This window comes from Pagrus pagrus (genome assembly GCF_965226575.1).
Source record: "Pagrus pagrus genome assembly, chromosome: 2".
NCBI lineage: Eukaryota > Metazoa > Chordata > Actinopteri > Spariformes > Sparidae > Pagrus > Pagrus pagrus.
This window is the reverse complement of record NC_140186.1, coordinates 13786060-13928515: the sequence shown is the minus strand read 5'-3', so window position 1 is coordinate 13928515 and position 142456 is coordinate 13786060. Positions and strand designations below refer to the sequence as shown.

The 142456-nt window shown below is 38.8% G+C and overlaps 12 protein-coding genes across 16 annotated transcripts in view; 5 read left to right on the top strand and 7 right to left on the bottom strand.

Moving 5' to 3' along the window:
- Window positions 1-5235, top strand: part of LOC311270426 (ATP-dependent RNA helicase DHX15-like) — a 7919-nt gene extending 2684 nt beyond the window's left edge. Inside the window, exons 4-14 of the mRNA XM_084375278.1 lie at window positions 1-13; window positions 151-369; window positions 458-625; window positions 768-854; window positions 979-1128; window positions 1294-1402; window positions 1492-1683; window positions 3233-3355; window positions 4164-4354; window positions 4502-4671; window positions 4784-5235. The exon at window positions 1-13 is cut by the window's left edge and continues 147 nt beyond it. Coding sequence (XP_084231404.1) covers window positions 1-13; window positions 151-369; window positions 458-625; window positions 768-854; window positions 979-1128; window positions 1294-1402; window positions 1492-1683; window positions 3233-3355; window positions 4164-4354; window positions 4502-4671; window positions 4784-4901 — 1540 coding nt within the window. The 3' untranslated portion in view covers window positions 4902-5235. The remainder of the gene's footprint in view (window positions 14-150; window positions 370-457; window positions 626-767; window positions 855-978; window positions 1129-1293; window positions 1403-1491; window positions 1684-3232; window positions 3356-4163; window positions 4355-4501; window positions 4672-4783) is intronic.
- Window positions 5236-5741: 506 nt separating this feature from the next.
- LOC311268451 (solute carrier family 22 member 7-like) lies at window positions 5742-10348 on the bottom strand. Its single transcript, XM_084372127.1, has 9 exons — window positions 9914-10348; window positions 9696-9799; window positions 9457-9611; window positions 9158-9326; window positions 7523-7646; window positions 7292-7401; window positions 6939-7153; window positions 6716-6824; window positions 5742-6578 (listed from the first exon to the last, which is right to left on the bottom strand). The coding sequence occupies exons 1-9, from the start codon at window positions 10292-10294 to the stop codon at window positions 6368-6370; spliced, it is 1578 nt and encodes a 525-aa protein (XP_084228253.1). The 5' UTR covers window positions 10295-10348; the 3' UTR covers window positions 5742-6367.
- Window positions 10349-14083: 3735 nt separating this feature from the next.
- On the top strand, window positions 14084-18570 carry LOC311273835 (solute carrier family 22 member 7-like; the record flags this gene model as incomplete). Its single annotated transcript, XM_084381103.1, has 10 exons — window positions 14084-14464; window positions 14569-14672; window positions 14975-15129; window positions 15313-15481; window positions 15644-15767; window positions 15854-15963; window positions 16677-16891; window positions 17925-18033; window positions 18240-18446; window positions 18528-18570. The coding sequence occupies 10 exons, from the start codon at window positions 14084-14086 to the stop codon at window positions 18568-18570; spliced, it is 1617 nt and encodes a 538-aa protein (XP_084237229.1).
- A 3423-nt stretch (window positions 18571-21993) lies between these two features.
- On the bottom strand, window positions 21994-110335 carry LOC311273822 (uncharacterized protein). The gene is made up of 26 exons (XM_084381077.1): window positions 110312-110335; window positions 109852-109913; window positions 41711-42659; window positions 41503-41606; window positions 40784-40938; window positions 40326-40494; window positions 40035-40158; window positions 39844-39953; window positions 39307-39521; window positions 38489-38597; window positions 37714-37920; window positions 32823-32997; window positions 31528-31977; window positions 31231-31395; window positions 30930-31145; window positions 28392-28488; window positions 27777-28177; window positions 27569-27672; window positions 26848-27002; window positions 26400-26568; window positions 26108-26231; window positions 25912-26021; window positions 23658-23872; window positions 22862-22970; window positions 22414-22620; window positions 21994-22330 (listed from the first exon to the last, which is right to left on the bottom strand). The coding sequence occupies exons 3-26, from the start codon at window positions 42089-42091 to the stop codon at window positions 22288-22290; spliced, it is 4314 nt and encodes a 1437-aa protein (XP_084237203.1). The 5' UTR covers window positions 42092-42659; window positions 109852-109913; window positions 110312-110335; the 3' UTR covers window positions 21994-22287.
- On the bottom strand, window positions 49054-54551 carry LOC311268439 (solute carrier family 22 member 7-like). 2 transcript variants are annotated; one of them, XM_084372106.1, is made up of 10 exons: window positions 53756-54551; window positions 53545-53648; window positions 52827-52981; window positions 52374-52542; window positions 52136-52259; window positions 51940-52049; window positions 51319-51533; window positions 49854-49962; window positions 49444-49650; window positions 49054-49368 (listed from the first exon to the last, which is right to left on the bottom strand). In XM_084372106.1, exons 1-10 carry the CDS (start codon window positions 54134-54136, stop codon window positions 49326-49328), a joined length of 1617 nt encoding a protein of 538 aa, XP_084228232.1. In that variant the 5' UTR covers window positions 54137-54551; the 3' UTR covers window positions 49054-49325. The 2 variants fall into 2 exon arrangements, with proteins under 2 accessions (XP_084228232.1, XP_084228233.1); XM_084372107.1 differs by having other exon boundaries at window positions 49054-49365.
- Window positions 56006-59672, bottom strand: LOC311268463 (solute carrier family 22 member 7-like). Its single transcript, XM_084372138.1, has 9 exons — window positions 58928-59672; window positions 58549-58652; window positions 58014-58168; window positions 57772-57940; window positions 57557-57680; window positions 57322-57431; window positions 56852-57066; window positions 56647-56755; window positions 56006-56532 (listed from the first exon to the last, which is right to left on the bottom strand). Exons 1-9 carry the CDS (start codon window positions 59306-59308, stop codon window positions 56322-56324), a joined length of 1578 nt encoding a protein of 525 aa, XP_084228264.1. The 5' UTR covers window positions 59309-59672; the 3' UTR covers window positions 56006-56321.
- Window positions 66127-74553, top strand: synpo2b (synaptopodin 2b; the record flags this gene model as incomplete). Its single annotated transcript, XM_084379418.1, has 3 exons — window positions 66127-66814; window positions 67630-69686; window positions 72850-74553. 3 exons carry the CDS (start codon window positions 66127-66129, stop codon window positions 73384-73386), a joined length of 3282 nt encoding a protein of 1093 aa, XP_084235544.1. The 3' UTR covers window positions 73387-74553.
- On the top strand, window positions 75984-82628 carry myoz2b (myozenin 2b). 2 transcript variants are annotated; one of them, XM_084374631.1, is made up of 6 exons: window positions 75984-76322; window positions 77338-77454; window positions 78745-78911; window positions 79428-79521; window positions 80566-80710; window positions 80947-82628. In XM_084374631.1, the coding sequence occupies exons 2-6, from the start codon at window positions 77373-77375 to the stop codon at window positions 81170-81172; spliced, it is 714 nt and encodes a 237-aa protein (XP_084230757.1). In that variant the 5' UTR covers window positions 75984-76322; window positions 77338-77372; the 3' UTR covers window positions 81173-82628. The 2 variants fall into 2 exon arrangements, with proteins under 2 accessions (XP_084230757.1, XP_084230758.1); XM_084374632.1 differs by lacking the exon at window positions 77338-77454 and having other exon boundaries at window positions 75985-76322.
- On the top strand, window positions 84558-106409 carry usp53b (ubiquitin specific peptidase 53b). 3 transcript variants are annotated; one of them, XM_084372075.1, is made up of 17 exons: window positions 84558-85025; window positions 86575-86760; window positions 87168-87328; window positions 88407-88499; window positions 88644-88778; window positions 89256-89369; window positions 89620-89702; window positions 91043-91148; window positions 92379-92525; window positions 92860-93009; window positions 93111-93279; window positions 96196-96318; window positions 96463-97189; window positions 97854-97915; window positions 100933-101011; window positions 101142-101980; window positions 102850-106409. In XM_084372075.1, the coding sequence occupies exons 2-17, from the start codon at window positions 86667-86669 to the stop codon at window positions 102924-102926; spliced, it is 3159 nt and encodes a 1052-aa protein (XP_084228201.1). In that variant the 5' UTR covers window positions 84558-85025; window positions 86575-86666; the 3' UTR covers window positions 102927-106409. The 3 variants fall into 3 exon arrangements, with proteins under 3 accessions (XP_084228201.1, XP_084228200.1, XP_084228202.1); XM_084372074.1 differs by having other exon boundaries at window positions 86564-86760; XM_084372076.1 differs by lacking the exon at window positions 86575-86760.
- fabp2 (fatty acid binding protein 2, intestinal) lies at window positions 106681-108340 on the bottom strand (the record flags this gene model as incomplete). Its single annotated transcript, XM_084381061.1, has 4 exons — window positions 106681-106731; window positions 107049-107156; window positions 107545-107717; window positions 108274-108340. 4 exons carry the CDS (start codon window positions 108338-108340, stop codon window positions 106681-106683), a joined length of 399 nt encoding a protein of 132 aa, XP_084237187.1.
- A 1339-nt stretch (window positions 110336-111674) lies between the features above and the next one.
- Window positions 111675-129071, bottom strand: gucy1b1 (guanylate cyclase 1 soluble subunit beta 1). Its single transcript, XM_084369810.1, has 13 exons — window positions 128948-129071; window positions 128566-128639; window positions 125571-125671; window positions 125324-125442; window positions 123979-124176; window positions 122700-122930; window positions 122408-122524; window positions 121503-121636; window positions 119264-119461; window positions 117541-117778; window positions 116679-116819; window positions 113959-114113; window positions 111675-113251 (listed from the first exon to the last, which is right to left on the bottom strand). The coding sequence occupies exons 1-13, from the start codon at window positions 128948-128950 to the stop codon at window positions 113104-113106; spliced, it is 1857 nt and encodes a 618-aa protein (XP_084225936.1). The 5' UTR covers window positions 128951-129071; the 3' UTR covers window positions 111675-113103.
- Window positions 129072-130407: 1336 nt separating this feature from the next.
- Window positions 130408-141835, bottom strand: gucy1a1 (guanylate cyclase 1 soluble subunit alpha 1). The gene is made up of 8 exons (XM_084368708.1): window positions 141342-141835; window positions 141067-141134; window positions 140291-140379; window positions 138636-139351; window positions 135148-135633; window positions 133304-133447; window positions 131935-132089; window positions 130408-131663 (listed from the first exon to the last, which is right to left on the bottom strand). Exons 1-8 carry the CDS (start codon window positions 141573-141575, stop codon window positions 131525-131527), a joined length of 2031 nt encoding a protein of 676 aa, XP_084224834.1. The 5' UTR covers window positions 141576-141835; the 3' UTR covers window positions 130408-131524.
- Between the last annotated feature and the right edge of the window lie 621 nt (window positions 141836-142456).

Genomic DNA, 142456 nt, shown 5'->3' with positions numbered 1-142456 from the left:
ACCGGATCTCAAGGTATTATTTTTTCAATAACCGCTGTGATCTATTTGCTTGCTTTTATCACAGTATATGTATTAATTTGCTAGAACCAGGTGCTTTGCTTCATGCTTGGAAACGCAACATATACAGCAAAGTTTTTCCTTTGTGCACAGGTGATCGTCATGAGTGCCACGCTAGATGCCGGGAAGTTCCAGGTTTACTTTGACAACTGTCCTCTTCTGACGATTCCTGGACGTACACACCCTGTCGAGATTTTCTACACACCCGAACCGGAGCGAGACTACCTTGAGGCAGCGATCCGCACCGTCATCCAGATACACATGTGTGAGGAAGAAGAAGGCGACTGCCTTCTCTTCCTCACTGGACAAGAGGTAAGACTTGTGGACAGTGGGTTTTTCATTATTGCTGCATTGTTGTTTCTCCTTAAAAAACAAACTGAAATCTTAATTTTTCTTTCAGGAAATTGATGAGGCCTGCAAACGGATTAAGCGTGAGGTCGATGACCTCGGACCTGAAGTTGGAGACATCAAAATCATTCCACTGTATTCCACATTGCCACCACAGCAGCAGCAACGGATCTTTGAGCCGCCTCCTCCAAGAAAGCCCAATGGTGCAATAGGAAGAAAGGTATGTTGTAAATAATGGAACCGAGAAATTTTAACAGAACTTTTAAGGGACTAGATTAAATGATGCATCTTGCTCTGTAGATGGCTTTACGTTATGTGTCCATTGATGATGGATATCTCACCGCCTGTTGCTTCATCCTCAGGTTGTGGTTTCGACAAACATTGCTGAGACCTCTCTGACAATTGATGGTGTCGTGTTCGTCATTGATCCTGGATTTGCAAAGCAAAAGGTGGGTGGAGCATAACTCACTTCACTGGAGTTTTGGTGCATTTAATCCTGTGTGTAAAATGGCTAAAAACTCATTCATTTAACTCAGATGTTTCAACTAAACATGCTTCCAAATATTTGTTCAGGTTTACAATCCCCGTATCAGAGTTGAATCCTTGCTCGTCACGGCGATCAGTAAAGCTTCTGCCCAGCAGAGGGCGGGACGAGCCGGCAGAACACGTCCAGGGAAATGTTTCCGCCTCTACACAGAGAAGGCCTACAAAACAGAGATGCAGGCAAGTGACAATTACAAAGGCTTCTCGTCATCTTTGAAGTTAATGAGATATGGAAGTAGACACAAACACAACAAAAAAACAGTTAGTTTAGTGTGTTTTAAAGATAACTGCACAGTCATGATTGTCTTTTGTTGCTTATTAACATTGTAAACGTCCTCATCTTAGGATAACACATACCCTGAGATTCTTCGATCCAACCTGGGATCTGTTGTGCTGCAGCTGAAAAAGCTGGGTATTGATGATCTTGTGCACTTTGACTTCATGGATCCACCAGGTGAGTTGTTATGCATTAGTTAAATTGAGCGATAAAACATTTTCTTAAGCTTCAACTAAGTTCTATCTTCTCCCTCTCTTCCTCTGCAGCTCCTGAGACACTGATGAGGGCCCTCGAGCTGCTGAATTACCTGGCAGCTCTCAACGACGACGGTGACCTGACAGAGCTGGGCTCCATGATGGCAGAGTTCCCTTTGGACCCCCAGCTGGCTAAGATGGTCATTGCCAGCTGCGAGTTTAACTGCTCTAACGAGATCCTTTCCATTACTGCCATGCTGTCAGGTAATGCCCAGGACTGGGCTGACATCTTCCTTGCCTTCTGTGGGCCAAATCTCTTGAGGGTTAAACACACCACTACTCACTGGTGGTATTTGAAGAAAAAAAAAAAAAGTGTCCCACCAAGATCATAGCTTGTGAACAGCATTATGGAACAAATGAAGGCGGGACTATTAATCATTCATAAGCACATGTTTAATTTCGTGTTATTGTGATTTTTTTTTTTTTTTTCCCTGTGTTTGATTCCCATAAAAACGTAGCAAACATAATATTGGCCTCATGTCATATGAACAGGCCTTTGAATTTAATTCTATTATATTGGTTTAAACCAGCAAGTGACAATCCTTCAGTATATCAAGTGACGATCATATTGTAGTTATATCCAGATGTGAGAGAGTGTCAAATATGAGAATTTTTCCTGATTGGGAATGCACACAGAGTTGCAGCTTTAATAGAACTTTATTTAAAAAAAATGAGTTGCAAAACTCAACATAATTTGTTTGAACATTGTTGGGGACCCTACCATGGTCACCTGATATCTGAGGTTACGGTAATAAATAATATTTAGCTTTTTGGAGATGAATAAATCTTTGTTTAAATCTTGGTCTTACTCTTTTAAAGATTTTATTTTTTACCAAGAAAATATGGTACAGGAAATGTATGTTAAAAATGTTCATTATTATTTTAACATAATATTAAACCGCTTAATATGCATGGCAGTTTTTAGTGCCATGCAGCCCCATATGAAATCATGCGTCATTGTCAAAAAAGTTAGATGCAGAGAACAGCTGTCGATGCAAATAATTGAATGAATTTGAATGCCGTTATCTTTAGATCACAAGTTAATTGTTGTTATCTCCATTAAATTAAGTCCTATTATCTGAAGATAACAGAATAATTATCTCAAGGATTTTCTTGGGGGAAAAAGGTTAATTGCAACCACGACTGTTATCAGCTTCTGTAAAAGATCGATAATCCACAAATTCTGTTTTGGTTGAAATGCCTGTCACTCTGGGCAGTTTAGGGCCATAATATGTACTATATGTTCAATGAAACCAAAGCAAGTGGATAGGGCAGGCACCACTTAAATTTCTTCACATTCATCGCATTTATCACAATTTTCTTTTCATTGAAATAATGCATTGTGAATTTTAACTATTATCGTTATGTTAGTTCTCATGTGTAGCGTGGAAGTATTTTAGTGATCTGCTCTCTTAAAGGCCTAACCGTTACATGTTGATACAAAAAAAAAGTAAAATTTCTGAGTCTTGAAAAGTTAAAGCATTGCTGATGTCCCTAACACTCTGTAGTTGTGTGAAAACTCTTGTTTTACAGATGTGGTTAAATGACCCCCCTCTCTACGAGCTAATAGCCAATACAGTTGGGAATGACCATGAGAAAAGACTGCAGCCCCCCTTTGATAGAGCTTGTGGTCCTGCCCTGTCCCAACGCAGTGTCGAGTGCCCTAGCATCATAGGCTTTGCTCCATTTTTCTCTGAATGTTTGACTCATCCCTATGGGCGGCTTTGTTGGGGCCCATACCAACCTTGTTTAGTCCCACAGTGTTTTGTCCGCCCCACGGAGGCTAAGAAGGCAGCCGACGAGTCCAAGATGAGGTTCGCTCACATCGATGGAGACCACTTGACGCTGCTCAACGTCTACCACGCCTTCAAACAAAGTGAGTATTCAGTTTTAGATTCAGATTCTCTAAATCCACAATGTGATTTGACTTTCAGTCGTAAGGTCACGATTTGATTACATTTTCAATGTAACTGTTATTTTTTTCAGCAATGACTGCTTTGCTATTCTTTAGACTCTCCTCTGGATTTGTAAAGCTCAACAAATTATTGGTTTTATGCACTGGCAACATGTCATTTACATTTTCAGATTGGTTACCTTTCTTTCTGAAAATTATATCTAGACATCTTTTTCAAGCCACTCTAGAGGATAGTCACAATCATCGATCTGGGCAATGAAAACTTATCCTGTGTTTTATTTTTTATTTATTGTGAAGTCGTATATTGTCCCATCCCTCCCCAAAATAAACTAAAATGCTCCAAAGAGAACATTACTGCAAATTTATTGACATTTATCAGCAGGTTTGTCATTATAAGTGACCTTATGTAAACTAATGCCTTGTCTTGTTCCCTTGTCTTTGTTTTGGTGACGTTTGGTGTAGATACATTGTCAGCTTTATGTTAACCTGGGAGTCCTATCCAAACTTATCCATACTAGAGGTGCAGAATATCTCATCATTCATTCGTTTGGCCTTGCAGCGCCCCTGCTGCTGTAACTTCAGGGTCCCCCTAGGGGGCGCACCCCTACTGCTTTACTCAATCATTTGATCCATTGTTAATATGAAAAAAATATTGATAAATCCAGCTTTAAATCTGTTCTCTAAATCAGACCTCTCAAACCTGTATTTGAAAGTATGTAAACCTGACACTTAACCAACTCTATCTAAATCCTTGTTATACCCTTTCCAGACCACGAGTCTAACCAGTGGTGCTATGACAACTTTGTCAACTACCGTTCACTGATGTCTGCTGACAACGTGAGGCAGCAGCTGTCCAGGATCATGGACCGCTTCAATCTGCCCCGCCGGAGCACAGAGTTCACCAGCAGAGATTATTACATCAACATCCGCCGGGCGCTCTGCACCGGCTTCTTCATGCAGGTAAACACACGGCAGTTAATGTTTGAATAGTTGTTTGGTAAGACAGTAATCCAATGACGTGGTACAAGATGTTTTTACAGGATACAACTTAAGTTTGCAGCCGTTCTAGAGTTCTACATTAATCTGTTTTATTGTTTTATCCTCCAGGTGGCACATTTGGAGCGCACAGGTCATTACCTCACAGTCAAAGACAACCAAGTGGTACAGCTGCACCCATCTACAGTCCTGGACCACAAGCCCGAGTGGGTGCTCTACAATGAATTTGTCCTCACCACCAAAAACTACATCCGCACTTGCACAGACATCAAACCAGAGTGGTACGTTTGGAAATTAAGAAATACAGGTTCATGAAAATGAATGAGTGAGTGAGCTTTGATTGTAAATGATCTCCTGACACGTTATTTCATCCTGTTCTTTCTTCTGTTACAGGCTGGTGAAGATTGCGCCCCAGTACTATGAAATGAGTAACTTCCCACAATGTGAAGCTAAAAGACAGCTGGAGCGAATCGTTGCCAAACTAGAGAGCAAGGAGTATTCCCAGTACTGAACAATAGCCAAGAAGTGTCCTGGAAAACAACTGCGTTCAATAGTTTTAGATCTTTCTGTATCATTGTATCTTAATGTTTCAAATTTGGCATCTTGATTTTTATATTCTGTTTGCTTTTTTTTGTTTTCTTTTTCCCATCAATGTTAATTATGTAACTAAATGTTATGTCATATGAAAATATCAGCAGTAAATATTAGAAACTGGCTATAAAGATTTTCAAAAGGAATATCAGAAACATGTCATTTAGATGTGGTTGACTTCCTTTAGGGGATTGCTGAGTCATAAAAAAGATTTGTGCTTGCTTTGTTTCTTTAATAAAGGAGCTTTGACTTAATTTCTGTGTACATATTAATTAGTAAAGCCTGTTATTGCAAAAAAATCATGGGGGCTGTTGGGTCTTGACGGTGGTATGCACTCTACTGAGTGCCATTCTAGTGTTTCTTTGATTCTCAGCAGCCACTTTGTTACAGTTCAACTCAGCTTTTATATAATACCCAACTGTACAGATAAACTGTTTACAGTGTGTTCTGGTTTAAGTTTTGAGGAAATGAAATCCGGTCCGAAGCATTCATTAAAACACTTAATTTTTCACAACAGTGAATATTGTACACAATTGAACTTAAAACTAGAGGTTCCCTCTTGAAAGATCTCAGGATAAAAGTTTAGGGGTTGAAGGATGAATGACAAAGAAAAAAACTTCACTGCTGTACAAAATTGTGTTTACATTTTTATTGCATTTTAAAATACTGGGTAGTTTTGCGTTCACAGGGAAAGAAAACAAAAAATGATACAATCTTGGAAGGAAACATCACTCATGGGGCTAAAATGCTCACAGGCTCACTGACTGTATCCCCTGACAAAAGTTTGTGAGTTGTCATATATACTGTAATTTGAAAGCAGGCCTGTCCAGATACTTTTTTTTACAAGGGCCAGATTTGAACAAAGGTGCCTGACTTTAAGCCTATTTTCCTATCTGACCAGTAAAGCTCAGAATTTAAAGTTAAATCAATGCACTTTGTTAGTTTTCTCAGAAATATACAGTAAAAAATGCATCTTTTTAATCCTAGAAGTAGGTTTCCAGTTTGATTCACGTGACTTTTTTCTGCTTCTACAGCCTGTATGATCAAAGGTCCGCATTTGGACCCTGAGCCACCAGGTGGTCTGTTATAAAGGGTCAAATAAAAGGTGGGGAACCACTGTCTTATACCACCTTTTGCTATCCCCTTTGTTCCCGTAACTATTAATTTCCCTCTCGTGGCACTAATAAAGGATTTTATCTTAGCTCTTATTTACTGGTAGTCAATTGTACTATTTACTAACTTCAGTGTTACTGAAAGAGCACAGTGTTCCTTACACCTTAAAGATCCTTCAAACTAACCAATATTCAGATCAAATAACATACACAAACCGAAGTACTTGAAATAACCACATGACTGAATACACACTGATGCCAGTGACTGTTTTCACTACCACTGCTCTTCAATATCCTCTATGGTCTCTGGGAGGCACCGGCTGCGAGTCTCTGCCAGCGTTCTTGCCACTAATCCCCCCAGTACAGCTGCAAGGCACAGGACGACCTGAGGCAGGTCCTTCCACACCTCATCCAGTAGGAGGATCATCGGAGCCACGGCTACGCCAAGCCGAGCCATGAAGGAATTGTAGCCCATACCATTCTGCCTAAAGACAAACATTCATTCATGTATTCACTTCAGGGCTCTAAAAGAGGAGTTTAATTACTTTTAGGAAGGAAAAATCCTGAAAAAAGATGTTCAGATTGAGACAGCAAGGATAAAAAGGATGGTATGCAGAGTTACCTCACTACAGTGGGATAGAGCTCAGAACTGTAGAGCACAATAGTTGCAAAGGACGCTGAAGAAAACCCTTTTCCAATGATGGCCACCACAGTTCGGACAACAGACATGTCTGAAAACAGGACATCAGTAACAGGGATGACTTCTTAGTGTCTAATAATGAAAATACTATAATTCCTTATATTCTCATATACAATTACTGTAATCTCTTTTAACAGTTACCTACCTTTAGGTACCACAATGTTGATCCCAAGACAGACGGCAGCCAACAGCAGAGCTCCCACCTCAGTGGATCGTCTGCCGATCTTATCAAGTAAGAAGTAAACAGACACTTTGACTGGGAGCTCAATCAAAGCATAGGTAAACTGCGTGAGATAGATGTTGAGCCCAAAGCCTGTGATGTTGAAGCTGATGCCGTAAAATGTGGTTGCAATACAAAACCTGGAGGAAGAGAGAGTGGATACAATAGATCCAATAAGGACTGGTCATCTGAATAATCTGGAAAACTGACTCTCTGACCGAAACACAAGATATTTTACAACCTAAATGACCGAACACAATCACATTGGGAATACAGACCACAGTGTGCCAGTGCGCAGGGCCAGTTTCCTCATTTTGGGTGTGCGCACGAGATCGAGGTATGAATATGCCCGATCCCTTTTCTCAGTCACAACAATGGTTGATAACGTCTGAAAGAATGCAAATCAGAATTAATCTTTAAACCATGTGTTGAATATAAGTCACAGGATATTACCCCATACAACTCATTGTTAGTTTTCTTGACCTATCAGTCATCTTGAATATACTAACCTCTGTTTTGAGTTTATCGACCGACTTCTCTGCTTTGTTCATTTTGGCACATTTCTTCAGATACATCTGAGCTTGCTCCAGCTTTCCATTTGCAATGAGCCACCGTGCAGATTCTGGCATCCACCTGATTGTCAAAGGTAAAGACATTCTGTACTGTTGATGGTGATTAATTCCACTGCATGTTTACATTAAAACAAATATCCTCCTGCGATACGATTGGCGATACACTGGCACCAAATATTGATATTTTTATTTTAAACATGCAGGTGCTCCGAACAGATTGCAATATGACCTACCAGAGTCACTATTTCATAACTCCTGCCATCTTCTGTAAACTTAATTTACAGATTGAGAAGACTTTAGTGAGCCATAGTGGTATCCTTCCTTTAAGGCAACATGTTGTAGAAAATGGCATTTTGTGTGAGTTGCTGCCCCCCACAGTGCAACACCACTGTTGTAAATACAAATCCCAGGTCTGTAAGAATTTGTCAGACGTAATGTAGGCGCTGACCGACAAAACTCATTACATTATAACAATGTTAAGTGTTGAAAACGTGTATGTTGAAGTAAACATGTATGTAACGCTGTGATCCTACTCTGAAGATACATTGTTCTTTTGTATATTGTATATAGTAATATATTGTTCTTTTGTATATTGTATATAGTACTTTATTGCTTCTTATTCTATATTTGTACTGTATTTGTACTTGAATGTACCAGCTGCTATGGTAACCTAATTTCCCCTTGGGATTAATAAAGTTCTATCTATCTATCTATCTATCTATCTATCTATCTATCGCAGAAACAACTAATGGCTGTGACAGAGACACTTTTCACCCTGTTACAAGATACTGTACCATCACAATGATTTTGAAGCTGTTATTTTAAGGTAAAAAAGTTACATAATGTTGCTTTAAACTTGTTAGCCCTGTTTAACCTGTTTTACTTTCTGGCTGTTCCGTCTTTTGCATGTTTAGCTATTTGATCTTGCACTCTACCTTACACTAACTATTCGCTCTTGTGCATACGATCTTAAACCGCTGTCAAGCTTTTGTGAGATGAACCTTTGACACTTGAAACTTTATCTAATTTCATATTTGGGATTATGCAATTTGGAATTAACAAACTATATAAATTTTTTGTTTATGTTTATTAAACATTTATTAGGCTGGGCGGTATGGCCTTAAAATAATATCCCAATATTTTAAAGCTATATCGCAATACACTTTTGTTACTTTGACAAAATATTAACACAATATTATTTTTTTTATAAATAATAAACAGTAACGTGGCTATAATGACTAAGTCAGTAAAGGGAAGTATTACTTCAGAATAACATCACTTTACTGTAATGCTGCCAGGAAAGGCCAACAAACCAGGAAAGGCCAACACTTATGCTATGTCACGATATCCAAAGTCTCAGACGGTACACCTGTCTCATATTGGGATAATGATATTTATAATATATATTGCCCTAACATGTATTTATTATGTTAAGCCAGGGGTGCCCAAACTGGTGAACCAATATCAAACTGTAGGGCAGGTCGATTTTGGCCTGCAGGCCTCAATTTAAGCATCTCTGTGTTAAGCAGTCACTCACAACTGGGCCTCTGTTGTTGACCATTTGAGTCATACCTCCATGTGATGATGGCCAAGATTAGAGGTGAGGAGACACTAACAATTAGCCGCCGCCAGTCAGTAACAAAGTAAGCAATAAGTGCAAAGACTGTGTTTCCAAATGTCCAGGATAAGCTGTCAATCACTCCCACCAGTTTCCTGTGCTCGATGTCCACCCACTCTATGCCTGCAAAGAACAAACACTTCATCAATTGCGAGGATCAAAACAGTTGAAATCTTGTTTAATTCTCTGTAGGCCAGCATTAGGTAGCCTAAGCTTCTGAGGCAACAGTTAGTAAAATGAAATATATAATTACTGAGGACTGTTGAGACAATGATGATGCCAGTGATACAAAACCCTGTGAAGAACCTCAGCACGGCAAACATCACGTAGGTTGTAGAAAAAGCGCTTGCAACAGCAAAAAGCATTGCTGACACATACGACACCAGCAGCATGATCCTTCGGCCAAACCTAAAGAGAGTCAGAGTCTCGAAATTTTAGTTTTGTTTGAAGTTGAAATGTTTTAATCAAAGCTATAAGCAGAATGTTAAAAACCTGTCACTCAGACTCCCAAAGGTCATGGCTCCAAACATCACTCCAATAAAGAAGATGGTAACAGTTGCTTTGTTTTTCCCTCGACTGTCACACACCAGGTCCCACTGGTACAAAAAAAATAAAGAGATCATGAGTGATTTCTCTATGAAATGTGGTCATGATGGTGAACAAGTACATTTTACTTTGTTGTCTTACGAATGATAAGAAATTTAGCTCACCTCTGAGGTCAGTGTAGACTTGAAGGTGGTGTTATCGTACTTCCATCCAGTCTCGCACGGCACTGTCGGTAGTTCAGCAATGTTGGAAGAGTTGAGCAGCAGATCATACTGAGGCTCTGCAAACATCTGACAGGAGCTTGGAGTTCCATCCTTCTGGACAGGAATACTGACAATAAGCTTCTCTTCGTGGGATAAATTCCTAAAACGACCGAAGTCATCCATAGAGCTGATGTCGCAGTGATGAGAGGGAACAGCCGCCACAAAGTTGCTTAGCATGAAGTGGCAGGGCAGTGTGAAGCGGCCGATGAAGCTGATTACAATAATCATTATCTGAAATTTTCCAAATCCATTAATATCGTCTAGTACGTTCTCAAACTTCATTATGGCCTCCCAACGTGTGCTAAATGTCTTTCTTTAAAATAAAAAAAAAAACAATTCCTCTTTCTTCACTCACTCATGCATATATACCCAAAACAAACAGACAGCAAATCTGACTGTGAGACCTGCACAGGCTTACCTTTGGCATTTCAGGGGCTGAAGGTTTACAGTTGAAATTGGTGAATATTTGACTTCACTTAACCACTAAAATAACTTTTGTTTGAATGTGGAACAGCATGAATGTGGGTTAAAAGTTAAAGCAGACATGTGACATGAGTTATCATTTTATTGCATCTCGTTTTAAAAATACCATCTTTGTATTACATTACAACACAAAAAGTAGCCATGGATCAGCTGTAGTGTAATGTATATGATCACATTTGATTTCAAATAGTTTATTGTAAAAATGTATTTTGTTTACGTTTTGTTGCTTCAGTGATATTCCTCAACATCATATGGAGCATGTCATTGCCGTGAAGAGAACAGTTAAGTACCAATTAGAGCTGCAGCGATGGGTCAGTTAAATGGAGTTGTCAATCTAAATAAAAACACCAACTTATTTGGTAATTGATTAATTGTTTCTGTTTACTTTTGAAGCAAAACATATCTTAAAGGTATGGTGATTCTGGAGAATAGTCAGTTGTTGAGTCTCAGTCAGATACCGAAGCTTTTTGGTAAGAATTTTGGGCTGAATACTATATATAGCGTTGGTTTTTGACAACCTGGGAATGAGACTCAACAATCAACTACCTTTCTCCAGAATTGCCTTCCCTACCTTTAAATGTAAGGAATTGTTGCTTTTCTTTAGCATTTATGATAGTAAATGAAAAGTCTTTGTGGTTTGGAATGATGGTTGAACAACAAGAAACATTTGAAGACGTCACTTCCGGCTCTGGAAAATTGTGATGAACATTTTTCACCTTTTCTTTAAAACATTTTAGACTAAATGATTGATTGATTAATCGTGAATGTTGTCGCCAGATTACCCGATAATAAAAGTAATTATTGAGTTGCAGCCCCAGTCGTGATATATGATCACATACCCAAACTGACTGTCTTCTGGAACATTAAAAAGTCTCATCTTTAAAGCTACATTATGTAGAAATTGGTATATTGTGTGATTTGCTGAGGGGTCCCCGAAGGAAAACTGGTCCTGGGTCAGACAAAAATATTTAAGAAAAAAATAATGTAAGAAACCTTATGGAGTGGCACATGTACTGCAAGAAGTACAAGTGTAAATTGATCATTTACAGTGTGGAATTAAACATGCAGCAAATTACGAACAGTCCCAGTCGGAAAACTTGTTCCAGTCTGATTTGACCTTTGTACTATTTTGTTCAAAGTGAATTTTCATTGCGCCATTGATAAATGTTCACACCAGATCCAGACACATTTTAGCTGATTTCTTAATAGATACAAGACACCTTGATCGTATGAACAGGTGACAATGTTAAAAATTACACAGAGCAGAAAATAATAATGTCTGACTTCTTGTCTGCTTGCCTTTTCAGCAGGAACTGCTTGGCCATTGATGCTGCCTGCATTTTATCTTCCAAAATGAAATAGTAAGTACATGTCTTCATTGGTGGAATAGTTTTGAATATGGTTACCAGTATTATTGTGGCCCTCTAAACTGGATTTTAATCTCTTCAGATTGCTGCTATTAGATTTTGTGCTGACTCACTCAAGAAGTGTGTCTCGACAGATGCACTTCTTGCAGCTTTTACACATCAAAAACACAAGATGGCACCAGTTTGTTGATAACATACGAATTCATTCACAATTCTCAAGTTGCAAACTTTTTCACAAAATATTCTACATTCTTACTATGTCTTTTTTCTGCGACAATACTCTACTTGCATCAATAAATAATGTCAATGTTATTTTGTCAGTGGCTAAAGTTTTCTTACTCTTGAGCGCCAGGTATGCCCCAGACAGCTTAACAACCATTCACACTTGGGCTCACCTAGCCTAAGAAACCCACATGAAAGCCGGTTTGACCAACGACCCACAAGTGGCCCTAACAACTCTGAAACGCAAGTCCAGTTGCCTACGATACAGCACCTAGATTTATCCTCTTGTATGAATGTAAATACTTCTGGTTAATGGTCAGCTATGACAACATGTGAATGTTTAGTAAAGGCAACGGCACACAAACAATGCTCAGTCATCTGTATAACAAGTATTGACATTTTTACAAATAAATAATTTGTTAATGACTCCAGAACATCCAAGTACATGCAGGTCAATGTGCCCCTTAACATGGCAACACACTGCCTTGAAAGTAAGTCAGACCTTAGTCACAGGAGGTCTGAAACTTACATTTGCTATTGAGCAAGACACATCAAAAAGAATTAGCATAGACATAAAAGGCATGACAATTAGAAATCCATAAAATAAAGAATATGCATTTAGTTTCATAATTGTAGACACTATATGTTCAGGCCATGACTCGCTATTTGTAAGGGTTAAGAAATGGCCGTGGCATAAACAATATACATTAAGAGCCATAATTTATTAACAAGTAGCCTAGAACAAGGCGTACACTGAAGCCACTTCAAAATTAAAGGTTGAATTAGAAGATAACTGTACTGTATGTAGACCTTGGCTTAATATGATTATATTAATCAAGTAGGCAAATTTCTCCAAATAAGATTGCCTTATTTCAAGCGATTGGATATCTTAACTAACGTGTCAGTAGTTAATAATGCAAAAATCAGGGGCAGTAGCATAAACTAATGTAAAAATAAATGTTACCTCTGCAACCAAAATTCTGTTGAAAAAAACACATTTTAGGACAAAAAGTTGAATACAAGCACCCTTGTCCTAAAAAGGCTAGATATTTTAATGGTTTTATAGCAGAAAGCATGCAGGTCTTGAAACTAGAGTATGACTGCTTCAACATTCAAACAAGTAAATGTGATAACATATTTTATCAACCACTGATCAGTGATAATTGTGTTTTTATGAATGGATTAAACAGTGGAGGAAGGGCAAAGAGATGAAAGGAAGGGGGATCTGAGCCCAGAGCAAATGCTGAGCCCTCTGGAGATGTAGTGGGCTCATCAATGAAGTATTAATAGTAGTATTAAGTATTAAGTATTAATAAAGGTCGCCCACTTGACAATCCAGTAGTGTGAACCAACTCAATACTTGCAGGTGATAGGATTGCACATGCATCCTATTGTTGACAGGTGTGGGTTTGATGTGCACAGGATCCACCTTTATTGCTTAAAGCAGACACTTAAGGTATATTGATGTGCTTAACTGGTACTTTGTGTAATTGAATGTGTTTTATTAGCTGTGTTGATGTTGCCTGTCCTGCACTATGAGCACACCAAGACAAGTTCTTACAAGTACAACAATGTTTATTGCAATGCCAACAGAGTTAACTCAAACAACCATTTCACGGCAGTCCATCAAATATTTTTCACTATAAAACACAAGATGTCAGTTTTTGAACCCTAAGACAATCATTTCTTCCTCAGTGTATGTCAAATTTTAACTAGACAGGTTTTTTTTGCACTGTGCTATAGTGGGTTTATTAGCAAATGATTTTTTTTTTTTTTTAATATGTCACTTGTCAAGCTGTAAGTGATTTGAGGGCAGATGTAATCTCCCTGTTATAAATCAACAAATAACCTTCTGCTTGTCGGACTACAAATGCACATATTCTCTCAGCTGACCACTGACCAACAGTATTTAACAGAGCACAAAAGTGGCTCCTTTTCATATTTTGTGCTATGTGATATTTTATATCATTTCTGAGCTGTTGCAACATTTGTTTCCAAGATGAAGTTTGATAATATCCTGGCTGAGGTGAATGGCTTTGGGAGATTCCAATTAAGGATGATCCTGTTGATGTTAGCTGCTCGTTTGGCTTTGCCTTTTCACTATCTGCTGAATAATTTCATAGCAGCTGTTCCCTCTCACCACTGCGACATCACCTCTCTGGATTATGGAGAAGCTTTTAGGAATTTATCTCAGGCAGAGAGGCTTATTGTCAGTATTCCAGTTCAGGAGGATGGGACTCTAAGCGCCTGTCAGATGTTTGCAGAGCCTCAGTATCATCTGCTGATAAACTCCTCCAACACCACTGACCTACCCACAGTGCCATGTCAGAATGGATGGATGTACGATAACACCACCTTTAAGTCTACTCTGGCCACAGAGGTGAGCTTGATTTATTTTCATTTACAATGAATTTAGCTATATCAATCCCAATTTAACCACGTGATTCTTTACTTTTCTGTGTGTTGTCTGTGTTAACCTCATAGTGGGATCTGGTTTGTGATAAGAGAGGACTGAACAAAGCATCGGCAACTATCTTCTTCATTGGGGTCATGTTTGGAGCAGCAGTATTTGGTTATCTGAGTGACAGGTATAAGTATAAGTATTGGTATAAGTCCAAAGTTAAAACTAAACTGACAGAAAGTTGAGGTATGGCAAAGTTTAACGGAGTTCATTTCCACAGACGAACCTGAACATGTTTCTAACCTTTACTCCACATTTAATATCTACTGTACAGACTACATATATTACACAGTGTAGCCTTTGTATAAGCAGGAATATATAGTTATATGTTAATATAAAGTATCATTACACCTTCGTCTGAAGTTTTTTATCAAACTAAGTGTTTTTACATGACCTATTCCATAGATTTATCTGTAATTTGTCTTACAGGTTTGGCAGGAAAAGAGCACTTCTGGTGTCCTATGTGACAACCACAGTCTTTGGATTTGCAAGTGCTTTCTCATCTAATTTCGTCATGTTTGCTGCTATGAGGTTCTTTACAGGATTGGGACTTTCTGGAACAAGTATAGTCACCGTGGTCCTTTGTGAGTTTTTTCTCAGAAAACAAAAATGAAAAAGATAAAAAGTAAAATTGTTGAGGTGATACAATCTTCTGCTTTACCATTACATTGTGTTTTAACTTAAACAGATAAAGATATGACTTGATGTTGAAGTGTTGTTTTTGTAGACAGATTTCAAACAGATATTTATTATTGCTATTTTTATAGGTATTGAATGGGTGGACATTAAGCATCGCACTGCAGTGGGTATTTTAATAAGTATGGACTGGAGTGTTTCTACTGTTTTATTATCTCTTGTGGCCTATTTTGTGAATGACTGGAGGTACCTGACCGCCACAGCAACCTGTCCAATGTGCCTTGCCATTATATGTACATGGTAAGGAAGAATAAACAATTGATCTTTCAGTTTTTACAGTATGAATCTGCTCTAGCATCAGCCAGACGTATTTACAATGTTTAAAGATGCTGCTTGTCATTAATAGCATCTAGTTTTAAGGAAGCAGAGGTTTGACTCTGGATTTTCTATGAAAAATCACAGGTGGCTCCCTGAGTCAGCCAGATGGCTGATAAGTAACGGAAAGGTGGAGAGTGCTCATTTTTACCTGACCAAGTGTGCAAAAGTCAACGGCAGAGAGCAGTTCATGGCTGACCTAAAGCCTGAGGTACAACACTTTACAGAGTCTGATTATTTCTAGTGAGTTATTAATACCAACTTCCACTCTGACCAAAGTTTCCTTTTCCTCTCCAGGTTCTGTCCAAAGTAATACTTGTAGAAAATGAAAACAAGAAATATTCGTTTTTGGACCTTGTGAGGACCCCCAGAATGAGGAGACTGGCTCTACTCACTGGCATTGTGTGGTATATAGTACAATTCTTTGTTCTTGCGTTTTAAACAACTGAGATTTTAAATGCTATAATATACATATATACATATATATATATATATATATATATGTGTGTGTGTGTGTGTGTGTGTGTGTATATAATCTGTTAAATCCACTGTCTTCATATCACTTGCCTAACCTTAGAACAGGATGACAGTATGAACTCCTCTGTGTGGCAGTGAAATGCGTCTTCCTCTAGGCTCACATCATTATTTGATAGTAAGGGTAAAATTGTGTTTTATTAATATATTTTGGATCTGATATGGCATTGCATTTGATTTCTAATTGCATAATCTTGTAAAATAGTGTGTAATAGTGGATTTGGATCTCCTATTTGCTCTCTAATTATAAGTATAGATTCAGTATAATTATGGTGTAACTGTTTTCTCGAATTAGATGTTAAAAAAAATAACCAACTTTACTTAGGGTAGGATTATCTTTGCTTGCTGATTTTTAAAGACCATATTGTTTCTAGTTTTTGCTTAATTTGACAAAAAGTACAGTTTATAACTTCTTCTTGGAGAATAAGGCGCAACACTGTATTATCACATGGTATTACTGAACCCAACCTACCTTGCACATTGAGAGTTTAAGTAATCTGTAACAGATACCCGCTAGCCAATCAGAAACTACTATCTTATGGGGCGAATGTTTAACTAAAAAAAACTACTTTCATTTTGTTCATAGGTTTGCAGTGGCCTTTACGTATTACGGAATCAGCTTGAATATTGATGGTTTTGGGGTGAACATTTATCTCACGCAGTTCATCTACGGCGCAATTGAAATACCAGGAAAAGCCTTCATCTATTTCAGCTTTAAAAAAATTGGCCGAAGGTTAAGTCAAGCTGGATCACTCGTTCTGACTGGACTTTGTGTACTTTGCAACATCTTCATCCCTCAAGGTAAATCAGTTCAAGTGTCTGTCACTTTAGCCGTGTTTCCACCACAGGAACTTTCTCCAGAGACCTTTGGAGTAACTCAGGGTGTTTCCACTGCAGGGTCCAGAGTCTAAATTAAGTTTCAGGGACAGTATTTTAACCCCCCTACATCTTCCTACTCAAGTAGCACTTTCTGGAGTAGCACTGGAACTTTTGGGCTGGGGCTTGCAGTGTTGAACATTTCTGATTGGTCAAGTAAGGGCAGCATTTACTTCAGTCAACACCTCTAAAAAATCTGCAGCCACAGTCCAGTTCAGTTTTAGTTCATTGTGCTTCAACACTTCAACATGCAGTTACAGAAGAAAGAATATGACAGATGGACCAAAGACCAAGTCCAGGCATCGTTTTTGTATAGTCGTGCACAAAATTGACAAGTGAAAACAGCCGTCAGACGACTCAGTGAGCTAAACCTTGCAGGTCTCTGGACCACAGTGGAACCTTTTAGTTAATTGAAAAGTAGTTTCTGAGACTAAAAGTTCCAGGTACCTTGCATAAAAATGTGGCTTTTGAAACAATAAGGGCCCTATCTTACGCCTGGGGCAAAGTGGCACACAGTGCAGTGCAAATGTCTTTGTTAGTTTCAGACTGACGCAGTTGCCATTTTCACACCCAGTGCACACTGTGTAAGTAATAAATGCACTTGCGGCCATCTGTGCACCCCTGAACGTGTAAAGTGAGGTACGGTCAGAAACAATGATGCCGCATTTCTATCTTGAGGCAGCCGAAGGGGCTGCACCATAGACCAACAAAAACCTTGTCTGAATCATATAGGCTGCTTTCTGTCATTTTAAGCGTTTCCATGCTCATAGTATGTAACTGCAGCAAACATAATGGCACATTTAAACAGATATACAAAAAGCCGTAGTTATAAAATTGACAGTACCTGACCACCTTTAGGGGATGTCATAGTTGTAAATAGACAAAATCTACACATAGTGGTTTTACACATAATAAAGGTTTGAGTTAAAATGTCCTCATGCAACTTTTTGTTTTTCAGATAAGGGGATGTTTCGGACAGCTTTGGGAGCTTTGGGCAAAATGGTGGCAGAGGCAGGTTTTACGGGTCTATATCTGTACACAACTGAGCTTTACCCCACAGTGATGAGGTCAGTAAACTAATATAGAACTTAGATTGTGCACATTTACAATCAACATCTATACAGAGAACTTTTTTCAGGAAGCAAGTTTAACTGACACATCTAACTGAACACACTGAGCAGGTCTTTATACTGTACATGAAGGAGTTGCAGTTCTTTCCTGGAAATGGTTGTTTCTTAAATGTTACTTGAGTGTTGCATTTTTGGTAACACAGGCAAAATGGATTGGGTTACGGCTCCTTCATGGCCCGGATAGGTGTGGCTGTGTCTCCCCTGATCATTCTTCTTGAAGAAGTGTGGGTCCATTTACCAAGTATTATTTTCTCCCTTGTGACTTTTGCTGCTGGGCTGTCAGCTTTTTTTCTTCCTGAGACAAAAAATGTCCGTCTGCCAGAGACTGTTGAGGACGTCGAACAGACAAGGTACTGGGCTTTAATTTGATTTGCATCCAAACAATCAAACGAGAGTTATGATATAACATGAAGATGTCTTTTGTGTTTCAGAAGAAGGTCAATCTCCACACCTGAGGAGAAATCTCTATCCTGAGTTTTGTCTTTAATGCAACCAAAGGGCTCATAAGTTGAGTTGCAGGAAATATACACCGATCAGGCATAACATTATGACCACCTGCCTAACATTGTGTTGGTCCCCCTTTTGCTGCCAAAACAGCCCTGACCCGTCAAGGCATGGACTCCACTAGTTCCCTGAAGGTGTGCTGTGGTATCTGGCACCAAGATGTTAGCAGCAGATCCTTTAAGTCCTGTAAGTTGCGTGGGGGGGGCCTCCATGGATCGGACTTGTTTGTCCAGCACATCCCACAGATGCTCGATTGGATTGAGATCTGGGGAATTTGGAGGCCAAGTCAACACCTCAAACTCGTTGTTGTGCTCATCAAACAATTCCTGAACCATTTTTGCTTTGTGGCACGACGTATTATCCTGCTGAAAGAATCAGGGGATACCGTTTCCATGAAAGGGTGTTCATGGTCTGCAACAATGCTTAGGTATGTGGTATGTGTCAAAGTAACATCCACATGGATGGCAGGACCCAAGGTTTCCCAGCAGAACATTGCCCAAAGCATCACACTGCCTCTGCCGGCTTGCCTTTTTCCCATAGTGCATCCTGGTGCCATGTGTTCCCCAGGTAAGCGATGCACACGCATCTGGCAATCCATGTGATGTAAAAGAAAACGTGGTTCATCAGACCAGGCCACCTTCTTCCATTGCTCCATGGTCTAGTTCTGATGCTCACGTCCCCATTGTTGGTGCTTTCGGCGATGGACAGGGGCCAGCATGGGCACCCTGACTGGCCTGCGGCTATGCAGCTCCATACGCAACAAACTGCGATGCACTGTGTATTCTGACACCTTTCTATCAGAACCAGCATTAACTTCTTCAGCAGTTTGAGCAACAGTAGCTTGTCTGTTGGATCGGACCACACGGGCCAGCCTTTGCTCCCCACGTGCATCAATTTTGGCCTTGGCCGCCCATGACCCTGTCGCCGGTTCACCACTGTTCCTTCCTTGGACCACTTTTGATAGATACTCACCACTGCAGACCAGGAACACCCAACAAGAGCTGCAGTTTTGGAGATGCTCTGACCCAGTCGTCTAGCCATCACAATTTGGCCCTTGTCAAACTCGCTCAAATCCTTACGCTTGCCCATTTTTCCTGCTTCTAACACATCAACTTTGAGAACAACTTCACTTGCTGCCTAATACATCCCACCCAGTAACAGGTGCCATGATGAAGAGATAATCAGTGTTATTCACTTCACCTGTCAGTGGTCATAATGCTATGCCTGATCGTTGTAAGTAGTGGTAATATGTTTAAACAACAAAAGACTGAACATGCAAGTGTTTCTCAAATATGTACAACATGTATAACTTTTTCAATAAATGTAATTAAATATTTTATCACTGATTCATGATTGATTTTTGGGTTCAGTAACAAGAGGATATTTCCTGAAAGAAAGTAAAAGCTGAGGAGGCAATAGTTGATTCTAAAAACCAGAAGACAGTCTGAGATTTAATAGGTCGTTATAAGGTGATAAAACAGTGGAGCAAGGGTAAAGAGATGAAAGAAAGGGGGATCTGAGATGGCAGATCCGGCTGCTGAACCCTCTGGAGATTTGGTGGGCTTATCAACTGACTCAAGACTGGCACGGGACTTGCTGTAAATTTCTTGTAATTTAGAAAACAACTATTTCTTTTTTTGCTTTATATGTGGCATAGTGTGTGATAAATTCAAGGGAAAATGAGAAATGAGAGTAATGAGAAACCATAAATTCATTTTGTATACAGTTCATGTATCTTCTTAAATGATTTGCATCAAAGATTTGTTTTGATTATTTGTAAGTGTGAAAATAGCAATTAATTTCCATTGTAACTAATGTTTATTTAATTTCCTGAACTAGACTGATAATAGTTTCAACTAAAATTGACTCAGAGGAAAAAAACTGAATAAAAATCACGCATTCTGATGATGATAGGGATGGCCCTGAGTCTGTCCATGTTGTTGCGTTTGTTTACGTTTATTCATGATATTGTCAATTTAGTGTCCCTGTGTTTTGCTCCAAATGAGACTGTCTTCTGAGTGACATGCTAATTCCACTGTAGACACAATTTACTGTGTTTTGCAAAAAAATTTAAAAAAACATTGTGTAAATTCCAACCACTATTTGACAGCTACCTAATGCCATGATGTCATCTGCGTTATTTTGAAAAGTTTAGAAAGTGAGGATGTACAGTACAGCCTTAAAAACATTTGCTGAAGGCATGAAGGCAACATCAACACAGCTAATAAAACACATTCAATTACACAGTACCAGTTAAGCACATCAATATACCTTAAGTGTCTACTTTAAAGTGTAACTAAACCCCTAGGTTTTGGCTGAGGTGCATCTGGGCTGGAAATTCAAAAAATGCCAGAATACATCAACAACACTACTTCATACCCAAGTACATTTGTTTTCAGCAGAAAAAAGTGGTTCGGGGGTTTAGTTACACTTTAAGCAATAAAGGTGGATCCTGTGCACATCAAACCCACACCTGTCAACAATAGGATGCATTTCTCTGACTTCCAGATGATGGCTGTGTTTACTGCTGCCTGAACATTAGATCACTGAATCATCCTTTAATAATACTTATTCATTATTTTTGGAAGCTTCAGTAGTTGAAATTTAAACATTTCAAGCTGAAGCGAGGACACTACAGTTGCTTGTTATGTTTTTCCCTTCTAATTATCACACACCAAGTTTTACTTGTAAAACAAGATAAGAAAGAGGAATTGTTTCCAAGCTACAAGAAATTTACAATAAGTCACCTGCAAGTATTAAGTCGGTTCACACTATTGGATTGTCAAGTGGGCGACCTTCCTTAATATTTTGCATTTTTGGCATGTTTCAAGACCTGCATGCTTTCTGCTATGAAACCATTCAAATATCTAATTTTCAGCCTTTTTGGGACAAGGGTGCTTGTGTTCAACTTTTTTTTCAACTGAATTTTACCATAGAAAGCACACGATCACGGCTACTACTACAACCTTTACTACCACTACTACTTTTACTACAGTCACTAATACCTCTGCTATTACTTGTACTACTGCTGCTGCTACTGGTACTACTACAACTGGAGAAGTCCTATGTCAGACCCTCAGCTGACTCTCTTTGCTGGTTCGGCAGACACTACAGGACCGGCACATGTTCAGATACTCCACATTTTAGAAGTGCCATGGTAGCTCAATTGCTAGGGCATGTCCCCCATGCACAGAGGCTGTGTCCTTGCCAAAGTGGCCCGGGGTTTGAATCCATCCTATAACTCTTTATTGCATGTCATCCACAAACACTCTCCCTCTCTCTCCACTTCCTGTCACTCTTTCTTGTCCTATCACAATAAACCCATAAACGTCAGCATCACTCGCACATTATGATGTTTATTCAACTTTATACACACATACTGACATACACATTGCTGTCCTGCTCAGTGGACAATTAGTATATGAGCATAAAGCTCATGTACACAGGACTGCAAGATCAGTGGTTCATATCATGGCTATTGGTATGGCAGTGCAAGGCAGTTTCTGCATTTCCAGCAACAGGCATTTCAGCATTCACACTGTATTTTCAACAGGAAATCCATCTTCTAGTTGAAAGTGTTATACAGATATGTAACTCTTGTTTATTTTTTCATTGTCGAAACACATTATCACCACTTATATGCCCTGCACATAACTTATGAGCCTTGTGATTGCAATTTGACAAAATTCAGAGTTGAGATTTCTCCTCAGGTGTGGAGATTGAGCTTCTTCTGAAACACAAAAAACAATTTTTTTGGTTGTAACATATCGCTCATTTAAATGTTTGGATGCAATCAAAAACAAAGCCTAGTACCTTGCCTGTTCCACATCGTCAATAGTCTCTGGCAGATGGATGTTTCGTGTCTCACCGAGAAACAAAGTTGACAGCCCAGCAGCAAAAGCCAACAGGGTGAAAATAGTACTTGGTAAATGGCCCCACACTTCTTCAAGGAGGCTAATAATGGGAGACACAGCCACGCCGTTTTGGGCCAAGAAGTAGCAGAAACCCATTCCATTTTGCCTGTGTAACCAAAAAACACAACAAATTTGTAACATTTAGGGGCAATCAGCTCCAGAACATGGCTGCAACTTCCTCATTTCTAAAGACCCGGAGCCTCATTTATAAAACATGTTCTTAACCTTGTTTAAGCAGGTTCTAGGAATCCAACTTGTACCTTACGCACCTGTGATCTATAAATCTCAAAAGAACTTTATTGTCAGCACGTGCATTGCGATATCCGCATATTAGATGGTTTACTGACCTCATTACTGTGGGGTAAAGCTCTGTTGTGTACAGAAATGCACCTGTATAAGCCACCTCTGCGAACATTTTGCCCAAAGCTCCCACAGCCATCTGAAATGGCCCCTTATCTGAAAAGAGAAAATTGTAAAAGACATTTTAACCTGAACTTATAATATATCTAAAGCTGCTACATGTAGAATTTTTGCACAACTATGGCAACTCCCTGTGGCAGTTTTTATCTTATTTACTTTTTACTGAGGAAATTAGAAAATTAAAATGTATAGCATTAGTATTCTGAGTTTAGCTTTGTCTTTTGTTGCTGTGATCTATTGTTGTTGTAGTAGCTAAAGTGGTCTCAATATACACTTACTGTTTCAAAAGCAACATTTCCACCCAAAGTACCTGGAACTACTTTTCAAGGAACTGAAAGGTTCTTTTATCCTGTTGTTATCTGCGCATCCACCATGGTCTAAAGACCCGCAAATTAGTCACCTTACTTACTTTTTAATGTGTAAAAGCAAAATGAACACAATGAATAAAAAATAAACTGGTTTGCGGCTGCATGTTATCTAGTGATGACGATAGAATTAAAATGCTGCGAGTACATGGCCAATCAGAAATGTTGAGCGCTGCAATCCCTGAAAGTTCCTGTACTTTTGCTAAATAATACCCCCTGTGTAGGAACTTTTAGGGGGATAAAGTAATGAACCTGGATTTTAATTACGACACTGGACACCGGAGTGGTTCCAGGTCTTTGGGGGAAGTTCTTGCAGTTGAAATGTGGATAGAGACACACTTGACTAATGCTCATTTACCTTGAGGGATAAACATGTTGCAGAGTATACACAGTCCAGTCAGGACGAGTGTTCCTGCCTGAGTTAACCTTCGGCCAATTTTGTCAAAGCTGAAAAAGACTAAGACTTTTGCTGGCACTTCAATTGCGCCGTAGATGAACTGTGTGAGATAAATGTTCACACCAAAGCCGCCAATATTCAAGCTGATTCCGTAATACGTACAGGCCACTGCAAACCTGTGAACAAAAAGAGAGGAGAAGTTACACATCTGCCCCTAAAAATACGAGTTTCTGATTGGCTGGCAGGTATTTGTAACAGATTACTTCAACGGTCAAAAGTTAAACCTCTGTTCTAAATCATTGTGCAAGACAGCTACGTGGGTTAATATTACATGATAATAGTGTGGCAATGTTTCAATTTCAGGACACCTTGAGGTGAAATAATCATACTGTCTGACTTCATTGTAATATAAATCCAAATCATCCACCTGCCAGCTAGACCCCCTACCTTCCTACCTCGTAAAAAGCTGCCTGCTGTCTTGTCCTCTCTCATAACTGATATCATTCATTCCTCACTGTCTTCTGGTGTTGTTCCATCATCTACTAAAGACTGCTGCAATCACTCCAACTATCAAGAAACCTGGTGCAGACCCGAATGATTTGAACAACTTTCGTCCCATCTCAAACCTGCCATTTCTCTCCAAAATACTTAAAAGAACTGCTGCAGCTCACCTAAATACGCATCTGTCTCACTACAACCTCTTTGAACAATTTCAGTCCGGCTTTCGTCCTCTTCACAGCACTGAAACAGCCCTGGTGAAAATCACAAATGACCTCTTCATGGCATCTGACTCTGGTTTACTCCCCGTCCTGGCGCTCCTCGACCTCAGAGCAGCCTTTGACACCGTCTCTCATGACATCCTCCTGGACAGACTGGCCTACATTGGAATCACTGACATCCCTCTGGCTTGGCTGACATCCTATCTCACTGGTTGCACCCAGTTTGTTCAACTCAAGAACCTAAGATCCGGCTCCTCCCCAGTCTCCAGCGGTGTTCCCCAGGGCTCTGTCCTTGGCCCCCTCCTGTTCACTATTTATCTTCTGCCCCTTGGACACATTCTCAGGAAATTTCATATTCAATTCCACTGCTATGCTGATGATACCCAGCTCTATATTTCCACCAAGCCTACCTCCACTCTACCACCCACAGCTCTATCCAACTACCTACTGGAAATTAAATCATGGTTCTCACTCAACTTCCTTAAACTGAACAGCGACAAAACCGAGGTCCTCTTCATTGGTACCAGATCCACCCTAGTAAAACACAACCCCTTCTCCATGTCCATTGACAATTCCACTGTCCCACCATCACCTCAGGTAAAGAGCCTGGGTGTCATCCTGGACGGCACCTTAACCTTTGAAGCCCACATCAATAATGTTGCCCAGTCTGCATACTTCCATCTACGCAACATCAACCATCTCCGTCCCTCACTTACACCAACCTGCACTGCTATTCTCGTAAACACCCTGATTACATCCCGTCCGGACTACTGTAATTCTCTCCTCCATGGTCTTCCTCGAAAATCACTCTATAAACTCCAACTGGTCCAGAATGCAGCTGCTCGTATCATCACCAGAACTCCCTCTACTGAACACATCACTCCGACCCTGCAGCAACTCCATTGGCTCCCTATCAAATTAAGATTCTACTCCTCACTTTCAAGATCCTTCACAACCTGGCACCATCATATCTCGCTGAACTTATCCATATCCACACACCTCCCCGCACTCTCCAATCCTCTTCTACCATCCAGCTCTTTGCCCCATCTGCCAACCTAACCACCATGGGGTCAAGAGCTTTCAGCCGATCTGCCCCCAGCCTTTGGAACTCTCTCCCACGAGACATTCGCACTTCTGACGCTGTCTCCACCTTTAAATCCCGCCTGAAAACACACTTATTCCGAGTGGCTTACTCTGTATCAGACTAATAATACAATCACACCCTTGCCTATTCTCTATAATTGTTATCCCATCTTTGTAGTTATTTATTTATCTTTTATAATTGCACTAAAATGTTTCCTGATTTTCTTTTTTGATGTACTGTTGTTGCTATGTGTGCTGTCCTTGAGTGCTTTGAAAGGCGCCTTTAAATAAAATGCATTATTGTTATTATCATTATTATTAATATGGACAGTGGACTGTTTATACATCAGTTAATTTGTCAAAACGTGAAAATCTCAGCTGTTAAAAAACAAAAAGAAAAGAAATGTATATACCACACAATGCCAGTGAGTAGAGCCAGTCTCCTCATTCTGGGGGTCCTCACGAGGTCCAAATAGGAATATTTTCTGTTTTCATTTTCTACTGGTATTTCTTTGGACAGAGCCTGGAGAGTAAAAAGGAAACCTTGGTCAAAGCAGAAGTTGATATCAGTACCTAGTAGAAATGATCAGACTATGTAAAGTTTTGTACCTCAGGCTTTAGGTCAGCCATGAACTTCTCTCTGCCGTTGACTTTTGCACACTTGGTCAGGTAAAAATGAGCACTCTCCGCCTTTCCGTTACTTGTCAGCCATCTGGCTGACTCAGGGAGCCACCTGGTGATTTTTCATGTAAATTCATGAGTCAGACCTCTGCTCCCTTAAAACTAGAAGTCATACTATTAATGAGAAGAAGCTTCTTTAAACACCGTAAATATGTCTGAATGATGCCAGGGCAGCTTCACGCTGTAATAACTGAAAGGCAGGAAATCTATTTTTGCTTACCACCAACAAATAATGCCCAGACACAGTGGAGAGGTTACTGTGGCCACCAGGTACCTCCAGTCATCCACATAATAGGCCACAACAGGGAGTAAAGCAGCACAAATACTCCAGTCCATGCCCACTAAATTGCCCACTGCATTTCGATGCTTAATGTCCACCCATTCAATACCTATAAAAAAAAACAATTATAATAAATAAAATTGATTCAAACATACCTGACAATACTTATGGAACATACACACTTAGATAAACACTTTATTAATACTTTTACTTTATTTATTATGCTTATAGCTTGTACTGACTGTAGTGACTCTGAGGTTATTAAAAAAATCCCACATCTAATGGAGATTTATTGTAAATCGCTACATATTTGTTTGCAATGTGACTTTGTCTTTTTCCTTGTTTTCTGATCTGATTTTCAAGGCACAAACCAAGACATAAAACTTACGAAGGGCAACAGTGATTAAACCTATTCCAGAAAGTCCCAATCCTGTAAAGAACCTCATGGCAGCAAACATGACGAAATTAGGTGAGAAAGCACTTGCAAATCCAAAGACGGTGGTTGTCACATAGGACACCAGAAGTGCTTTTTTCCTGCCGAACCTGTAAGACAAATTATAGATTAATCTATGGAATAGGTCAAATCTCTATTAGAAGTGTAAAAACATATAGTTTAATAAAACATCCTGTTCCAAAGCAGGTGCAATGACACTTTATAATAATATTCAAAAATATATTCCTGCTTATACAGTGTCTACACTGTGTAAAATAATACGTAGTCTGTTCATGAGATATTAAAAGCATGGGTTAGGGTTCACTTTATGGTTGGGGTTGGAAATATGTTCAGGTTCTGTGGAGATCAACACAGTTATACTTTGCTGTACATCAACCTATCTGTCAGTCAATAGTTGAGTTTTAACTTGTCTTATCTTTAACTAGATTAGCTTCTTTCTTTGGTGAGCACACTGGACAAATTAAGCTCTTCTATCCACAAGCACACCAACGTATCGTAATAGTAAGATGAGTTTTTAAGGAAAGCACAGAGACTTAACTAAAACAATATTAACAGTTATACTATAACAAACATGTATTTCCGTGTAGAAGTTTCTCTCTTCTTTTCCTTGTAAATACAATCAGAATAAATTAGCAGCAATTAAAGGCATGAATACCTGTCACTCAGATAACCAAATACTGTTGCTCCAAGCATGACCCCAAGGAAGAAGATAGTTGCCGATGCTTTGTTCAGTCCTCTCTTACCACAAACCAGATCCCACTATGACGTAAACACAGACAACACACAGAAAAGTAAAGAATAAAGTGGTTAACTTGGGATTGACATAGCTAAATTTATTGCAAATGGAAATAAATTAAACTCACCTCTGTGGCCAGAGTAGACTTAGAGGTGGTGTTATCGTACTTCCATCCATTCTGACATGGCACTGTGGGTAGGTCAGCGATGTTGGAGGAGTCTATCAGCAGATGATACTGAGGCTCTGCAAACATCTGACAGGAGCTTAGAGTCCCATCCTCCTGAACTGGAATACTGACAATAAGCCTCTCTTCATGTGATAAATTGCTTAAAACACCTCCATAATCCAGAGAGGTGATGTCGCAGTGGTGAGAGGGAACAGCTGCTATGAAATTATTCAGCAGATAGTGACAAGGCAAAGTCATACGAGCAGCTAACATCAACAGGATGGTCCTTAATTGGAACCTCCCAAAGCCATTCACCTCTGTCAGGATATCGTCAAACTTCATCTTGAAAATAAATGATGCAACTGCGCAGAAATGATAAACAAAAATAAAAGAATACGTCTCTCTGAGTGAGACTCTCCGACTTAGGAGTAATGAAAGTTTCAGTTCAGTTCTTGGTGTCCTGAAGTGTGTTCAGTGTTGGTTACAGCTACTAATTTAATAGTGTCTATGTGTTCTTATCAGGGATCAGAGTGAATGAATCAAGCAAATCCAATGTCCTCTGTGGGCAGGTCCTACAGAAGGCCACACCACATCCACGACCGTCCACAGTCTCGCTGGTCTGGGCTCGCCACCACCAAGTTCGTCTGTAAATCTGGTCCTTCAAAAAACCAACCTACACAAATAGTACAGAATTGTAAGTTCTCATTAACATCTTTCTCCATTTAGTGTATCTTACAATGTACAACCAAAAACTAAGGATATACTTCTAATGCAATGAAATAAAATTACCATCCAAGATGGAGCCGTGCTAGTGGCAGCCTATTGTAGCAGCTCCCGGGACTTCGAGTTTTTATTGTGTTTTTAGCTTGTTTTTAGCTTGTTTTTCTTTCGTAACTTTACACTGCGCTGTGGATTTTTACATTATCCACACATCAAGATGCTTTTTCATCGGTTTGGACATCTCCTTTTGACTTTACTTGTACTTGGGTCTCTCCTTATGACTGGAAGCCATGCCTGCAATACACCCGGCATTGTTTACAACCGCGACCAGCTGACTGCTCTGAGGCCCGCAACCGTCTTAGCGGGGGAGAGACCCACAATACCGGAGGAGCTAAGAAGGAGACGGCGAGGCTGCAGAGCGGGTGTTAAATGGAGAAGGAAAAGTAGGAAGTTTAAACCCTGCATCCCTGCAGTTATTACGGGAAATGTGAGGTCCCTAGCAAATAAGATGGACGAACTGGAAGCGCTCGCCCGGAAGCATAGGGAGTACAGAGAGTCCAGTATTTTGTAGCTACACGAGCAGATACCGGACTCCAATGCCACCATCCCCGGCTTCCACACGGTCCGAGCCGACAAAGACACCACTGCGAGTGGCAAGAAAAAAGGAGGAGGGCTCGCCATGCTCCTTAACAACAGCAGGTGTCACCCCAGGCACATTTCTGTGAAAGAGCGCGTCTGCAACCCAGACATCGAGCTCATTGTCATCAGACTACGTCCATATTATTTGCCACGGGAGTTCACTCGTGTAATCACCATCACTGTTTATATTCCGCCATCTGGGAACGCAGAAGCATCCTACAAGCCTGTGGTTCAGCAGCAACCAGTGACAGTGAGGACTGTGAGGAAATGGTCTCCTGAAGCCATGGAATCACTGCAGGGGGCCCTGGAAGCCACTGACTGGGATGTCCTGTACAAACCACATGGCGAGGACATTGATGGCCTTACTGACTGCATCTCTGAATACACTGGGTTCTGCTCTAAAGAGGTCCGCTGCTACCCCAACAACAAACCCTGGTTTACCAGCGACCTAAAGGCCCTACTTAATGAGAAAAAGAGGGCCTTTAGGTCAGGGGACCGAGCAGAGCTCAAGCGTGTTCAAAGAGAGCTCAAACATAGCATCAGGGAGAGTAAGGACAACTACAGGAGAAAACTGGAATACAAACTGGAGAACAACAACACCAGGGACGTATGGAGTGGGATGAGAGAGATTACCGGCTTCCAGAGTAAAGGTGGAGGAGCAGCTGAGGGAAATGAACAACGAGCAAATGAGTTCAACCTGTTTTTCAATAGGTTTGACTCCAGCTCCCCCACCCCCAGCAGCCCCCCCTGCTGCTCCTCTGAGCAACCACTCCAGGACACAGCCCCACACCAACCCCTGCAGCAGACACCAGCTATATCACCATCTCCCTCCCCCCCTCCCCCCACCCCCCTGTTGTCACCCACCACAGACTCTCTCACACCCCCCTCCCCCAGGACACTTGCACACCCCCCACTGCCGCCTACCAACTCCTGCAGCAAACACCATGCTGCACCACCCCTCACCCCCCTGCTGCCACCCACCACAGACCCTGCCACACCCCCCACCCCCAAGACCGGATTTAAAGGATAACCACTGTTTTTTACAACCTGGACCTTATTTCTAGCAAAATATATGGTCATTTACTCACCCAGATAACTTTGGTGTCATTTGAAGTTGTTCGGACGAAATTAGATCCAGTGTAGCGCCAATATATCCATGCGAGTGACGGGGCACCGAAGCGCAGCCTTTATGAGCATTATCTGCCACGAAACTATTTCATTTCACCAATATTTTGTTACGATACGCTAGCGCTATTCCCCTCTGAGTCCGGGCTTGTCTGTTATCAACATCCGGGGTCTGTAGGTTGACCTACTACCTCTGACCTGGAGGATGTCGTCTCTGAGCTGCGCGAGCACCCGCGACAGCCCGGCTTGTTTACCTGTAGCTGCTACTGCTAGTTTGACCCCGGATGTTGATAATGGACAAGCCCAGACTCAGAGGGGAATGGCGATAGCGTATCATGACAAAATATTAGTGAAATGAACTAGTTTCGTGGCAGATAATGCGTTATATAGAGGCTGTGTGTCGCTGCCCCGTCACTTGCATTATATGGATATATCGGCGCTACACCGGATCTAATTTCATCCGAACGACTCCAAATGACACCAAAGTTATCTGGGTGAGTAAATGACCATATATTTTGCTAGAAATAAGGTCCAGGTTGTAAAAAACGGTAGTTATCCTTTAACATCACAGCCAGCCAGGTGAAGAGAGAGCTGGAGAGGCTCAAAGAGAGGAAAGCTGCCGGACCGGACCGCATCAGCCCTCGCATGCTGAAGGCCTGTGCCAGCCAGCTCTGCGGAGTTCTCCAGCACCTCTTCAACCTGAGCCTCAACCTTCAGAGAGTGCCAGTACTGTGGAAAACATCCTGCCTTGTCCCAGTGCCCAATAAAGGACGTCCTGTGGCACTGGATGATTACAGGCCGATCGCACTGACCTCTCATATTATGAAAGTCATGGAGAGGCTGGTTCTAGCACACCTTAGACCCATAGTCACAGGACCCCCTACAGTTTGCATATCAGCCCCATGTTGGGGTAGATGATGCAATCATATACCTGCTGCAGGAAGCCTACTCCTCCCTGGATAGACCCAACACCACTCTCCGCGTCATGTTCTTCGACTTCTCCAGTGCCTTCAACACCATCCAGCCCAGGCTGCTGAAGGCCAAACTGGAGAACATGCAGGTGGATGCTCCCCTCGTCACATGGGTCAATGACTATCTGACGGGCAAACCACAGTTTGTGAGATTACAGAACTGTGTGTCTGACTGTCTGATCGGCAACATCGGCGCCCCCCAGGGAACTGTGCTGTCTCTCTTCCTCTTCACCACCTACACTGCAGACTGTAAGTACCGCACTGAGTCGTGTCATCTGCAGAAATTCTCTGATCACACGGCCATTGTGGGGCATGTAGAGGGAGGGTGAGTACGGGGACCTGGTCGGCAATTTTGTTAAGTGGTGTGGGGAGAACCACCTGCAACTGAACGTGGTGAAGACGAAAGAGATGGTGTTGGACTTCAGGAGGAACAAGCCCCCGCCCTCTCCAGTCTGCATTGGTGGGACTGATGTCGAAACACGGAGGCAGTCTACAAAAAGGGCCTGAGCTGGCTTTACTTCCTGAGGAGGCTCAGGTCCTTTAATATCTGCAACCGGACGCTCCAGATGTTTTATCACTCTGTTGTTGCGAGCACCATCTTCTTCGCTGTGGTGTCCTGGGGTGTGTGCATCAAAACGAAGGATACTAACAGACTGAACAAACTCATACAGAAGGCAGGGTCTGTTGTTGGCTCTAAGCTTGTCACCCTGGAGGAGGTGGCGGAGGACAGGATGCTGACAAAGCTGCTGGCTATCATGGACAATGTCTCTCATCCCCTCCACAAAACTCTGGACTTCTAATTGTCATGCCAATCATGACATTAAAAGTAAAAATTATGTGATTAAAATATGTCAAATAATGAGTAAAATATTGACATTTTATCTGATGATTTCGACTCTTATCTAATAATTGTAACTTTCATTTCTTCATTTTTATTTTTCATATTTTAAGTTTTTTTTCTCATAATATGGACTTTTTATGTCAAAAATGTCACTTCTTGTTTTGAAACGATGACTTTTATCTCATAATTGTTTCTTTTATCTCATAATTATAGTATTTATTTTATAATTTCTACTTTTTGTCTTTTGTTTTTTTCATTTTGAGTTTATAATGTCATAATTTCAGCTGCTTAACTAATAATTTCGAGTAAGGTATTTATCTAGACCCTTAATACTAATTATTTTAGAGACCCCTGCAATTACAACCCAAACGCTGGTGTTGCACATCAGTACAGAGTTGATAAAACAATGGCACTTTATACATCTGACTTAAGTTTCAGCTTTCTCAAATTCAAATTCAAAGGGGCTTTATTGGTATGAAAGTTTAACAACAATGTTGCCAAAGCATCTGTCCAAACATTCGGACATAACATAACAAATAACAACACCAAGATTGATTTACATAAATTATATATACAGTAAATTCTCTTTGTGTAGTTAATTAAATTCACCTAGCAGGTCAGTGTGAAATTGCATCCCTTTTCCTTTATATCGAGGCAATGTTTATATTTCAAATGTTGTGGTATAGTATGTTTTTAGGCCGCTGTGTTCACAGTTAGGTACTTGATGCAGCATTGGTGTTTGTGAATGTGCTGGATGGACTCCGCCACCAGGTGGCGCATGAGAACGAGTCGAGTCACGTTCAGAAGCGGAGGTACAAGAAGACGGGCGAGCGTGGAGAACGTGGGCGGAGCTAACTGTTTGGCCCCGCCCACGTTCACCTCCGCTCTGAATTGAACAATGCATTGGCCCCTGACCAGAACTAGCAATTATCTTAGCATCAGCATTCACTACAAAATGCACCAAAGTGCACAGGAAACATCAGACAGCCTTCTCATTACTCCGACTGTTTTTTTTTTGTGAAGTGTATCTGAACTTCAGCAGCATGAATGATCTGGTTCTTCTCACAGTATCAAGCAATACAACAGAGGACCATTGATTCAACTCACCAGAGTTTCCACAGGCAAAAATAACTCGACAGAAGTTATCTCCTTCAGGTTCACAGCTCGGTCCCTCAGTAAGTTATTAGCACTGATATGATTGATTAATCAAGGTTTGAAGATTATTTTGTGCATTTTTCTCCCAGGGTTGCTCTGTCTGCAGAGTAGGGTACAGCTGCAGCAGACTGCATATTCAATGTTCGCACCCTAGTTTTCCTCCACAGCTCCACCCACCGAATGGGACAACCCATTTGTAATGTACCAGTGATCACTATCCTTCATCAGCATATTAAAAATTACAGTAAACAACCGGGATGGGAGGCAGATCACTACTGTGTGTTAAAGTGGGGCATGAGACCAACCCGAAGTGAAAGTGAAACTAAAGGCGACACATAAATGTCTGTTCTGTAGGATCCTTACATAAATTACATCATGTATGTAATTATCCACCTCAAGGTGACGTCAGGCTGCGTTTCCCCAAAAGTTGAGTGGGATTCAACTTTTTTTTTTTTTTTTTTTTTTCATTTTTCGGGGAGCCCCCTGCGACCCGCACCGCCGCAGCCAAACCAGACTGCCCTCATTAAAATCAATAAGGAAAGATGCGTTTTCGCAGCACCGCCGGATTTGGTGTAAATGAAGCCTGAATAATAAAGGATCGTTGGAGATGAACTGGCCTCGGCTGGATAGCGGACGAGACCATTCACCATTCACCACTCTCGACACAAGTACCTCCTGTGGCTTCAAGCCAAGATTAAGAGGAGGGGGTGGTAACATAAGAAACAACCTTAACCAGCTCGTTCAGAAATACTCCTTGCCCATGTCCATATAGAAACCAGAGTTTTGTGTCCCACATTGAATTGAAGCCTGAGGTGATGTAAAGACCGTCAGTCACTGTCTCATGTTCAGTATTTTCTCACTTCAGATGAAAAGGAGCCACTTCTGTGCTGTTATATACTGAATATGTGTAGTCTGATAGGCAGTAGGTTATTTGTTAATTTATAACAGGGGTATGATCCAAACTGTAAGCCAGCTTAATACTAACTCTAACCACCGATCTGTAGTCATGTTTTGTTACAGGGATGTTTTGCTCTGGGGATGTATTTTCAGCAGTGGGGATGCTACGAATCAATGTAGAAATATTATAGGAATGCTACAGGCAACAGTGTGTCTGTACTTACTCTTCTGTGACTACACCACTTGTCACTCTGATAGTGAAGATGACACTACTCCATAGAGTATATATGCTATACTATACTAAAGGATTGAGCATTTGCACCATATAGTTCAGATCATATTAGAGTTAAGACAAAACTGACAGAAGGTCAGGACTGAGAGAAAAGGGGGCAATTACAAATCTGTCTGCTACTTCAGCACCATGGATTTATCAATACACAGCACAGTTAGGCTACTGATAATTAGTTTACACTCTAAATTTAAAATATATATCCAGCTAAATAACGTCTCTGCCCCTGCACCGTCTTTGCTACTAGTGGATGGGTTGCAGGTTAACACAGAGGATGTATTTGGGTCATCTGGTTAACAAGGGAGATTGCATCTGCTCTTTGATCACTGTGACATGTTGTAAAAAATAAATCATTTGCTAATGAGCCCAGTATACCACAGTACAAAAAAAAAACCTGTCAAGTTAAAATTTTGTTACCACTGAGAAAGAAATGATTGTCTTAGGGTTCAAAAACTGACATCTTGTGTTTTGTTGTGAGAAATATTTGGTGGACTGCCATAAAGGAACCAAAATGCCGGAGGCAAAGTCGTCCCTCTCACAGACATGAAGGTGAAATTTCTGTGTGTAGTGTGACAAAATTAATAGTTTTCAATTCAGTAATCAATGTACTGTAAAGACCATATCAGGATGTGAGAGGAGGAGGGGAGATTTGAGGGGCAGTTCTCTCTGTCTGAGGTGTTACAGGAAGATAGATAGGATGACATTTACATTCTAATTAAACATCAAAGCGCCACTGTCCTGGGAAAGACATGATCAACCACACTTCAGGGGGTCTTTGTTTTGGGAAGGAGTAACAACCAACTGTTGTAAAGTATGTGACCTCTACTCTGTTTGTATTTAAGTCAGAAACATTTGGAGAGAACAAGACTGGAGAGAACACTTCGGGTCTTCTCTCCATGCTGCTTGTATTAAAGAGAATTAGCAACTCTCTACCTAACAAAGGAGAATTTCCACTACAGTGGTCGGGGAGGCCCAAAGCCGGAGCCGTCTGAAGAGCGGCGTTCAGTTCCTGGAAAGCAGTGTTCATGTTTTCATTCCACTGTAGTGTTTAGCACTGTGGCTGCTCGTAACACAGAGTCCATTGCAGCGTAATCACAAACCCAATGACGACAGTAGTTAGTCATGCCAAGGAAAGAGGGGAGTTGTTTTTTTTGTTCGTGGTAATAACATGTTGATCAGAAGTTTCACTCTCTCAGGAGACAACAGTCGCTGACCGTCTCTCAACACATGACCAAGATAGGTGACCTCAGGCTGACAATACTGCAATTCCTGTAAAGAAGCCTTGTGGCCGCACTCAGCCAGCCTTTTCAGCAGCAAAACAGAGTCAATGTGGGAGGCCTCTTTAGATGGAGATGCAGTCAACAATTTATCAGCATAGAGTACTTCCGCCAGAGAAGTGCAAATCCTGTAGATTGCGTCTCACCGCTACAGCGTATACAGTCGGACATTCAACATAACCCTGTGGCAAGCGGGTTTAGGTCAGCTCCCGGCCTTTGAATGTGAATGCAAACAGATACTGGCTATCTGGATGCAACAGGATTGAAAAGAAGGCTGAACACAAATCAATGACTGTGTAGTATTTTGAATCTGGGGGCAGTGTGAGAGAGTTTGTTAGTTTTAACATAAACAATCCATCTCTCACGGCTGTTACTGTGTGTGTCCGTCTGTAGCAGCAACATCCCCCTGACTTGTTTTTGTTCAAAGCCTGCAGTTATGGAAACAATGACGTGTGGTAGGATTCAACAACCCTGGATAAATGTTTGTTGTTTTTCAGACAATTTGACAGACAACGCACACCCTGAGGGACCCTTCAGTGTAGTCTGACAAGCAGTACATTTGAGCATTTGTTCACTGTGACCTAACTCATAAATCATTTGCTAATGAGCCCACTATACCGCAGTGCAAAAAAACCTATCTAGTTAAAATTTAGTTACCACTTAGGAAGAAATGATTAGGGTTCAAAAACTGACATCTTGTGTTTTATTGTGCAAAATATTTGATGGACTGCTGTTGGCATTGCAATAAACATTGTTATACGTGTAAGAACTTGTCTTGGTGTGCTCATAGTGCAGGACAGGCAACATCAACACAGCTAATAAAACATTCAATTACACAGAGTACCAGTTAAGCACATCAACATACCTTGAGTGTCTACTTTATGCAATAAAGGTGGATCCTGTGCACATCAAACCCACACCTGTCAACAATAGGATGCATTTCTCTGACTTCCAGATGATGGCTGTGTTTACTGCTGTCTGAACATTAGATCACTGAATCATCCTTTAATAATACTTATTCATTATTTTTGGAAGCTTCGGTAGTTGAAATTTAAACATTTCAAGCTGAAGCGAGGACACTACAGTTGCTTGTTATGTTTTTCCCTTCTAATTATCACACACCAAGTCTTACTTGTAAAACAAGATAAGAAAGAGGAATTGTTTCCAAGCTACAAGAAATGTACAATAAGTCACCTGCAAGTATTAAGTTGGTTCACACTACTGGATTGTGAAGTGGGCGACCTTCCTTAATATTTTGCATTTTTTGGCACGTTTCAAGACCTGCATGCTTTCTGCTATGAAACCACTCAAATATCTAATTTTTTTAGAAGTGCCCTGGTAGCTCATTTGCTAGGGCATGTCTCCCATGTACAGAGGCTGTGTCCTCGTCACAGTGGCCCGGGGTTTGAATCCATCCTATAACTCTTTACTGCATGTCATCCACAAACTCTCTCTCTCTCTCTGTGTGTGTCTCTCTCTCTCCACTTCCTGTCACTGACTCTTTCTTGTCCTATCATGATGTTTATTCAGCTTTATACACACATACTGACATACAGTACACATAGCTGTCCTGCTCTGTGGACAATTGGTATATGAGCATAAAGCTCATGTACACAGGACTGCAAGATCAGTGGTTCATATCATGGCTATTGGTATGGCAGTGCAAGGCAATTTCTGCATTTCCAGCAACAGGCATTTCAGCATTCACACTGAATTTTCGACAGGAAATCCATCTTCTAGTTGAAAGTGTTATACAGATATGTAACTCTTGTTTATTTTTTCATTGTTGAAACACATTATCACCACTTATATGCCCTGCATATAACTTATGAGCCTTTTGATTGCAATTTGACAAAATTCAGAGTTGAGATTTCTCCTCAGGTGTGGAGATTGAGCTTCTTCTGAAACACAAAAAACAATTTTTTTGGTTGTAACATATCGCTCATTTAAATGTTTGGAAGCAATCAAAAACAAAGCCCAGTACCTTGTCTTTTCCACATCCTCAATAGTCTCTGGCAGATGGATGTTTCGTGTCTCACCGAGAAGCAAAGTTGACAGCCCAGCAGCAAAAGCCAACAGGCTGAAAACAGTACTTGGTAAATGGCCCCACACATCTTCAAGGAGGCTAATAATGGGAGACACAGCCGTGCCGATTTGGGCCAAGATGTAGCAGAAACCCATTCCATTTTGCCTGTGTAACCAAAAAACACAACACATTTGTAACATTTAGAGGCAATCAGCTCCAGAACATGGCTGCAACTTCCTCATTTCTAAAGACCCGGAGCCTCATTTATAAAACATGTTCTTAACCTTGCTTAAGCAGGTTCTAGGAATCCAACTTGTACCTTACGCACCTGTGATCTATAAATCTCAAATTAACTTTATTGTCTGCCGTGCATTGCGATATCCGCATATCTAATGCCAGCACAAATGACAGTTAAGTTAGGAATAGCCATGGTCCCAGACAAGATCCCTGTAATGTTAGAAGAGACTGAAGCCAGGCAGCACGTATCATTTTGGGGACTAAATAGTACGAGACAAAGCCAAAACTGCAGCTTTGGTGTGTGACACTGCTGGACGATGTTCATAAAGCTCATACAAAGTTCACCACAGTCTTGGACGCATTTTATAAATGAGGCCCCTGATCAGTGTTCACTTATCAAGATGTGTCAGTAAACTTGCTTCTGGGAAAAGTCCCCTGTATAGATGTTGTTTGTAAATGTGCACAATCTAAACTCTATATTAGATGGTTTACTGACCTCATTACTGTGGGGTAAAGCTCTGTTGTGTGCAGAAATACACCTGTATAAGCTGCCTCTGCAAACATTTTGCCCAAAGCTCCCACAGCCATCTGAAATGGCCCCTTATCTGAAAAGAAAAAATCGTAAGACAATTTAACCTGAACTTTTAATATATCTAAAGCTGCTACGTCTAGAATTTGACTTTGCACAACTATGGCAACCTCCTATTTACCTATAAACCTCCTTTTTATCTTATTTACTTTTTACTGAGGAAATTAGAAAATTCAAATGTATAGCATTTGAATTCTGAGTTTAGCTTTGTCTTTTGTTGCTGTGATCTATTGTTGTTGTAGTAGCTAAAGTGGTCTCAATATACACTTACTGTTCCAAAGCAACATTTCCACCCAAAGTACCTGGAACTACTTTTCAAGGAACTGAAAGTTTCTTTTATCCTGTTGTTATCTGCGCATCCACCATGGTCTAAAGACCCGCAAAGTTTTGGCAAATTAGTCACCTTACTTACTTTTTATGTGTAAAAGCAAAATGAACACAATGAACAAAAAATAAACTGGTTTGCGGCTGCAGATTTTTTAGTGATGACGATAAAATTAAAATCCTGCGAGTACACGGCCAATCAGAAATGTTGAGCGCTGCAATCCCTGAAAGTTCCTGTACTTTTGCTAAATAATACCCCCTGTGTAGGAACTTTTAGGGGGATAAATTAATGAACCTGGATTTTAATTACGACACTGGACACCGGAGTGGTTCCAGGTCTTTGGGGGAAGTTCCTGCAGTTGAAATGTGGCTAGAGACACACTTGACTAATGCTCATTTACCTTGAGGGATAAACATGTTGCAGAGTATACACAGTCCAGTCAGGACGAGTGTTCCTGCCTGAGTTAACCTTCGGCCAATTTTGTCAAAGCTGACAAAGACTAAGACATTTGCTGGCACTTCAATTGCGCCGTAGATGAACTGTGTGAGATAAATGTTCACACCAAAGCCGTCAATATTCAAGCTGATTCCATAATATGTACAGGCCGCTGCAAACCTGTGAACAAAAAGAGAGGAGAAGTTACACATCTGCCCCTAAAAATATGAGTTTCTGATTGGCTGGCAGGTATTTGTAACAGATTACTTCAACGGTCAAAAGTTAAACCTCTGTTCTAAATCATTGTGCAAGGCAGCTACGTGGGTTAATATCACATGATAATAGTGTGGCAATGTTTCAATTTCAGGACACCTTGAGGTGAAATAATCATACTGTCTGACTTCATTGTAATATGGACAGTGGACTGATTATACATTATTCAATTTGTCAAAACGTGAAAATCTCAGCTGTGAAAAACCAAAAAAAAAAGAAATGTATATACCACACAATGCCAGTGAGTAGAGTCAGTCTCCTCATTCTGGGGGTCCTCACGAGGTCCAAATAGGAATATTTTCTGTTTTCATTTTCTACAGGTATTTCTTTGGACAGAGCCTGGAGAGTAAAAAGGAAACCTTGGTCAAAGCGGAAGTTGATATCAATACCTAGTAGAAATGATTATACTATGTTTTGTACCTCAAGATTTAGGTCAGCCATGAACTGCTCTCTGCCGTTGACTTTTGCACACTTGGTCAGGTAAAAATGAGCACTCTCCACTTTTCCATTACTCATCAGCCATCTGGCTGACTCAGGGAGCCACCTGTGATTTTTCATGTAAATTCATGAGTCAGACCTCTGCTCCCTTAAAACTAGAAGTCATACTATTAATGAGAAGAAGCTTCTTTAAACACCGTAAATATGTCTGAATGATGCCGGGGCAGCTTCACGCTGTAATAACTGAAAGGCAGGAAATCTATTTTTGCTTACCACCAACAAATAATGCCCAGACACAGTGGAGAGGTTACTGTGGCCACCAGGTACCTCCAGTCATCCACAAAATAGGCCACAACAGGGAGTAGAGCAGTACAAATACTCCAGTCCATGCCCACTAAATTGCCCACTGCATTTCGATGCTTAATGTCCACCCATTCAATACCTATAATAAAAAAAAAAACCAATAATAATAAATAAAATTGATTCAAACATACCTGACAATACTTATGGTACATACACACTTAGATAAACACTTTATTAATACTTTTACTTTATTTATTATGCTAAGTTATAGCTTGTACTGACTGTAGTGACTCTGAGGTTGTAAAAAAAATCCCACATCTAATGGAGATTTATTGTAAATCGCTACATATTTGTTTGCAATGTGACTTTGTCTTTTTCCTTGTTTTCTGATCTGATTTTCAAGGCACAAACCAAGACATAAAACTTACGAAGGGCCACAGTGATTAAACCTATTCCAGAAAGTCCCAATCCTGTAAAGAACCTCATGGCAGCAAACATGACGAAATTAGGTGAGAAAGCACTTGCAAATCCAAAGACGGTGGTTGTCACGTAGGACACCAGAAGTGCTTTTTTCCTGCCGAACCTGTAAGACAAATTATAGATAAATCTATGGAATAGGTCAAATCTCTATTAGAAGTGTAAAAACACTTAGTTTGATAAAACATCCCTTTCAAAAGCAGGTGTAATCAACAATATATTCCTGCTTACACAGTGTCTACACTGTGTAAAATAATACGTAGTCTGTTCATGAGATATTAAAAGCATGGGTTAGGGTTCACTTTATGGTTGGGGTAAAGGTTAGAAACATGTTCAGGTTCTGTGGAGATCAACACAGTTATACTTTGCTGTACATCAACCTATCTGTCAGTCAATAGTTGAGTTGTCTTATCTTTAACTAGATTAGCTTCTTTCTTTGGTGAGCACACTGGACAAATTAGGCTCTTCTATCCACAAGCACACCAACGTAAGTATCGTAATAGTAAGATGAGTTTTTAAGGAAAGCACAGAGACATAACTTTAACAATATTAACAGTTATACTATAACAAAAATGTATTTCTGTGTACAAGTTTCTCTCTTTTCTTTGTAAATAGAACCAGAATAAATTAGCGTAATTTAACCACGTCTAAGAGTTAAAGGCATGAATACCTGTCACTCAGATAACCAAATACTGCTGCTCCAAACATGACCCCAATGAAGAAGATAGTTGCCGATGCTCTGTTCAGTCCTCTCTTACCACAAACCAGATCCCACTATGACGTAAACACAGACAACACACAGAAAAGTAAAGAATAAAGTGGTTAACTTGGGATTGACATAGCTAAATTTATTGCAAATGGAAATAAATTAAACTCACCTCTGTGGCCAGAGTAGACTTAGAGGTGGTGTTATCGTACTTCCATCCATTCTGACACGGCACTGTGGGTAGGTCAGCGATGTTGGAGGAGTTTATCAGCAGATGATACTGAGGCTCTGCAAACATCTGACAGGAGCTTAGAGTCCCATCCTCCTGAACTGGAATACTGACAATAAGCCTCTCGTCATGTGATAAATTGCTTAAAACACCTCCATAATCAAGAGAGGTGATGTCGCAGTGGTGAGAGGGAACAACTGCTATGAAATTATTCAGCAGATAGTGACAAGGCGAAGTCATACGAGCAGCTAACATCAACAGGATCATCCTCATTTGGAATCTCCCCATGCTATTCAACTCTGTCAGGATATCGTCAAACTTCATCTTGAAAATAAATGATGCAACCACACAGAAATGATAGAAAATATCATGTAGCACCTCAAGTCCTTACTGGGTAGGGTAGAAGAGATACTAACACCTGTCTAGGTCCTATAGGAGTAAACCTTAAATAAGTCACAAAGGGAGTAGGTATTGGGCTGAACAGTTGACAATTTTATTGCCTGTTCAGCAATAAGCAAAACATTCACAGTACTGCAGTTTGTATGAAATTAAAATAAAATAGAGCGCTTCAAAAATAATAAACAAAAATGAAAGGATAAGTCTCTCTGAATGAGACTCTCCAACTCAAAAGCTCCTTTGACTTAGGAGTTATGAAAGTTTCAGTTCAGTTCTTGGTGTCCTGAAGTGTGTTCAGTGTTGGTTACAGCTACTAATTTAATAGTGTCTATGTGTTCTTATCTGGGATCAGAGTGAATGAATCAAGCAAATCCAACATCCTCTGTGGGCAGGTCCTACGGAAGGCCACACCACATCCACGACCGTCCACAGTCTCGCTGGTCTGTGCTCGCCACCACCAAGTTCGTCTGTAAATCTGGTCCTTCAAAAAACCAACCTACACAAATAGTACAGAATTGTAAGTTCTCATTAACTTCTTTCTCCAGTTTGTGTACCTTACAATGTACAACCAAAAGCTAAGGATATACTTCTAGTGCAATGAAATAAATTGCCATGTATCACAACAGTAAATGTTTTAGCAACAAAAAAATGAATTACTTGCCATGAGTAAACATTTTTTAAGGTATTTTAGCAAACAAATGAATTATTTTTCTTTTTACACCTATTTTACCCACAAAATTCCTCCTTTTTATCTCTTTATATACACATTTGTAACATTTTACACTTAGAACACGACTATTAATTGAATTATTATTACAAATTCACTTAACGTGCATTTTACAACCAGAATCAGCTAAATCCTCATGTAGTTATACTACAAACCATTAAAGTGAGTCAATTACACTAAAACGTAAGTGCTTTATAGTCAGCAGAGTATATGTGAAGTACTCCTTTAATGTTTTGCCACAATATGTGCTGCTCTGCTCGAGTACCCCTGACTGCAGTGTGCAAATCTGGGCGAACCTCAACGTGCACTCCCCCCCAATTTTTTTCACACCAAACTCGGTTTAAAATTTTAACTGACAAACAAAAACAGATCAGTTTCCCCATTGGGATTAATAAAGTGTGATCATAACTTTCATTAAACACTTTTTTTTTCCCAGATAAATGAAAGGTGCTTTTTGTATACAAAAAGTAGTTTGTATCCCTGAAGATATGTAAACAAAATTATATGCATGCACTGCATTGCATCGTAAACATCATATGTTGGTAGATGTACAGGACATGAGGTGTGTGCTTGCTGTCTTTAGTTTCAACATTTCTTTTTTTCATTTTTTTTCTACACATTTGTGACCAGGAAACAAAGCCCGTCTACTACCTCTGGTTTGAGACATGCCCCACCTGGGGTCGAAAGTTTTCAGCATGTCAAAAATGTAACTTCTTGTTTTGAAATGATGACTTTTATCTAATAATTTTGACCTTTGTCTCATAATTGTTTCTTTTATCTCATAATTATAGTATTTATCTTATAATTTCTATTTTTTGTAATTTGTTTAATTGATTTTGAGTTTATAATGTCATAATTTCGGATTTTTAACTAATAATTTTGAGTAAGGTATTTATCTTGACCCTTAATATTAATTATTTTAGTGACCTCTACAATTATAACTCAAAGGCTGGCGTTACACATCAGTACAGAGTCGATAAAACAATGGCACTTCATTCATGACTGCTTCAACTTTCTCCTTTTTTAGTTAATTAAATTCACCTAGCAGGTCAGTGTGAAATTGCATCCCTTTTCCTTTATATCGAGGCAATGTTTATATTTCAAATGTTGTGGTATAGTATGTTTTTAGGCCGCTGTGTTCACAGTTAGGTACTTGATGCAGCATTGGTGTTTGTGAATGTGCTGGATGGGCTCCGCCACTAGGTGGCGCATGAGAACGAGTCGAGTCACGTTCAGAAGCGGAGGTACAAGAAGACGGGCGAGCGTGGAGAACGTGGGCGGAGTTAACTGTTTGGCCCCTCCCACGCTCACCTCCGCTCTGAATTGAACAATGCATTGGCCCCTGACCAGAACTAGCAATTATGATAGCGATCAGCATTCACTACAAAATGCACCAAAGTACACTGGAAACATCAGACAACCTTCTCATACTCCAACTGTTTTTTTTTTTTTTTTGTAAAGTGTATCTGAACTTCAGCAGCATCAAGCAACAGAGAGCAACATTGATTCAACTCACCAGAGTTTCCAAAGGCAAAAATAACTCAACAGAAGTTATCTCACAGCTCGGTCCCTCATAGAGGAGCAACTTATTAGCACTGATATGATTGATTAATCAAGGTTTGAAGATTATTTTGTGCATTTTTCTCCCAGGGCTTGCTCTGTCTGCTGTCTGCAGAGTAGGGTACAGCTGCAGCAGACTGCATATTCAATGTTCGCACTTCTCAGACCCTAGTTTTCCTCCACAGCTCCACCCACCGAATGGGACAACCCATTTGGGATGTACTAGTGATTGCTATCCCTCATCAACGGATTAAAAATTACAGATGCGTGGCAGATCACTACTGTGTGTTAAACTGTGGCAAGAGACCAACCCGAAGTGAAAGTGAAACTAAAGGCGACACATAAATGTCTGTTCTGTAGTATCCTTAGATAAATTACATCATGTATGTAATTATCCACCTCAAGGTGACGTCAGGCTGCGTTTCCCCAAAAGTTGAGTTGGATTCAACTTTTTTTTTTTTTTTTTTTTCATTTTTCGGGGAGCCCCCTGCGACCCGCACCGCCGCAGCCAAACCAGACTGCCCTCATTAAAATCAATGAGGAAAGATGCGTTCTCGCAGCACCGCCGGATTTGGTGTAAATGAAGCCTGAATAATAAAGGATCGTTGGAGATGAACTGGCCTCGGCTGGATAGCGGACGAGACCATTCACCATTGTCGAGACAAGTACCTCCTGTGGCTCCAAGCCAAGATTAAGAGGAGGGGGTGGTAACATAAGAAACAACCTTAACCAACTAGCCTACTCCTCGCCCGTGTCCATATAGAAACCAGAGTTTTGTGTCCCACATTGCATTGAAGCCTGAGGTGATGTAAAGACCGTCAGTCACTGTCTCATGTTCAGTATTTTCTCACTACAGATGAAAAGGAGCCACTTCTGTGCTGACAAATACTGTTATATACTGAATATGTGCATTTGTAGTCTAATAAGCAGTAGGTTATTTGTTAATTTGTAACAGGGGTATGACCAAAACTGTAAGCCAGCTTAATACTAACTCTAACCACCGATCTGTAGTCATGTTTTGTAACAGAGATGTTTTGCTCTGGGGATGTATTTTCAGCAGCGGGGATGCTACGAATTAATGTAGAAATAATATAGGAATACTACAGGCAACAGTGTGTCTCTACTTACTCTTCTGTGACTACACCTTGCTACTTGTCACTCTGATAGTGAAGATGACACTACTCTATAGAGTATATATATATTTATATGCTATAAAGGATTTAGCATTTGCACCATATAGTTCAGATCATATTAGAGTTAAGACAAAACTGACAGAAGGTCAGGACTGAGAGAAAAGGGGGCAATTACAATTCCGTCAGTCACTGGCCAGTTCAACAGGAGCGGATTTATCTATCATGATTGCAACAGCAGCCACCGACCTGAGACAACCAGAACAACAGGAAAAAGCTTGGACGAGTAGTACACCACAGGACCGTAAAACGACCCATGCTTTTGCACCAGAACGCCAGAGGCAAAGTCATCCCTCTCACAGACATGAAGGTGAAATTTCTGTATGTAGTCGGGGAGGCCCAAAGCCGGAGCCGCCTGAAGAGCGGCGTTCAGATCCTGGAAAGCAGTGTTCATGTTTTCATTCCACTGCAGTGTTTAGCACAGTGGCTGCTCGTAACACCACACCACCACCAAGTCCATTGCAGCGTAATCACAAATCCAAAGACGACAGTAGTTAGTCATGCCATGACAACAGTCGCTGACCGTCTCTCAACACATGACCAAGATAGGTGACGTCAGGCTGACAATACTGCACTTTCTGTAAAGAAGCCAGCTGCTGGCCTTTAAATGTGAATGCAAACAGATACTGGCTATCTCTAGCAACGGGATTGAAAAGAAGGGTGAACACAAATCAATGACTGTAGTATTTTGAATCTGGGGACAGTGTGAGAGAGTTTGTTAGTTTTAACATAAACAATCCATCTCTCACGGCTGTTACTGTGTGTGTGTGTGTGTGTGTGTGTGTGTGTCCCTCTGTAGCGGCCTGTATCAAATAATTTTATTTATAACATTTTATCACCATCTCACTGACTTGTTTTTGTTCAAAGCCTGCAGTTATGGAAACAGTAGTAACAGAGTATATATGCTATGCCATAGTAAAGGATTGAGCATTTGCACCATATAGTTCAGATCATATTAGAGTTAAGACAAAACTGATGTCTGACGTCTGCTACTTCAGCACCATGGATTTATCAATACACAGCAGTTAGGCTACTGATAATTAAGAGCCATGATGGCATCTATACACTCTAACTTTAAAATATATATCCAGCTAAATAACGTCTCTGCCCCTGCACCGTCTTTGCTACTAGTGGATGGGTTGCAGGTTAACACAGAGGATGTATTTGAGTCATCTGGTTAACAAGGGAGATTGCATCTGCTCTTTGATCACTGTGACATGTTGTAAAAAATAAATCATTTGCTAATGAGCCCAGTATACCACAGTACAAAAAAAAACACCTGTCAAGTTAAAATTTAGTTACCACTGAGGAAGAAATGATTGTCTTAGGGTTCAAAAACTGACATCTTGTGTTTTGTTGTGAGAAATATTTGATGGACTGCCATGAAATGGTTGTTTGAGTTAACTCTGTTGGCATTGCAATAAACATTGTTGTACTTGTAAGAACTTGTCTTGGTGTGCTCATAGTGCAGGACAGGCAACATCAACACAGCTAATAAAACACATTCAATTACAGAGTACCAGTTAAGCACATCAATATACCTTAAGTGTCTACTTTAGATCCTGTGCACTTTAGATCCTGTGCACACAAAACCCACACCTGTCAACAATAGGATGCATTTCTCTGACTTTGTTGTGAGAAATATTTGGTGGACTGCCATGAAGGAACCAAAACGCCAGAGGCAAAGTCGTCCCTCTCACATGAAGGTGAAATTTCTGTGTGTAGTGTGACAAAATTAATAGTTTTCCATTCAGTAATCAATGTACTGTAAAGACCATATCAGGATGTGAGAGGAGGAGGGGAGATTTGAGGGGCAGTTCTCTCTGTCTGAGGTGTTACAGGAAGATAGATAGGATGACATTTACATTCTAATAAAACATCAAAGGGCCACTGTCCTGGGAAAGACATGATCAACCACACGTCAGGGGGTCATTGTTTTGGGAAGGAGTAAACAACCAACTGTCGTAAAAGTATGTGACCTCTACTCTGTTTTTTATTTAAGTCAGAAACATTTGGAAGACTGGAGAGAACACTTCGGGTCTTCTCCATGCTGCATGTATTAAAGAGATCTGATTCATCACGCCGAGTCTAAAATTCTTCGTAGAATTAGCAACTCCCTATCCAACCAAAGGAGAATTTCCACTACAGTGGTCGGGGAGGCCCAAAGCTGGAGCCGCCGGAAGAGCGGCGTTCAGTTCCTGAAAAGCATGTTTTCATTCCACTGTAGTGTTTAGCACTGTGGCTGCCTGTAACACAGAGTCCATTGCAGTGTAATCACAAATCCAATGACGACAGTAGTTAGTCATGCCAAGGAAAGAGGGGGGTTGTTTTTTTGTTCGTGGTAATAACATGTTGATCAGAAGTTATTCAGCTTTATACACACATACTGCCTGTATCAAAGAATGGCATTTTATCACTATCTCACTGACTTTAAGCAATAAAGGTGGATCCTGTGCACATCAAACCCACACCTGTCAACAAAAGGATGCATTTCTCTGACTTACAGATGATGGCTGTGTTTACTGCTGTCTGAACATTAGATCACTGAATCATCCTTTAATAATACTTATTCATTATTTTTGGAAGCTTCAGTAGTTGAAATTTAAACATTTCAAGCTGAAGTGAGGACACTACAGTTGCTTGTTATGTTTTTCCCTTCTAATTATCACACACCAAGTTTTACTTGTAAAACAAGATAAGAAAGAGGAATTGCTTTCCAAGCTACAAGAAAATTACAATAAGTCACCTGCAAGTATTGAGTCGGTTCACACTACTGGATTGTCAAGTGGGCGACCTTCCTTTTCACATTTTTTGGCATGTTTCAAGACCTGCATGCTTTCTGGTATAAAACCATTCAAATATCTAATTTTCAGCCTTTTTAGGACAAGGGTGCTTGTGTTCAACTTTGTATACCTCTTGTACTAAAATATTATGTTTTTTTCAACAAAATTTTACCATAGAGAATGAATGGAAAGCATGCGATCACAAGGTTGGCGGTTTCAATCCTGCATTCGGCTACTACTACAACCTTTACTACCACTACTACTTTTACTACAGTCATTATACCTCTGCTGTTACTTGTACTACTGCTGCTGCTACTGGTACTACTACAACTGGAGAAGTCCTATGTCAGACCCTCAGTTGACTCTCTATGCTGGTTCGACAGACACTACAGGGCTGACACGTTCAAATACTCCACATTTTAGAAGTGCCATGGTAGCTCAATTGCTAGGGCATGTCCCCCATGTACAGAGGCTGTGTCCTCGTCACTGTGGCCCGGGGTTTGAATCCATCCTATAACTCTTTACTGCATTTCATCCACAAACTCTCTCTCTCTCTCTCTCTCTGTCTCTCTCCACTTCCTGTCACTCTTTCTTGTACTATCACAATAAAACCACGAAAGGCCACATCACTCACACATTATGATGTTTATTCAGCTTTATACACACATACTGACATACACATAGCTGCCCTGCTCATCGGACAATTGGTATATGAGCATAAAGCTCATACACACAGGACTGTAAGATCAGTGGTTCGAATCTTGACTATTCTTGCAAGGACATTTAGAGTTGAAAAGAGTTATACCTGTAGGTATGTTATAAGGTAACGCGTTGTTTATTCTTTTCTTCTTATATTCCCTACAACACAAATTATGAGTCTACTAACTGCAATTAGACAAAATTCAGAGTTGAGATTTATCCTCTGGTGTGGAGATTGATCTTCTTCTGAAACACAAAAAACATCTTTATTTTATAACATATCTCTCATTTAAATATTTTTATGCAATCAGAAACAAGTACCTTGTCTGTTCCACATCCTCAATAGTCTCCGGCAGACGGACGTTTCGTGTTTCAGCAAGAAGAGAAGCTGACAGCCCTCCAGCAAAAGCCACCAGGGTGAAAATAGTACTTGGTAAATGACCCCACACTTCTCCAACAAGAAGGATCAAGGGAGACACAGCCACGCCTGTACGGGCCATGAAGGAGCAGTAACCCAGTCCATTTTGCCTGTGTATCCAGAAACACATCATTCCGGTAACAATCAGAAACCCCCGTTTCAGAATACGACTGCAACTCCTTCATGTATAAAGACCTAATCAGGGTGTTTAGTAATCCAGGTGTTTAAGCATCTATACAAAGGAAAAGACCTCTGTATAGATGCTGTTTGTAAATGTAGATAATCTAAACTCAATATCCGATAGCTTACTGACCTCATTACTGTGGGGTAAAGCTCTGCTGTGTACAGAAATACAGTTGTAAAAGCTGCCTCTGCAAACATTTTTCCCAAAGCTCCAACAGCCGTCAAATATGACCCCTTATCTGAAAAGAAAAAGATGTGAAAGGACATTTTAACCTCAACTGTATAGGAGTCCAAGCTGACATTGAAATCGCTGATTTTCATTATTTTCTTTCTTCCATATAAAACTGATCCTGCAGCCTGCACCGTAACAGTTATGTAAGCCAAACTTTCAGAACTGCAGGTGCACATACAAGATGATGCCTCGCTTGTTATTGTCAATTCAGAGGTTCGTCAGTGTATTTTTCAAAAATATGAAAAAACAATAAATGTCTATATCTATCAAGTGGTTAGAATTGTGTCAGATTGGTCCAATGGCTTGCCTGCAGTAATATTAGATAACTTGGTCACATATGTACATATGCTCATCTCTTTAATTTCTATGCTACTTTCACCAAAATGTTTAACAATACACTGGACACCAGCAGAATGATGTGTGATTTCTTTCCAAATTTTATCACTTGTTGAATTCCTGTGAAAAATTGTTGGACTCCTGTGTCTGTCTTCCCTGCTGAGGATTGAGTAGGCATGGGTTGAGAAGCCTGTGTTGACACATTTCCTTACCCACCCAACCAGTCAAACTGCCCAGACAGGCCCGGTGGTTATTTGTATAACTTTACCTTACTTTTCAATTCATGTAAGTCTAATGTAATAAATATTAAAAAAATACTAAATGAATAATGACTTAATAAATACATAAAAAAAAATGTTAAACATGGAACAAGAAGCAAGATTAGGTGAATGTAGGGTTTTGCTTGATAGATCTAACATAAAGGATACTCATAGCAGGGGGGACATTAATATGAATAAATATTTTCAAAATGCTACACTCCCTCCGGCAAATTTTCTTAACTAACCTGACTTTTTCTCAGCTGCCACAAACCTGACTGACTTCCAAAGGCCAGAAATTTTCTCTCATTCACCTCCCGTATGTGCAGCTGCAGAAGAGCTTTTGGCTATTCCAAATCAACTTTCAGTCACAAACTACTTTTCAACTCAGCCCACTGTTGTCTGTGTTTCCAATGTGACCTAAAGACCTGCAAAGTTTAGGCAAATGAGTCACCTGATGGCTGTTTTCACTTGTCATTCTTGTTCACCACTATACTCCAACAATGCCTGGACTTCTTTGTCAGTCCATCTGTCGTATTGTTTCTTCTATTACAGCATGCTGCTGCAGATTTTACAAAATGGTGACTGAAATAAATGTTTCAAGTACTTGACCAATCAAAAAGGTTCAGGGGTAAAAAAAAAATAATTTAGACTGTGGTCCTTGTGGTGGAAATGCCTTGAGTTCCTCTGAAGGCTCCTTGTCCCTGGAGAAAGTTCCTGCGGTGGAAACACAGCTAAAGAGTCACACACTTGAACTTGAACTGATTTACCTTTAGGGATAAACATGTTGCAGAAGATACAAAGTCCAGTCAGAACGAGTGCTCCAGCTTGACTAAACCTTCGGCCAATTTTTTTCAAGCTGAAATAGATGAAGGCTTTTGCTGGTATTTCAATTGCGCCATAGATGAACTGTGTGAGATAAATGTTCACACCAAAGCCGTCAATATTCAAGCTGATTCCGTAATATGTACAGGCCACTGCAAACCTATGTACAAAAAGAGAGGAGTAGTTACACATCTGCCCCCAAAAAAATATTGTTTCTAATTAGCTGGCAGGTTTTGTGACCGATTACTTCAATTGTTAAAAGTTGAATATTTGATCTAAATCATTGTGCAAGGTCACTGCAGGTATGTGAGTTAGGTAACACCGCATGATAATATAGTGCTAAGATTTTTCTATTTCAGGACATCTGGAAGTGTATAATCATGGTTACATGATAACTGCAGCACAGAGGAGCTGTGTTCAAGCTGTCATCCCTTTCTTAAAATGTGCCATTCTTAGGTTGAACAAGTGATATATGGACAGTGGATCATTCAGATTATACATTATTTCAACGTTTAAAAGGTGAAAATCTTGGCTGTTTAAAAGCAAAAACAAACAAATGTATATACCACACAATGCCAGTGAGTAGAGCCAATCTCCTCATTCTGGGGGTCTTCACAAGGTCCAAATAGGAATATTTTCTGTTTTCATTTTCTACAAGTATAACCTTGGACAGAACCTGGAGAGTAAAACGTAAACGTTTTGTCAGAATGGAAGTTGCTATCAATGTTTGACAAGAAATGATCAGACTCTAAAGTTTTGTACCTCAAGATTTAGGTCAGCCATGAACTGCTCTCTGCCGTTGACTTTTGCACACCTGGTTAGGTAAAAATGAGCACTCTCCACCTTTCCGTTACTTATCAGCCATCTGGCTGACTCAGGGAGCCACCTGTGATTTTTCATAGAAAATCCAGAGTCAGGCCTCATTAAACAACTTAATACGTAAATCTAGGGCAGCTTCATACTGTAATAACTGAAAGGCAGGAAATCTATTTTTGCTTACCACCAACAAATAATGGCCAGACACAGTGGAGAGGTTACTGTGGCCACCAGGTACCTCCAGTCATTCACAAAATAGGCCACAACAGGGAGTAGAGCAGAACAAATACTCCAGTCCAAGCTTATCAAAGTGCCCACTGCAGTGCGATGCTCAATGTCCACCCATTCAATACCTATAAAAAGCAACAATAATTAAACAAATCTATTAAAACATACCTGATGTTATTTATTGTAGATAAATTAATTTGTAGATAAAATACACACTTCATCAAAAAGTTGTATCTTCTCTTATTATCAATATAATATAAATACTAATATAAGTTAAAATACAAAATGGATGAAAAGGCAAAAAGGAAGATATTTAATGTAATGTAGTATATATTTGTTTGCATGTTACTTTTTCTTTCTTGTTTTCTGATAATTCTACTAAAGACGCATACTAGGACATAAAACTCACAAAGGACCACGGTGACTATACTTATTCCAGAAAGTCCCAATCCAGCAAAGAACCTCATGGCAGCAAACATGGCAAAACTAGATGAGAAAGCACTTGCAAATCCAAAGAAGGTGGTTGTCATGTAGGACATGAGAAGTGTTCTTTTCCTGCCAAACCTGTAAGACAAATTATAGATAAATCTATGGGAAAGGTCATGTACAAACAGTTTGACAAAATATCTTGTTCAGAGGAAGGTGATTAACACTCTATTATAATATATAACAATACATTCCAATTTATAGTGTCTTCTACACAGGAGTCATTAAATGTGTGTTTTAGGGTTCATTTAATGGTCGTGGTAAAGGTTAGAAATACGTTCAGATTCTGCAATCGATTATACTTTACTGTACATCAACTTTCTGTCAGTCAATTGCTGAGTATTAACTTTGGAGTTTCCAAATAAGAAGAACTAGATTTGCTTCTTTCTTTGGTGCATCTAAATTTTGAGCAGACTGAACAAATAAAGCTCTTCTATTTATAATTGCACTATCAGCATATTAAATACATTTTTAAAGGATATCACTGATGCAAACTAAAACAACAACAGTAATTATACAATGGCAAAAAAAATATTATTTTCTTTTTTGTATAAAAACAATGAGAAAAAATTCATGTGATTAAACACCCCAAGATGGAAATGTGTCTGATTTGAGAGTTTGAGAGTTAAAGGCATGAACACCTGTCACTAAGGTAACCAAATACGACTGCTCCAAGCATGACCCCAAGGAAGAAGATAGTGGCTGTGGCTTTGTTCACTCTTCTCTTATCACAAACAAGATCCCACTGCGAGATAAACACACAAAGAAAGATACAGAAAAGTAAAGCATAAAGTGGTTAACTTGGGATTGATATAGCTAAATTCATTGCAAATTGAAAGAAATTAAACTTACCTCTGTGGCCAGAGTAGACTTGAAGGTGGTGTTATCGTACATCCATCCATTCTGACACAGCACTGTGGGTAGGTCAGTGATGTTGGAGGAGTTTATCAGCAGATGATACTGAGGCTCAGCAAACATCTCACAGGAGCTTAGAGTCCCATCCTCCTGAACTGGAATACTGACAATAAGTTTCTCTTTGTGTGATAAATTGCTTAAAACACCTCCATAATCCAGAGAGGTGATGTCGCAGTGGTGAGAGGGAACAGCCGCTATCAAATTATTCAGCATAAAGTTAAAAGGCAAAGTCATACGAGCAGCTAACATCAACAGGATCGTCCTTAATTGGAATCTCCCAAAGCCATTCACCTCAGCCAGGATATTATCAAACTTCATGTTGAAAGTAATGCAACACTTCCAGTTTGGAGAAACATAAATATATCAAAAAAATGTATATAAACATATATCACAAAGCACAAAAGTGCTAAATAGCTTGAGAAGGAGCCGCTTTTGCACTCTGTCAAACCTTGTTGGTCAATGGTCCGCTCAGAGAATGGCTGCATGTGTAGTCTCACAAGAAATCATTTGTTAATTTATAACAGGGACACTGCCCAAACTTTAACTATTCTCCATTGCATATAGACAAAAATGGGAACTATGCACACCGTCTGAAAACTAAAATCTCATGTATTAAAAGCAGAAGAGACAACATTGTTCTGACTCAAATAGAATTTCTAAATCATACTTTTGCAAACCTCTAAACACAAATGTCATTATTTAAGACACTTTGTTCACCTGGAAAAAAACCCTGGCCTTCAAAATACCACACCCTTATGATTTGTAATTTTGGTTTTAACTCGAACAATGTTGCAGTATCGACTATAAATTTACAGTGTGACTCTGGGAAGCTGGGTTGTGATCTCACTGGATAGACAAATTGGTATCATACTCATGTCATATCATATCATGTTTTGCTACAATGATTATGTCTGTGTAATATTTACATAATATATTCATAGAATTGTATTACAATACAACAGCCGTCTTTATACTATATGTGTACCATAAAATTGCATCATTTTTTGGGATGAACCCCTGAACCCCTAAATGTTCAAAAAGGAGAAGATGAAAACAGATATATTCCTGTGATAGCTGTGTGTGTTGTTCTGGTGTAAAGACTCAGTTTTGACAAGAGATAACATGGTTTTGAGTGCAGCGTTTCATTCTGCAAGAAATCTGTGGGGTTTTGACAAAATGGTTAACGTTTTTCATTCTTGTGTTTATAGTATTGAAACATTTTTCAAAATACTTTCAGAAAATGTGTTTAACATTTGGGAAACAACTATATGACAAATATAGTATATAACTGAACATTTATAGTATATAGTTTGGAGGATATTATAGATCCAAGACTAAACTGACAGAAGGGTGGGACTAATAGAAAAAGGGACAATTACAAATCTGATGCTACTTCAACACATTGGATGGCATCATGGATTTATCAATACACAGTTAGGCTATTGATATTTCAGAACCATGACTTGGGGCCATAGATTCTGATTCACAAACCTCAGATAAAGGATCAATGAGTCAGGCAGACTACACAAACAGATTCAGCGAATATGGACTGTCTGCCTTTTTCATATCATTGTTTACCCTCTTGTCATTAATATACATATGAATATATCAGTGTGTGTAAAGGTCCAGTTACGGGAAAGGCTCTCTTATTTGCCTGTTCTGTAGTATTGCAACATAACTGTAACCCCCTAAATTTCACACACTGTACTCTTAATCTGATCTGATTGTTCACTCTGAAGTATTAGGGAAACTATTTCAGTGGTGTTATTCTTTAATTATTGTATTCATAAGAACATAATCAGGCAAATTACATCAACCCCTCCATCCATCCATCCATTATCGATATATGCTTATCCTTGGCAGATCACCAGTGTATAACTGCGCGGTCTGATATACAATATACCCTGTACCACGAAAGCAGGATATAACACTTAAACATGCATGTGACTATAAAATGTCTAATTCCAATTAAATCAATAGTTGTGTTCTCATTTAATTCAACTTTATTGTCAAACACAGGTACATTTACATTTACACTTCTCTTGGGTTTCTTCTTCTGGCTTCTTTTATTGTTGATTTCAACGGTACACCCTTTGAATCTGACAGGCAGTTTATTTGGATTTCAGTAGTGTTTAAATGCTAAAATCAAAATGTCTTAATAAATTGTGTAACAAATATACTGTGGATTGGTTATTCTCATTATCAACAAATGTGATTTTCATTTAATCTCCCTCCTTCTTGTTGACTGCACCCTGCAATATAGACATAACTCAGGTTAGTCATTTTATCATCCATGGATTACTGAGTTCAGGGAAGAACAAAAAAATGTTTTCGTCTCAGGGAAATGATTAAAGCATGTAAATTATTCAGGAAGATGTTGAGTTGAAATGAAATGAGTTAACTTGGTTTTGCAAGGTTCAGTAGATTATTCTTTAGCAGCAAAGGTTACTGAGGTTCCTTTAATATTGAATTCTCTGTAATCTTTCTCTTGCACATTTCCTCTTTACCTTGGTTTCTCAACATCCTTGATTAACTCTGGCAATATGGTGTTTAATGTTTCAGGCAGGAGTGAGGCCACTAAACCAGATCCGATTGCCACTGCGCAATAAATGACTGCAGGGAGGAGATACCACACGTCCTCCAATAGCATGATGAGCGGAGATATGGACACGCCCAGCCGTGCCACAAACGAAGTGTAGCCTAAACCATTCTGTCTGGAAAATCAAAGGGCCGCGGTTAATGTAAAACTGTAAATGGGTACATGGGGTCACAACCAAATAGAAGATCATTGTGGTCAATGTTGCTACATAAGATTGTTGTTGACTAACCGTACGACCGTAGGAAAGAGTTCAGTTGTGAAGAGGAACACAATTGTGAATGATGCTTCTGACATGGCTTTTCCAATGACTGCCACAACAGTACGAATAACCCACTTATCTGAGGGAAAATGTTTAGATATTTGATTGAGAATTTTCAGAAATGTTGATTAAAAGTTCTCAAATTAAATTTAGATTTAATAAAAGAAACAAAAACCTTTTGCAACAAAAATGTTGATGAAAATACAGAGACCAGCTGACAGCAGGGCTACCATCTCACCAGGTCTTCTACCAACTTTCTCCAGGAAGAAATACACAACGATCTTCATTGGCATTTCAATGGATGCGAATACTAACTGCGTGAGGTATGGGTTTAATCCGAACCCTGTGATGTTCAGACTTATCCCATAATACGTAAATGCAACTCCATACCTACAAAATGGAACAAAGGTGTCAATAACAACAACTATAATCACTGTACAGAAACAGCCAATCTACTCACTGGTGGTCGAGTTTGCTAATGTAGGTCATATGGAGGCATTAGTATTAAATTGACACTGTTTCGTAACCAGTTAAAAGTTCCTTGTAGTATGTTTAATTCACAACTGTGACACTGACATTGATCATATCTAACTCTCATAAATCCTGAAGTATCCCTCTAACCCATGGCATGACATTGACACTTACCATACTATCCCTAAGAAAACAGAATGTTTCCGAATATTTGGGGTCTTGAAAAGATCTATAAACGAGTACTTCTTATCTTTAGTTTCAGCTTGTGCAGATTCCAGTAATGCCTGTGAGAAAGCAGAAAAGACAAACTGTTCATTCGCAACACTTCTTTACATTGCAGCAGTTTCTATCCTTATATCACTGTGAGATTTCCGGTTAACCAAAGTGTAAACAACTAAATTAATTGCACCCTTGGTGTGACCGAGGCCATACACTTGGCACTGTCGTTCATCTCGGCACATTTCATTATGTAATGATGAGCAGCATCTGCTTTCCCGTTTGCCAAGAGCCACCTTGCAGACTCTGGAAGCCACCTGAAGCAACAAACACAGTGAGTTCAGTGTCTCATTGACTTCTAATAGAAGCTTTATATGCCTCAGTGTTTAAAATGTGATACTTAGATACCTCCAAGCAATGACAGACAGTATGAGGGGTGAGGTCACTGCCAGAATGAGCATCCTCCATTCATTAACACAATATGCAAGTCCTGTCAGAAGCCAGTTTCCAAGTGTCCAATCCAGGCTTATAATTACACTAGAAAAGGTCCTGTGTTCAACGCTGAACCATTCAACATCTGGGGAAATCACACAAATGTGATCAAATACTCTATTTTTCTCATCTCAGAGATGAGCATTAAGCATACTTACTTAAAACAATAGAGATGATACTTATTCCCGCGAGTGACATCCCCGTAAAAAATCTCATGATGACAAACATTATATATGATGTGGAGAATGCACTTAGGACTGCAAAGGTCATGGATGACAAATAAGACACCAAGAGCAGTGGCCGTCGGCCAAACCTAGTCATGAGAAGAAAAGATCAAATCAGTGACTGTGTTCAAAACTATTGAGATACATTTTACAAATGTATTCAATTCGCAAACATATGTTCTTCTAATCAGTTATAATTTAACATTATTTCAACTACTGTTATTATTTATGTTTCCTTTAGTTTTTTAATTATTTTATTTATTCACATTGCACACTTTTTGGCTTATTATCACTAATAGTTTTCAACAAGTCAGGCTTGTAACATAAACAGTTTATTTACACAATATTATTGTTTTTTTACACTCTACTTATGTTTTAATATTTAATCTGATCTGACATTTGATAGAGAGTGTGAGTGACATTGTAGACTAATGGAGGACATGCTGAGTTTTGTCATAAACTATCTTACCTGTCACTGAGGTATCCAAACAAAGGGGCACCTAACATAACACCAATAAAGAAAATGGTGGCTGTTGCCTTGTTCATCCCTTTTCTGCTGCAAACGAGATCCCACTACAAAGAAAAACAACATGGAAAGTATTAAAATAAGTAATTTTGCAGTTGTCAGTCCTTAAAGTTGAAATATGGCTTGGTCAGAATCACATTTTCTTTTTCCATTTTATTAAACTTTTATTTCATTTAAACATTTCAGCTACAAAGGATGTTAACAACATTTAATATGATATCAAGAAATAAGTCTTATGTCTTTAATGTCTTTGAAGAACATAACATTTAATTAAAATATAGGCTACATAACATGAAATAATGCTGTTGTCAAAGACACTTACCTCTGTTGCCAGAGTAGATTTAAATGTTCTGTTGTCATACACCCATCCATCCTGACACTGAACACTAAATGCATCCTCACTACTGTTCAAGCCTGAAAGATGCTGATATTGCGGCTTGGAAAACATTTGACAGGATCTCGGAGTGCCATCTCGCTCTGTCGGAATACCAACAGCCAGTCTCTGTTCCAAGGTTAAATTCCTGAAGTCACCCCCATCATCCAGAGCAGTGATGTTACAGTGGTGAGAGGGAACGGCTGCCATGAAGTTATTTAGCAGGAAGTGGCATGGTAGAGTAATTCGAGAAAACAGCTGAATCAAGACTAGCTTGATTTGAAATTTTCCAAACCCATTAATTTCTGACAGTATGCTGTCGAATTTCATTTTGCTCTGTTCCCAGAATCAACAGGAAGCTAAATGTTGCAACAGCGAAGTGGAGTTGGATGTAATACACATTTACTCACGCCATTGTTAATTATTATTCAGCAAAAGAATGAAATTTGCATTTCACTGGACCCAGTAACTGCAACAAGACTAGGGCGAAACCACGTGCTATAAATTGTTACATGGATAGCCAGTGGTAGAGTCTATACTGTGAATTACAGTACAAGATATTAAATGTTAATCTGCAATTTTCTGTAGTGTTCCCAGTAATATTTGTTCTTATAGTGTGCTGAAGTAGCAGATCACATGACATCGTTAAGCTTTTGACAAAATGGATTCTCAAGGAATGTACTTCCAACTCATATCTTGTAGCACCACATTATGTAATAACGCCCCATTATGTAATAATGTAATACATTTTCACTTCATTATGTAATAACGCCGCATTTTGTAATAATCTGCCACATTTTGTAATAAAATTCTCAAACACAATATGTAATAAACTTTGTTGCATTATGTAATAAGTTCATACATATTGCATCAGTAATTACAAAATGCAGGTGTTGCACTTTTTTTATCTAGAAAATGTAATAATTTGGTGCATTATGTAACAAACCACCAAAATGGATGTCTCAAAAAAAACATTATACCATCAGAATGACATTGACTTTAAGCAGACCAGCATGAATCGTAAATATGAATTAATTTTAAAAACTAGTAGGATGTAAAACTAGTAGGATCATTGGTCAAATCTAAATCAAATATAACTCATATTCAGAATTCATAGAGAATGTGTTCGAAAGCTCATAGAGACAAAAACTGCACTAAATGAGTGTTACTGGCACGAACATTATCGGTGCACTGAAATGTTGGAAGACATACACACATGCAATCTGGATTATGTTATGCAAAATTAGAAGTGATAGAAAGAAGACAAAACACGAAAACAAATATGGAACAGAAAATGTAACAAATTTTGCCCTTTATCTGTAGTTGTAGGATATGTAAAACAAACCCTCATAATATATATGAGTGAAAAGTAGTCTACAGACAAGAGCTGTCAACTTTTTCTCAAAATTCTAGCAAAGAAAAAAGTAACTCGCTCAATACATTTGGAATTGTTTACTGTAGTAGTTATATATATGGAAGTACCAAAGGGTATTGCTGCCATACCAGAAAAAAAAAAAAAAAAAATCATATAACGTTATAATTGTTATAACGTGATCGGCTGGTGGCACACCTAGGGCTCCACAGCCCGATGTCACGCTGCGGCCACCAATCAGACGCTCGAACCTCCACAGTCAGCATGAAATGTCAATGACAGTATAAATATGTCAATGAAACTGAGACTATCCAGGTGGATTTATGGATTCACTTCCGCCCCCTCCACCCGAGACCAACTTATCACGTTATAACGTGAAACTGATTTATATATAATTTTTTTTTCTGGTATGGTAGCAATACGCTTCCATAAATGTGTATCTATGTACCGTAAAGATTCATAATGCCACACATTCGGTCGGTGTTAGCCTACTGTAATTTAGAGCACTGGTAGAATGTATGCATGTGCTACTGCCAGCCACAAGGGGGAGATACAAACATTTTGGCTTCAGTTTAGGGGAGCGATTTCGTCCTCTATAGCTTACACTTCTGCTGGAAAATAAACAAAAGGCAACATGATGAAAGGTATGAACAAAGAACAGATTTCAGACTCAGAAAATTTCTTTTAGAATTTTGTGTTGATTGATTTGCAACTAATATGAAATGCTAACAGATAAAAGAACAAACTCTTAAGCTAACGATCTGATGAGCAGAGGGAAAGTGTTTCTACTGTTACCACTAGAGAAGTTTTTTTTTTTCATTTAGTCTAAAGTAAATGTTTGTTAATAGTCAATTGTCTATAGCCTTCTTTTTTAATTACATAAACATAATTAGAGATATATCTTTTTGATGCGAAAGATTATTTACGCTGTTTTTAGTTGGTTTAGTTTTGATGGTCATTTATTTTTATTCACTATAGGAAAGGACATCAATGTTACATTAAAGAAATGGTGCTGGAATAAAGTTTTTTTCTGTTCCATATGTGTTTTCGTGTTTTGTCTGCTTTCTATCACGTATAATTTTGCATAACATAATCCAGATTGCATGTGTGTATGTCTTCCAACATTTCAGTGCACCGATAATGTTCGTGCCAGTAACACTCATTTAGTGCAGTTGTTGTCTCTATGAGCTTTCAAACACATTCTCTATGAATTCAGTTATATTTGATTTAGGTTTGACCAATGAAACATCCTACTAGTTTTTAAAATTAATTCATATTTACGATTCATGCTGGTCTGCTTAAAGTCAATGTCGTTCTGATGGTATAATGTTTTTTTCTAATTAAGACATCCATTTTGGTGGTTTATTACATAATGCACCAAATTATTACATTTTCTTGATAAAAAAAAGTGCAACACCTGCATTTTGTAATTACTGATGCAATATGTAAGAACTTATTACTTAATGCAGCAAAGTTTATTACATATTGTGTTCAAGAATTGTATTACAAAATGTGGCAGATTATTACAAAATGCGGCGTTATTACATAATGAAGTGAAAATGTATTACATTATTACATAATGGGGCATTATTACATAATGTGGTGCTACATATCTTAAGATTTTTTGATATGAAAGAGTACTTAATACAACTTTAATTGTGACCATTCTTATTGTCTATTCACTCCCCCTGGGATGTCTCTCTTTCTATGACTCAATTGTTAGAGTGATTGTTAGAGTGTGCCTTGAATGTATTATTTGTTTTTACAAATTTTTACATAAAGCTCCTTCAAGACCTTAAAATAAAACACCACTTTTGCCAGACAGCAACCAAGCTGTTGGCAAGAAGTTGATGTTAATACTTAATTTCTGGATATATCATTAGTATTATGTCCTATTTTCGGACATTTCATAGTAAAACTGTTATTTGATTAATTAAGAAGATGCAAATTTAACACGTACATGCTTGTTTATAATCCAACAAAAGCAACATTTCATGTTTATTTATAATATTTCCAGAGAGGGAGTCTCCAAATGAGAGAACACTGAATAAGCTCAATATTGCACGGATACTAAATATCATGAAAAGCACAGATAGGGCTTGGATTGGCACCTACTCTGGATTGCACCACGTTTAATCTTGGCACTTTTCCTCAAGTAGCAGCCAGTTTGCAATATGCTAAGAGTGCAGGAAAACATAGTGGTCTTAGTTGCATGTGCTGCGGCGACCTTGGTACACTGTCCCTATCAAAGAGCCAGGGAGGTTAATACATTCATATTCAGATATAGCTTCATACCTGGACGGGCTGTGAGAAGTTTAGGTTAAAGTCTTACACGCTCAGCATTACATTTAGACTGCCCCAAAGACTGAACGTGAATGACATGCTTTAGTAAAATAAACAATGAATCTAAATTGTATCTACTGGAAATAATGACTGAATGTGAATATGTTTGTACTGTAGAGTAGTCTTTCCACATATTATCTCTGCAGACCAGGGTTTTTTTGCTAAAGTCAGATTTAGTTCCATATACGGGCATGCTGTCAAAGAGAACAGCAGTCTTACCTCATCTATTTACTGTACAGTAGCTTTGTGTAATTTTACCTTGAATTGTATTAACCCTATTTCATAGCCCAATTTGACAGCAATTAGCAAATTATCTGTTGATGCAAATGTGGTTGAAAAAGTATATTTGTATCGAGTTTGTGTAAGGTAGTGTATACATTTCTTTGTATTTATTTGTGTTGTGAAGACATTAAATTATCATCAAAAGCATATAACCTCCATAGAGCACAAGCATTTCAAATCACTCTAAAAATATCTTTAAAGTTTTCTAAGGACAAGTTCATTATGTCAAAACGCTGCAGCTGCACGATGCTAACTGAGCTGTGTCTGAAGTGGGCTGGGGGCAGGAATACCCTTTCTGGTCTCTCTTTAAATACAGTAGCATACATGAATGAGCAAGGCCGTCCTATGAGCAAGTTGGTAGGTAACCTGAACATCCGCAACCCATAACAAGTGCTCAGATTGTCTTTGCCATGGTCGTGCACCGAAACCAGCTGGATATCTAGTTGACTATGCTGGATATCGATGAGGCATTTTCTGGATAAACAATTTATCTTTTACTTGATTCAAGGATGAATACTGTGAGTACTGTAACTACTTCCTTATTTCCTTCAAGAGCAGCTTTCTTGTAAAATTGAATTTGCAGTGAAGTCATATTTCTTCGTTTTATTAACCCTAATGTTAGAAATTTAAGTTAGTGAGATTATCTTAATGTCTTTATGCTTTTGGATTTGATGGCTGCCTCTATGTATTGGAAGAAAAGACTGGGTTACATTTTAATATCACAGTTTCATTTTGTTGGTAATATCTTTGATTGCTTCATTCTTTACATTGGGATTTTATGGTTATCTCCTGTACGAGCAACTATCGTGGAGTAGGCTGCATGGATTACATTATAATGTGAATTTAAAAAAAATCTGGCTTTGTATAAGTATTGATTGTAACATCCATCTGGGATATACTCCGTTGATTTTTGCTCTGTTGTATGGCTCCTGTGAATGCTTCTCAATAGTGGTTGAGGAAAAAACAGACTAATTAGTAATAACATGGAAACATCTAATCCGCTAGAGCCCAGTCCTCGCGGGGGTCATCCCTCAGACCAAGAGTTCACTCGTCCGTCAAGGATGCTGACTGCCTGTTTCCATGGTAATGAGTCAACATTCTGAAGTTACTGCCATAATAGGAAACAGAAACTTCCGAAGCACCAAAGTAAGGATTAATGATGGTTGAGTGTCAAAATGAAGTGGAACCAAGTGTGAAGAGAAGCGTGGGCATGGGACAAGTTTCCAAGAGTCCAGACCTTTTAGTAAGCCTGCATCTGCATGTGTCATAGGGCCTTTGTAGAGGTGTATAGTAGAAATGCAGTAGAAGTCGTGTTGGCAAAAACAATTTATCCAACAGACTTCCAGCCATCAATGAGTGAATGTGTGCAATGATGCATAGCACTGTCACTGCAGTTTTATTTATTGTTGAATATTGCTTTTTGATAACACTGCTGTTCTGTCACTCATTGTTGAGCAACAGCTACAATATCCTACTGTTTCGGTCCCAATGGATAAAATCAGTATATCGAATATATGACACCCAAATAGGAACCTGCCTGCTCAGTTTGTATAAATGACGGAAGGGACAGTCAATTACGAATAAAACAAGGTCAGCAAATATTTAATCCAGGAGCCAGGTATGTAATAAATTAGCCTAGGTAGTAAACCTGATCTGTAAAAGTAGAATTCAAATTTGTTTGTGGCAATTATGGCAATGATCTCATGAAACAATAACTTCCCTTCATCCGCTTATATTGCAAATTTCCATTTTCCATTCCAATACAAGATAGAGCTTGTGTGATCAATAAACAACTAGAATAACAGCCCCCTTTGATTCTAAGAACCGTCATTAGCGTGTTCTGTCCAATACTGTCCAATAAAGTACGTTGCAACAAGCAATGGCTGCTTGCATGGCTTTAGACTTTTGAGTGCTGATGACTGACTGCATTTATCTTCATGTTTAAATTAAGGCAAATGTTTTTTCCCAAAATGTCTTTAGTTAAATGATCTTGTCTTACACATAAAATCTGTTTATTGCACACAACTGAAATGAACAGATAAATTATAAAAATACACATTGTCAAGTTTTTATAGCATATTGCATGTCTTATCTTATAATCTGGTGAACAATCAGGAGGTGAATTTATGTGAGAGTACTCATGTTTGGTTTATAATATTAGGGCACCACCATGTGGTGGATATTTGGTAATGCAGTGTTTGAGAATAAAGGGCTTTGGTTTGCAGTAAAATCTACATGTTTTGAACTGTTTGCCAGACAAGAAAACTGCTGACTGCTGCTGACTGCTGATCAGTTTCATACTAGGTTATAAAGGCATTGTTTTCATTTCATATCTATAAACTAACCTGAAAAAGGTATAAGTAGGAAAACTGCTGAATTTGTCAGTTCTGGCTTAAATAATTGATTAGATGAAGAAAAAAAAGTTGAGTCATTTTGCATTGGATAAATCATTTCCTATCAGTGACTTTGATACAACGATTGATTGCCAGAATAATTTGAGAGAATAGGTTGGTAGCCTATTTGATATGTTGATATAATTTAACTTCTGTGATAAAACAAACACTGGCTTTGAGTAGAGGCCTAGTATTTCTACTATGTATAAAACAAATAGTCTCACAGATTTAGTTCTTAAATGGAAATGCTGACAGCCTTTGCAGTGCTGATATTTGTTGCTGTGATAGATGAGAGCAGAAGGGGGAAAGAAAGCTTGCTATATAAACAGGAGTTCGGAAAACAGCCATCCAATTGTTTTGCTTATGCTCTTGGATGTGCATGCTGTTTCTCCCTTGATATTACATACCATTCCATTTAGAGCGATGGCAGCCCTGATGCAACTGCCAAAGCAAAGCTCTGCTACCTATTGGGGATAGGAATAACTTAGACAATTACATGATAGTTAGAAAGATTAGGAAGTGTACTAATGCTGAAATGTCTTGATCTGAACAGTAAACACTCAAATTCATAAGGATTTACAGTCACAATTGTTATAATTTGAGTATTTTTGCAAGAGCATTGAAGTGTTTACTTCTGTAAATCTTTAAATCAAGGGTTTACAGTCACATTCCAGGGCTCCCTGGCCTGACTCTGTTTATCTTTGTCTCAATAAAGGTATTATTGGTGATACGCAAGACATTGTGAAACAACATTAGAGATGGAACCAGAAGCTGAAGACCCAGACAACAATGATAACTTGGTCCCTTGGTCAGGTTCAGATGGTTCCCAGGAACTTTGTGTCTCTGAGTCTTTGGCAGAGTCCTACTATGAAGATGATGCCAGTGACGCAGAGTACCCTTTAGACAATCAGCCTGCTCATATCCCCAAGTCTGAGTCCACAGAACACCTTCAATCACAAGACTGGGAATCTGCCGGTGAGCAACAGTCCCTGCCTGAGTTCAGTGGAAGTGAAGAGGATGTTTCATACCAAGAAGAGGATGACATCTATCTTAATGAATCAAGAGAGTCCATCACAGAAACTCCTCACATCCAAACCCCACGAACATCACTGCTCCAACACCCACAGCACCCTGATGCAGAGTCTAAAGCTGGCCAGATATCAAGGCCGCATTCTCAGTCATCCTCCTCCTCTCTTGGCCATGCTGCTGATATGACCCTGGCCTTGACCCTGACCACAGAACAACCCCTGGGAGCCAGTAATAGACATGGCCTGGGCACTGGGAACAGGAGGGTCGAATCCTCAGAGGAAGGAGGGAGCAGTGAAGCACCTCCTGCTTCTGTCTTCTTTGGAATTTCAAACGAGGGTGCTGAGCAGGCAGAGAAGTGGAACTCTGAGTCTGACACAGATCTGTGCAGACCGGACAGGCTCAGGGCAAGGCACACACGTAAGTACCCTCCCTTGTTATACTCATGGACATATGAAGCTAGCAGTTCAAACTGTACAGCATATAGTAAATGTTTGTTTTTTTTCTAAATTAAAAATATGTGATTTATTAATAGATGAGATGGATTTTTGTGTTTGTTTCAAAGGCATAAATTAACTTTTGATAATAACCTTACATTTACTCTGCCTGTAATCATTATAGGTGTTACTTGAAGCAAGAGACCTTATTTAATCGAAAAATAACTTTTGCAATGCACTATGGGTGCTGGTTATTTTCATGCAGTAATGCGGGGTCTATTTGAGGTGGACTTAGAGGGAGAATTCCCATGGCTTTAATAGTCAGAGCAGGATAAGAATAAAATATGACCATATGATGAGGCTGGCAGAAACAAACTTGACGGACACCAGCATGTGTTACCCTGGCCTGTTACCCGATCCCTTTTCCAATCGTAAGACTTGCAATGGAAAGTGAGCTGATCACTTTTCTTGCCTCATAGGCCCCCCCTAAGTTAGCTGTAAGTAAATATGATGCTTTTATTAGTGTGCTTGCTTCAGCAGGGGCAGCTCCAACATTTCTCTTTCTTGTGTTTAGTTTGCTTTCAAAGAAAACCCCCAAATGTTAAGCAAATGTAATCTGTCCCACAGTTATTTGACTTATAAATTACTTAAAAACTGTTTCTTAAATTTCCACTGACTGACAGAATATCTAAATAAAACAATGGTTGCTTAAGTATAGATTTGAATGTTTTCATCTTCCTCCCTCCCTCCCTTCTCCCTTTCTCTCTATCCCTCTCTCACTCTCTTCTGTTGTCTCAGGGCTCTGTCACAACGAGAGCCAATCGGAAAGACAGGTCAAGGAGACCAAATCTAAATGTAAGCGAATTGCTCGGCTTTTGACTAATGCACCAAACCCTCAAAATAAAGGAGCCTTGCTGTTTAAAAAACGGCGCCAGAGGGTCAAGAAGTATACACTTGTGAGTTACGGGACTGGTGATAACAAGCTTGACAGTGAAGACCAAATAGAGGAGGAAACTGAAGAAGTCCGATCAGCTGGGTATAACTTTAGCGATTCTGAGTTAGAAGAAGAGTATTCTGTTCATCACCAGCAGTATAATTTGAGTCTGAACTGGGGAAGTGTTCGAGAGATGGAAGCATTACCAGAAACTAAAGGGAAGGGTGTTTTGATGTTTGCCCAGCGCCGCAAACGGATGGATGAAATTGTGTCAGAGCATGAAGAGCTGATGAGTAAAGGAAATCCTGTGGAGAATTTCACAGAACCTGAATCTAAAGAAGCACAGAATATATATGACACTAAGGAAATGTATGTGCATACTGACCAGGCTAACTACATGGATGTAAATGTCAAACAGCACATAGAATACCAAGAAAATTTTGAACAGATGAACCAACTATCCAATGTGTCAAGACCCTTGGTGCCAAACAGAACTGCAAGGCCTTTCCTAAGATTGCAAGATGGAAAAACTGCTCCTGTCATGCTTGGTGGCGTCGCTCCAGTGACAAAGACGCATGAACCAAGATTCAGAGTACCTGTGCCTATTAATACTAACCCACACGTTTGGTCCCCAACTGGTGACATCATAGCCTCAAGAGATGAGCGAATATCCGTGCCAGCAATCAAGACCGGCATCCTACCAGAGTCAAAGCGGAAAATCGCTAATAAACAGCAAACTATGAAGGCACAAGATGCTCACCTTCAAAACAAAGGGGATAGGAGGTCTTATATTGAGCCAGAGGAAGACTGTTTTAGTCTAGGTGCTGAAGCTTGTAACTTCATGCAACCGAGAACAATAAAACTCAAGAATCCCCCTCCAGTTGCCCCAAAACCTACCATTGACCCTAACTGTCCACCTTGGATGAGGAGGAGCCCCTCTGGAGAGCCCTATATTCCCCCAAGAAGTCCGGTTTCACAACCTTCTCACAGTCCTGCAGGGCCTCATAGTCAGCATTACTTACAGCAGCAAGATTGGGCTCAACGTCAACACATGGCCAACCATTGGGCACCAGATCAAACTCAGGCACCACTTCAAACACCTGCCAATGCCTGGGCTCCGGTCAACTCCTCCTCTCAGCTTCATCTTCAGCCAACCACAAATAGCTGGAGTCAACAGTCCCCACGATCCCCTGTGAGTATGCACGCCCGCAGCCCTACTTACAGCCCACATCATCCACCTTCACCCTCAAGGAGTAAGCCAGACAGTGCTCCTCAGTCAGTTACCTCTTGCCCCCCACAAGCAGGGAAGCCATACATCCATGCATCTGAAGCATCACAGGCTTCTCCTAAAGGTCGAGTCTCAGACAGAGGTATCAATCGCGCTGGTGAAGGTTCAACAATGGCAGGAAAAGGTGCAGAGTTGTTTGCCAAAAGACAATCCCGTATGGAGAAGTTTGTTGTTGATGCTGAAACAGTGCAAGCTAAAAAAACGAGATCCCCCTCCCCAACCTTATCTCTCCCTAACAGTTGGAGGTATTCTTCTATTGTTCGTGCCCCACCTCCTTTATCATATAACCCCCTTCTTGCTCCTTTCTACCCTCCATCAGCAGCCAAGCAACCCCCTTCCACAAGCCCCAAAATCAAGCCTAAGACCAAAGAAAAACCTAAAGCTCCCCCAAAGCACCTTAACGCCTTAGATATTATGAAACACCAGCCTTATCAGTTGGACTCTTCACTGTTCAAGTATGATGCAGCCCCTGAGGCCAAAAGCCCCAGCCCCAGCCCCAAACCAACTCCAGCATCAAAGTTTGAGGCTGCCAAAAGCCGCAAACAGAAATCTGCCCCTTCTCATTCTACTTATACTGCCCCTGAGCTTGCAGCTCAAAGCAAAGCAGAAGTCCCTGCTAAGTCTTCTGTTTCGGTAAGTTCCCAAAAATGTTCTGCCCACCGAGACACAAGCTCAGCTGAGCCTCTTGCTACGGGCGAGCACTTGGATGAAAAGCGCACTATCACACCTGCAGCTCATCACAAGCAAGCTTCAAGCCCCCGACCCGCAAGCACATCCTCCCAGCAGTCATCTGTTGGTGACAGCATAGCTTCAGCTTATTCTCCTGCATCTCTTATTGCTAGAGGTGCACGTCAAATGGCACCACGGCCAAGATTTTCTGCTAAGAAGCCAATGGTGACAAGCACACAGTGGAAGCCTGTTGCTATGTTTCATTAGTTCTAATACTGTATATGGTCATGCTTTGGTGTAGTCAACACGGAGATGGTAGAGCACAATTACATCTGCAACTTGATAGCTTCTAAAATGTCTTACTCAACAGGTGGAAATGTATAGACTTTTGCACTGTCTAAATGTAGGCCACTACCAAAATAATTAACAGTTTGCTACAAGGATATTTTCATCTGGCAATGTAAGAAACGCATGAGAAGGCAAAGCTAGCTTAAAATTGTAAAACAATGGGATATAATCTAAAAGAAATAACTTAGCACATTGTATCATCTTCCTCTAACTTTGTAGGTGCATGTGTGCTTGAAAAAGGAAATGTGAGACTAAATAATGTTGAGTGATTCTCAGGAAGTGCTATTACATGTGCAATAATGTGTGCAGAGAGCCTTCAACTAAGGTCTCTATTTTGTTGTTTTTCTTTCTTTAGTTTTTTTTTTGTAAGAAAAAAGATTACATGGATTATATCCATTAACCCCAAAAACTACAGACAATAATATTTATTATAGAGTTATTTATTAAATTTAAATTAAAATATACTGGGATAACAACAACTACTATATTTTTGTCATTTAGTGTGTCTGGGGAGAAACTGTCTATGCACTTCCTTTGTTTGGATGCATTCAATTTGCAATTCCTTCAGTCTCATTCCAAACTTTGATGGTATCACAACAGCTAAAAGCAAGTTAGTTGTGATCATTAACCCTGATGACTTTAAATGTCTTTTTTATGTGGATTTATTCAATTGTCAGTCATGGCCAGTTATTTAATTGTCAGTAAAGTCATCAGACATTCTGTAACCACATCCTTGATGTAACACTATAGCAACTTATCACAGAGATTTGACTATTCCGCTATTGATTCACATTACCAGTAGCTTCTCAAAATGAAAATAGGAACCACTTGTCTTGTTCGTCTCTTTGTCTCTGTCTTTCAAACATATCACTGTTGATTGCACTTCTTGTACTCAGCACAATCATGCTATTAAACTTCTCTTTCCTTCTACTTGTGTACTTCTTATGTGCGTCATGAGCTTCTATTCTTTTGTACTGTCTTATTACTTTTTCTGAGTCACCCATATTTCTTCCTTCATCTCTCTTACTGCCTCACACTTTCACACAGAATGTACTCACCTTCAGCAATATCAGTTTTCGAAGATCCACTACATGATTTGGCCATTTTCAATCATTAATTGCTCAAATTAATCCAAAATGATAAATTGCTGAAGGTTAATGCTGACACTGATGAATATGACTGTGTGTTTGTTTTCAAAGCATTTCTTTCAGTCTACCTTTAGCTCTGAAAAGTTTGGAACTATGATCTTGGCACTCAAAAGACACTGCTTTAGGACAGGGCTCATAGCCTAGGGAAATCCACCATTAAGCAGAATTTCCATTCCACTACTCTAATCTTTTTTACAGCATGCCTGTATCTACTATCATAGCAAAAGGTATACCTGTGTTCATAGAAACAAGCTTTGAGTATATTCAATAGTTCATAAAACTCATTAGGTACTCACTCACTGTGAACCTTCCCCACATGCTGAAATGTCACACAGCTATACCAGTAGCTAGCACAACATTAATGTAAGTGACACATATTTACAGTAATTTGCGTTTTTCGCTGATTTAGACCAAAAGAAACAACCAATACTCGCAGGCCTACAGCAATGTCTTGTGGCAATATGGTTGCTAAATGATTGTGTCATGTAATAGCTGTTGAAGGCTGCTAGGTCGACAAGCTAATAATTAGGTTGTCAGTGTTCCAACTCACACATCCAAACTGCAGAAAAGAAAGCTTTTTGTTTTGGTTGTCAAGTATTGATTATTCAAACATTATTAAAACCCACACAGGTGATAGGCGGATTGGAGGTCCAGTGTGACAAAAATGAAACTTTTACCATTATTACTAGAACAGGGAGTTCTGTGATGTCACATAATTTCCAACTTTGCCTTCCTGCCTTCAGTGTGAGCAGAGGTCTAATCAGCCAGAAAAAGTGAACACACCTTTGTGGGTGTCAAGGGCCTTTAAAAATGTTCTGTTTTAGGGTGGATTTCCCAAAAGCAGATGAAGCAGTGACAATCTGGCACAGACATAGTTCCAAGCTATGTTTTACAATCTTTTAAAGGTCTTTAATGCTGTAACATTGCCGCTGTACTTATTTTAAGTTTCTTGAACCAACAGCAGGTAAGTACTTAAAACTTCACTTATTTTCAATTTTTGTTATGATCTCAAATACTGCTTCAAGACATCTACACAAGACCCCGTATATTTCTATCACTCAAAACTCTGGTCTAGAAATCAGACATTTTGGAAGTTATTTTTTGACGAAGAATTGTGTAGGGTTTCTGCTGTTGAAACCAGGGTTTCAAAAAAGTCATGTGTAGCAAAAATTAGCAGTCCCATTTCATAGAAAAATGAAACAAACAAAAATGTAGATGTTAAAAAAAAATATTTTGATCAAAGGACTATCATTAACCCAATCAATCAGGAGAAGGTTGCTTATTTAAGATGTGCTCACAATGGTCCTTTCTCCGAACCATTTATTTTTGTCACATTTTTTAACAGTGTGACTTTTACACATGAAGTAAATGTATTCTTTTGCATCTTAAGAGCTTCTACTTTTTGATTCAGTGTGCAGGCAATTTTTCCAAGAAATTGTACATTTTATTTAAGCAGAATTATCAAATATTTGTTTGCACCCCTTTGTTCTCTAAAACTCATCAGTTAATTTAAAATAAAACATAATCAATCTAGAACATTATTAATAATCCAAGCTTCCATGAAGCCAGAGGGTGGCAGCAAAGTCTGCACAGCTGTAACACCAGTAAGCTAAGATGTGCTTTTCTTTCAGGGATTTGGTAGAAGCCGCTCCCTGAGCCTGCCCAGGCGATTGAATTCAGTGTCTTCTTATGGACTTCTGTCACCTGTGAGCACACCTGGAATCCAGTCATCATTTTTACCTACACAGAGGCAAACATCCTTTCAAGAAAAAGTCTACAAGCCACCATCACCGTGGGAGGCAGCATCCAGAAGCCCCATTGGTTCCATTGATGAGGCCTTTATGTTTCAGACTGTCCCATCATCTGTTGCCTCCAATGTCAAAGCAGCAGGACACCGCAGGTCTCTGCCAGAGCCTCCTGATGAATGGAAGCGTAGGGTGTCTCTTGATCCTGCAGCTGTCGGTATGGGTCATTACCATGCGGCCCCAGCTTTTCAGGCACCGTCCATGAACAGGACATTTTCACCTGAGAAACCAGCCTTCTATGGGCCTCCCTTCAGACCTGCACAGCCTTTAAGGCCTGCCAGCAGGGCCAGTATTGGATACATGGGACAGGGCATGAGTACAACAAAGTACTCTCCCTTGCATAGTGCAATCCAGAGAAGTTAAGACCACTACGTTAGTTTAAGAGAAATATACATTTATACCAACATAAATGATATATGGTATAGAAGATCATGCTAAGTATATTGAGGATGAAAGATAAAGTAAATTTGGCCAAAAGAGAGGGAATATGTTCAATCTATTGCGATGAAAAATTAGGTTATTGTTGTTGGCTTGTTTTGCTTCAGACTTATTCAGAAAGTCTAAGACTTATTTTAGATAATTTTATTCTAGATAATATGTTATATTTATCATTTATGGCAGTGATTGGTCTTGCATGAAAAAAGTCACTCTTCACAGTACGAGTGGTCACTTGTTTTGAAGGACACAACAACTTACTAATACTATTGTGCCGTGTTGCTGAAAATGAGATATAACCCCGCGAAGCATTGATGGGAGTTTTGGCAAGCAATCATTTCAGATTAATTTTGTGATTTTCTTTTTTTTCCTTTTTTTTTTTTTTTGAGAGACAGATTTAGGACAGACGTGGACCACTACAGTCAAGGAAAGTTTAAGCAATGTGTTATGAGAGCTGAAGTACAAGTAGATGAAAGAAATGTTTGGCAGATTGCCTTTTTTAAGTCGAGTGGTGTTGCTAACTGAAGATGCTTTTAATTTTGACATTGTTGGTTATAAATATTTGCAGAGAAATAAGGCACTTTAAGAAATATTATGTGTGGCCTTCAGTCATTAACTGCTGCTGTATCTGTAACTCACTGTGGCTTTGTGATCACTTCTTCAGGTTGGAGTTATGCATATTCTTTTACATCGAAATGTTTCATACAATACCATTGTACCATTTAAACCATTACAAACATTATATATTTTTTTTATTTTCTTTCTCTCACTACTATAGCAGTGGTGATGACAAGTATATTCAGAGAGTGAGCAATTCTATTTATCTATTTTTAATAATTACATAAATACTATATCTATTTGCACTAAGGAAGCTGCAGTGTCCCACATTTCATCATACACTGTGTGGTGTTTCTGCCATTGATGGAGTCATTTTTTCTATTCTATCAGGCTAAATGTTTGGACATTTTAAACTGTGTTTGATCAATTTCTTGAGTAAAATGTTATTTTTCACACCTTTCACACACAAATTGAAAAATTAAAAATACATGAAAATTGTGAAAAGTGTTTGATGTGGGTTTTTTGGGGGGCGGGACTTTATGTCTAAGCTTGAAGTCCATTGACATTATGCTAACATTAAAAAAATGAAGCGTTTAATTGCAGAAAAAACATTGTTTTCGATTCAATCTTTGATTGTTACAATTCTTCATGTATTCAAATACAATGCATATTACTGTTTAAAAATGGAGTGGTATAAAATATAATGGTTTGAAATTAATATTTTCCAGCAGTATTTTCTACAACAAAGTGTGACACTACAAGTGAACAGGGTAAACACTTAAACAGATATCACCACAAAAATCAAACTCCAGTTGATTTCTTGCATTAAGACAATATTTTTTGTATTAGAAATTTTCTGAAATGTTATGTTTAAACATGCAAATGAGGTAATATGCCATTAAATATACTTTTTTGCATTTGCATGACTGTCAAGAACAGAAATCAGAACGAAACATTTAAGCTTAAGTATTTTGGAAGTTTTCTTTCCACTAGTCTGAAATAAGACATGTTATGGAAACAAAATAGCCCAAAATCTCAAAATTTGCTAGTGCATTAATTCTTTCTTGCACAGCAACCTCCGGCAATGAAAACATGCTTGACTGTGGACACTGACACCTGTCTTCTAGCAGTTTCTAATTCATCGCAGACTTGCTTGTTGCTGGTATTTGGTTGACTCTTGACCATCTTGACCAGTTTCTCTCAGCAGCGTTTTCTTCCTGATCGTGGCAGTGACACAACTTTCCCATGCACTTTACAGTTACAAACAACTGTTTGTACAGTTAATCTTGGGTCCTGTTACTGCTTGGAAATGGCTCCAAGGGACTTTCTTAATTTATTCAAATCAATAATGCACTCTTTTTGATCAATGCTGAGCTCTTTAGACTTTCCCATTGTAGTGTTTGTGGCTGACTTTAAGGGGTATGTCAAACAAGCCCCATTAAAATGGGAGAAGACCTGGAATTTCAGAAGACCTATAATGAATTCATTATTGAACCAAACTCCATGAAGAGAGAGCTGTAGAAATCATTGGAACTTAAGACTGCCATGATATACATGTTCCCTACAAGTGTGAGAAAATGTTTTACTAACTTTGAGTAACTAAACTTTGAGCAACTTATCTCAGGTATCAAGAGTATTTTTTCACAAGGGATTAAATGTTCAGTATGCCTGAAGTATGAGAACAGGTTCAACTGCCAGGGTAATGACCTCAATGTTACTTCATAAAAATCTTTTTGGCTGACCATCATCTCAGGGATGAGACCATACTCCCCTTAACGCCCCTCACTGGTCTGTATATCATTATCCACAGTCAGTAATCACACATAAGAACAGTAATACAACTCAGTTTGAAGAGAGGAGTTTACAAGTTGCAGCTGCGCCTAGCACTGACGACCTCCCTCACTTGAATGTTCGGAGGGTACATCAACCCACAGAGACACGCTGACTTTGAAGACTCAACACAAGGAGGGGAACGTGTCTCTTGAGGGGAGTCCTTGCCTAAAGGAACATCAGTGGGCATGTGTGTGTTGTCCATCCTCTCCCTCTCTTGCTCTCTCTCTCTCTCTGGTAGCTATCCATGCCCCATGGTGTTTGAGAGTGGTTTTGAGTGTTTGGCAGGTTAAATTTAGCCTATTGATGTAAGCTGCATTCCATTCACAACAGACACAGAGACACACTCACAGTTTGGCTTTAGTGTCCAGGAGTGTGAAGATCAGGGAAGATCAAACTACCGACTGTAGGTTGACCCCTGAGCCTCCGTGTCCCCCTTCAAGGATACAGGTTGAACACTAGGGATACCATCACAGGTACGGATGAGACTCGTCAAGGTGTATTCTGTGAATATGTGTCATGTTTGAATTATATTCTCGTTATGTTAAAACATACGAGTCAGTGTATTGTGATGAATAATAAGCTGAATAAATTAAGCTGAATCTAACAATGATATTTTCTATGAATTATATGATTATATGTCACTTTCCTATGACTTTAAGGAATTGCAATTGTTGCCAGATTATCAGTAAATCACATACATTTTCTATCTTTAGTAATATATTGCTTTGCTTTTGCTTTGGAGTGCATGGAAATAATTTTAAAATTGTCAGATATATAGCTGTTGAGTTGGCAGATGGGCACAACTGAGTTATTTTTTTATTTTTTAAAAGTATATGTAGAGTTGTACCATCATGTTCTGCATTTGACAACATATCTAAATATATCTGATTGTGCTGACCAATGCAAATGTGAGAAAGATATTTTAGTTATTATGTTAGAGCACTTTTTTGTACTGCTGGACATTTGTTATGTCGAGTAACGCACACAAACTTCAGACACAATATTCACCCATGACCTTTAAACAAGCGATTTATCTTGTGACAACATTAACCAGAGATGCCACTAACATTAGCTCACATACACAAAAATTGATCCTGTGACGAGGCCAGATTTAAGAATTACGTGTGTAGTACAAGTGTGAGTACAATGGGGCTTTAGGATTATGCAATCCATTGTTATTTGTGAAATGTAACCTCTACAGAGATTATTGTAACATGACAAACACTGATATGGCAGATTTATTTGACGGCGAACATTTGAAGTCATCTTCAAATACCCATAGTTGATGACAATAAATGGGAGATGAACTTTATTACATATTTGGGTTTTATTCTCCTATGACTGATGAAAGGTGACCTTACACTTGCACAGCAAACAGCTGTGTTTAGCTGTAACCTGTCAACATAAGGGCACTGCATTGATGTTGGGGGTCACAGTTTTATGACTTGGACAAAACAACTACATCCTGTGTCCTGTATGTGTTTCCAGTATTCCTGAGCTCTGCCAACCTTGCCAAAGCCACAATGTCACAATTCTGTACAATGCCAGTTGGACAGAGGAAGAAGTGTGCAGCAGCTATATGCCAAGAGATCCATGGTACCAATGGTATGATGTTATAGCTGAGGCTCAGAAGACGAACACAATGCTGCAAGAGAATATCCATTCTGATCTGGGTTCAAAATGTCAGGGCTATTCTCTAGCACTCGCCATAAATAAGCTAATGGGATGATTTACTACCTATGGTTGCTGATCCTTTGTCGTTGTCCTTTTCAAAAGTCTATTTCTGGAGAGGGGAGGGAAGTTGTGAGGACCGCGTAGCTGTTTGTTATGTGAAGGTCCATGACAGCTGGGGTACATTCCGTATGGTGGATGAGGAAGCAGCATGTGCATCCGAAACTAATTTTCAAGTACAATGATAACTCATTTTCCATGACACAGATTACAAAATGGACAATATGAATTTTTGACACCTTTGATGTCATTTACGGATGCTCCCTAAAACCTGTTCAGCTGATGAAATGATATCAGGGGACATTTCTGAGTGTATATTTATATTCTATATCCAGCACTTTCAAGATCTAAAAGCAGGGCTGGAGTAACTCAGGGGGTCCTGGGGCAAAAACAAAGCCTGCCACTCCTCCTCCACCACTTACCCGTTAGTTTGAGATTATTTGATTATAGGCAATTTATCTAAACTGGCCACAGACAAGTTTGTTTGCTTTAACTTAACTTAACTTTATCATTATAAAGTAACTGTTGATTGCACAATGTATGGCTATAGAACATTTATACCATTGGCATTTATGTCAGTTCCCTATAAACCTTTTTGCTTTCATTATGCAATTGTCTGCCATTGCAAGCACAAATTAAAGGGCTTACTAGGGATCCAGTCAAGATGGCAGCCTGCCACCATCTCTATCTGCTTTCACCCCTGCCTTATAGACTAGAATGAATGAATAGACTCATGTTTTAGTCCTGTGTTGTTGGGAGTTGTGCTCTGAGGAAATGGAAACGATCCAGCAGTCATTGCGACAGCGGTGCCAAAATTAATACCATGGAAACACATATCTGTGGATGATGTTAAAATGCCACATTGAGGTGCTCAACAATTCAGTCTATGTTGTTCTTTTGTTTTGCCATTTACATTAATCAAATTATCATGATTGCCACACCATGCCAGCATTTTGGACCCCTGAGGAGGTTCCCCCCTTCTGCTCGTTATTGGCAACCCAATAACATCACTGACTAATTAGTGTTTTTGCTTGGTTATAAAGCAAATTATAAAATGTACCTTGACTGAATGATATAGGCCTATTGTTATGTTGCTATAAAGTTATAAAAATAAACTGTATATCTGAATAAATGTACTTTTTCACAATGTTTTTTGCCTGACAGGGGACATAATGGATCTGGGAAAGAAACTCAGCACTCCTAAAGACATTATGTTGGAGGAGTTATCGTTGCTTTCCAACAGAGGTTCCCGGCTTTTCAAAATGCGCCAGAGGAGATCTGAAAAATATACATTTGAAAGTATCCAAAATGAGGCAAACGCACAGCTAAATGTAAGTCAACTTGTGTGTGATTTAGTCACTTCAAATGTTTGAATAATTGGATATGTAAAACACTTCTATGCTCTTGAACAATATTAACTGTCAGTATTTGGAGTTTTGCCTGCATGAAAACTTGTAAAATTGTCTGTGTATTAATCATCAAGCAAATTTATCAGGACATACGCTCTTGAAAAAAAAAGTGTTACACCACATGGACGATAACAGAGACATGTGCCTCGTGTCTTTTGCATCCTCCAGCCAAATCCTCTGAGAGGCTGGTCAGGCACTTTGCTGAGAGGCTGCTCCCCTGTTTATCAGTGCCTGTAGACGTGTTCCTGCATGTGTGTGTGTGCGTGCCTGCGTGTGTTTGTACGTGTGGGTATGTTTGCGTAGTTACGAGTGTTTGTGTACACATGTATCAGAGTGCATCAAGTACAAGAGCAGCTATGAATGTGCCAACTTCACGATTTGTCACTCAATTGATAACTAAAACTCAATACATGTCCTGTACTTTGCTCTGTTTTGCAGAATAATATTTTAACTGAGAATACACACTCTGTGGAAATTAAAGTGGATCCACCAGCTGATGGAAATACTGCTAATCAAGAAAACACTGCTTCAGGTAATATTGCTGTTCAGTTTGTGTGGCTGTATTTGATTAATCAAATATGGAGCATTATGATTTAAAACATTATTCAGGATTTAAACTCATTCATGATCATAAGTAAAAATAAATATGCTAACATTAGCACTGAATGTTTAGTCAGTGAAAAAGGAATCCTGTAGCTACTATTTCTTTCACAGTCAAACTGTCTTTTAAATAAAGCCCTTGTGCTGCACAGTAAAATAAGAGCAACTGATTATGTAATGCTGTCATAATAATGACAACTGGTATCATACAGTCTTAACAGCCGTTCTCGTCTTAAGGCAACTAATTTGAATAGCTTGATACCATAACAGAACTATGATTAATTATACAGGCTGAGCAGCTTTAAATGCTTTATTTCATTTTATTTTGTTCTAAAAGCGAACAGAGTCCTGTGCTTGTTCTTAAATGCTCCAGTAGGGTGTCATCCCGTGTGGACACTTTATATGATGAGTGCACACTTCAACTATGTGCTATTTTAAGGCCTCAGATCGCAATGATGGACAACTCAGTCTGCCTCGTGTAAGTGTTCTCTAAGCACAGTCTCTATTCATAATCCTATCCACTCTAAAACTTTAGCCTCCCAAAAAAAAAGGCTTAAGAAAACAGCTCAGCATAAACCCGTGAATGCATAAACCATACTGTCAGATCATGAAGGTGCTAAGTATAAAAATAGTATATTTGCTATAGCGTGTAAAACAATATGATATGCACATAAGATATTGCACTTCCTGGATATTGCACATTTGCTGAAAGTGCAGTGGCCCTATATCAAATTAGAAATACTGTATATCAATGCAATGATGCAGCTGAAGACATAATGGGTGGCAGCGTGTAGTGTTTTAGGGTTAGTGAGTGTAATATAGTGCTGATAGTCACACAACGTCAGTTTTTAACAGTATTCAAGTTTATGGCTCAGGTGTAGAAGCTGTTCTACGAAATGTTGGGACAATCCCCCTCAACATGACTTTCATGTGTGCCTTTTTGTTTTTGTTTACTTCTTAAAACACACAACTCCAGAGAACGCATCAGCTATGCCCAAGTCCTACCACTCCCCGTGGGAACAGGCGATCCTCAGTGACCCCGACCTCGCTGAATCCCTCAAACTGACAATGCCAGCACCAGACCCACGTCCAGATCTCCCTGAGTACAGATGCTTTAACCGGTGAGAAAAGAACGCCCTTATGAAGATGTCACATGTGAAAATTTGCCTTTTTACATATAAATCATATTTTCTTTTTTCATAAATTAAAGAAATTCACATTTTCACACGTGAATTACATACATTCAGACATGATTGGCTTTTTTCTGCATGTGGATTTGAATTTCCACATGTGGAAAACACTTTTTTTGAGAAATAGTACAATGAAGAGCACCATTCATACTCAATATTAATTACAGGGTGGCTACTCCTTTTGGTGGCTTTGACAAAGCACCCAGAGGAATCACATTCAAGCTCCCTGAGATAGACCTGAACCCGCCCAGTTACCCAGAACTGCAGGACCCAGGCGTGAAACGGCCCACCTTCAACAGATCAGCCCAGGGATGGATATCTGAGGGCACCCATCTGATCCTACCCACGATTACCCTGGAGCCTATCCCAGTCCCAGAGTCTGATGACCTGTAGATAGTCTAACTATATGTAATCTGGCAACATGTTGTCGGCTGTAGGCTATAGTATGTTGGCCCTGCCTGTGATGACGGCATAACAGTCAATTAGTAGCTCAGTCACAATTCCTTCCCCACATTTTGTTTTATTTTCCAATGGACACAACATGTTTCATGCATTTGTTGGCTAGAGTGTTTGGTGTACACTTAAATTATATTCAAAGGAAAATCATGTAAATAACAAAATGAATTTGCTATGCATAATTCAAGAAGTCTAAGAGTTTCAACCAATACTGAAAGCAAAATTGTAACTTTTATAAATGGTCAATGAACTGATGAATATGTAATGTAAATAAAGAATGAAACGTAATTTATTGGTGGCACAAAACTGGAACATGCAGTAAATCACATTTAGTTATTATTGGTGAGTATTTCAAGTCTATATACTGTAAAAAATTATGTCACAGAAAAATAAACTGATATTGTTCATTGCTTTTTATTTATCATCATATATATACATATAATCCTAAGAAAAAAATAATTTAGAGTGACAAACAAAGATTACGTTTTTAAAATTAAGCCACCAATTAACTTCAACACGAAAATTTTATAAATACATTTTAATTCATAGATGAATACAAAATGGATGTAGTCATGCTGCTAAAGAGAAAATGTAAAAGTTTGTTCTGTGTTGTTTCTGGTTGCAGATCAAGTAAAAACTTGTAACTTTACAATGTCAAAACCTGGTAATACTGTGAATGATTGCAAAATTCACTGAATGTCTGCGAGTGATATTTGATGTTTCTGCTGTACTTCATTGTATTTTACCTCTAGACAGTTTAAGTGTATTGCCTTCCTCTACATACACTTACATGCTGTATATTGTACGTTTTGACTCACATCATCTTTATGCTTCTGAATGTAACTGCCAATATGCCCTGGATTAAGGAACAATTTACAAAATCTGCTTTTCAGACAGCTGGGAAAAAAGAGAGGGGGAGATGTAGGAGAGAAAATTCTGGCAGGATTGAATTCAAGGCCAGTGGGACCTCATGAGCAACCCTAAAACATGGATATCATAAGCCAAAGAATTTGCATGTCATTCACAAAGAATAACATTTGGGCAATCCATCAAGTGAGATGTGCAAAAGTGATTTAATTTTGTCAGCTGTTTAATTGCTGCCATGATAAGAAATGTGAATCTGTATCATTTTAAATGCATTAATACAGTTAATAAGTATTCCGAGAAATTCTTGGGAGTTGATTATGTTGTTCCCTGACTTTTATCATAACTTAACAATTGCAGGTTGCAGATGTTTACATTTCATGGTTGAATATCTGTGTGGACAGTATGTGACACTGACATCCACATCCTGTATTATACAGAGGGTTAACTGTAAGTTGGATGCAGTTTCTCTGTGACACAAGTCCAAAAACCAAATAATGATAGAAGCAATTGAAATAAATCTACTGAATAAACTCAAACTGTCCTCACAGCTTCTGAATCTGGTGGTAACACACTGATATTTATAGTTGCTCTAAGTCTATCTAAGTCACTTTTTTTTAAGAAAAGGCTGAACTACTACTCACTGGAAACTAAAAAAAGAGAGAGAACAAAACAGATACAAAAAAAATCTGCTCTAAAAATAACATGAAGAAGAGTCAAGTTTGACAGCTCATCTCCACACAACTCAGCTGTGCAACATTCAGAGGGAGAAATCTGAAGCCTTATTTTTCCAGGCTATTTTATAAATAATACTAAAAACTCTTCATGTGTCTCAAGGGAGGTTTCAGTGCTATTGCTGGAGCAGAGACAGGATCAGAGAAATGCTCCATACACATACTGTATTTATATACACATTCTATAGACTGCACATGGTCCATGCTTTGTATAACGTTAAATATATCCATCTATATATATATATATATATATACACATATACACACATATATATATATACACACATATATACATATACATATATATATATATATATATATATATATACATATATACATATATATATATATATATATATTTTATCTCTCTACTGTCACAGTGTCACTGATACTGTTTCTGTGATTGTGATAGACATTTTGCCTGTTTAATATTTCGCAAACAGATTTCAATCTTGGACTGAAAAGCAGTGAGGATTTCTCAGTGTAACAACTCATGAAGAGTGAATTTACACTATTTTTCACAGGCTGGCCGGCATGCTGTGGACTCTCACACATTCACACACACACAAATGAGCACACATGCAGTACTGAACACAATATACTAGGACACACTATACTCAAAGGAAGTGAATGAGAAAGGCAGCAGCTGATGAGCACTTGGCATGGGGCATGAGGCTGGTAAGCACTGGGTCAACTGTAAGGCCGGGTAATATATCGATATTATATTGGTATTGTGTTCTGAGATATTGTTAAGTATCATAATATGGCATAAGTGTAGTCTTTTCCTGATTTTAAGACTGCATTACAGTGAAGTGATGTAATTTCCTAAACTTACTAAAATCTCAATGCGGTAATATTTTGTAAAAGCACCAATAGTAATCCCTAAAACATTCTCGCAATATCAATATCAAGGTATTTGGTCAGAAACTTTGTGATATTTGATTTTGTTGCCAGTCCAAGCATTTACAGCATGCTTTTGAACACATTTCAAAATATCCAGACATATATAATGTATTCCATATAGCCTAAAACATATGGCATTATTATTCTAAGCCATATCACCAAGCCCTTGTTCACTGTGTCATTTTATCTCCAATTTGTAGAATGAATCTGAAAATCTAGCTCAGAATTATTTGTGTACTGTATAATGAGGCCAGACATCACAGAAAAACTTTGTTCTATTTTGGACAGATCCACTAAAAACAGGAAGAGACACACCAATGAGTGTCATTTTTGCTGACTCTGGCTTGTGCGCACCATCAGCCTCTTTCAGTTGTCCTGTCTACACTTAAAACCTGCTCAGCTCTGCGGGCTGTTCCCCTTCCAGGCCCTCCATCTGCCCTGATTTGTGTGATTTCATGTCCTGTTTACTCTGACACGGCAGATTTGCGTTGCCATTTGATCAAAATGAATGCTAAATATAACGTGTTATTTGCACCAGTGTGACAAAATGATAACAAAGGAGGTGAACGCATGACAACTTCTTTGTCCAGTGTTGCTTGTAATGGAAATTGTGACATATTTACACATATTTAGTATTTCATATGGACTAAAAATCAAAATATAAAATGGTATTCTGTTCTGTTGTTTGACATTCAAGTGAGAGCAAAAAAGAAAATAAATAAATAAATAAATAAAAACAGGCAGGGTTTAGTCCCCACAGTGCTGCATGATTATGAAACCAGTGCGGTCATGTGATGTCTTCTCTCATCATCATCATGACAAGTTGGAAGTCTGACCTTCCGCCAGGCAGCACACAGTTTGCCATGCAGGGATTGAAGATTGCAATACAGCAGCAGTGCACTTGAGGCTACACTAGGGGCGGAGTTTGACCTCTCAAGTCTGAAAACATCACTAATCCGCGTCGTAAATTCTGGCACAGGCCATCACTGGCCCCGTTTGTACAGAAAAGGGACGAATTTTCACCGAAATAACACTGTCCCGACCGAGTCCGTGTGGCATCATACAGAGGCTCGGGCTGCAGCCTGTGTGCGTGTCGGAGGGATCGCGGGGGAATGCTGCACTATGACAGATAGTGCGTTACATGCGTCTGGACATATCTGCAGTCATTTCTAGGCAGTTTTATTCGCAAGGATTTCGGAGAGAAGTGTTGGGATTTGCGCGTTGACAGCTGGACCGCCCTGCGCCTTCTTCATTGGAGGCGAGCGACCAAGTGTCCGCTTCCCTTTCAGGTGAGTCGGCACAGCACTTGTTTTCTGCATGCCTGAATGCAAGTTGCGGCATATTTCTGCTACTGTAGCTGACCGGGCGCTGTTCCCATGTACAGTTCACCGTCAGGCTGGTGCAGCGCCGGCAGCGTGTGTGTGTGTCTCTGCGATGGGAGCGCGCTTGCCGAGGCTTTGGTGTGTTGTGTTGTTTTGGTTTTTTTGACGCAGGGAAACACGGGATGGTCATACAGTCTCGTCCACTATAGGATTTATGTCCTCTTTATGAAACCTACTGCAAAGATGGGCGCTTATGTCAGACCGTATAGGCCTATATGGGCATCACATGGTGTCAGAGAGGTTGCTGCAGAAACACATGTGGGCAATGATACCAAATAAAGGCTTTACATGTGAATTTCCATGATGAAAACGTTAGGATTTTTCATGAAACGGGTCATTTTGTGATCTGAAATCGCTCTGAGATTAATTTAAAGGTCTGTGATCAGTTGTTCTCGGAACATATACATTTTAGCACACAAATAAGCCATTTACAAATATTTACAAGTAACAAAATGAAACATACTATCTTTGGTGAAGTTGACACCCTGTTGCAAAATAACAGTCATGTTTCTTTGTCATTTAATCATTAATGGAAACATTGATTTCCTCTCCCTATGTATGAACATGGTGAATGTAAACAAAGCAGAGCTGCATCAGATTTAAACAAAATTAATTCAGTGGTCGTCTAATGTGGGACCTTGTTGCACATGTCAAGCTATAGGCTTCAGTTCTGTGTTCAGATGTTTTGGGTGGTGGGTTGAGCCCCTTGTTTATGTTTGTATGAAAAATGTTGGCGTGAAGTTTGATGTGAATGAGCATCAAAGAAGACAAACTGCTGTTTACGCTGATTGTTCGCCTAATCCTAATGCAGCTATTTATCATGATGACACATTTTCATATGCAGAGGAAATAATGTGCTCCAGAGCAACACTATCCTTGAAAATCTGATAAAGGTACATTAAAAAAATAACTAGAATGAAGTTATTGTAGTTTTGTCCCTTGCATCATTACCCTCCTTTGTATATTGAACTGTTTTTTCTGCAGCAATCAGGCAATGACAGGTCGAATACAAATAAAAACAGATTTAAAGGTATCTGAGTATCTGTAAGTTGTTTTTAATTAGAATTTAATGATGTTTCCAGACCAAAACTTATTTAGGTTGTTTTTTCTCTATGAGCAGATGTTAAGTATGTTAAAGTATGAAAAACAGTGAAGATGTTCTTGCATCATTGTGGTCACAATTCAGATTTTGAAGGTTTCAGATTATAGAAGTGTTGTACAACTCAAAGTTCAGGTCTTAACATTTCCGAACAAATTAAAATATAAAACAGTATTTACAATTAATATCATGAGAATCTACTCTGGTGAATTTTATGCTGGATTTGTGTTTGTTTGCCCTTTTGCTGTATGTTAGTATGCAGGAAATGTCTACTTCACTGCTTCTTAAGCATTAATTGGCTGCTCGTCACTGACTGCACTGTGGACTTGTACATTTATGTCCTCAGATATCGTCCAGTTGCTATTCAATGTCCATTAGCACATGGCTGAGGCTGCCCTGTGGCTGATCTTGACAATGCTTTCAACTAACCGCTCTGGAGGTGCGTGGGGATGAAATGGATGGAGCCCATGGCCAGACCAACGCACCAGCTCCCACCTCCCAGCATGTCCAGCCGCAGCAAGTCTCCCCCCAACTCTGGAGAAGGTAGATGACATGATTCATCTGGCGTCCAACCAAATCAGTCATTTGGATTAGTGATATAATGGAAACAGTGTCCAAGATGAACTAAATTTTCACCCAGGGTTGTTATTATGCCTCCACCATGCCATGCAATAATAATCACATTTTGAATCATAAGTGTAGTATACATGTTTGGTATGCTTTGAGTGGGTAATCAAAAGTAGCATTTTTTCTGTTTAATAAAAACATCCACAACATGTGATATATGCTATAATATAACATAATATAATTATTATTTTTATTATTAAAATAATGTGATTTTTAAAGGTTACACATGGGATTGCTTTTAAAGAAGACACTGACAAGCCCCCTCTGAGTGAAATACCACACAAGTGACACATGACACAACTGGAGAATTTTTTTTTTATCAGTTGCAGGCGGTAACTCCATGTCATGGGTGAAGATGTTCAAAAAACCTGGAGGAGGCCTGAAGAAATCCTACCAGCCTGGGAGCATGCTATCTCTCGCGCTTACCAAAGGCCTGCTGAATGAGCCCGGGCAAAACAGCTGTTTCCTAAACAGCGCCGTTCAGGTGAGAACCATTTTCTATCTCTTCTATCTCTAAACTACATCTCAATGCTCAAAAAAACAAATTCTCATTCTACCATCTTTGATCTGTTGAAATGGTTGTGTTAAATAAAAAGGTTTTGAACATCAGAGAGGAAAGTAGACCATGAACCAACTCAGCAAGTTTTAAAAAATACCCAAATAAATCTCATTGTTTTGGCAAACATTTTTGGAAACATTATCCTAATTTTACTACGTCATTAGAAACATCATTATGGGTAGAATTTTTTTTCCACCTGCCAATGTCATTTTCCTAACCTGTTTTAGATTAAACCTCAACCACTTCCGTCTGACGAAAGCCTCGACGACTGCTTTCCTATTACAGCCCTTCAGTTGCTGTAGTGTCAAAGCTAGCTAGCTAGTTCTCTAATTCAAGCCTCATTTCCCAATACTCAACAGCAGACACACACTGAACTTACAGTTAGGTAATGGCACACTAGCTAGCTAATTCTTTTCTCTGTTACATTAATTCAGTAGCTGTCATGTCAACTCTAGCTAGCTGATTCTTGTACAGTATATTCATCAAATTCAGTGCCCAATATCTCTATTTTCCAAGCGACACATAATGTAACTATTCTGGCTTACTGTTGACCCTTCAGAAGTAACATTTTCCATTACTTAACACCAGACAACCAATAGAAAATAGCATGCTAGCTAGATATCTCTAGCAGTAAATTAATCAAATTCAGTGCTGCATATCGCTATTTTCAAAGCTACTCTAGCTGCTGTATTTTGCGGGACCTGTGTGAATGCGGTTTCCATGGAGACACAGCCATCAAGTATTTCTTCATAAAGAGGTGGACTTGGTTTCATCTAAAATAGTTAAATTAAAGAGCTGAAAATGACTAAAAGCTGAGGAAAGCTGCAGTGTCGAGTATTCATTTTCAGTGAATTCGGCAGTACTCGCCACTCTTTTACATCACACAAAAACCATTGCTATACATCTTTCTTTCAATTTTAGCCTCTGAAACTTAAATTAAAATTAAACAGGTTTCAGTTAATGTCAGTATTTTGTTAAGTGTGCTGTTGTTAAACCTTTACAGGTGCTTTGGCAGCTGGACATTTTCAGGAGAAGTTTGAGACAGCTCTCAGGTCACTTCTGTCTTGGTGATGCCTGCATTTTCTGCGCTTTAAAGGTTTGAGCTGAACCTGGAATTACTTGTAGTATTGTTGATTTTTTTTCTATTTAATCCCTATTCTTTTACATATTAATATTTGATGCAATAGTAACTGTCCACAAAAGCAAAAAATAGTAACAAACCCTGTTTTTTCTTTTTCAGAGTATCTTCAGCCAGTTTCAGCAGAGCAGAGAGCGTGTGCTCCCCTCCGACAGCCTGCGCAATGCCCTAGCTGAAACTTTTAAGGATGAGCAGCGCTTCCAACTTGGCCTGATGGATGATGCTGCTGAGTGCTTTGTACGTTGACACTGTGCCTTTGGCTTTTAATCAAAGTAATACTCAGAGAGACCTTTCCACGGTAACTGTGTATTAAATAATGTTATGGTGCTTCCTCTTCTGTGACAATGAAGGTAAAAAGAAGCTGAGGCCACTGACAAAATACCTAGGCTCTGTGTAACCACCTATTTTATCTACTGTATGTAAAGTATGAATGTGGCCTCTTGCTTTTTAGCATATTTAAGTCCTGTTAGGATTGTATTTTGGATTTAGTTGATTAAGGTTGCCTTTTGACTGAGTTTTGGTGTGGTCTTGGTCTGCATAGTGCCTAGATCATCCAAAATTCTCAAAATTACAACACTGTCAAGCTGAATTGTTCAGTTAAAGCTTCCAAAATCTTTCATTTTTTTGTGTTTCTAATTGTTTAAGAGTGCTCTATAGTGTGTTTGCATGTATTCAATGTTGGTACTGTATCTGATCTTGTCTCTTATATATTAGGAGAACATCCTGGAGCGAATTCATTTACACATAGTTTCAGATGCTTCGACTGATGCTTGTTCATCCAAATCCTGCATCACCCATCAGAAATTTGCAATGATGCTTTATGAACAGGTAACTAAGTCTTTATTATGATATCATTTTATCTGCTTAATGGTGTTAAAAAAAACAATGCAATACTTAAATAAGATGTGTATTAATGTGACATATATTGGGCCAATAATAAGTAAGTAAATGTGGCTTTTTTTACTGTAGAATAATAATAATAACAATAATAATGAAGATAACATTACTTAAATTACAAAATTACAACTAAAATATTAACATTTAATCTGTTAAATAATGTGCAACTTTTCCTTTGCAGTTTGTGTGTCGCTGTTGTGGTGCATCGTCAGACCCACACCCATTCACAGAATTCGTACATTATGTCTCAACCACTGCTTTATGGTGAGTACTTGACTTTCTGCCATGGCTTTAAAAATGGGATACAAAAATCAGGCCAGACTGCTAATCCTGATTTAAATGTCAAAGTACTAAATAAGGTTATGAGAAAATTATTTGATTGGAATTTTTATTCTATTTCCTTCCTGTCCTTTAACAGGGACAGCTTGAGTATCTTAATAAATATTATTAGTATTGTTCATTGTTTTTGTTGGAGCATAGACAGTGTGAACATTCTTAATCATGAATTTGACCTTGACATGGATGGCATATTTTTTGGGCACCTGATCAACATAGTAGCAAGTACATGTAGTAGCACAAAAGAAAATCATCATTATTGACAAATTCTGCTGTGGTAAATTGTTTTGTATCACGTTTTCCCATAAATCACTTAAGTTGACTTAAGTCAAGATTTTAAATAAGTCACTGTATTGCCTTTAAGCTGCACCAAACACATAAACAACATTGATTACTATCATTCTTTCTACCCTTTAATTTCCCCAAAGGTTGACAATGCCAAATTGTCATTCGTTATATTTTTTCATAATTTTAAGTTCAAACATGTCGCAACTTTTCTCTATAGTGCAACAAATGTCACCATGCATTCTTAGCTCACTTTTTGCATGAGTCCTGTCAAAAGTAAATAAAAAAGAATCATTTTAGGAACACCTTAGTTTTTTTAGGCATACTATATTTATACAGCTGTGCTTTCAAATTAACGTAATGTAACAGATATTGTAAAATATAAAAAAAATTTAAATTTACAGTTCAGGATTTTATATGTACGCTCGGTGGCCACTGTATTAGGTACACCTATAAAATTTAACATATTAAAATAAACAGTTCAGCAATAAATTCTACCTTTCATAGAGATAATATTTAGTTTTGATTGACAGTGTCAGTAAAGTATTAATTTAAATATATGTTTGTAAACATATGGTCTGCAATTATGTTTCTCCCACCACATTTACAGTTTTAGGAACACATTTCAATATAATGTAGTCCAGTATAACACCACCACTAAAGATCACCTTATTAATGAACATTTAGTTTAATTGACAGTGTCAACAAAAACTGAACATTATGCTCTTCCTAAATGTAGAATTGGCAGATTTGTTATATCGATTGGCAATAAATCAAATAGGCGTGGTTAGTGTATATTCTGATTTAAAACATGTCATTCTGATTACACAGTTCATCTTGGTTGTTCCATTTCCTACATCAAATAAAAAAGGGTTGCAATGATGGAATATTGTATTTCCACTAAGTGAAAAACATAATATTGAGGACTTTTTCACCATGCTAAATCCAATTATTTAGGCTAAATACTCTGTTTTAATTCACAGCCAACAGGTTGATCGCATGTTGGGGAAGAACGAGCGGCTCAGGTCAGACATGTTTGGAGAATTGCTGCAGGCAGCAAACAACACAGGTGACCTCCGAAGCTGCCCGGTATGTGATTTATTGTCATTTTAATGTGACGTTTTTCTTAACCAATGAGACATGTTTACTAAGCAGTGGCTTTAACCATTCTGCTGTTTTCTTTAGTAAATGCAGATTTGTTGCAGGAACCTATTGATGAATAATTTAACCGAACAACAACGTTACTGTAAAATGGTTGATTAAAACGATTCTTGTAGTTATGCAGAGTACACTCTGTGCTTTGTGCTGTGACACTGCACTTGAAGCAGCGGGAAGGAGACAGTGCCAGACTAGTGTCGAGATATAAATAGCAGTAAGGGCATATCCACTGTTTTTCTCTCATCTGTATTTGCTACCGCTGTCTTCCTCTTCAGTGTGCATCAATTTAGTGAAGCTGAGTGCTCTGTTCCCTTTACCCATTATTCTTAACTCATAATGTGAGCTCCAGTGTTGACTTTATCATACTGATGTGCTGATGATACATGCTGTTTGGTTATTTCCTTCAATCAACCTTTATATGATATATTGAAGTGATAAGTCACATGTGTAGGTTTGTGTGTGTGTGTCTGTGTGTGTGTGTGTGAGTGTGAGTGTGTGAGAGAGGGAGAGGGAGAGATAGAGAGAGAGAGAGAGAGAGAGAGAGAGAGAGAGAGAGAAAGCCACAGCCCACTACTCTGACATTTTGGGAAATTTGCTAATTTATTTAATACTGAGACTTAAAAGTAAAGATTTTATCTCCGTGTACTCAGTTGTGAGATCGGTCCAGCAGGTTTTTAGCTGACATTAGCACAAAAACTAGAGGCAGGGGAACAGTTATTCACTGCCAAAAGTGAACAACAAAATATGCCTTCCAGCAACTCCATAATCGTGATTCAACACAATGACATCCTATCAAGTTAATACACTGCACTAGATTTAGATAAGTCTGGTGCATTGGTTTCTGTCTTGTTGCTGTATTTGCGTATCTTTAATGTTATTGTTTATCTCATCACCAAAACATCCAGGAGTCTGCAGGGTTTTTGTTTAGTGTTACAAAAGCCAGACATTTTGATTTAATGTATTTGGCCAAGCTGTTGTTTGTCAAAAAACAGAAATGGAAATTAAAAATACCTTAAAACAATGCTTAAACAATTTTTTTATTGAAATGCCTCTGAAATGTTCTTTTACTATAGGTCTTAAATAAAGACAAATATTTTGGAAATAAAACTGATTTTGAAATGTTGTTGTGGACCTGCATATGTTTTTCTTCATATTTTGCAGAGCAACTGTGGTCAAAGTATCAAGATCCGCCGTGTGCTCATGAACTGTCCAGAGATTGTCACTATAGGATTTGTATGGGATGCTGAGCAGTCTGATCTTACGGATGAAGTCATTCGGTCACTCGGCCCAAATCTGAACCTATGTGGGGTAAGAGCCGAAGCAAAACCTCACCAGATGACAAACAGAAATGTATTATCTGCAACACAGAGGACTGCCAGTTTAAATGTTCTAGATTTGCTCCCACGTTGACAAAAGTCTGCAAAGGATTCATGTACTCATTTAAAACATTTCAATGATCATAACTATTTGATGTCTTTTGTCCATATAATGATGGTCAGTGAGCCGTAATCTCTCTCCAAAAAAAAAAAAAAAACACTTCAGGGTATCTAAAACACAGATTTTATTCTCATAGGATTTAATTTAAAATCTGCCAAAAAGCAATATGTGGGGATCAAACTTGTCTCAATTTGCTCTCTTTCAGCTTTTCAACCGTGTCACTGATGAAAATGCCAAACGGAGTGAGCTACATCTGGTGGGGATGATCTGTTTTTCGAGTAAACATTACTCAGCCTTTGCCTATCACACCAAATCTTCAAAATGGATGTTTTTTGATGATGCTACTGTAAAGGAGGTTAGGAACTCTGCCATTAATCTGCTTTATCCCTGTTCAAAAGTCAACTACCTGTTACTGTGTGTTACATGCTCTTATGTCACACTTGCCTTTTTCCTCAGATTGGATCCAAATGGAAAGATGTTGCTTCTAAATGTATCAGGGGACATTTCCAGCCACTTCTTTTATTTTACACCAATCCTGAGGGATCTCCAGTGTCTAATGAAGATGCACCACGACAAACTACCATGTGTCCTCGCTACAAAGCCCAAGTAAATGGTGACGCGATAGGTAGGACAATCCTCCAGTTATCACTCAGCACACCTGACCCTCGCACGTCTGTAAAACATTCAGGATTTGTATATTAAGACTTTTTTGAAAATTATTATTTAGGTATAAAGGCCTCAGAAAGACTTTACTACTATATCAAACAGAGCGATAGGTAATAAAGCTGTTCTCTTTTACTATTAACATTGAATAAATTCATAATTTGTTTCTAATTGTTTGGAAAGTACAGTACATGTAACTATTACTGGGGCATCTTGAACATGGCTCAAAATCAATTAAGCTTGGATGAAACAACAGATTACCACAGCAGAAAAACATTACAGTTAGTTACTAGTTAATATGCTACCAGTTAACCCACACTCCCCTTTAAGCAAGTTAATCTAACTCTGAAAAAGACTAGATGGCGATTCAAACATGTAAACATGAAACATGTCTCATTTTTCTTTAAAAATAGTAAAAATGTAATATTCCACACAAATTGCACTTTTCCTCCAGTTCATTCATTATGTTCTTAGCTCAGGACACCTCGTCATGCATTACTGCCTTGTCATGGATTATCCCACTTAGACCATAGTCAGCTGCCAAAAAAAATGTTTATAAATCACTCACTGATGTTTGTTGAAAGCTTTGGACTGCATGCAAAACATGACAAGGAATTAATGAATGAAAGTAGAATTTGAGCTGAATCAACATAGGCATAATCCACACTAAACTGTGCAATCATGAGACAGATCTCTTTAAAGTTTATCCCGTGTCTGTTTGTCTGCATTGAAAATAGTATGTTCATTTAAATGCCACAAAACAATAATTTTTCTTGAGTGTGCGAGCAGATATAGTCTTACTATAACACAAAAAATGGTGCCAAAAGCAAGAGGAAACATTAGACAGCTAATATCCTCGTCAGTCTTTAGGTTATGTACGTAATAAAATGCTGTATGTGAATCCGGCTATACACTCATGAGCAAGTTTACAAATGTTTTGGGGTTTATTTCTCAAAAAGTGCACTTTGACATCATATTTGGATAAAAATGCTGAAGTTACTATATTATTTTATTGTCGTATACATATACTGTACAGTAGGGTAAATGAATTGACAGCAGTACAGAAATATCCTTTGTGATGTGTCAGGAACTCAAAGTGAAATTAAACTGTAACATAGCATATTTAATAATAAGACATTATAATAGGGATCAGAAGATCAATTTCGATTTGTCTAATAATTTCATTTCCATCAATCCTAGTTTATTATAGCATTTATCTGGAAGTAAAATTAAACATCAAACAATGTCATTACCTATGGCAACAACAATTTCACTCCACAAATTACAGTTATGGTTTGCAGTGGGATTGCGAGAGTGCTGTTAAACCGCAGGCAGAAAGATTGTCCTGCTCAGTGTGCTGGCTTGAACTTGGCATGAGGATGATGCCTCTGTTGCACGCAGATTACCACCCACGCCTCCTCCCTAATCCCTGATTCTGTGGCCAAGCGCACTCTGCTCCTGCCCCACAGTTCTCACTCCTCCCCGAAACATTTCCGATGTTTGCCTCCATTAATTTATCTGCTTGGGTTTTTTGGCAATGCCACCTTGCTTGCTTAGATGGATTGTTCTGTTTTAGTGTTGTGTCCAGATACTTTGACTGGCATGGGACTGGATTCTTGTTTTTATGAAAATATGTGTAAGTAATCAATTAGTTTTGTTTTAGAATGAGATATGGCTCTGATTTTTCATGTATTGTATTCATTATTAACTGTTGTCTATTTTGTTAAATTATTTTGAGGTCAACTGAAGTATTGTTTTGCAGTACACAGTGGATGTGGTCATATCTACTAACTGCCCTTCAGTATAATACCGCATTACTAAGTCTGAGAATCTCAGTATAACTTCAGGCAACATGATGAAGAGAGTAATGGTTAGTTACTTGGTAGTTGTGTACGGTGCACTTCATCTAAATCTAGTATTCTTTTTTCAGTGGGACTACTCTAATGTCAGCATTAGGCTATATAACAAATCTGGAAATCCATAATACTACAGCTTACTCACTGCTATTACTCATCACCGTGTAACATCCAGGAGTCATGCACATAGACACAGCTTTGTGCGATTTTGCCTCATGTTTGCGGGAGAATATTTATTAAACTGTTATGTTTTACTCTAAATTGGGACAAAAATACGGAGCATCTTTTTGAAGTACAGTGCTTATTGAATAAAAATACAAATATAAAGAACAATGCGCTAGAAAATGAAACTCACATGCTGAAAGGAGGAGCTGAGGACTAAATGTGCAAGGCAGTGCAGCTGTTGGCTGAATGTGTTGATTTGGAGGCAGATGTTCGCAGTTAACGGCATCTCTTGTTTCTCACTGTGACCTGCCTGCTGCAGAGGAACACACCACAGGGTTGGCAAATGTGGCAGCACCAGTGTTTTTTTAACATTGCTAATAATGTACTGGCATCTGTTCTTTAGTACAAAAAAAACAAAAATAAAAAACAATGTGTGTTTCTTGCCCTGTTTGCAGCTAGGTCTGCTGATATAGCTTAGTAGCCTTCATGGTCAAAGAGCTGGACCTGTTATCTAAAGCTAAATACCTCCTGTGCACAGTGACACTTTGTTTGAGGACAAGGTGTAGATCTATCACATATGCTCCAACACCTCTGGTAAACCTCATATGTGGAAGAAAAGCAGGCTGTACCTGTTGATATTTGCTTACATAACAAAAAACAGTTATGTCACACCCTAATTGGCTGTTCATACCCAGTGATGCATTATGAATGTAAAGGGGATTTTAAGGCCAACTAACAATTATCTCCTATTTGCTTCACTGATGTCAGCAGTCTAAGGCTATGGAGAAACCACAAAATAAATCACAAATGTAGAGCAACCACTCTTATGCCATTTCAGTATTTTTTTTTTCCCTCAGTGAAACATCCGCTTGGCAGTCCTAACAAATTCCAGGAACCTTTCATGGAGAATTTGCAGAGGCCAAGTGAAACATCCAAAAAGGATCGAGGGTATCGGAAAACGGACCCATCACAACACAAAGGTAAAGCATTGTGTCTGCATCATTGGTATCCGGGAATCTATGACAATAACAAGGCAAACACAAAGACATACAAGGCGTATACACCCATTGTATGTCATATTTGAAATGGTAGCCCCAAAAATTATCTATTTCCACTCTCTCTAGCGATGGCACATGCAAGATCTTCATCTCCACCAGAGAATGGACCGAGGCCTCCTGTGGACCAAAAATTCAAAAGCTATCCACGCACTGAGAAGTCATCAAACCATTCAAGCAGAGGATCCCAGGAGTCACGTGGACACTCCTTTGGTACACAGGGTGGTGGGCATAGCCGGAGAAACAACACTTCCCCGAATCGCTATGATCAGGAGAGCTGCCAGGAACAATGGGAAAAGGGTGGAGGTGAAGGAAGCCGCAATAAATCTAAGTCCACTTGGAGACCCATTCGGGAGGTGTTAAATGTGGACACTGTGCTGAATGAACTGGAGCAGCGCCGTCAACAGCAAAACGACAGCCCGCGGCACAGTAAGCCTTCATTGCAGGAAAGAGTGCACACAGAACAAAGCCGAGACCGGGAGCGGGAGTATGTACGAACTAGAGAGGATAGGAAGCAGAAGTGTTTAATGACGATTTATGAGGACGAGCAGCGGCTTGAGACTGAGAGCCATAGCTCTGTAGAGTCAGAAAGCAGGGCCAACCAACAGAGGGGCAGCAGACTTAAGGGTGGCCCCAAGACACTGCTGCGTAGTGATACCTGGACTATTCAAAGGACAGAGTCTGGCTATGAGAGCAGCGATAGACTCAGCAGTGGCTCCACTAATCCTGACTCACCTGGTGTTGATTGCTTCATTGTTAAAGACCAGAGATCAACACCTGAGACACAGTTGCAAAGGTAAGAAACAACTTCTTTATTGTTTGATTGACATTTTTAAGACAAATGGAGAGACAATAAGGCAGATAATACACACTGCATGTTCACAAATCTGTGCACACAGGTAAATGGTAACATCTCATGAATTCCTAACATGTACTGGACCTGAGGGCATATATATGTAAAAGTATCCATGGTATAATTTTCCTTTAAATAAAGTTAAAAGGAAATACGTTAGTAGTTATTGGTAATTAAGGTGGGATTTAGTTAAATTAGTTAAATTGAAGTTAAGTTTCAGTTTATGAGATACTACTGTTATATTATGGTTCTCAGATAATGTATATCATTCTTGTACAGTTATCAAAATTACATTTCTAAATATCTATAACTTCATCAAACGTTTAAAGGCTTTCTGTGACAAAATCAGTGTCCAATACATAGAGCTCTACACAAGACCTTTTATAACAACAATAACACTAGTAAAATCAATACATTTTCAGGACATTAAAATCCAGCTGAACCTGAGCAGACAGTACATTTTAAATTCCTTCATTTCTGCCATTCTGCCACTGTTTTTTCTCAAGTTTTCTGCATTATTCACCCAGTGCCTCAAAAGACCATGAATGTTTCTTTTTTTTGTTTGACTGAAAACTTGCTTTGAATAATTTTAGTATTTTATTTTCAGTCAGCTGCACCAAAAAGGAGGCGATGCCAAATCAAGTATATCGTCCTCACCAACACACAATGGTGAGTTCCAAGATTTCAAGGGTTTCCTTAGGTTTTCCAGGAAAAGTAAATGCTTTTGCTTTTAATAAATGTAATAAATGTGTTTGGAATGAACAGAACCAATTGGCTGGTTATAGCTTTCTTTCAGTAATCGGTGTAATTTATGAGTCTTTATACTGTAATATGTTTAGTACGGTTCAGTAGGCAATTTGAGGAAGGATAAGGGAGGCTGCTACTTGTTATAAAAATGACAAAAATGCATCGCTCTTGTTCATCTGTCATCCTTCCTCTCCATCACTAGCAGAGAGAGTGAAGGGGCAGAGTTGTTTAGCTGGATATGTTATTCTAGTCTGTCTTACTCGTTTATCCTTTTTCATGGCTCTGAGATATCAATAGTCTAACTGTGCTAAATCCATGGCGCTGAAGTAGCAGATGGAGTTGCAAGGGCCTATTTTTTCTCTCAGTACCGCCCTTCTGCCAGTTTGTCTTGGGTCTATAATATTCTCTAAACTGTACACTTTAAAACTCAGTTATATACAATATAGTAGCCTTTACTGTATACTCTAGATTAGTTTCACCTTCATGATCAAAGTGCAGCAATATGTAGTCACAATAAAGTGAGAAGATCATGGAGACATATGCTACCTGTAGTATTCCTACAGTATTTTAATTATTATTTAGAAGCATCTGTGCTGCTGATAGTACATCCCAGACCAAGCTGCCTCTGTAACAAAATATTTTATGACAACAGATTATGTTTTTACTTTAGGGTCAGGGTTACCTTGAGAGATAGCTGGAGTCATGAGATCACAAATGAATCCATCTTGCCAGGCTTCTAGTAATGCGCTTAAGGCTGAGCCACAGTGGTTCAGACCAGTCAGCGTCCAATGACAAACTAGTTGCTGCTGGGTGCGTAGTTTAGGTGTGATGATGGGGTGAAAATGGCTGCTCCTTGAGGTTAGCGTAGATGCTGCTATATCATCTAGAGCAAAGAATAACATTGAACGCTCTTCTCCTGACTGCCTTTGGTAAGAGTTTATATACCAACTGCTGGTAGTGGTCTCCTACATTGTCATATAGTTTGTTGATTGGTAGAAGTAAACCCGTGGTTGGTTGATGGATGGTTCATCCAATCATCTGGCAAATATTGTAAATGAAAGTGCCTGTCCTTTTTCCAAACAGTTTCCAAGGATGCCTTCTTCAATGGTTCTGTGTTACAAATCATCTGGGCCATCAGGTTAGGGTTAAGGTTGACTTCCCCTGCTAAAAATTAACAAATAACCTGTTGGTACGGTTTATATATATGAGGGCATGGCGATATGGCCTATCACAACAATTTTAGGCTTAATTGCAATACATAATATATTTCTCAATCTTTTCAAAGGACTGGATGACAAAACCAAATATCACATTTTTTCTGACCAAATCCCTCGATATTGATATTGCAACAGAATTGTGTTTATTAACAAAGAGATTTTTGATAAATACTCATCAGTAGTGTAGAATTAATACTAAGTGGGTAAAGGCAAGTATCAGAACAAGGAGAACAATCTGCTTAGTTTAGAAAATTACATCACTTCTGCCATATCAGAATATAATGATATTCACATTCTGAGAAGATATATAGTCTTATATCATGATAATGACATATCTCCCAGCCTGAGTAGATACACAGCCTGATAATGTGTATGTGAATGTTTCACATCAAATCAATTGTAAGAACATAAAGCCAGTGACAAAAGTAAATGGATGTGAAAATGAAAACATGATTAAGAGCATAAAGGAATATGTCACTGCACAGGGTCGATTACATCTCACATCTAATCTGCAAAATTTACAGGAAAAGATTTACAAGGAAAAATTAAGTCCTACATTAGATCAGATTTGTAAATACAAAATACACATCCTTCCAAAGGAGGAGTTTGTTCCCTTCTTATCTTTCTTTCTTTCTTTCTTTATATTTCTGTTAGTTAACAGATAAAGTGTGAGCTGTCTCTGATAATGTGAGAGTAATTGAAGACTGATGCCTGGGTTGATTTCTGAGCTTGGACTGGCTTCTTTCACCTCTTCACCCAGTCAGCCCTGCACAGGCATTAATCTGATGATAATCCCACAAAGCTCATTCAGATAGCACAGCTGGACATGGCTGCCAGCATTGTCATAAATATCTTTCTGTTTCATGCAGTAGTTTGAGTGTGCTGCACTTGATACTTTATCGAGGCTATGTGCATCTCGAGCCAGCGTTTCCAACCAACAGTTAAAGCTTTTATCCTTGCATGGACCTCTCCAGGGCAACAGCAAAGAAAAAAAATGACACATCTATTTTTAAAGGGAAGGAATTCAGCACCAGGCTGCCTCTCACTGCGCTGGTGCACAGAGCGAGCATGCTTACTGGCTCATCCCGCTGTGAGAATGTCTAGTGAGATTAACACTCTGCTGCTGCCACCTTGTGCCCTAAGAGGACAACAGTTTCATAGTCAGATTTGTAGATGATTATGTCTCCATTTGGTCTCTACTTTTGATTAATTTTGCATTATTGTACTTGTCTGCATCTTTATCTGCCTAGTTTATAATTAGGGAAGAAGATCAGGGGTTCAGTGGAAAAAGTGTTTGAGCTCTGATATTAATCTCGGAATTCAAAGAAAAACAAATCTGAATTATGAGATTAAAGGCTAAAATCTGCGATTTAGCAGAATTCTCAGGAATCTGAATTCAATAAAAAACATTCGGCGAAAACTATTAATCTCAGCACTAAAATCTTCACAAGGCTCTAATCATCTTTATGCCTAATGTCTACTTGTTTGTTGTATTTTGATATTTTTATCTTCTGACATAGTGTAGTTTACATTTCAGTCTTCCCTTTTTTAAAAGGAAAGGTCAGGAGGTAAAAATACATTACCTTTTGCATTAATTACAGTATGTAACTGTTACTTCCCCCAAAAGAGTAAGACTGCTGTTTGTATTTACGTTTTCATTTTTTTAACATTGCATCGTTTGCTATCTCTATGTTTTGATCACCTTTGTTTTATATTTTATAGGTAAACATCAACTCAAACCTCAGGGAAAGAACCATGACCAAGTTTCACATTCACATCTAAAGTGCAGTCCAAGTTCGAGGTAGTGCCCATAATTATAAATAATATATAAATTGTTCTAATATGTATTGTAATATAAGGACTCGTAAATTGGATTTCTATTATATTTCATGATTATTCCCAACATTCTCTACAACACTTCTCTCTTGTAGACGGAAATCAAAGTACACTTCTAGTAACTCCAGAAAAGCAGTGTCTTCAGAGAGGGACTCAACTGGTTTAGATAACAGGCAGGGTGAGCAGCAGGAGCTGTCAAACTGTAGAGGGCACACTGGAGAAAGTACTCCCCTGAGGCACATCACAAAAACCAGCAGCTCAGAGTGGAACAGCTCCGATGATCTCGCTCTCTCTGAGCCCGAAGACAGAGATAACGCATACCGCTCCAGCAACAGCGAGGCTGTCGCCTCTGAATCCCAGTGTCCTCACATAACGCTGCCATACCACCCTCCCAACAACGTGACTGCAGAAACTCTCCAACTGAACAATCAGCGTCAGCTCAGCACGACAGTGTCTCCTCACCTTCGACCAACCCAGCGGATCCCCCCACACCAGGGTGAAACAAGCCACGCAGCATTTCGTCCGAGGATGCTTCAAGAACCTTTTCCATCAAGCCCTCGTCTTTCATCCACATCCTATGTCAGTCCTCACAGGAAGCCTGACATTTCAGGCCTCAGAACCTTCTCAGATGCGAGCTCCAAGTCGGGCTCTGACCCAGAGAGGAGCACCCCATCATCGTGTGAAAGTGAGGAAAGACTAACTGGTTGCAGAGTGGAGCAGGCAGTGCCAGCTCAAGAGGTTTCTCTGACAACATACTTCAATGTGGATAACTGTATGACGGAAACATACCGTCTCAAGTACCACAACCAGAGGCCTCTTGTGCTCTCTGCCACCGTGCCACGGACAGTGGTTGTGACTGAGCGCAGAGATACAAGCCACACACTCCCCACTGACACATACTCACAAGATGTGCCAAAAGCCAGACCTGAAACAAGTAAGCCTCTCTAAATACGCTTGCAAACCGCAACGTAGGCCTAACCATAGGAGTGGGTAATCTGGCCAAAATATATTATCATGATCTATTGAATCACAGTATTGATCCACAATCTAAGTTATGGTCATTTTGAAATGCCCTGTAGACTATAGCCAGACTTGAAATAGCCCTTGAATGTATTCCTTTGCACCATTAAAACACCATATTGCATCAAAGACAGTTCTTTTTAGCTGCAAGCTCCACCATTTCACTTACTTTAATGTTGCATTGTTTAAAGTACCTAACAATTGGAAGAGCCACGTGAAGTTATGTGTCCAGTCACCATTGCCATCAAGATGGCTACATCACTCTATTGGTATCTATCTGCTAGTCGGTGAGGTTATGTGAAGTTTGGAAACAGAAATAAGTGGCTATTTATTAATGCAATCTTCTATGATTCACCTGAAAAGTAGATTGTGGACAACTTCAAGACCGATCATGATCTAAAATCGGCAGATCGCCCACCCTTAGCTAACCATTATGACAATATACTGTATATAGTTTGAGATTAAATAAATTCAGCTGTCAGTGTTGAATAAAAATCAGCCAGACTATTGTACTGCAAAATTTATGTTTCAATGTAATGAAGGACCCTGATTTGTCAGGTATTAAATGTGCTGCTAAAAACAGACATTCCTGTCTGGTTATTCTGAATCCATTAACAGCTTCTCAATTAAGACAAATAACAATTCCACATGTCACAATAGAAAATATTGGAAAAGACAAAATAACACGATTTATTTTGGTTTCTTTGTTGTGGTGTAAATATACAAACAGGGTGAACCATGAAACCTAATTTAAACAATATTTTTCTATTTGTTTCCTTACAGGCCATAATAGCAATAAACCCACTGCAAAATGGAACCCAGTGACAGCCAAAGGACTGGATGAACGTGGTTTTTTATGAGTGTTACTTGGTAAGGTTTGTTTACATGGATGAACAGTGGTCAGTAGAGTACTAACTGGATGCCAAAGAGTAGAGAATGGAATGGAAATGTGTTCTGAGGCACGATATCTCCAGATTGAGTGGAATTTATTTATGCAAGCTTGTCATATAAGTAAAACCTATTTCTAAATGCTGTTGCGTATTGTTTGACGGACTCTAAACTATCACGTATACTGTACCGTCTTCCATTGTCTCGCAGTATTGCTGCAAGGAGATTTTGTTTTAACCAAAATCTGATTGGACTGTTTTTAGTTTGCACAAAGGGTTTTTGAGTCTTTATTATTCTTTTTGTCACCTTACGTCAAGTTAAAAAAAAATATTTTTAAAATGTTTATGTTTTTTATTTGTGCAATAGTTCTGCAGAAGTCTTGCAGAAAGTAAGATATATATTAATGTACTGCAATTAAGGCATGAGACAATGTGATGAGCCACAGTTGGATTGATTATGCAGTGGTCTGTACAGTTATTATATGAAAATGAAACAAGGAGGTGTGACGACAAATGATAAGATACGTTATGGATACTTGATCAGAATATGATGTCATTCTACACAACAAAATAAAAAACCCAGAGGCCGAAGGTTTGCACCTTCAGCAGCAGGTTTAAGGGTAGTTCATTTATTTACATCTGTCAGAGGAGTAATATCTGGGCAGCTTACTGACTTTATGCATATCGAGGGCTTTAGGTCACCAGGGAACAGACATTGCAACATTTACGGTTATTCAGTTAATGATTTGCTTCAACTCTTATCATTTATAAGTTATTTTACAACATTTATGTGTTAATGAATGACTGAGGGCTGCCCCGTACCAGTTAGTCTCCTGGGCTGTGAAATTCTTAATAACTCATTGATTCAAAATGACTCCAAATCATTGGCAGTTTTCATGCATTCATTCATAAAAATGTATTCACACACGATTTCTAGAAGTGCGCTTTTGCTTGACTGCGTTCGGTTTCGGGCAGTCTACAAATCCGATAATTGGTTGACTTAGATGTTGTGTAGTTGAGGCAGCCCTCAGGTTATTCAATAGGTCACTATATACTGTACAACCATGTCACCTCATGTATTCTACCTTCGATTGTGCTGGTTCTTGTAATCCTTTTTTGTAATTCACAGTGATGTCAAATTGTATTTTTTCAGTCTTCCTTTTCAAGTAGACAGATTTAAACAGGTCTGTACCTGCAGGTATTTTCATAATGATGCCAATATAAATAATATGCCTATCTGACATTGACCATACAACACAACAATTATTCATGTTCATAAGACTAATGTTCTGAAACCTGCATGTGGCCTTTACAAAGTTTTACTAGCTGTGTGTACAGCATAAGCATGAGCATGATAACAGTGGACTTTGAGTCCAACAGACATAAATTCTATTGGATTTTATGTAATTGTAATAAAATCAATTCATTAAATAGCAATTTGTAACTACAGTTGATTTGGAAACTTTTTTAACACTTGAATGTTGTTCTCTTCCTCTTGCTCATGCAAGGACACATACGTTTGATTATGCATTCATTGTAAATATAAACATATGATGCAAACAATACACTAGAAAACAGCAGACAGTCAAGACATACTATGCATTCATGAAAAAATTACTTTAAGATCACTTTAAAGCAGATTTTAGTAATTTTACGGCTTTGTATTCTGTACACTTGACATTCCCGAGAGCACATAAAAATCAGCGTGTTGTGCAATTGTTATTATAAGTATACCATTTATTTTGTGCTCACTAGACTTTTTTTTCTCCTAAACATCCTGACACTTAGTCATTTTTCACTTTTCACCACAATAACCTCTTCTCCAGGTATTTCTAGACTATTCTAACCGCACACATTTAGTCGCTAAATTTGCTGTGTTTGTATGTGTTGTGTTTGTGCTGTCCAACCCCAAAGGATGGTGTTTAGAGATTTATGAGAATAACACCTAAACTTGTAATTTGAGCATCTACTTGGGTTTGTCATGATTTATTTATTGACACTGTTCAAATTGAAGAAAAAGAAGGCATACAATGTAGCTGAGCTATTAAGAATTTCCTTAGCTGAGCAGTATAATGTTTCAAATAACATAAGGATGCCTTTATATATGTTGATTGTGCTTTAGTACATATAAATCACTCGTTTTACTCCTTTTTAAGATATCTAATATATTCACTGGATAAAGAAATCCAAATGGCTAAACTCTTGGATTAGATGAAGCTTGGTCAAACTATATTTACCAGATTATATTAATGTTGTCTCACCTGCAAAGTTTGTTTTTGTGTTTTTTTTATGTGACTAACGGTTATATCATTTATTTACAGTATTTGTCCTGTTATTTCATTATTTTCTTCATCTGTAAAAAATAAGAATTCTATTGTTTTCACAAAAGTTGTATTTTGCATTCTGAACTTTGTGTCTTCAGTTGTATCAAGAGTGCCTTGGCATTTTCAGTGTTTTTTGTGATTGAAACCACGATTTGACAATGAAGGCGATAAATGAAAGGGATGTCATGCAAAATTTTAAAATATGCAATGCTAATAGTGACATATCTGATGACACGCCTCTGTGTGCACCATTTTACTACGTGTGTGTGTGTGTGTGTGTGTGTGTGTCTGTGTGTCTGTGTGTCTGTGGGAGTGGCGGGGGGGGATTTGTTGCCAGGCCCAGTACTCCTAAAAGCCCTTTCAGACTTGGAAGCTAGAACCACAGCCGCAATCTCAGCAGTTCATTCTCCATTCAGCTTCAATTCGCAAGTTTGACATTTTGCAGAAAATGTAAAAATCTGGGCTCTTGAGTGGCAAGTGCTTCCCACCTTCTAGGCTGCAAAGCTTCCTAGTTTGAAAGAGCCTTAATGTATAAAAACTGAAAGACTTTTTTTTAGTGGTAAAGAGTTATTAATTGCGCATGCCTGTGTGTCTGTGTGCGAGCTTGGAAAAAGAGGCCGATAACTGATTTTCCTCTTGAACCCATGATCTGTAGTCTTCAGTCACAGTACCTTATATGCTCAAGAGGCCTGTTTGACAATAGGTTTTCCTGTCCTGTGTCACATTACGTCACACTTGGCATTGCATCAGTCCATATCTTTTATCTCGTGCTAAATATATGGGGACAGAACTTAATTAGACTGTATTGCATCAACACTGAGGAACAAAAGAAAACTTGCCACATTATCTCACTGATTTTATCTGATAAGTTCCTGGCTGATGTGGCCTGATGTGTTGGAACTGTATGCCTCACTAAATCCTATTGTCATGCCTGTGTGTGTGGTGAGGATTTGGCCTGACATTACTGTTGAATTGAGTTGTTGGTGCTTCAGTGAATGCTTCATGATTTATGTAAGTACAGATCAATTTAAATAACCATAACAAATCTGTCTACACTTTATATTTTTGTAGATAATATATATTTATTTTTATTCATTGTTGAATAAAGTTTAAATTATTGTATCACTCTTAATTTAGTCTCTTGACTGTGTATGTTTTATTGTCAACTGTACACAGACCTCCACATGTTTTCACAGAACAAAAACACAGAAAACGGGCAGTTATAGAATGGCTTTATTACTGCAAGTATCAAAATCGTGTGCAATTCACACCTGTTTCATACACTGTACAGGCATTACAAGTAGTGCACCTTTTAAAGGTTATACTGGTATAAGTAGTTGATGATTCAACGCAATACTGTATGTAATGCTGAAGGCAAACATATTACTCGCGATCAGTTTGGTCTAAGCCCTCTTGAAAATCCTCTTAGCGTCCACACCTTCATAGTTGTAGCTCTGTTGGCGAAAGATGACATCAGATACAGTTAATAAAAATCATCATAGCGTCTGCATCTGGCTGAATTATCAAGAGGGTTTACGTATTAACATATGTAAATAGACATATTGACTGTGCATGTGTATTTAAATCATATTACAGTATCTTGTAACTCAGAATTACAGAGCGACAGCTGGAATATGAAATAGACAATACAGAATAACTTCTATCCCAGGTAAATCTAATTTCACCACCTTCTACAACAGCTTTCCAAGTGTTCACCAATAAAATTGGGATTTTCGGTGCCATAATTTGCATAGATATAAAATCCCCCTACCTGTATAAGTTCATCTCCTTGGACGATCCTGGTTGTTATCAGTTGCTTTCCGTTGTCCTTCCTGCTGAAAGTCCCTGTCAACACGTCTGCCTCCAGCTTCCATGAACCCTACAGAGTAAAACATGAAACTCATCCATGAACAAAGCGCAAGAGGTTGACCATTTTATTGCTGTGACCGTTAGTCCGTTGTAGTAGTAGCCACAAACAGTCACAGCCATAGCTGAACTGTTAGTGGCTGAAATCAGCTGGGCACAACGGGTTACAACAGTAAAAAAAAGTCCAGCTTTGACGTGTGGAATGTTTTCTTTGCCAACAAATCAATCATTTTACGCAGCTCAAAGGTTCAAAGTCTAAAGGGACTGAAATGCCAGCCCATCTTAGTATTTATAACTTAATGAATGAATAAAGAAAACAGCCAAGACTTTAATCTTTTTTCTTGTAAAGGTAAGCTTCTGATTCATTACAAGGTGTCCCACTAGATGCCACTTTTGCTCACCGATAGTTCTGTTCCATCTGCAAGGCTGTAGTCAAAGGTGACTCCCAAGGTGAAGTCTATTTCCAGGGTGCGGAAATTGCTGGACTCTTTGACATGGAAAGTGTCCCCCTTCTGTTCGATGGTTATCTTCAGGTTGTCGTGAGCAGCCAGCTTCCTCTTCACCATGTTAATTCCTATCAACAGACACATGGAATATATTCAATAGAACTCTGAACAATCGGAGGATGTTGGTCAGGGTTTAATCACTTTTCATGCATAGGTGGGTCCTTAGTTTGTGTGTGTGCAGAGGTTAAGTAGGCAGAAAAGCCAAATCACAAATATGTTACGGAGGTCATTGTGCCATCAAGTGTTCCCAAGTAAGACCTTAGCTCCAGTATGTGGTTCTGTCTCCCATTAAAGTGTTTAAAGACTTAAAAGATTATTGCAATGCACTCATTTTAAATAATCTAAAAAACTAAACATTTGCATGATTATCAGTTTTGCGGCATAGCCGATATTTTAATCAACACCTGTAATCTAAGACTAAACAACTGTAACAACTGCACTGACTAGCTGTACTTATCATTATATTATCATATTATTGTCCTTTTTTTACACAGAGGGCATATATGGTGATGAGAGACACTGATTTTTCTACCAATGCATCTAATTACACATATTTAAAAAACAAAAAAAAAAAATCTATGCTGCATAGTCTTCAGCGTTTTATCAGCAGTTTATATCACTCACCCATTTGTTCCATGAACTTCTCATAGTTGTCATTGCGATCAACTTTCCAGTTGCCGTCGAAGGTCATGGTGGCTGTGAGGGGTGAACTGGACAACTCTGCAGCGAGGAGTGTCTTACTCCAAGTCCGTCGCTCCTTTTAAAGCACACACCCCTCTTATCTCGCCATCTGACTGAATGCTGATGTGGCCGTTTAAAGCTCATTTTTTTTCAAGGCAATGTCCAGAGCTGCAGCTGATTAGGCAACACCATGGTTGTAAACACAACTGTGCCTGTGTTGGATAAAAAAAGCCTACCAACAGAATGGTTGACATCCTGTTATACCTGTAACTCTGTTTGCAAAGGGTGTTGGTTATAACTTGTCCACAGTATTCACTGCAGAACTACAGGAAGTGAGCATGCAGCATTCAATGCAACAAAAAATACAACGACAACATTTTTTTTAATCCAACTTGAAACACATTAATGTTTTTAATGTATATATTTGGGTACCTGAACCTCAAACTGAGACAAAAATAAATAAAAGGAACTGTTGAAGCATATTGTGAACACAATTTTTGCACTACTTTAACTTTGACTATCTCTAATGTAATTTTGCAAAACCTCTCACCCAATATTTTATTGCAATAGAAGTAATTGCTTTGTGCAAATTCAGAGGTATCCAATAAGGCCTTTGACCTTAATCCTGATAAACGAGACCTTTGATATTTGAAGACAGTCAGCCACCTTGTGTCCTTAAGATACACTCAACTGATTGTGATGTCTTTTATAGTGTCTGTGATTAAACAAAGCTTATGCACATGAGAAAAGGTGTTTTATTAGGCTATGTTTTATTAGTTAGGTTGTTTGAGTATTCTGTATGTTGTATTTAAGGTCAATTTGGGACAACAGAATGATGTAAAGACAATTTACTGACTACAAACTACTAACTTGAATGTCAACAACAAAGCAAAAAGCCGCAAAAAATGCACAGAAAACAGTACTTCTTGAATAATCCTGCCAGAGTCTCACAGAGGGTACAATGAAACATGCACAACATGCCAATTCTCCTTCTTATCAGAGTTTCACCTCATCTTACTATGCAGCACAGGAGACCTTTGCCTGACCCTTACTTCCCCCTCGTTGAATCTGCCTCTTATCACACAGAGACCTTTCTACTAGGACTGCAGTGATGTAATTGACTGTGAGCTTGAGGCTTATTTGATTTGAAGTCCTGTTAAAGCTAATCTTTAACACAATTGCATCCTACAATCTTATCTCCTTGTTGTAGTAACAGATATAACAGAACGTGCCAAATAATAACATAGTGTATGAAAGTAAGAAAGGTAAAGGTCAATGCAGTGAGTCCAAAAAGGTGTTACACACTGTGGATCCAACATTTTACAGACTTTTTTTGCTAACATTTTTAGCATTAATCCAAACAAATGGGAAAGTTTGATCCGTGGCAGGATAAACTTGGATTGGAAGCCTGAAAGAGTGCTGCTCGTGTGGATGTGGTTAAATCACTTCACTCGTTTCCCATTTGATTTAGGATAACTTGGCCAGGCTCTTAGTTACATTTTAGAGTTGATTTTAACTTACCTGTGCACAAGCTGAGGTCCTCAGACAAAACCCTTCCAACTTTAACTGTGAAAGGCGCCATCCTGAAGAAGAAAACAAACACAGCTCTCAACAAAACTGGATAAATCAAGGAATAATAACCAAAAATACAGTGGTTTGTGGTCCTGGGATATTGCAGACTTTGCAGCTTTTGTCTTTTTGGCCACTAGGGGGAAGAAAACATCAAAACAGGCTGTAAGGCCTTGACATTTTCACTTATCATGGCAGGTGTAATTTATAACAATTATGGCTCAATTCCACTTGTGTATATGCCCAATAAATCACCATGCACCATTGCAGGGAACTGCAATTTGTTTATTGGCCCTAAATGGGTTTCATCCATGAGTAGTTAGCAGTTTCCCAGAATGACATATGCCTGCTGTGAAAATTAGTCAAGTTGTTCTGGCTAAGTAACTTGTTAGCATACATTTGTCTGACCTACCCATCCAGTAGATGCAGAGCAGCATTAGAGTTCATTTGGAGTTTCTTCGTAGCCATTTGACGAAATATCACTCCTCTTTGAGCTCCACCGAGTCTTGTTGTAAATATTATTCTTGAGTTAGCTAAATGTATACACTTAACTAGCTAACTAAGTTAATGTTAGCTCTTTGGTGCTTTGTTGGTAGCTCGCACATCTGACAGTCACCTTTCTGTTCCAACTAGTGATTCAATTTACTAATTATCTCTTCTTTTACTCCTAGCCATAGGTGCTACTGCTAAGCCTTATTTTTATCCGCGTAAAGGCCGCTACGGTAGCCGGCGGGGCACCATCTTGGAAAACTAATTAAAGTCATTTTTTTTGTATACTTCTCATCGAGGCGGAGGGAAGAGTACATTTGGATTAAAATACCAGTAGTGTTAAGTGTTTTTTTAACGTCCTTCTGCTTAAATTAGCAGACACTAGTTAACCCTGTGACTCAAAAACATGCTAAAGCTAGCTAATAATGAAACTCGGGCTAGCAGCTAGTTTACCTGGGAGCTTTTTGAAACGGCCGCCGACGATTAATGACGGGAGCCGCTGAGGCTCAAAATGTCTCAAGTTCGAACTTATGATCACATTTAATTTGTATTATGAGCCTCACATACATGATGCAAGTCTACCACCCTACTGTATATTTTAAGTAATATGTACAAGAGAACAATCCTGCTTTAGTGACAGTAAAAGCAGCAGGTGTGCAAAAATTACTTGTTGTAAAAAGTACCCAAGAGACATACTTGAGTAAAAGTAAAGACTTTGTGTTAAAATATTACTTTGGTGCTAGTGAAAGTCAGCCATACCAACAGTACTTGAGTAAAAGTATCTGATATATAATGTACTTAAAATGAAAAGTCATTTTCTGGCAATGAATGTACTCAAAAGTACAATTAAAAGTAAGTAATATATACACAACATGAATGCATACTCTACTATTGGTCCACAGATGATTTGATGCAGCATGAAATCTGCAAAGTAACTAGTAACTTAAATTATCAAATAAATGTAGTGAAGTAAAAAGTACAATACTAGCTGAAGTATAAAGTAGCAGAACATGAAAATACTCGAGTACAGAACAAGAAGTATCTCGAAATTGTACAGTACAGTACTTCAGTAAATGTACTTATTTACACTCCATCACTGTCAAAAAAAACACAGAAAAGTATGGATGTTTGTAATGTGACGACGTAATCTTGTGACTGGCCACCAGAGGGAGCGCTTCACAAGAGAACCTGCTGTACATGTTGAAATACATCAGTTTAACACCTTCTCAGGTAAGGCAAAGACAATGCATTATTTTTTCTGCATTTATAAATCAAGTAACCAACACTTCTCTTGACTATTTTATTAGATACCTCCCAACAGAAACATTGTTAACATAAAGCAATCATGTCTTAAAAGCACAGAAATGCACTTGTACAGAACAAGAGGCACCGGTTTGCTTCTTACACAGGAAGCTGCATGGAGGACATAATGCAAGGTTTAATAATAATGACGTTGGAAAAATAAAAGCGTGGTACATTTACTCATGTGAAATTATCAAACACATACAGCACATAGTTTAGCTTATATAGGCACAAACTGTAGTCGTATCCATAATTAAGTCTTCTTTATTTTTATTTTTTTTCCACTGTATATTCTGTTTTCTAAAGGTCATAGTAACATTTATAATGAAACAAAAAAAAGAATAAATATCAATTAAAATAATCTTAACAATAAATATGCTCTGGTAGATCATTAAGAATATCTCAACAACATTTAGAAGACATTTAGTAAATAGTATTCTCTCTCATACATACAAAAAGTGAGTGTGCAATAAGTAGAGGGGTGCAATAAATATATTAAATAGTGTGTAGTTATCTGACTATTTCAATAATTCAGTGATAGATACATGATGAAAGGGGTTTACTAATGGCAAAACATGTATCATTTGTGCCTTTTAAAAAATGACAAAACTTGTAATACATATATCTGGTGACGCTTGTGTGCCAAAGAACTTTTGAACATGATGATATAGATCTATATAAATACAACAGCTATAATATCTAAATTTATATTTCTTTTGATGATCTTGATGCCAGAGGATCGTATTCAGTGTTCAACCTCATACAAAAACTCTTACATCCAATGAGCAAAAAACGGGTCCCTCAAACTGTAATGTAATGTAATGTAATCGCACAAACATGATATCAATCTTTAGTCAAATCTTTCATTTTAAATCTATATGTTGTCATTATCACCCTTAAAAGCGAAAAAGACAATGGTGAAAATATATTTTATTCATGTTAAGTAAAACTAGTTATTTCGGCTGGTAAATACTAAATTCTCGCTTTTTTTGGCAAGTTGTGGAACAAATACATGACAAAATTAGCAGCTAAAAACATAGATGGACAAATGTTTTGCTTATCAAAACTTCAGTGATAATATATACAACAACCGTGTGAGAATATTCTGTCCAAAATGTATCAAACTTCAATGAGAGAGCTTACCTCTACGATTCATGAAACACTCCACTATTGTGTCTATGCTACAAAAATATAGTGAGGTCATGATAGATTGTGGTCAGGAAGAAAAGCAGGGAGAGAAACGATACAAGTTCAAATTAACATTATATTAAAAATATCATCATGTCTATGGTTAGATATTTCCTCATCCCTGCTTCAAGATCTGTGTAATTATAAAGACATTTTGACTGCAGACAGTGTCGTACTGAAGCCTCTAGACGTCACTCATGGTGCATTATTGTTGAATCTCGATTGTTAAGCTTTAACTGTGGTGGACTCTGAGTCGGTGGGGTTCCTGGACAGAAAAAACACCTTCATCGGTTCCTTCTTTCCTTTCATCGTGATGGGGCCCCGGTACTCCAGATGAAACTGAGGGTCGGCGTTCTCAGCGGACTGCAAACACCTGGAATACAATGCCAACACCATCACAAATCACTCATGCTGCATGGGGGTAATGTATCTTATTCTCACTCGCATCAAAACAACATGCCGCCTGGTTTGTGCTTTAAATTAATTCCAACTTGTACTTCATGTCTAATACTGGCATTTCCTTAACCAATGACAAATAGAAGTTGCAAAGCTGCTTTCATTTGCTTGTTTTGGGTTTGAACCATCTTTTCAATACAATTTTATCATGTTCTTAATGTCTTATTGTAAAGCTACAACAAGGAACTTTGATATTGATTTGATTTGGGAGGCCCCTGTGGACAAAAGGGGTAGTGTTTCAACTGTCAAATCTGCAAAATATAATGTCAAAATTAAAATTCTCTGAAGAAAAATCTCCTCCTGCTTCTTTTTAACTGATTAACATACTACTCACTGTAACTTTGCCTGGGAGTTAATGTAAACACAGGCTCTTCCAGTCTGCACGCTGACCCTTCAGCAGGTGTTAAGAAAAACTCGATAGAAATAGTTAATCTTCTTGCTGATGGTCTAATTTGCTTATGTAGGTAATTTTAGAGGCATCATTACTAAATTGAGACTGTTTCATAACCAGTTAAAAATTCTTTGTAGTAAATTTCATGTATTTCATTGCCTTTGTAAAACACTTTGAAATGCCTTGTGTCTGAATGGTGTTCTATAAATACGCTTGCCTTGCCTTCTACTTACCGGTAAGTATATTCTGAGACATTTATTTTCCCCTTTTCACCAGTCGTCTCTGTACGACTTGTGAGGTTGACCGTGTTTCCAAAAAGGCAATATCTGGGCATCCTCTGTCCAATCACCCCAGTCACCACTTCCCCTGTGTGGATCCCAATAGTAATCTGGAGAGAAAGGAAAATGAAAAAGGAGACTCTTCATACATGTCAGTTATAATTTCACCAAAGTTAATAAACATGGCAAAGATATCGCCATTTCTTGTCAAATACTGGCAAAACCAAGTTTAAATATTTATTGTAAATGGTCAACAGCACCAATCATTAGTTATCCGCCATAAATTGATTCCAGCACCGTGACACACCTGATTTATTCTACTTCAAAAATTATACTAACAAGAAATGCACAGTTGAGTGTGAGAAAAACTGTCCTAGCATTTAAATAAACCCGTGTAGATGTAAGATTTGATATCTGGATAAATGATTTGTGCTCCACAGACAGCAAGAACTATCCAGCTGAATGCTTCTCTTAGTCTGTTGGCACAAATTTTTAAAGCTATCTACCGAAAAGGTGCAACAGATGGTGGGTGGATATGAGATTAAGTTAGCCAGAAAACGCTCCAAGCACAAAATTAGATTTCTTTTTTTCTTTTCTTTTTTTTTAGATTTGCAATAAACCAGCGATTCCAAAAGTAGCTCCAGGCAATCTACAGACTAATATTTACACTTGAACTTGTAGGCACTTCAGTGCTTGTTGTGTTCGGAGCCTGAACACGCTGTGAGTGTCTGGGACAAATGAGAATCTATTTTTAGACACAGAATCGTGAGATGATTTGAGTCTGTTTCTGCTGCTGAAACGGACTCCTCTTCAGCCAGTGCCATGTCCAAAAATAAACAGCGTTTTGTTAAACAGACATCATTTTCCAAAGTTAAGTCTCAACAGTCATCGATACAATAACAATCTCCAGCAGTCAGTTAAACAAAAGTCTGCTGTTTTTTATCCAACTTTTCACTGCTCATTACCTCAGCCTGGAAATATGTCCAGATGCACAGATTATTGTAAAATCAATCAGCAAACGTTCTTGAGGGTAAAGTGTTGGTCATATTAGGCTGGATGACAGTGTCAGTGGGGATGCAGCAATTAACCGATATCACCATTAACTTGGTTTGATATGTTACGGTCTTTCTGTTCACACTTTTTAAAAGGCGACATTATTGAAAATTATTTTTCACAGAATGGTTTGGCTTTCATAACAATGTAAACGCCTACACAGAACGAGGAGGATCATTGCAACCTTGATAAACCAACACTCACCAAAACAATTTATTTATTTTTAACTTTTTTACAGAAACTGCACTTTGACCTGACATTTTTGTTTATTTTTCTTAGTTATTTTGAATTGTATTATTTGGCCACTGTATTATTTTAGTTTCCAAAGGCAGCAACTATTTAAAAAAGCCAACAAAGAAATGCTGTGGGGACAAAATAAAAAACCTCGGAATAAAAATGCCGATTTGATTTTATACATCTGTAGTGTAGTGTCTATAATCTTTGCGACCCTATTTGTCAGCTGCAGAAGCAGTCTGAATTTTCAAAGCAATATCAGAAAACTTAGAAAAATGCAATAAAATAATAAAAATAAATAATAAATGATCTGTGCCAAAATAACAGGCGCATTCCAAAAAAACCTGCAAAATATTTAAACATGTGAGAAAAAAAAAAAAAAACTGTACTCAGGCCTCCTCAGGAGGTTGTCTGAATACTTTGCCCTTAGTCACTGCATTTTAGCTCTTTCGGCTTGCAATAGGTAATATTTGGACACTCAAAAAAATAAGAGAACCAAGGCCATTAGCACTAGCAAGGCTTGTGGACGAGGAGTCTCAGTTTGGTCTCAGGAAGAAACAACAGCACTTCCCCAGACATGAAGCGAAGAACATATTAAACAGCAGCTGTCTACAATGCACAGAAACTCTAAGGTTAACCTTTTCTGTTCATATGAAAGCAAGAGGCCTAAACAGGACTGCACTGCAGTGCCACATCAAGGTGAAGAAAAAAGCACTTTTCCACACATGATAAAATGAGAATAAAGGTAGAATCCACAGCCGTCTTGTTCCAAGCGAAAACTACCAATAATCCAAAGAAGAAGGGTCTGAGCTCCAGAAGAAATAAAGTTCGAACAGAAAGAGGACTGAGGACCTATCTGAGCTGAACAGGAACAGAAAGAGAACTCAGTACACTTTCAGATAAACTATGTGAACACAAAAGGGACTGGGTCCCTTTTCTGTCCAAAAGAAAACAGGATTTGTTTCATTTTAAAAGGACTTTATGTGAAAACAGCCTTAAACTGGAGCAGACTGCAGACAGCAATGTGGTTCCTCTCTAATAAGCTTCACCTGGAGAAGAGAGAGCACAATCAAACGAAAAGTTCTGCGGCAACATTAGCACCTTCTTTGAACCTGAAGCATAAACATACTTTGATTGACTGAATTATTTCAAGTGGGCAGAAGTACTGTGTCTCCATCTTGTCTCCATCTCTCAGCACGATAACTGTGTTCTCCATGCAGCTGTACTCATTAAAGTGTGACGTGTATGAGTGGATAACATTACATTTAGGATGTATTTTGCAGAACTGATTAAGAAATATAATATTGTTTGTACTTAGCAGGTGTTTACTATAATACTCAAACATATATCCATAAAATACAGGAAACATTACTGAAATCTTCTCACACCTGTACTGGTTCATCATCCACTTTGACTTGTCCAGCAATCTCCAGCATGTCCAGAGCGAGATGGCAGATTGACTTGGCGTGGTGTGTGCATGGCTCCGGCAGGCCGCTCACTGTCATGTACTTATCGCCCACTGTTTCCACCTGTATAAAGAAAAGCATTTTGTCATTCTTCACATGAATTATATCACAACTTTTTTACTTTGCTTTACTTTTGGTTCTTGTAAAATCATCTGCTCCCACTGTGCTACAAAGGGATTTTCTGCGCACAGTGCAGCTAGAAATAAACTGAAACACCCTGAAATAAACACTTAAACACTTACATCAGCTTTAAAATATTCAGGGCCTCTTTGAGCCATGCTAAAACCCTAGGACCACCAAGCCATTCAGCTTGTAGAGTAAATATTACTTCTTTTGGTGACCCAGTGCCTGAAGCTGATCCCCTGGAAGTGCCGAGGTCTGTTTGACTTCTTAAAGTGCATTCTTGTCTGAAAGCCTGGAGTGTAAATCTGCTGCACGAGGCCTATAAAGTGGTGCAGAGCCTCTGTAAAACTGCACTGTGTTTAGAAGTTAGTACTACTCTTCTTATGGTGAAAAACTCAAGTCAATTGATATAAATACTCTCTTACTGACTTATATGTGCATAATTGCGCAACATTATTCACCAAGAGAGTCGGTGTGCCTCTCTCAAAGAAGCAGAAAACAACCGGGTAGTTAAAAGGTCGCAAATTCTCAAATTTAGATCATGGACTCACTTTCTATCAGTATCGCTTTGCTGCACTAATCCTTCTCTTTTTATTCCTTTACTGAGAAAAATGTACACAAATGTATGATACACTGTCATGGAAAAATTACTGCTTCCAACCTTGTATACATAAGGGTTATTCCGAGAGTCTGTCAAGATGTCAAAACGTGTGTAAACATCATTGAGCAGGTTGACTATCTTGATGGCTCCCTCGGCCGAGGCGTGCTTGCTGCAGAAGGCATTGAATCCAACAATGCCACTGAAGAGGATGGTCACGTTGTCGTAGCGTTTAGCCGGGACGGGCCGTTTGTGTCGCAGCTCATTGGCAACAGATGGCGGCAGAACGGAATAGAGCAATCTGAAAGGAAGAAGAGGAATGGACATTTTGAGCGAAGGCGCAGTTAGGGTGCACTCGAGCGGCAGAGTAATGGGCCGGCGCTGCCAGACTAAAGTCCATCCTTTGGATCAGCGTTTTATTTGCTCACCCACCACCTTTTTGGTCATTTCGCTATGCAAGCTGATCTCAGATGGGAGGGTGGTGTTTCTATGGTAACTGGTTAGATCATGGCTGTCTGTTCAAAGCAAAATACTTTTCATGATGCATCATAATTTGAGGACACATGATACATACAGAAGAGATAATGGTCGCCACGCAGAAAGCTATACATGTAAATAGAGTATTTATCTGTAATATCTTTAACAATCGACACACATGGGGTACAGTGTTTTTCTCTTAGTAAGGAGCACACCCAAACAGCAGCAAAAACAACATAAATGTATGTTGATGTCGAGCTCTTTAAAGGCTATGACAGTGCAGCAGCAGTTCTCTTAAATATTTAGAGAGGAGCCGTGAATTCTAATCAATGTTCGGAGCTCGAGGCACTTTGGTACCAGAGAATAGTGAGAATAATAATATAGCGATCCACCAGTAGAGTGGAAGTCTTTTCCTTTGAGAATATAGGGCCACCACAGAAGTCTTAATAAAGACCATGCTCCACCTCTGTGCTCCCCTCCAGCTGTCACACACTGCTGTGCTAAATTACTATGACAGGCCCTTTTCTGAAAGCTGGTGTCTTCACCACATCAGAGACAGTAGAGTAGCTTAGGCAAGTAGCAACTTGAGTGTAACAATAGATTTTGACCCTTGGTGGTCCTCCTGTAACGTAGCATCACAACAACTGTAGAGGACTGAGACCTGTCAGCGTCTTCAGTGTTTCTTGTCTCAATTCCGTCCTTAAAGGGGAATATTTAAAGAGAAGTCTCTTTTATCTCACTGAAAGATCGACAAATTAAAAATCTGCTACCTATTTTTCCGACGAAGGAAAATAAAACAAGGATAAAAGCAGTATCGTGATACATTTATTGTAGTTTGACCCACAACCTACAGATAATGACATGGCTGCACAATATTTCTCAATCCTTTACTCGAGGGAAAAGTTTGCGTGTAAATGAAAATGTAAGTGATTATTTAAGTATATTCACATATATACTTCTGCAAAAATGTGAGGTGTTCCCAGCGTCTAAAAACAGCAAGCTAAATGCTTACTGCCAATAGAAAAGAGGGGGAAAAGACCCTCTCAGCACAAAAAACTGCATCCTGTCTGATCAGGCCCTTAAATTATATTTGCAGATCTTGCATTGCTGAGGTAAGATCATATGAATATCTAACATTTCTTGAAAATGTGCACAATACATTAATGTGTGGTCATAATTCTTCTACTGTTATCATCACAAGATGAGTTAAGAGTTTGGAACTAATTAAAGCTGAAAATACAGTTTACACTGGATTTCTTTTTTCATTAAAACCTAGTGGAAAAACCTAGGAAGAAAAACCCAGTCCAACCTGTCTGTCTTTTTCTTCTCATCCTCCAGGGCCCTCAGCGTGTGCTGCAGCCGATCTGTCAAGATTTCCAGCTCCTGGGTTAGCTTGTACTCCTCACGAAACTGCTCACCCAGCAGCACCAGGTCACGCGTGGCATCGTGTAGTGGGATGTCACTCAGGTACAGCCCCCTCCGTGTGAGATCATCCAGGTTCATAACACTAGAAAAACAGATAAAGAAGAAAACAATGAAATACTTGTTGATTACTGTTTGTGTTACAGGGCTATTTTCACAGCGAAATTGCTGAAAATGTTTGTTTCTGTGGGTATAAACAGAACAAGCAGCAGCAATGAGATCATCATTGTTCTTTCAGGGTTGAGCCTACTGTCTCCAGATAAATGTTCTTGAGACTTCTCCTCAGCTGAATGAGCATGCTTCTGTTTCAGCCCTTGCTATTTCCTGTCAGGCAGCAATCTTTTGTGAAAACACTGATCTCGTCCTCTGCAAAGTGCCTTCAATCTGTCAGGACAACATCTCTTGAACCCTGCTCCCCTGTGTCCGATATTTCATGCTGCTTATGAAAAGGCCTCAGAGGCTAATGGAGGTCACACCAGCAGAACCAGTGTAATTACCAGCTCACAGGTGTCTTTGCTTCTCTGTGTTTTTTTCTTTCTCTAAGCGTGTGGCTATACATTTTTATTCTGAAAGCATAGAAACAAAATACATTTGAGCTGACCTGTTAATTGTTTGATTATCTGACCGTGTAATTGCATGAAATACATAAACCTATTGCCCTTTTGAACATATTTGACTTACAAGCAAAGCAGAAAAATGGTTCTGTCTAAATCTTTCCTCCATTTTATCTTCATTTTCATGCTTTTATCTGCTGCCGTTACAGCATTTACATGGACAGGATATTGTGATTACTAAAAAAAATATACCATAAAGGATTAATCCGGCAGTATTTTAGATTATTTCTTATTGTCAGTAGAGTACGGTCGCATTTTTCTGTCTAACCTGATGGAGTCTGAGAGAGTAGTAACTGACTAACTGACTGAGGTTTTTATGTCCAAAGCACTAAGCACTGAGTTTGTGTTTCACAAAGTTGTCACCATGGTTACAGCTTGCCTGTTTACCCTAATTATAGATATGTCAAGTGTAAATGCCCGTGCCATGAAAAATAAATAAATAAATATATATATATAACCAGAACATAGCCCGACCCGGCCCCATTTTTTGACAAACCCGGTTCTTGCGAGTTAGTCAGTAAACCCTTATAAAAGATGAAAACCAACAATGAATTTATCCTACAAATACCGTTTGTGAAGCAAAAATCTGATATCAAAAATATTCCTAGGATGGTATATGGACTATGTGCTATAGAACATTAGGGGGCTAAATGGACTTCTAAAGGGGCACTTCACCAATTTTAGACACAAAGATAATGTTTCATGCCACATATCTCTTCTTTGGTTCAAGAGGAAGTTCCTTAAGTCTTGTAGTAGACAGGAAACTGCAATCCTAAATTGCTGGAATACCCTTTGAAAAACAATTACATGAGGTACACCATTGCACATGACCCCTTGTTATATTGATCAAAAGCACTGTAATTAATTTGAGTCTATCCCACAAAAAGTGCCCTGTAGGGCTGAACTAACGCTTTAAGTTTATAATCGACTAATCTGCTGATTCTTTTCATTATTAATTAATTACTCGTTTAGTCTATAAGATTGTTATAAATGCTTACCGCAGTTTCCCAGAGCCCTAAGTGACATCTTCAATTTATCTCTTCTGCAACCAACCAACAAACAGATCAAAACCCAAAGACTCTTTGTTTACTATCATAATAGAACATAGTCCCCTATTTCCTCGTGTTTAAGTGACTTTATTTATTTTGAAATATTTAAGAATGTGTTTTGTTTTTTTCAGATTTAGGTCTTCAGTACGAGCCAACATCCCAAATAGAGCAAGGAATGAGAAGTATCAAGACTTCTTGAATATTATTAATGTAGTTGTACAGAAGAAACTGTAAACACTGTTGCAGACTGTCACAACTTCTCAATGTCACTTACAATTATTATTTATATATAAAGTGGGGTTTTTTTCTTCTATGACATTCATCAACATAAATCAACACCTCAGAATTTAAAATAGCAGAAACTGGTGTGTTTGCATTCAGTGGAAAAAGAGAGAATCTGTGTTTTGGTGTTTATAAAATTCAGTCTGTGCTTCCGTCAGGACAGACTGCACTGCGGGATTACCTGGGTGAGCAAAGAAAAAGGATGTTCTCCGCCTCGGGCAAGTAAATCATCTGTCCTTTCAATCTCAGACAGCTGATCTCCACCCCAGTCAGCTCGTCCTCGTTCTCCACAGTCTCCACATTCAGCAGGCCCTCCTGTCAGGATTACATCACACTTATGAATATTTCATTATATGTTCTCCTCCAAATCTGCTTCAAAACTGGGCACCAGTTCAGCTCACGCTAATTTTTAAAGCTGTGGGTTTTTTTCTGCCTATAGTGTTACATGCTTCATCCACAATTGGAGACAATAAGTTCAGTTTTCATGGATTTTCAAGGAACTGCAGCTATTATTTTAACACCTCAGCATTTACTGTCTCATGAGTACACACAAAAATGCAAATTCAACTGTTTCCTATTCTTACTACGTACTCCTCCCTCTTAAGTTTCCATTTAATTTCTCACTTCTCAACACATATCTTTACCTTTCCACTCTGTCCTCTGTCCAGTTTCTCAATTCTCACAGAACTATCTTAAGTTTACCTCTTTTTTTCAGGACATTAAGACACTTGCACTCTTTGCTCCATGCATAAACTGCAGTATTAAAAGCTGCATATCACTTTTTTTAAATGATTCATTATTTACATGCTCTGTGATCCCTGCATGTAAACAATTTTATCCTTATTAACAGCCTTAATGAAACCTACAGTCAAAATGTTACGCAGCTGCTAAAAATATCTGTGAACTCATACATTAAATATTAATGTATAAGACTATAAACACATTCTGTCATGTACAATCAAACCATGTTTTGATCATTTAGACTTAAGTGTGTTTAAGTGCCTCTTGCTTCCAGGAAAGGTATGTTAATATCTGAAGAGTACTGATGTGATTAGCCAACAGCACTGTGACAAAAACTGAATCTACCTTGCTTCGCAGAACGAAGACGGTGTTGATGTGGGAGAGGATGCCATGAAAACTGAAGTCAATGTGAGGACGGACCAGAGAAAAAACCGAAGGCAGGATGCAGGTGCCAGGCTGGAGCTGGGGAATAAAATATATATATTTCAGTTACATGACATTAGGAATTATTGCTTTATATATGTACTTAATTACTGCTGTCATGTACTGAGTTTAAGACAAATAAAAGTCTTACTAAAACATAATAAATTGCTGACTTTGCTGCATGAAAACAGACTTTTGCATCCAAAATGCACACCTGAGGCAGGACTCGATAAATGGCGTTCCCACACTGTGTGAGCATCAGGTCTTTGTCAAACATGAGGTGGAATGGGAATGCCTTGCAAAAAGTGTACGGGCTGATCCGAGTCTCCTGTGTGCCGTTTTCCTCGAAGCCATCCAGGTCCTCGTAGAACGCCTCTTCCTCCGAGTCCTTCTCCTCGATCAGAAACTTGATGTGATCGCACTCTTCGCTTTTCGGTTGGATCATCTGCATCACATGAAGTTAAACAACTGACGTAACTAAGTTGAAATTAAGTTAAACCTGCTTGTATTGTGTCACCAGGTTACAGCAATTAGATGTTTTTGATTAAATATTTCACCCACGCAATATCAGTGTCATTAAGATAAACCAATTAATAACATTCCTGACCTCAAATCTACTAATATAGAATTAAGAGAGTGATAAATGACATTATTCAGTTGGATTGTGGGCATAAGGCATGCTGACGTCGAGCTGCTGTCTCTGCACCCTGTTGCCACAGCAACAGAGGCTAATATATCCAGAAATTGGGTGTCACATTTGGAGCGTCTGCCATTTACTGTTCTTTCATTACACACACAATTGCTGAAAAATATTATCCTGTCTGTACAATATGATTAGGTTCGGAGAAAATGTCGAATGTTATGAAACAAAGAGTAAGCTCCAGCCAAAGTGTAGGGGACGTCTACAGGCCGTGATTTGTGGGCTGCACATTAACATACAAATAAAAATACCAATGGCGGTTCATGATATCGAGTTATTCATACTGGTTCAGACAAAATCTGATTAGCGTGGTGGAGTGAATGAGCCAAGGTAAAAAATGTGGATCCGGGATAAACAATTTAAATTCATCGACAGTTTGACAAAGTTCAAATAAAACTGTGGAAGAAAAAAAACTCCTTGAAAGACTCCCAAGCTTGGGACTCTATAACTTAGATCTAAAAATATCCTGTGACTCACAGACATTAGCCAAAAAGTCAGCACTGAACTGCAGTTGTCACAGCGCAGCACTGCTCCTGTCTGGTTATTTTGGAACTTTCTGTTGTTTAATCTTCACATTATAACCTCTTCAATTATATTCTCAGACACGAGCGCACACATTTCGAGTCAAAACATTACAGGGACTAAAAGGCTTCATGGAATGTTGAATAGAATAAATTAGAGAGAAATGGGGGAAAACTGTAAAGTCATCTTCATTCATCATCAGCAGCAGAGCGGGCCATTAGAGCTGCGGGTTCAGTGTGCATGAAGACGGAACAAAAACAGCAGAGCAGACCTTCATCTCTATCTCTGTGCCGTGGATTTGTTGAGCGACGGTTTTAATGATGCCAATCACAATGTCTTGCAGGCCTTCTCTCTCTGAGTAGTAGTGAAGAATCAGATTGTTGCCCTTCTCGGCATCTGTGCAGCGGAACGAGGGAGCCCTCATCCCGGGATAGATGGTACCGAGGTGGTCATGTAGAGCATCCAGATTCTGAAAAGTTAAATATGCAACATTCAATCACTGCACAGTTAATTAACTCTGGCTGAGGGTAAAATTAATTGGATGACGAAGCTGTACATTATACATGAGACCTTAAAGAAGTCTTCCAGCTCTTTCAAGCTGAAGCAGTAAAGGCTAAGATATCCTGACTTTGAGTCCTGAGTACTGTATCTACAAATGCTGCATCCTACACTTCCCATAATGCAACAAAAAAGCGTCTTTCATTAGACCCTCCCTGCCCAGTAATTGCCTACGTATTTCAGCTTTCTGTGAAAAATTCAAAGTATCAAGCCCCATCAGGGGTTATCATAGAGCATTTGACACAGCCTGTTCAAGACAGGACTGTTGTGCCTTATTCTGCCAAGCAGTTCTGTATATAAGGTCCAAAGATGTAATGGGGGGTCACTGTTGTTCCACCTCTGAGATGACAGGAGAGATAGTAAAAAGTGTAAAAAGAGTGAGCAGGCAGGCGCGAGACAGGGATGTGACATGTTAACTACGTGTTATGTGTGTGACTGACCATCAAGAGATTTTAAAAAGCAACTAGCAGTCAGCAGCTTACTCAAAGAAGAAGGACGAGGTCAAACATATAACAGGGACAGCAACTGATTGTTTTTGCCACGTTTTGCTTGTTTGGAAAGCGCTGCCCGACACTAATGTAAAATCACATTAGACACAGACATTAGCTGTTACTTTGGTTATATGAGGCCCCCTTGTTTGTTCTATCTAATGTTTGTTCTTCTAATATGAATCCCACAAGTAGCCAGTTCTTACATAGCGCACCTTTAAATCACACACTGGGCCAGCATTATGTCGTTGTTTTATTCAGTGTAAAAACACAAAGGCAGCTTTACGAACAGTCTTAATTGTGGCGGTATTGCACAATCTCTGTGTAAAAAGGACCTTTCTGAGAATTTACACAGCTGCTCTGGAGCTACTGAAGACATTATACAACTATTTCACTGTCTGAGCAGTGCACCTAGTAATGGGTGAACTGATGTTCATGAGACAAGATGAGGTAATCCTTTATTTATTCATGTAAAATCAGTGGAGTACCTCTTTAAACATATTCAACATTCATATTTTAGTTTGTTTTACCATCAAGCTTTCTTCCATGCAAAGAGGTGAGACAGCCTACCTGCAGGAACTCCCGAACATTCGATCCCAACACTCGCAAGATGGTGTCATATCCCGACTCTTGGCAAAACTCAAAAAACATCTTCCCGAACAACTGCAAGATCTCTCCTGCATCAATCTCTGAAATACAGGAAGGATCACATCAGTGACACAAATTCTTATAATTTTCTAAAGCTACACTTTTTTTTATTATCATAAACCACATATAGAACAATTTTTATTTTAACATTTTTAAGAAAATCACTTACTGAGAACTTTACTTGCAGCAGCAACAAGATCGTATGTTTTGCCATCTTCGTATATGATTCTAACCAGGAACTGACCCTCGATATCAAGCTGAGCCTCCCTCCTGAAAACAAAGTGAAGTCATCACTCATGAGCTACAGCAAATGTCTAAGGCAGAAGTAAACAGTCATTGTAGGCAACGTGTTCAGGCATCCAATGGCTTTGCCTTCTTGGAATTGCTTTTCTAATGTTGCTTAAATCACAGGGCAACTTCTGTTCACAGGAATAATCCAATAACAACAGTTAGGTCTCATTTGTGCCCAGTCAGTGTAAGCCATCTTGATTTATATTACAGTAACATAAAAAAGTTGCTTTAAAGTGGATGTATGGTTTTAAACACGTACAGACAACCAGCTTTAGTTTTACTGCAGGTCTTTGACAAGAAAAAACACAGCTCACTTTGAGCTTTGCTATTTATACATTTGACAATCCATTTTACACAAAATTGTCAGAAAACATAATGAGGTTCTGATTACAACTGTTTAACTAAGAAAACAGAAATGATTTACAAGCCTGATCAGAAACCCCCATTTTATCAGAATGTGTAGCAGCTGAAACAACATACCAAACCTTAAAAGCATTTGTAAAGAAAATAAGTTCTCATTTTTTAGAAAAAACATGATAAATTGTGCAATAAATAACAATGAGTTACATTTGCAGAGATGATGCAGGGAGCTCCAGTTTTGACTACTTTCAGAACATTTACACGAGGCAGCTGCTGCTGGGTTTTTTTCTACTGCTTCTTTTTTTAGGCAGGGTCAAGTCTAGGGCAGTTAAGACTACACTTGAAAAATAAACGAAGATTGAGCCAAACATTTCAACATGCCGAAAAGATGACATGTTAATACTAAAGTGGTAGACAGGGAATTGCATTCACCATGGGTGTTTGTTGGAATGGGATATATGTACCACATTCTCCCTCTATATGATACAAAAACTACACAGGTTTGCAGGACTTGTCAGTGGTGGAATGTAACGTATGTGTACTTTATTGAGGGAGGGCTGTAGCTGAGGTCATGTCCCACAAATAACAAATAAATGAAGGATTCTTTTATTTTCCCACAAGAATTGTCTTTCCTGCAGTCTGCAGAGTCCCTGACCAGTGGAAAGAAACATGTCTCTCCATTTTTCTGAAACATGTAGGGATGGATGCTTTACTTAATGGGTTGATAAAAAATGTACTACCTACTGTACCTAAATAAACCAATTAACAACCCACCATTTAACTTTATATATCTAATTATGCAGTGCAACAAAGCTGAACAAGGGCTGTCTGTCTCGTTGTTTTGAGGAGTTATGTTTGGAAATAAAAGTTACAAAATCAAAGTTGTTAAAACTTTGACAGTTAATTGAATAAATAAAATACTAAAAATTCTAAATCATGAAAAATAAATATGAGAGTTTATTTTAGATATCTGGTTATTTTTTTCTGATGGTGAGGGGGGCTTGGACTCGTGACCTCAGTATTTCTCAAACCCTTGTTACGGCCCTGATTGAGGCGCTTGTACTTTATTGAGTGCTTTTATTTACTTTGTGCTTTCTGCTGCACATTTCAGAGGGAACATTTGTATGTTTTACCCAACTACATTTATTTGACAGCTGGAAATAGTTATTACTTTGCAGTACGTAAAAAACATATTACCATTTTATAAAATCTGATTGTTTTAGATTAAACTACCGGAAAAAGATATACTGCATTAGTAATAACAATCAAATAACAACACTTACAGGGACAATTTTTTTCATAATTTGGTACTTTTACTTAGGATACTTATAAGTATTAGTTTTAATCACTTAAAACCAACATTAAATAATCAGTTTGCCAATATTGTCAGCTGATATTGCCCTATCACAGATAAATCTGTATCTGATATTTGCCAATATGTACTTAAGTGTGCCGTTTTTTGATAATGCAATAAAAATGCTTTGGTTAGTTTATAAATATGAAATTCCCAAGTGAAGTTCATTATTTCAATGCACTGATGTAATTTTGGATAATAAAGTTTATTGTGAAACTGTGAAATATCCTGCCTCTGTTACATGTGTATCTTGGTCACAAGTTTATGATATACAAATTTGTTGGATCATGGCAAAAAATGTGTATTTATGAATATCAGCCAATATATCGATATCAGAATAGTTGTACACCCTCATATTTGCAGGCCTCAAAAATTCAGTATATATACTGATAATGTCCCTCTACATGAATACACACTGTTCTGTCTCTATTGCTAGAGAGAGATGAGAGATAGAAATTGACATTATGATATATATCCGAACATCTGGACACTGATTGTGCAGTGTCCTTGTTTTAAACAAACTAAAATTAAGTACATTTTGGTGGTAATACCTTCATATATTTACCTACAGTAATTACAGTAGTTACAAAGTAACTGTAATTAAAGGTGCACTATGTAGTTTTGAGGAAGACATTTCTATCAGAGGAGAAAGCTCTTCACTGACTGATTCTTTATGCCTAAACAAATTAAACAAACAAAAGGACAAAACAGCTTGTTTATTCAGTTTTTGAAAAAAAAAAAAAAAAAACTGATTGTAAATATTGAAATTCTGTATTTTAATTTCTTCTCCAAAACTATACAGCACCCCTTTAAGGGCTCTGAATACTTCTGTTACCAATCCAGCATTAAACAAATGTTTTTGCCTACATGTTTCAGCCAATCATTGAAGATTTTGACTAAGAGTGAAGCTGCTGTGAGGCAGAATTTCTAATGTGATATATTTCTCTTAACCTAATCTGACTTTCAGTGTGAGCCTGCAGAAGATGGAGGTTAACAATTACAGTAAAAGCAAATGTCTATCCCTGCTGGAAACACACTGACAGTGTGTGAGCTGATGGTGAGCTTCACTCCAGTAGTACCAGTGTCTCTGAGGTCTGGTTGGTCACACAGTGTAACCTATGATACCAACAATAGTAAACACATGATCAAGAAAACTCACTTGATGTCTTCCCACACTTCCGGGCCGTAATTCCTGAGAACGAGGAGCTCCAAGGCGTGATTCACAAACCCATACTGCAAATGTATGGACAAACACGAGCAACGTCAACATTATCTCACACAAAACTGACAGTTTTACTGAAACATACCCGGTGCCTAGCTACATATACGTGTTTTACACGACATAGTACATGCGCACAATACATTTCATATTCTGTTCACCTGTTAGTTCACAATAAACACAGAAATTATTGTATAACGGGCTGCGTTACGTAGCGGTAACCCTCCTATCAGGAAATGTCAAACACAAATACGCCATGTCTCGTCACAAACAGACAATTTCACCAGCATGAAACCATCATACAAACTCCTCATGTACGTACCATGATGGCAGCTGCTCTTATTTCTCCTTATTTTTAAGAAAAAACCCGTTTAATCTGACACAACATTCATCGTTTGGTACAGATGCTGAGTGTCTCTGCGTCCATTCCTCCCCGTTTCTCCTCAGCTGCTGACGGACAGCTAGTCTGTCCAATGGCAGAGCAGAGAGAGGCTTACGTAAGCCATCCCTGACCAATCAGAGCGTAGCTGCGTTGTACAGTCGTTGCTGGTGAAGCTGAAGTCGCCGCAGGAGATGAGCTGAATTTCTGCTATTTCTCATCATGTTTTACGCCCTGAACTTAACAACTATTATCATCTACGTACTGTAAATAAACTATCTAAGTGCAAAAGCAGTTATTTTGCAAAACGTAATTTGTACGAGAACATCCTTTCAAAAACATATATTTTCTCATCAGTATTGTGGTGGTGTAATAAAAGCAGCATAACCAGTGTTGTAAGGGGGGAGGACCAGAAGGTCAAACTTGAGTAAAAGTTAAGATAAAAGTAAAAGTAAAAGATTACTTACAAGTGAGTCACCCACATAAATAGTACTTGAGTAAAAGTTTCAAGGATTGATATTAAAAGTAATTAAGTAAGCATTAAAAATAATTTTCTGGCAATAAATGTATTCAACTATCAAAAGTACAAGTAAAAGTAAAAGTAAATTTTACATATATGTATATGTATAGATATACCTGTACATATACATACAGCATACTGGTTGACCAATTATCAGCCTGGCCAGCAATCAGCATTTTTTTTTTTTTTTTTTTTTGCTGATAAAAATAAATTTATCTATAAATGCACTAATTTGGCTCATGTAATGCAGCATGTAATCTGCAAAGTAACTAGTAAGCAAAGAGTATTTTCGTGAAAGTATTTTTTAAAAAAAGGACCTAAAAGTTGTACTTAAGTACAGCACTTCAGTAAATGTACTTAGTTCATCATGCCAATAACATACTGTAAAACTACTTTTTACAAGTAAGACTCCTGCGTTAAAAATGTTATTGAATATATATATATATAAATACAGAAGTATTGTTGGTGAAATGTAGTATTCTGTATTCATTAGGCCTATACATAAGGACTTTACATATACAATAAATAGGCCCATTTATTATTGCATCGCTGTTAACTATGCTCAAACATGTAAATAACAATTTAATGATGTGGCAGGTCAAAAGCTAGCTTTATATTCCTTATTGGCTGTTTAATCACTAATAAAACATCGCGGCCTTAATAAGCTGATCATAAAATATGATAAAAGTTCTACAGCAAAGTGTGGTATACCTAAAAATAATTAAACATATAAGTAGTCTAATTTGAGTAAATCTACTTAGTTACTTTTCATAATTTAATACCATATCATACCATGATGGGTTTTGTCAATAGCCTAATTTAACAATGCAAATCCTTCATACAGAACAGTATATTCCACACACTGTAGAGTCAGTCACTTCAGTCTGTTAATGTCACTGTTTATTGTGCTTTGATAACATTACATTAATGATAAAAGCACATCATTATGAGTGATAGCAGAACATTCATTATATTCTTGTTGTGTCGTATTCCTGCTGTATAGGAAAGAAGTGCAACAAAACCAATGTAATAAATATAGTATAAACATGTGTACAGTGGAAAAAAGTAAAAAATACATTTACATTACTCATATTAGGAAAATGTAATCTTGGAATGCTTAATGTCTAATAAATGGAAGTCTAAGTTACACGATATTACAAATATATACTGAGCTGGAGCCACAAACCTCTGGAAGAAATCATTTTATGTCCCACCACATCTAAATAGAAAAAAGCAAAGTAAATATAACTACAAATAATTTGTTTGAAAGTCTTAACATCTGTAATCCTGCCTGTATACTTTCCTATAAGGCACCTGAATCTTCTCTCTGAAATCTTCATCATTTGCTTCAGCTTTTCCAAAATATTCGTAACATGATTCTTAACTGAAACACACAAAGCCAGTTCAGTTTTGATCTCTTCTGTCGTACCAACAGGCCAAGGTGCTTTAGCAGGTACCAGTTTGAACGAATTTGAATGGACCAGTCAGATATTTTGTGGAAATGAACCACTCTTCAGGATCAAAATCCAAAATGTATTTCAGCATCATATCAACATTATGATGATATATTTAAATGTCTTCACAAGAAACAGGAAGCAACTATTGACTACTTTTGAAAAATGGCCACATTTAGTGTACGTTTCATGTGTTTTGTACTTCTTAAAAGTTCACATCAACAAAACTAGAAACCAAAACTGGAAACCTTTCATTGACAGTGAAATAAGTATCTCTGACGAGACTTTGGAAAGAAAGACAGTTTTTGTATCAAATAAATTTGCAGATGAAAAACTACAGTTGTACAAATGGATAATTGTACAGAGACGAGACTCATGTTTGACAGCGCTGCGATTAAACAGCTGTGAGAGTTTGACTGAAAGACAATATCATCAATATCTAAACAACCCAAACCAAACTATACAAGGTGTTCGCACTGTTTTCACTGGATACGTTTATGTTTCGTCAGGTCTTATGTGTTATTTGGGCTCCGCGGCAGCTTGACTTCATTTCAAAGTCAGTTTTGAAGTTTTGAAGGAGGCCTCCAAAAAGTAACAAACACCAGGGATGTCCTCTGGGAAGTTGGCCGGAAGCTCCTGTCTGCTCCTGGGAACGAAGACAAACTCTGGGCGATCCTTCAGCAATCTGAGACAAAGAGCACGCAAATAAAACATGAATCTAAAAACAATGTGGCAAATTATTTGACACGAGAGGAAACACAGCGCTCGTCTAAAAGTTAAGTTTCCTGTCGAGAGCACGTCTTTTCTCTGCAATAACCACTTCTAGAAATAATGCCGTGTACAGCATTGCCTCATTAAAATTTAACAACTGTGATTTCATGTGGTTGACATTTACTTGCTTTTGTGTCTTTCAGTAAGATAAGTATTTGTAACCTTGACTGGCAGTGTTACGTCACCTGTGGGTTGTCGGGCTGATGTTGATTTTTCTTGGTTGACTGCAGGATTCAAACTTGTTGGCCAGCGTGACATTGTTCCCGAAAAGGCAGTAGCGTGGCATCCTCACCCCAACTACACCAGCCAGCACTGAACCAGTGTGGAGGCCGATGCGCATCTGTGGAAAAAATGCAACATTCAACATGAGTCAGGCCTCTGCGTGTCTTTTATTCATCAATACTATCACTGGAGTGCATGAACGGTGTCCACTTTTAAACCATTTATGATTGTAGTCTTGGTACTCTAACATAAACGTAAACACAGCTTTTTTCAGTTTCACATAATAAAACAGATATTTTTAAAGGATAACTCTGGTTTGTCATTGTCAACTAATCACATGAAAATTAAAGTCTTTAAACAATACCACATAAGCACCATTCTGTTGCTGTAAATACTCTAAGTGCACCTGAAAGTAGTCGTGACAAATACAGGATTTACTCCTGTTTAAAGGCACCCTGTGCCGTTTTTGCTCAATAGCGCCACTCATGGCGCTATGGAGCAATGTTTTCAGTGGGTTTTAATGATGAATTCGGATTTCTGACTGGAAGACTGGCTGTTGATTTGCATTGTGTAGATACACATGTGAAATCGGTCAACTTGTTTAGTTGGTGTTGACATTTTTAGCCTAACTGTAACATTTAAAGATATATGGTAAAACACAGCAGTCTGACCTCTCTGACATTTCTACTGTGCTTAATTTATGTACTGTGTTGCTTCGCTAGCGTCTTTGACATCTAATCAACGGTGCATCTCGGACTAACTGCTAGTTTTGGTTAAACATAGCTGTCATTTTCTGCAGTCTGTAGCCAAACAGGTAACTTAGCTCTCCAACCTAACGCTACTAAAAGTTTTGTTATTAATATTAATATTAATATGATGAGAGATGACCACATCGAACATGCATTTTAGATTAAAATAGATTTATATACTTAAATGATAAATAGCATTATAGCAAAATATGTATGTAGTCTATGTAGTCAACAGTTCTTAATTCTTTTGGTTTATTACTTTTACTTCTTGATAACTTTGCATTAAATAATTGTCATACCACAGTGTCTTGCTGCAGCATAGCGTAGATTTCTTGATGTATTTATTCGATACTGTTTCGCTAGGGTCTCTAGAGATAAAGATGACAACTCTAAGACTTTATAATGTTATGGCTAAAAATTGTCATACAAAAGTTTAAAAGAAGGAATGATATCAAGACAAAACCATAACTGCTTTCCAAGCAAAACCTGGTTCTGTTCTGTGAGAGAAGGGGTCATGTGTTGTTGGAGGCTTCATCATTAAGTTGAAAAATGAGTTTTACAAGAAGTGATACTTGACCCTCACCTGTATTGGTTCTCCAGTTGGCGTCATAACTTCGTCTGAAAGTTCCATCATCTTTAAGGCCATGAGTGCTATTTGGAGCGCATGAGTCTCGCTCTCCTTGTGTAAGCCACCGGCTACACAGTACGCATCACCAATGGTCTCCACCTGAATACATGAAATGATCATTAAAATGATTTCTAACCTGTCAACTGCGACAGAAGAAAGGATTTAAAAGGTGATGGTGCTCCTGCCCAAAGTCAAGGGTTTCCTTATCAGTGCTGCTATTCAGTGTTTGACCTGAAAGATTAAAATTTATTTAAAATGTCAAGACAAAAAAGCAAAAAGACATTTGAAGTGGGCATTCATCAAAATCTCTTCACAATCTGACTTGCTCTCCGTCTTGTAGTAGAAGACACAACGGAGGAGTCATAAAACTTAAATTGTAAAAGTACTTGATCCCTCGTCATTTTTAAAAAGTCCCCAAGTGTTTTTTTCTTCATATTCTTTTGTACGTGTAAATCTGGACCGGAGAGCACTCAGCAGCTATGTGGCAGAGACAAAGTGAAACTATTTTTAGGCTCATATGCGTGGAGTGGAAACAGGGTCCTGAAGGAACCTCTGACTTCCTAGCGTTTTACGAGATATTTGTCAAACATGCTGCTCTCTCTGTTATGCTTCGGTGACAGTTTGATTACATTATCCAACCTCCCTGTAGATTAGCAGCCTTTGGCAGACACTTGGTGAGCTGGTCGAGCAATAGTCTCTGTCTTTTGCACTTGTGGTGAATAGTAATTTTGTTAAACATGTTTAATATGTGAAGGCATATGATGCAAATTATTTGACTTTATAAACCTTGTGATACTACCTGATGTGCTCAATTATTTAGTTGTCATAAGACAGAAAAAGTGTCTGTTTGAATGTGGTTTTATATTTTTTTAATTCTTAATGTTTTGATCAATATTTATTTTTTTAGAGTTACTTGAGAAAAATTAGAAATCAAAAGGCAGATTTAGGTGTTTTTATTGAGCCACAGGCAGAACCATAGTTGCTGTACCATCAAGGAGCTAACGTAAATATTTTTAGGCAACATATCAAAGTCTATCAGAATATCAGTTGATGAAAAATAAATAATAATAAAATAATAATAAAAATCCCTAAAAATATTGCCACTTCCTCTAAAATTGTGTTTTTATAAATATTGTGATGTCAATTTTTACTTTGTACTGTATCGTGTTATTTACACTTTGCCATAAGATACACAATAGTTTAAATGCCAAGACTGACCAGCGGCTGATGGTGCCAGTATCTCTACATTTTTAAGATTTTGTGGCAGGACTGTGTGAGCTTAACTTTCTAATGTCAGCTACTTCTGAAATGTCCCAGGAATTCTTAAAGGATAAGTTCACCCAAAAATGAAAATTCAGTCATTATCTACTCACCCCTATGGATAGTCAGGTGAAGTTTCATAGTCCACAAAACATTCTGGAGCTTCACAGCAAAGCAGCGTTGCAGCAAGGTGTGTGCTTATGGATTTAGCTTAAAAAAGGGTGTAAATAATGTCTTTTCAAATCAATTTGGGAGTTGTATGGAGCCATTTCATGTTTTCCTTCAGCTGTTTTTTAACATTTCAAATCAAGTCCCCATCTACTTCAGTTGCAGGAGAATGCTGCAACGCTGTCTTTTTTGTTTTGTGAAGTTACAGAAATGTTTTGTGGGCTACAAAACTTCACCCCACTTATCATCGGCAACTTATCCTTTAACTTAGCAGTTGCTACGGCTAACAAAAGGTCTAATTTAATCATAGGCTTCAATGTTAACTTCAAACTAAAATCAAAACAATGTGCTCTTCTGATCCTTCAACCTACCTTATAAACATCAAGCTCTCCACAGTGGTGGTCAAACCTGGTGTACAACTCATTGAGCATGGTGATCACTTGCATCGGGGTGCAGCGTGAGCAAACAGCCGTAAAGCCCACGATGTCAGAGAAGAGCATCGTAACCCGCTTAAACTTCTTGGCCCGGACTGTCTGGCCCTGCCACAGCTGCTGTGCCACAGTGCCGGGGAAGATGGAGAAGAGGAGGTCCACTGTCCTCTTCTTCTCCTCCTCCAGTGCTTGGTGAGCATGCTCTAAAGCTGCCTTGGCTTTCCCCAGACGCTTCTTCAGACCGTCCTGGGCTTTGGCCTGTTCACCAACAAGCACTACGTCTCGCAGTGCATTGTGAATGGGGATGTCTGACAGGTAGAGGCCGCGGCCTGTGAGCTCCTCCAGCTTGTCCACACATGGCGAGCCCAGGAACAAGATGGCGTCAGACTCTGAAACGTAGATCATCTGACCTTTAAGGTCCATGAGCTGAAGTGAAAAAAAAAAACAGATGATGAGAGAAGTTAATTTTTGCATAGCCTGTCCTAGCTGATAACTTTGTTTTTGAATAACTGTATTGGATACATCCTGGAGTTAAAGTTATTATTTTAAGTGTAAATTCCCCACAGTCACGCAAAGAAAAATGATGTTTTTTCTCTCAGTGGCAGCAGCACATTTGTAAATATGCAGTTTATATATACATAAACTCTCTCTAGACATATATGGGCGCTTAAACATTTGACATAAAGAAAAGCAGACTTGTCTGTCAGCCACACCAGTAAACACAGACCGAAGGCTTATATATGTTCCAGTGGGATGGAAACTGGAAAATAGGGCTGCACGTGATGGCAAATAAAAATCATATTGCTATTACTCGGACGAATAATATGATGGCAATTTGATTCACGATTACTAGGAATGATAATTTTTGCATTACAACTTTAATTTTCACTGAAAAAAGCTTTTAAAATCCTGATGATGGGATTTGTTAGGTCAGGACATCTCTGCAGTGCTACAGTTCTTCATTATAATGCTGTCACACATTTTACCTTCATCAAAAAATTGCAGCCTCTTGCAATTTGGATATTGCACTTGGCCATAACGCAATTTCGCTAATAATTTTTGATAAATTGTGCAGCACTATTTGGAAAACTTATCCCATCCCATCGTAGTCAAGTACAATTTTCACTAGCCACATTTGTATTATCTCAACAACTATTGGACGGATCACATGATGCTTTGTACAGACATTCATGGTTCCCAGAGGATGAAACCCGATGACATTGATAATCCCCTGACTTTCAGCGCCACCACAACTGGCAAACTTAGATGATCCCAAGACTTTTCCTCAAGCACCATCATGAGGTCGAAATCTAAATTTGTCCTGTTTAGTACTAAATACCTTCAAAATGAATGACTTTTCCTTTCGCCTCAACTGTGCTCTGTGTCTACAGCTAATATAGGAACATTAACCTTGAACTAAGATGGTTGACATGGTCAACAATTTACCTGCTAAACATCACCATCAGTGTTTAGTGTACTTGGAATGATAGAGAATGCTAACTTGCTAGACTGATAAATATCAATCAATATGACCGTGTACAATGTCCTCAGAAGCTGCAATGAATAACAGCATTAATAAGGACTGTAACCCTAACCCTAACCTACAAATCTTGTTCTCCAGATGTAAGAAAATATTTTTCTTTTGTACAGACCCCAACAAATGTCATATCATCATGATTTTGATCATTTTTCATTGAAAATAGAAAAATTCTGATGCAAAAATGATAATTCCACTAATCATGAATCATATCGCATTCATAACATCCATCAAAATAATCGCTAATACTATGATTATTATTATGCCACATCAGGCAGCCCTAAAATAAATAATACATGAGCAATAAAAACCTACTAATTTCTCATTAAAAAATAATCTGGAAGCTTATGAGGATTCAGTATTAAAACCAAAGACTGTATATCAAGTTTTTTGTTTTTTTTTAAAGTGTATTTGTCAAAACACATACCCCTTACCTTTTCATTTATCTTATTGTAATATTCTGTCATAGGCATGGAAAGACATGACCATTTCATTATCCTGGCAGATATAATTGCGATTCAGGATATTGTTACGAAAATCATCAAAATATGCATATAGCTCTTAAAATAGCTCTTGAACATACATACATAAATAAATAAATGTGCTGATACTGTCAGTATGTTTTTTTTTCAAAGAAATATAATCATAATACATGCTGTCTCTATTAAGTTATTATTTTGCATTATATATTTATTTATTTGATCTTTATTACATCATTATTACACTACAGAGACATGTATTGTATGCTACGTATGTTGTCATGATGCCTATGTTCCTTGTTTATGTATTAATGTTACACTTTGTCATTGACGAGTGATAAAATAAAGTTTTGGAAAAAATAATGACAAATTAATCTCATCTTGCTGTCTTTCTTTAGTTTCTACACACATCCAATTCAACTTTTTCTGTATGGGATACAATGGGCGAGCTGAAACCTCAGTCATGTTGATGGACTTTTTGAATTTTTGAATGACTGGATCGATGATTACGCCCACTTCGGGCAATTCAAAAGAAATCCGGCAATTAATAGGATTAAATGCATGTTCTCGAGGTAACTCATGGGAGGAAATTCACAATTATTCCGATAATGGAAATTCACCAGTGTTTTTATCCCAATCTGCGATAAAATCCTATATCCTCCCACCCTCATGCCAGTTATCACATTTACATCACCATGACTGCTAAAGATTAAAAAATATTTTAATCCCTCTAATAGTTTGGTTGTCTTATTTAGCCTCACATTGGCAGCATTGTTTTTCTCAGCTGTCGTATCAACAATATCTGTAGGTGTAAAATACAGCTAAAGGAGCATTTTGAAATGTGTGATAATTAATGTTGAAGGTGTCGCTTCTGTTGACATATTAGTGATGGCTGTGCAGAGTGGACTTGTCAGCTGAATAATACATCATAAGGCCCAGATGGAAAAGAGACTGAGACTCTTCCTTCCAGCTCACTTTTTGCCTGTTTTAATTGGACTCTGTGGTTGCTAATGTTAACACTACCACTGGAAGGCTGAGTGGAGGCATCTCTGGCTGAATGTCATTAGTCATTTTACCACTGCTGTGTTTACTCACTGATACTTTTTTTTCCTCTTGTCATGGCGACCGATTGCGGTGCACCCTCACATAAATAGCACGAGCATGGCTGTGCCTTTGATGGATGAAATGGTTTGACATTTGCTTCTGATCTCCGCTGGGGGTATAATGTTGATCTCCACCTCAGGCCAAGTGCACCCGAGTCCACCACTAATAAGCTCGACTGCTTATAAACATCCTGATTTTTTTTCTCTCTCTCTCTGTCTTACTCGATTTTATACCAAGACATGACTGGAAGACCTTTTCCGCCTCATTAGGCAGTGACGTCACTTTTCGAGCTAGATACGTCGACGTACCTTCCCTGTGTTATCTGTGGTGGAGACTCCGTGCTTGATCCGGATGATAAACTGTGTGTTCAGCATGGTCAGAATACCTTGAAAGGTGCATTTGATCTGAGGGGAGACTATAGAGAAGTGTTCCTGAAAGGTGGCAGGCCGCCTCAGTCCATCCTTCCTGATCAGTCTCTTCCTGAGCCCGTGTCCTATTTGTACCAGAACCAAGTCCTGGTCCAGGATCAGATGGAAAGGGAAGATGGTGGAGAACAGAGAGGTAGGAAGGGTCCCAGCTGAGGTCGCCCGCAGCGGACTGGGGCTCAGATTTTTAGCATCCTTAACTACAACTGTGTACAGAAGACTGGGCTGCGGGCTGGACTGCAAGATGCAGTCTTTAGCACCGGGGGGGTCCATCAACACATCCACAGTGGTGTGATACAGCAGACGGGCAGCAGCTTTGATGACTCCAGGGAAGAAGAGCTCAGTGGTTGGGCGGGGGTTGAAGAAATAGACAGTAAGCAGACCCAGATCCTTGTCTAAGCACAGCACCGAAGGTTCGTTTACACAATCCTCTCTGTCCGGGTTGGGCGGCGGGCTGCTCTGTTTCAACAAGACGTTGAAGCTGTTGAGGAAGTCGTGGAGGGCTCCCCCCACCACTCTCAAAATGTGTCCGTCCTCCTCATAACACATGTTGAAGAGCTCCTCGCCAAGAGCTACTCTCACGGCTTCCATCTGGATTGCTGTCGGATACATGAGGGGAAACAGGTGAAGATGTGAAGCCCAAAATACACATTTCTTTAAAGGTCCAATGTGTTGGATTTAGTGGGATTTAGGAGCAGAAACTTAACAGAGCTGCGGCAGCAGCAATAGCTTCCTTCAGCAGCCAATGTTAGCATAAAGAACAAACCTGGAGTAACTCTTGTGCTGTGTAGCCTTTGTGAGGTGATTTTTTTCAATTGGACAGCTCGCTTTTGCTGGTTTCTACAGTCTTACCAACCCCAGCCTTAATATACGATTTTTATATGTGTATAATTACCTGACAAAAAAAAAAAAAAAAAACGTCTTTGTCACGATAGAATGAGTCTTTTATATCTACAGAGGGAGCGGGTCCTCTGTCATGGAGTCAGACATGTGTCTAGGGTAGCCAAGAAAAGACAAACCACAACTCAATTGCCAGAATAAATGTTGGCAGGGTACGTTTCTGCAAACTTGACATTTCTTTAGGTTGAATTTTCAATTTTATGTTGTGACAACACTGACTAGGTACAAAAAACACTTGGTTAGGACAAGGAAAAGATCATGTTTTGGCTTGAAATACCTGTTTTAGTTGCCTTACCTGCCTTGCCATGTCTTTGTGTGTAAACCAGGGCATAAGCACAGCGTTGTGACAAAAAAGTTTATTTTTTTAAATTCATCCTAAACAGACCTAAGGTTGCAACATAGAGAAACCTTCAGTATTGCTTTTTTCCCGACTGCTGCGCTGCAAACAACCGATGATTCAAGAGAGGACCATCACGTTTTTTTCACTTGTTTCAGTGGCCACCATGGGGAACGGTGAGGCGAGAGGTATTTAGTTGGTTTCAAGCTGCAGCCTCACCACTAGATGCCACTAAATCCCACACACGAGACCTTTTTGATGTGGAAATACATTATAATTTGAGCTTCAGATTTGACATTACCTGTTTTGGCTGAGTACATGTTCATCATTTCCACTAAATGCTCTGGTTTGTCACTGCAACCCTGATGGTCTGTACAGCAGATCATTGGACTGTGAAGACAACACATATCAAAGTCAGACACATAAACCACAGCTCAGTGGGCCACATTTTCACAGAAACACCTCAGACTAGGGCAGCTATACCTGTTATCTTCATTCTCAGTTAATCTGCCAATTATTTCCTGAATGAATCGATTATTTCGCCTCGAAAAAAGGTGGAAAACAAGACATTGGAAGCCCGAGTGCCAAGTCTTTCAATGTCTTGTTTTGTTTGCAGCAAATTCCCACTATCTTGAAACAGCAACCAGTGAATGTTTGACATTTTTGCCTGAAAAACAACTGAAATGATTAATCCATTATTATACTTTTTTAGCTCTGCATCGGACCGTGATCATTCTGAGACAAGCGTGGAGGCTGGTTCATCGTCTGCTGTGTGTTTTTCAGCAGATATGTCAGGGATTTCTCTCCATCTCCGGGTATCCATAGCAGCCTGAGTCTACACCACACCATATTGTTGTCATCATCATTATTATCAGTGTATGGTGAGAGTGGGAAAAGACATTTTCAAGGCTCCGGATGAGGCTGCAACATCTGTCACATCATGATTGTTTTTGGGATACAGACAGTGGCAGTGAAGGCCTGTAATTGTAGTCTATTTGTAGCAGACTAGGAGGAGTAGTGAGGTTGTTATTGATGCCTATGTGGCAGCTGTATTTAAAAAAAACAGACACGTGTTACCTTTCAGAGTCCCTGGTGTGATCTGATAGTCTCATCATTCGTTGCAGGGCAGTGTGCAGCCTTTGAAACTGTATGACAAAGTGTTGAGCGAGTTAAAGGTCATCGTCTGGCAAAGCTTCAATTACAGATGAAACATAGAAAAGCAGGATTACCATATCTGTATCTCAAGTGGATAAAGAGGCATGGAGGAAAACGTGCGACGACAATAATTGCATTTTTTTTTTTTTTTAGTTGCACGAGCTGAATGTTAATGCGTAAACGTGTTTTTAACTCACCTCGGGACATGCCAATTTGCGGATGCTCTCCCCAAGTGTATGCAGGTTAACTTTGGCTCTGCTGCTCTTCTGCTGAGGTAGATCCTCACCTGATTTTCCGTGCACGTCCTTAGAAATAGGCAGTAAATCCGCTGAGCGCTCCTCAAAGTCTCCGAGCTCATGATTATTTTTGGCGCTGCTGGAGAAAGGACACTCTCCTGCGATCTTCAGCTCCTTCAGCTTCGCGCAGAACATCTTCCCCGCTGAAAATCTCCCGCTGGCTCTGCTCTCTTATCTAATTTCGGAGGGACACGGTCCTGGGCGAAGAGGAGCAGCTGCCGCGGTCTCTGCTGGGAGAAATGCCATCATCTGGTGCGCTGCTGCTCATCCAGGGTGCCTTCCTCGTCGCGACGCGCGGATTCAAATGATCAGCCCCCCCGCTCCCCCCCCCAAAAAAAGCCAGAGACAACATACAATATTCATTGAAAACTGCACGGGCAAATGATGGCAGGGAACCGTCGGTGCCCAAAAGCCAATGAGAAACTGGGAGAAAAAAGAGCAGTAGGCCAATCCATGCGCAAGTGTGGCGCGGTGTGGCTGAACAACCTATCAGCGAGGAGACATTATTTCCAGGCGACTCCTCGCATGCCATGCACTTTTTTATTCAGAGCAACCTATGGCCTGGCTCCCATCATAAGACGCTGGTCCCACCATTAACACAACAGTCACATTCCCCTTATATGTATGTAGGACTTCAGGTGTCTGTGAGGCTCAGTGGTGTGAAGTCTTTATGTTACATTGATTACAGAATAGTTATATTCAATTTCAAATGATTTTATTTGAGTATTAACTTAATCTGTGTGCATCTGTGCCTCTCTCTGTCTCTATAATCCTACATTACAACTTCCTGACTGCGTTTCTTTTACGTTATACATGTCAATTGATGTGATGTTTAAGTTGTGATGTTTAATAAATGGCAATATCACACACCAGTTTGTGCTTTTATTACCCAGAAAAGCTATAACAAATCCACAAGGTTTCTTCTGAGAGGGGACTGAGTAATCACCTACTGGACCAACTCCTTCAGCCAGTGTTGCTTCTCAGAGCTTCTCAAAAGTGGTATAAAGGTTGGACAC

Coding starts and splice junctions, on each gene's coding strand:
- LOC311268451 (XM_084372127.1), bottom strand. CDS start 10,294: ATGAAGTTTGAGAACGTACTAGACGATATTAATGGATTTGGAAAATTT. Junction 7,154..7,291: donor CTGCGCACTGGCACACTGTG/GTCTGTATTCCC, acceptor CTCTTCCTCCAG/GTTTTGTATTGCAACCACAT. Junction 6,825..6,938: donor CAACATTGTGGTACCTAAAG/GTAGGTAACTGT, acceptor TCCTGTTTTCAG/ACATGTCTGTTGTCCGAACT.
- LOC311273822 (XM_084381077.1), bottom strand. CDS start 42,091: ATGAAGTTTGACGATATCCTGACAGAGTTGAATAGCATGGGGAGATTC. Junction 27,003..27,568: donor TTTGGTTATCTGAGTGACAG/GTATTCATGCCT, acceptor TTTGTCTTACAG/GTTCGGCAGGAAAAAAGCAC. Junction 26,569..26,847: donor TTTAATCACTGTTGCCCTTC/GTAAGTTTTATG, acceptor TTTTTTTTATAG/GTATTGAATGGGTGGACATT.
- LOC311268439 (XM_084372106.1), bottom strand. CDS start 54,136: ATGAAGTTTGATAATATCCTGGCTGAGGTGAATGGCTTTGGGAGATTC. Junction 49,963..51,318: donor CAACATGTTTATCCCTAAAG/GTAAATCAGTTC, acceptor TTTTCTTTTCAG/ATAAGGGGTCATATTTGACG. Junction 49,369..49,443: donor GAGGATGTGGAACAGACAAG/GTACTTGTTTCT, acceptor TTTGTGTTTCAG/AAGAAGATCAATCTCCACAC.
- LOC311268463 (XM_084372138.1), bottom strand. CDS start 59,308: ATGAAATTCGACAGCATACTGTCAGAAATTAATGGGTTTGGAAAATTT. Junction 58,653..58,927: donor AATCTACTCTGGCAACAGAG/GTAAGTGTCTTT, acceptor TTTTCTTTGTAG/TGGGATCTCGTTTGCAGCAG. Junction 57,941..58,013: donor TATCATCTCTATTGTTTTAA/GTAAGTATGCTT, acceptor TGATTTCCCCAG/ATGTTGAATGGTTCAGCGTT.
- myoz2b (XM_084374631.1), top strand. CDS start 77,373: ATGTCACAATTCTGTACAATGCCAGTTGGACAGAGGAAGAAGTGTGCA. Junction 77,455..78,744: donor AGAGATCCATGGTACCAATG/GTATGATGTTAT, acceptor TTTGCCTGACAG/GGGACATAATGGATCTGGGA. Junction 78,912..79,427: donor AGGCAAACGCACAGCTAAAT/GTAAGTCAACTT, acceptor TCTGTTTTGCAG/AATAATATTTTAACTGAGAA.
- usp53b (XM_084372075.1), top strand. CDS start 86,667: ATGAAATGGATGGAGCCCATGGCCAGACCAACGCACCAGCTCCCACCT. Junction 96,319..96,462: donor GGACCCATCACAACACAAAG/GTAAAGCATTGT, acceptor CACTCTCTCTAG/CGATGGCACATGCAAGATCT. Junction 97,190..97,853: donor CCTGAGACACAGTTGCAAAG/GTAAGAAACAAC, acceptor TTTTATTTTCAG/TCAGCTGCACCAAAAAGGAG.
- gucy1b1 (XM_084369810.1), bottom strand. Junction 125,672..128,565: donor GAAGTGTGGGAAGACATCAA/GTGAGTTTTCTT, acceptor CTTTGTTTTCAG/GAGGGAGGCTCAGCTTGATA. Junction 122,931..123,978: donor GCACAGAGATAGAGATGAAG/GTCTGCTCTGCT, acceptor CATGTGATGCAG/ATGATCCAACCGAAAAGCGA.
- gucy1a1 (XM_084368708.1), bottom strand. CDS start 141,575: ATGTTCTGCGCGAAGCTGAAGGAGCTGAAGATCGCAGGAGAGTGTCCT. Junction 140,380..141,066: donor CACACCAGGGACTCTGAAAG/GTAACACGTGTC, acceptor TTGTCTTCACAG/TCCAATGATCTGCTGTACAG. Junction 132,090..133,303: donor CAACTGGAGAACCAATACAG/GTGAGGGTCAAG, acceptor TTTTTTCCACAG/ATGCGCATCGGCCTCCACAC.